This window comes from Aethalodelphis obliquidens, unplaced genomic scaffold, assembly GCF_003676395.1.
Source record: "Aethalodelphis obliquidens isolate GAN/ISIS:26980383/991018 unplaced genomic scaffold, ASM367639v1 scaffold44, whole genome shotgun sequence".
Classification (NCBI taxonomy): Eukaryota; Metazoa; Chordata; class Mammalia; order Artiodactyla; family Delphinidae; genus Aethalodelphis; species Aethalodelphis obliquidens.
Genome location: NW_020837988.1, coordinates 7297742 through 7419637, shown reverse-complemented (window position 1 = coordinate 7419637; position 121896 = coordinate 7297742). Strand labels below are relative to the sequence as shown.

Below are 121896 nucleotides of genomic sequence, written 5' to 3'. Positions count from 1 at the left end.
TGGGGCAGCTGCTGAGATTGCCCGGTGTCTGAGCCCAAGTGGTCCTTGTATGGAGAGCTTCCTCTCCCCTGAGCCAAGCAAGGTTTAGAGATTGTGACCAGCTGTTGTCTTTCTGCTCCAGCCCCTTTGTGTTAGTCTGCTAGGGCTCTCGTAACAAAGTATCACAAACTAGGTGGTCTAAACAACAAAAATGCATTGTCTTCCAGCTCTAGGGAGGCCAGAGTCAGAGATCAAGGTGTTGGCAGGGTTGGTCCCTCTGAGGCTTCAAGGCAGGATCTGTTCCAGGCCCCTCCCCTAGCTTCTGGTGATTTGCTGACAATATTATCTGTATCCAAATTTCCCCTTTTTAAAAGGACACCAATCATATTGGATCAGGGCGCACACTAATGACCTCATCTTTAATTATATCTGCCACAGCCCTGCTTCCAAATAAGGTCACAGTTTGAGGAACTAGGGGTTAGGATTTTGACACATGAATTTAAACGGGGGACAAAATTCAACCCATAATATCCACCCTCTAAGCTGGGCTCCGTGATACAGGGGCTGGGACTCTGCATTTCTCCACTACCTGCTTCTCCCTGCCTGTCTCTGCCATCAGGGGGCGCTAGAGGGCTTGTAGGGCTGAAGGAGAAGGGGCTGGCGGCTTCCCAGCTGCTGGCGGTTCCATCATCACTGGAAGGCTTCTTCACTGGGGCAGCTGCAGTTCCTTAGCGGCAACTAAATGCACTTTGTAGTTTTTCCGACCCTTGCAGAACCAGCTGCCTGGAGCCCCCTTCAGAGACACTGGCACCAACAAGAATGTGCCCCCTTCGGAGAGGTGGGTTTTAGTTCCCAGGGGCTTTCCCTTCAAGCGTCTGTGTTTTAATTATTCCGACTTTGCCTTTTGGTCCCCCAGTCCTAGGTTCAGGCACCTCTGCGGCACCTTAAAATTATTTTTTTTCACCTTTTCAGTTACCTAGCGACCTAAGTGACATGGCTAGCTTTATACCTATGTTAATTCTTTTTTGCCTCTCCCGTTGCAGAGCACAGGCTCCGGACTCAGCGGCCATGGCTCACGGGCCCAGCCGCTCCGCGGCATGTGGGATCTTCCCAGACCGGGGCACGAACCTGTGTCCCCTACGTCGGCAGGCGGACTCTCAACCACTGCGCCACCAGGGAAGCCCGGCAGGCGATTCTTAACCACTGTGCCACCAGGGAAGTCCCTAGTTAATTTATAATGTTGTGTTAGTTTCAAGCGTACAGCAAAGTGATTCAGTTACACCTACATATATATATATTTTTTTTCTTTTTCAGATTCTTTTCCATTATAGGTTATTACAAAATATTGAGTATAGTTCCCTGTGCTATACAGTAGGTCCTTGTTGTCTACCTATTTTATATATAGTAGTATATATAGTATATGTTAATCCCAAACTCCTAATTTATCTCCCTCCCCCCCATTAAGCAATTTTTAGATAAATTTTAATGGCATTAAGATTTATTCTGGGGGACTTCCCTGGTGGTCCAGTGGTAAAGAATCCACCTTGCAATGCAGGGGACGCGGGCTCGATCCCTGGTCAGGGAACTAAGATCCCACATGCCGTGGGGCAACTAAGCCCACATGCCACAACTACTGAGCTTGAGCGCCTCAACTAGAGCCCACATGCAGCAAACTACAGAGCCCACGTGCTCTGGAACCCGCGCGCCACAACTACAGAGTCCACGCGCCCTGGAGCCTGCATGCCACAACTAGAGAAGAGAAAACCCACACGCCACAACTAGAGAGCAGCCCGTGCACAACAATGAAGATCCCACATGCCACAACTAAGACCCAACGCATCCAAAAGTAAAATAAATAAATCTTAAAAAAAAAAAAAGAATTTGATCTGGGAACTTAGTTACCTCTCCCACCTACCTGGTTGTCTTCAATCAGAAACCCAGTGACCTCTGGCCAAGCAGTGGCTCTCTGACCATACTCCTATAAATTGTCCCTTCTAAGAGGGAACCTCTGAATTGACCCTCAAGGGAGCTTTTCCTTTGCGTGCAATGTAGCAATAAGATTTTTTCTATGCACTCATAACTAACAGTGTTCTTCAGCAACATGTAGTAGGGTAGATATCGTTTCAGGAAAGTTGTTTCGGTAAAGCCTCCGCAGCCAGCCACCAGGGGGCACAGCCTCCAGGGTTGCCCCAAGATGCCCAGCCATCCATGAGTGGGAAGAGGGAAGCTCTTTAGAAGACAAAACTCAGGTTTGCCTTCTAAAAGATTCTGAGGAGAGTCTATGGGAAGCAGGGACCAGTTCTGGAGTGGGTGCTGTTTCTGAGTGGGGATTAGAAGCACTGGGGATTAACTAGGGACTGGGGGCCATCACGAGGTGAATGGTTTAGTATTGAGGCACCCCCGCCAATAGTTGGGAATTGCAAAGCTTGTCTAGGGGTATCACTGGTAGGAAAGCAGCAGTTGCTGAGAGAGAGGGGTGTCGTTCCCTCTTATGACTGCTGCTGACTCTGGGAGAAATCAGGTTTCCTGCTGGCTCTGCTGCAGGCTTTGTCCGTGTCTCTGTGAGTCTGTTTCTGTTTTGTAGGTAAGTTCATTTGTGTTGTATTTTAGATTCCACATATGAGTGATAGCATATGGTATTTGTCTTTGTCTTTCTGACTTACTTCGCTTAGGTATGTCAATCTCTAGGTCCATCCATGTTGCTGCAAATGGCATTATTTCATTCTTTTTTATGGCTGTGTAGTACTCCATTGTATATATATACCACATCTTCTTTATCCATTCAGCTGTCGATGGACATTTAGGTTGTTTCCACGTCTCAGCTATTGTGAATAGTGCTGCTATAAACATATAGCTGCATGTATCCTTTTGAATTACAGTTTTCTCCAGATATATGCCCAGGAATGGGATTGCTGGATCAGACAGTAACTCTATTTTTACTTTTTTGAGGAACCTCCATACTGATTTCAATAGTGGGTGCACCAACTTACATTCCCACCAACAGTGTAGGAGGGTTCCCTATTCTCCACACCCTTTCCAGCATTTGTCATTTGTAGCCTTTTAATCATGGCCATTCTGACTGGTGTGAGGTGGTACCTCACTGTAGTTTTGATTTGCATTTCTCTAATAATTAGTGATGTTGAGCAGCTTTTCATGTGCTTCTTGGCCATCTGTATGTCTTCTTTGGAGAAATGTCTATTTAGGTCTTCTGCCCATTTTTCAATTGGGTTGTTTGATTTTTTGATGTTGTATGAGCTGTTTGTATATTTCCAAAATTAAGCCCTTGTCAGCCACATCATTTGCAAATATTTTCTCCGAGTCTGTAGGTTGTCTTTTCGTTTTGTTTATGGTTTCCTTTGCTGTACAGAAGCTTGTAAGTTGACTAGGTCCCACCATTTGTTTATTTTTGCTTTTATTTCTATTGCCTTGGGAGACTGACCCAAGAAAATATTGGTACGATTTATGTCAGAGAATGTTTTGTATATGTTCTCTACTAGGAGTTTTATGGTGTCATGTCTTATAGTTAAGTCTTTAAGCCATGTTATTTCTGTATATGGTGTGAGGGTGTGTTCTAACTTCATTGATTTACATATATGGCCGTACAGCTTTCCCGACACCACTTGCTGAAGAGACTGTCTTTTTTCCATTGTATATTCTTGCCTTCTTTGTCAAAGATTAAGTGACTGTAGGTGTGTGGGTTTATTTCTGGGCTTATTGGGTCTTTTTTTTTTTTTTTTTTTGAGTCACCGTGCGGCTTTCAGGATCTTAGTTCCCCAACCAGGGATTGAACCCGTGCCCTCGGCAGTGAAAGCGCAGGGCCCTGCCCACTGGACTGCCAGGGAATTCCCTTATTGGGTCTTGATATAAAATGCACTTCTTACTGTGGGTCAACATTAAAAAAAAAAAAGGAAAGCCACCATCTGATAAACTGCTCCCTAGTCTTTTCAACATCAGGACACACATAGAAAATGATTATCTGTTTAACACAAATGATACTTGTCCAACTCACTGGGGCAACTAAATGAAGCTTCTTGGAGCTTAAGAGGTGACTGGAACAGGGTCACCCTGGACCCTGCCTGGCTGTTCTGTGGTGATGGGCACAATATCCCAGGCAAGCCCAAAGCACTCAAGGAGCTCCAGTCTGCAGAACAGGAGCAATTACAGCTCAGCAAAAAGCGATCATTTCTGGGAACAGCCAGAGCCTGTGTGCACTAGAAGGCAGGAGTGATCTGAGTTCTGAGACCTGGGCCCAAACAGGGCCTTTTGCCACCGACTTGGTTCAGCAATGAACTGCCCTTGAGCCCCTCAGTGTGGGTCCTGGAAAGCACCTGACCTCTCCACCGCCTGGGAGCGGTCCTCACAAGGCATTCACATGATCACATGGTTTTATAAAATTTGCAAAATTTGGACACTTAAGCCAGAATCGGTTAAGCCTGCTATCTCGCTCCACTCAGACTTCCTCTTCATCACGTTTCCCCTCCTGCTAGGAGGCCTCAGTGTGGCCACAGCACTGTGTGTTCATAACCGTGTATCTTAGTTCTAAAACAGGGCCTCTAACGTTGGAGAGGCTTCAGGCCCCACAAAACCCGCCTCTGCCTCTGCCACCAACCAGGGTCGCAAAGGGGTCAGGGCAGGACTGCGCTGTTGTCCCACCTTCCCTCTTAGGGTCCTTGTAGCAGCCATTCTTGCACACCCATTACTGGGTGGGTTTTCTCTTTCTTTTTGAAATGTATTATTAATATTTAAAATGCACACAGTAAACAAACAGTACAAAAGAGCATGCAATGCACAGTAAGTCACCTGCCAACCCCAGTTCCCAGAGCTGAGCTTCAAAGGGACAATGCCCAAAACAGTGTCTGGTGGATCGTTCAAGAAAATATCTAGATCTAGATCCTATCCTATTTTTTATACAAACAGAAGTATATTTATACACCAGTTGTACAGACAAACCTTAGCAATCTTTCCACATCAGCACGTAGAATATGACTTCATTCTTTTCAACCGCTACATAGACTGTATGTGTGGAATTTACCCTAACCCATTAGGGCCGACTTCATCATGTCCATGACGCACTACTTCACTGCACTTGTCCTGCAACTTCCAGGTGGTTTTGCGCAAGACCTCACAGAAGGCTGTTACCTGTTTCATAATATTTTCTAGTTTTTGATCCTTCACCTAGGAAATCTCACTCAAAAGTCAAGTCAAGCAGGTGGATCCCAAAGTTGGCCACCACGTGTCAGGAAATCAGCTGTTTGCTAAAAAAATCAAACTCCGATCCCTTAAGATTAATGTTGCACCTGCGCCGCCCCGTGGGGAGTAAGACCCGTCCCCTCACCCCCACAATTGCGGGTAAAGCTCCACCTCGGAGGTGCGGGAGTTTACATAACTACCGCGGCCGAGTGGAGGCCGCCCAAGTGCTGGGTCACAATGAGTCATCCCCATTCTGCAAGCTCCGGGTGTCACAATTGTGCCCAGTTCCATTCAGCTCCTCCGCGTCCGGTTTAAATCTTCCAGCCCGTTAAACGCTGGGAGGGCGGGACTGCAGAGCCAGAGCGTTCTAGAGCGAGCAGCGCCACCACGAGGCCAGCTGTGGTGGAGGCGGCGGTCAGGTGCCGGCGCTGGGCAAAGGTTCTCCTCCCCGCACGGAGATTCTCACCGCCCACTTCGGAGGGTGTGGGTTTGATTTCAAGGGAGGGATGGCAGTTTTTCTTGACTGTTCTCTCCCAGAACAGAGACTGATTCTTGGACTCATCTCTCTAGCTCAGTGACTACCCAAGTGTGTGGCGGGGGAGCAAAGTCATACAGGAAGTGCTCCCCATACGTTTGCGGACTGAATGAAGATGCCCCAATAAGTGTACAACGCTCCCACAGCAGGTGTAGGTTATAGTCCCCATTCCATGCGTATGAACTTTTGCGTCCAGGGCCTTTACGACGAACTTCCCTGTGACGCGCCCAACTATTTACGCCGGTCCCTCGGAGGACCGGGTGGAGGAGGGTCAGGATTAGTTATGCAACAAGCGGAGTCAATCCGGGCCTATGGTCTTGGAGACTACAAGTTCCAGAATGCAGCCTTCTGTTAGCGTAGTGAGAGGTTGAGGGAGCATTGCCTTCTGGGAACTACAGTCTTGAGTTTGTTTGTGATGCGAGCGAAACTAGGGGGGAGGGGGAGAGGGAGTAAACTATTAGCACGTGACGCCAGGGATCAGGTGGTAGGGCCAGCCTCCGCGCAAGAGCTGATTGGCTGACTCTAATACGAACGACGCCACTAGGGGTGGGCCGAGGAAGGGCGCAAGCGCACTGCGTTCCGAGTCTCGGGACCCTTTTCCGAGAGACTATGGCGCTCAACAAGAATCACTCGGAGGGCGGCGGAGTGATCGTCAACAATACCGAGAGGTGAAAACACTACGGAAGGATCCTGGAGAACTGAAGGGCGGGCGTCGAGGGTGTGGGTAGTGGGTGGTGGGTGAGTGGGCGGTGGAGAATAAACCCGTGAAGAGGGGAAACTGATGCGGGGGGTGGGGGGTGGGGTAACGGCTGGGGGCGGGGCTGAAGGAAGGTGGGTGAGGCGTGAGGGAAGGGCCGGGATGTTGCAGCTGTGGGATGGGGGTGGGGCGGCTGGCTAGGGTAGGGGTTTGGAGAGACGGGTGGGGGTTTGGAGAGACAGGCGGAACCTGTGGGTAGTTCTTGAGCCCCTGTCCCAGAGTAGGTGACTTTAAGAATTGGGAAGCGCTTTAGACAGAAATAATTGCCGTTTATTGGGCGTTTACTATGTGTCAGGGACTACACCTCTTTTGCTTTTCTCAATATGTAAATCCTGTGTGGCAGATACTATTACTATCCACATTTTACACGTAGGGAAACTGAGGCACAGAGCTTAAGTAACTTGCATGAGATCACAGAGCTGTAATAGGAAAGGAGTCCGGATTCCAAAGTCAGTAGCGTTAATTCCCAGTATGTAGCCTTCCAGTATATTCCAGAACTGCTGTTTCCAGATGAAAAACTGAGGCCCAGAGGTGAAATTACATAGCTAACGTTTGTCACATGTTTGACACGTTTTCTGTAAAAGTCTGTCTTTGCCTCTTTCCCTTGAATTCCTGTTGGCTTGGGTCACTTCCCAGAGCAGAGGTCCCCCAGCTTCAAGGTTCTTCCTACCCACCCCCCGACAATTCTGTCTCTCCTCCACCTCTGGGCTCTTCTCTTGCTCCTTGGGCGCTGAGAATCAGACCAGCCAGCCCTGGTTGAGCTATGCTGACCTGAAAGCACTTTTTGAAGGAGCATAGGAGGAATCTGAGTCCCCACAGGAGACTTGGTGGGATCAAAGTCTGGTAGCTGATTAAGGCCAGCACCCAGCCCAGGGCTGTCATCCGGGAATGCTTGATGAGTCAGAGGAGAGCACCCAGGGAGCCCAGACCTCAGAATATTGACTCTTCCTCCATCTTACCTGCTCAGCGACTGGCCGTCCCAGCCTGTTCCTGGTAATGACCTCTTTTCTCTGAGCTGTATTTTTCTTTTCTGGTACTGGTTCTCTTTCCCACTTACCCCTCCCCAGTGAAGGAAGTTGTGATATCTGGGAGGCGAAAGGAGACAAATGGAGCCATGTGAGCTTGGACCTTGTTGTCTTGTAATCAGAGAAACTTCACATTGCCCTTAGTGTGTAGCTGCTCTGTGTGCAAGCCAGTCCTGGACCCGGACAGACCCTTTTGATGCCATTTGGTAACATCTCCTGGGACTATTTCTTTCTCTCTCAGTGAGACTTTTCTGGGCCAAGAATGTATCTATCCTGCTGGGCCTCCTACCCGGTTTAGGACTCATTGCTGCTAAATAATGATGTGCCTTGTTTCAGAAACTGCTTCAGCCTCATTTCTGAAAAAATTATGTAAACAGTAATTGAAGTCCACATTCAGCATTTAAAACTTGATATGTAAAATAGTGAACCTTACTCTTCAAATCATGAATCCCTTTGAGAGTGATGAAAACTGTGGTCTCTCCCAGGAAAAAGCACGTACGTGATCATCTCAAGGGCTAGTGGACTGATACCCCTGCAGACCCAGCTTCAGAACCCCAGGTTTAAAGGAACCCTGAAGTGAGCCCTTTGGTAATGTGTAGAGTCATGTATTAAAATGTTTGTATATCAGATTTTAAAAAGTAAGCCAACAAAAACAGAACACCTGTCATAGGGACCTAGAAGAGAATCGAAGAGCTAACCCAGATAATCTAACCTGATTTGAGGGATTATGGCGTCTCCAGAGCCCTGTGGCTCTTCTATGGCACTGGTCACTTTTTTTTTTTTTTTGGCTGTGCCTCTTGGCTTGTGGGATTTTTGTTCCCTGACCAGGGATTGAACTCTGGCCCTCAGCAGTGAGAGCGTGGAGTCCTAACCACTGGACTGCCAGGGAAGTCCCTGCACTGGTCACTTAGGGGCTGTGTGTGTGGGGTTTGGGGGAAATTCTATGGACCCCCAGCTTGCTTATCTCTTCCATGGCTGTGTTAGTAGTTTTCTCACATCAGTGTTGAAGCGGATGACTTGCTGGCAGCTACTAATAAGCAACTGCTACCCAGGAGGGTCCAGTCCCTGGGGGTGACAGATTGTGACTCCAACTGTCTCATCAGGGCATTTCCTCTTTTCTCATCACAGCATCCTGATGTCCTATGACCATGTAGAACTTACGTTCAGTGACATGAGGAATGTGCCAGAGGCCTTCAAAGGGACCAAGAAAGGCACCGTCTACCTTACCCCGTACCGGGTACGTTGTACAGCGAGACGGTTGGTTTGGCGAGTCAGTTGTTTTGGAGACTCATGGCTCCTGGAGGCTGATGGAGTCTTCGGTCAGCCTCAGCCTCGTGAGTCTAGTGGCCGCTGAACCCTGGTGAATGTTAGCGTGTTTCTGTCACATGCTCCTGGTTCTAGAACCACCAGCCTCTCTTCGCACAGCAGAACTGATGGCAGTGAATCCGTGTAAGTTCCAGAGCTGCTGCTGCAAAATCTCTCTGTAGTTGGATGCAGCTGCTGGGATGACCTGGGCCTGGAGGGGATACAGTAGCCTGGCCGCAGCCTTGGGAGTGGGCAGAGAGACCGGCCAAACCCTGCAAAGCGAGAAATGCCAGACTGCAGTATGGGCCTTGCCTGGGAGTTCCCCAAGCAGACTCTGAGAGACTTCCAGAGAAACACAGATGGATATTCTTGGGAGAGGATCGCTGCCTGCAGCTATCCCAGAGTTAGACTTAAGGATCGTTAGAGGAAGAGGAGCACAGGCTTTAGTGGAGACCGGGGTGGGGGGGTGTCTCAAAACCCTATCTCTGGGGGTTCAAGCTGGCATCTTCAGTCACAGATTGAAGTCATGGGGGTAAAGCAGAATGTTCCCCACGTGCAGGGTGGGAGATGCTGGCTGTTGGGCAGAGTCTGCAGAAAGGTTAGGATCATCCCTTCTCCTGGGATCTGCCACCCGCTGCCATTCCCTCTTCTCAGTTCTGTGAAGCTCAGGCTGAGCTCTCCCTTCAGGAGCCCTTCCCTGCTTCGGCCCTGCCTCTCTGCCCTGGCCTCGCAGGCCCTCCACTTAGGCTCCACATCCGCCGTCTCCTCACCACCACGTCTCAGTGGCAGAGCAGTCTGTCCTGCTCACACGTGCTGTCTGAGCCACACATTTTTCTTGTGAAGTCACATGTCTGGCCTCTCCAGCCCGGCTGCATCTGAGGCCTTTTACTCTAAAAAGCGCTCTCCGGGGCTGGCTGGTGCAGAGAGCGCCCTGGGGCTGCCGGGTGCTGGCTCGGGCCACCCGCCCCGGCCCTGGGAGGTGATGGCCTCCCGCACATAGGAGGCGATGGCCGGGCAGGCCATGGTTCGGGTGGGGATGGCCCTTGTTCTCTCTCCCTGCAGGTCATCTTTCTGTCCAAGGGGAAGGATGCCATGCAGTCCTTCATGATGCCGTTTTATCTGATGAAGGACTGTGAGATCAAGCAGCCTGTGTTTGGAGCAAACTACATCAAGGGAACAGTGAAGGCTGAAGCGGGAGGTAGGTGACAAGGGAGCTTGGGGACACCGACGGGGCTTCCAGAGAGGTGCTCTGGGGCATCTCTGACTGCTGCCCTGGAGGTGTCCTCTTTGGACCCTATCACTCTAGCCGTGTCTTCTTCCTGGCTCTGGATCAGCTTCCAAGACCAGCACTTGGGCTGCCAGCTGTTCAGCAGGGGGAAGTTGCCAAGAGCTGGAAAGTGCTAACGTTAAAGATGACGGCTCAGGTCACCTTTTCAGAGAGGGGAGTCAGCAGGATGACTGTAAACCAAGTGAAAATGCTTACTGTGAGCTGGGGAGTGTGTTCAGATGTTAGGTGTGGGAGGGAGCTGTATCAGGTTCTTGGGAAGGGTCTTGCCCCTAGAGCCAGGCAGAACCCGCTGCCCCTCTGTAACGCCCGGAGAGGCCCTGCTTGGTGTCAGGCTCTTTGCAGACCCCAGAGACCCCTGCGTCGAACTCGCCTTCCCGCTCACGTTCAGCCTGGCCCGAGCCTTGCTGTTGAGCTCACAGTTCCCCTTTGGACAGAAGCCAGGCTGGAGGGGCCCGGGGTTCGTCCTCAGGCCCCCGCGGGATGAGAGACCTGTTCTGAACTTGAACGTCAGTTGTTGCTGGGCGTGCTTGTTGCTGAGAAGCTGCCTTACTGGGGGTGGGAGGCCTGAGTGCAGACGTGCTTACAGGGCTGCGCAGTAAGCGGGCAGGAGGTGGCCGGTCTGCAGCACTGGCGTGCGACGTGGGTGGTGAGCCTCCTGGCCATTGGATGGGGCCTGAAGACGACGAAGAGCCATCTCTTCAGACGTAACCTAAGTTCTTTTCCGGAGCTGTTGATGCCCTGTTCCCTTCTCAGGTGGCTGGGAAGGCTCTGCGTCGTACAAGTTGACCTTTGTGGCAGGGGGCGCCATTGAATTTGGGCAGCGGATGCTACAGGTGGCATCTCAAGGTATCAAGGCTCTAAAAACCAGGGGCCAAGGCCACATTGAATGTGTGTGCTGTCTGCTCATTTGGGTTTGTTTACTTTTTGTTTTGTTTTTTAAGCAGTCAGGAGATGAGCTTCTGGGCCCCAGGCTGCCCAGGGCTGGGAGTTGGGAAGGAAGCCTGTAATGAAATCACCCTCCTGTACCTCAGAGGCTGGGTTTCCCCTGCCTGGAGCAGGTACAGGACATTTTAGCAAAGCTGTTTGGACTCAAGGACATTTTACTGTGGCCTCATAGAAACAAACAGAAACTCAACCATTAAGCTACCATCAGGCAACCATTTTAAGTCCCCAAGGGCTGTGTTCAGCAGACCTCCTCACCTCGTCCCCAGCCTCACCCAGCTCCATTCTCTACCCCACCTCTAGCCTCCTTCTTCCCTCCATCCATCCCTCCACCCCTGTCCTGGACCTCCTCCACCCCAGCTCTGACCTCTCTCCCCATCCAGACCCCTCGCCTCATTCCTGACCGAGGTGGACTCCAGTGGGGAGGGGTGAGGCGTGTCTGCTGTGCGCATTCCTGGGACCCTGCAGCTCCCCTCGGCAGGCGGTGGGAGCGCCCTCTCCCCAGAACCCAAGGCCCGCGACACTCATTTCTTTCTCCCCTTGTGCTATAGCCTCCCGAGGTGAAGCCCCCAACGGAGCCTATGGTTACTCTTACATGCCCAGCGGGGCCTATGTCTTCCCCCCACCAGTCGCCAATGGAATGTACCCCTGCCCTCCTGGCTACCCCTGTCCACTGCCCCCAGCTGGTGAGTGTGTCCTTTGCTGCCCACGCCTCCCCCCCACTGACCACCCTCACCCAGGCCAGGGGATTGTAGAGGGGAGACTTGTTCTTTGGCTTCAGGACTGACAGAGCAGCTGGAGGGCCTGGGAGGGTACCAGCTACAGGAGCCGGGGCTGGGCTGCTCACTGGGTCCCCGTCACTCTCTTGCCGAGCAGAGTTCTATCCGGGACCTCCCATGATGGACGGGGCCATGGGGTACATGCAGCCCCCGCCGCCGCCCTACCCTGGGCCCATGGAGCCTCCAGTCAGCGGCCCCGATGTCCCCTCCACTCCTGCAGGTGAGGGCCCTGGCTTCTCCCCGTGGTTGCACGGAAGCCCCAGATAACGAATGACCACTGGCCTAGGGACGATCCCAGGGGACCGGCAGCGCGGTGGCCTGGTGGCGAAGGGGTAGATTCCAGCCCCCACTCTGTCCTTTAGCTGGCCACGTGCCCTGAGCCCAGGAAGGTCCCCCTCTGCACCGGAGTCTTCTCATCCACAAAACGTGCCAACGGCCCCACCTGTGGGGCTTGTGGTGAAGATGGGGGGTGGGGGGCAGGAGGTGTAGAGGGACCAGATGGGACGGTGTGGCACGCGGTAAGTGCTCAGGAAGGGTTCTCCACTGCTTTAGTGATGGAACTGCGTCCTCAGCACCCGCCGCCCCGAGCACCAGGGGGCCAGGGCCGTGGGGGCAGCGGAGGAGGCGGGGAGGGCTTGTCCCCGGGGCTCTTTCCCAGTTTGTGTGTTCTCACAGCTGAAGCCAAGGCCGCCGAAGCAGCCGCCAGCGCCTATTACAACCCAGGCAACCCACACAATGTCTACATGCCCACGGTGAGCGGGCTGGTGAGCGGGGGGGGGGGGGGCGTGGCACTGGCGGGACCCCCGCAGCCCCAGTTTGCTGGGATTTAGGGGCAGGAGAGACCTCGGCTTATTCCGACCCTTCTAATGTGATCTTTCCTTTCTTCCTCAGAGCCAGCCTCCGCCGCCTCCTTACTACCCCCCAGAAGATAAGAAGACCCAGTAGACCGCTCACACCCACCTCCTCCCGCCTCTCTGCTCTCTCCTCCCCTCCCCTTGGGGCTGAGTCTGGGGTGGGGGGCGGGCCTCGTCCTTTCTCCAGGTCTGATTATAAAGCAGTCGCCAGGAACTAGCCTGGCAGGGGGAGGGCCCCTTGACTTGGATGAATATAAAGCAGTCTCCAGGACGTAGCCTTGAGGGGTGCGGGGAGCGGTGCCTCCCAGCTTCCCACGTGAGCCCAGAGCCCACAGCGCTTCCCTCTCAGCATCCCCGGGGGGGCGTCCGCCTCGTTCCTGTCCTGCTCTCATAGCTTCTACCCACGGAGGGACTCTCTGGCCACCTCCTCCGCCGCAGTCCAGCTCTCTCGTTTTGTAGCCACTTTATCCTCACGAGCTTTGCCCTCCCCAGGGACCCCTGCCAGGCCCTACTCACATTCCATCCACTCTGGTCTGTACCTGGCTGTGGAAGGCCAGCTGTCTGCCGGACTGTCAGCCTACGTTCCATTCCCAGCCAGCCTCAGCCCCCGTCATGCTCGCCTTCCCTTCCCTGTCCTTGGTCATCCTGTTGCCACTGCTTTTGACTTCTGGAGCTTTCCCACGAGCCACCAGGGGGTGGGTGGCGTGAGGGCCAGGCTGCTGCAGCTGGGGAGGGAGCCCCTCTGCTTCCCTGCTAGTTTTTCTGGAATTTGTTTCCCTTTGCCTTCTCTCTTTTCCCTCTAGAAGGGGCTTCTTGGACTGGAACTGCAGAATGCATGTCCACTTGGGGGCTGCCGGGAGGGCTGGGAACAGACCCCTGGGGCCTGGCCTGGCCGCTGACCATGACCTCTCGCCAGCCCCTTAGCCTGCCCTCTTCCCTTTAAGCTTCTTGCCTGGTTGGTGATACGCCCCTGGATGCACTAAAATTCGCTCCCGTTTGCTCCTGGCCTGGCTGTGGAGAGAGGAAATGGTTATTTAAAGAGAATTCCCTATTTATTTGACAAAAAAATTCAGTTAATATATTAATGTGAAATAAACCCTGTTTGCACCTTGATTTGTCTGCTGAAAATGTGAACTTGTAAAAATGAGTGACTGGACCCTGCCCGGCTTCTGCGTGTGGTGACGAGGCTCTTGGGAAGGAGAGCCATCTGGCTGCTTGGGGCCGGGGGAGGCAGTGTTCCCTCCCGTGTGAGAGTCCCTTGTTCTCTTGGCCTATTTGGGCCCAGGATGCTAAGGCCTCTCCTGTGTCCATTCTGTGGCAGTTGCTCAGCAACTGTGCCCACCCGCTGAGTCCCCTGGGGCCTGGCACAGCCCAGCAGCTGCTCTGGGTGGGAGGCGTTGGCAGGAGGGGCCGGGCTGGACCGGAGTTCCTGCGTCCCTGGCTGCTGTGCTCACCGCCTTGCCTCGTGGGGGTTAGAGGGCACGTCAGTGAAGGCTAGCCCTTCAAGACTGGCCCCTGCAGTGCGGGCTCTGGTGCCACCCTCCTTGTGAACCCTGGGGCCGGGGCGGGTGGGAAACGGCCACCGTCCATGCCCAGGCCTGCACCCCCTGGACCCTGGCCTGGAGGGCGGCCCTGGGACCCTGTGGTGGAGCTCAGCCCAGCACCGAAGCGTCCATTTTCCTGTCCCTTCTGGGCCAAGTCGCCCTGTCAGGAGAGGCTAGGCAGTAGCGTCCCCAGCCTGTTCCTTCTGCAGCCCCGCCCAGCAGCTCCTCGGGTTGGCTGAGGCCCCTACAAGGGCATTTGAAGGGAGCAGCCGCCCGACCATCCTTATGGGGGCCGGGGCCGTGGGGCCATCCCTGCCCCGCGCAGCCTGGCCCTGTCACCTCGGTGGAATGTCACCTGGGGAGCAGAGCAGGCTGAGCGGTTGGCTGACAGCTGGGGAGGCGCCTCTCCGGAGCCTCCACCCTGTGCCCTGCCCACCCCTACTCCAGGTCTGTGGCCGGTTCAGGGAGACCTGAGGTTGAGAACCCCACCGGCCAGGGGAGCGTCCCCCGTCACCTGGATGCAGCAGGCCCGCTGCCCCCCTGCCCTCATGCCCGCTGCCCACGGCACTGGACCCTCCCCAGGGCCCCTGTGGGAAGGTGGGGTGGGGCGGACCCGCCCACCTGCTCTACCTCTGCCTCCAGCCCAGCTGAGTTCCTCCCAGGAACCCAGCCAGTGGGAGGGAGGAAGGAAGGTGCAGGGGCCTGGGAGCCGTGGCCCCCCAACCCCAAGGTGGTGAAACCCCGACCTGACCCTCCCGTGACCTGCCCTTCCTTCCCTTTCCCCTGGCACCGGGTGGCAGCCCTGGGCTCTTTGCATAACCCTGTGGCTTCCCTATCTTCACCCGAGGCAGCGGCACCACAGGCGGAGGGGAAGGGCAGGGCTGGCCACCATGGCGACGCTCTTCTCCCAGACCCAGCGGCGCCCTCCCCTTTTGCGCCAGGCCATCAAGATAAGACGCCGTAGAGTCAGAGATCTGCAGGAGGCCCTGCCCCACAGGGCTCAGGAGGTAGGAGGGACCTCAGTGGGGAGAAGAGCAGGCCTGGGTGGGGCTCTGCCCCCTCTGGGTGCGGGGTCCCCCCTCTTGTGGGCTGCGGCTGAGGATGTGTGCCCCTCTCCTGCCCACCCTAGCCTCTGGCAGAGCCTTTGGGGTCTGCAGAAGAGGGTCTGCCATGTGTTCTCTGGGCCAGCCTGGGCCTCAGGTCTGGGATCTGAGCCTTTCGGTGGCCCCTCCCTCTCGCGCCCCAACCCCAGCCATCCGCTGCTCCTCCAGTCCCAAAGATACCCGCTCCACTAGGCAGGGAGTGTCCGCTAGGGGCTGGGCCTTCGGGGGCCAGCTGAGCAGCCCCCAGGCCTGCTTGGCATGAGCCCCAGTCTCCCACCTCTGCTGCTGGGCCTCACTTCCGCCGCCGGGGTGCGGAGCGGAGCCGCCCGATAAGCAGCGCTGTTTCCTCTGGGGAAGGAAGGGAGGTTGGGGGAGGTTGAGGCCACGGGCGCCTGCTGGCGCAGCTGAGCTGGCACGGCTGAGCGCCAATGGACCCGAGCCACGGCAGGCCAGGGGATGAGGAAGGTGGCCCGGGTGCCGGACCCCCGGGAGCCCTGCTGTGGGAACAGGTGTGCGGCACTGGTGGGGCTGGAGGCCAGGTGCTGGGGCCCCCTCAGCCCTCGGGCTGGGCCTGCTCTGTGAGGAGCCGTTCCCGCGTCCGAGCCCTGGTCCAGGCCTCTGGGACACCTTGTCTTTCCACCTCGCTCCCCAGATCGAGCCAACATCCCACCACTTGTCCCCTGAGGAGGTAAGAATCGGAGTGTTTCCGGGGCGCAGAGGGGTGCTGGGAAGCAGCCCTGCATCCTCCCAGACACCCCCCTAGGCTGCTGGCCGAGGCTGGGTCTCAACCCCCTCCCCTCCGCTGCGCGTGTGGACGCCTGGTCCCCACCTCGGGCATGTGCCGTGAGTGCCAGGGGTGGCTGGTGGGGCTCAGACCTTGTGGTGGGTGGACGGGGGTTCCCAAGGTGACCCTGCTGTGTCTCAGCGGGCCCTGCTCTACGAGGAAGCTCTCTACACGGTCCTGTACCGCCTGGGTCAGCCCGAGCCCACCCATGTCGGGGAGTCCTCTGAGCTGCTGCGATACCTGCAGGAGGTGAGGCCAGTCCCCACTCCACCTGCCTCCCTGCAGCCTGGCCGTGTCCCCCCACTCCCGACCCGTGCCCCAAGCTTCCCACACTCCTACACCACCAGGCCTTCCGTATGGAGCCCAAGGAGCACGAGCAGATGCTGCGGCAGGTCCAGGAGCTCGAGGTAAGCCTGCCAGGGCTGTCCTGAGCAAACACGGGGGCTGGGAAGCCCAGCTCCCTCTGGGACTCAGGCCCCACCTCTTGTCGCTCCAGAAACCAATATTCTGTCTGAAGGCCACGGTGAAACAAGCCAAGGGCATTCTGGGCAAGGATGTCAGTGGTGAGTAGGCGATGGGGGGGCCCTGAGGGCCTTCTTCCTGGCTCCTTCCTCTCCCCATCACAGCCTGTCCCAGAGCTTGTGATGCAAGTTCCCATCTCCCAAACATCCCCTGGGGCTCACTTTGGTGCTGCTGGCCCCTTTTCCTTGGAGCCTGGGATGGAGAGGGGTAGGGGGTGTTAAGGACTCTCCCTGGGAGCCTAGCCAACACCCCTGCCCTTCCTCCCCAGGGTTCAGTGACCCCTACTGCCTGCTGGGCATCGAGCAGGGGGTGGGTGCGCCGGGGGACAGCCCTGGACTCCAGCGGCGGCAGAAGGCCGTGGTGAGGCACACCATCCCGGAGGAGCAGATCCACCGCACCCAGGTCATCGCCCAGACACTCAACCCCGTCTGGGACGAGACCTTCATCCTGTACGTGGCCCTGCCCCTGTTCCTACCCGCTCTGGGCCAGCAGCACTTCCTGGCTCGGGGGAGGGAGCTTGGTTTGACTGGAGGAGGAGCCTGCTCCCGAGGCAGGCAAGACTGACAGGAGGCCAAGCAGGACACAGCAATGGCTTAAATGCCACGTGCTGGTGGGCGGCGGAGGGTCAGGCACATCTGGGTTGATCTGGGGCATAGCCTGAAGCCTTACTTTAAAGGAGAGAGAGATGCTGTTGGGAGGGGAGGAGGGTTTGCAGGGAGGGACTAAGACGTGGCAGTGGGTGGTACTGGGTGGCAGTTTTGGGGGGCTGGCTCGGGGCTGAGGTAGCCTGTGGCCTGGCCAGGAGTCTATCCCTCCAAGACCCTCAGCCATGCTCTTTTCTCACTACAGGGAGTTTGAGGACATAAGCAATGCCAGCTTTCGTCTGGACATGTGGTGAGGAGCATGTCCCCCCCCCCCCGCCATGTAGGGGTTGGGAAGAGAAGGGGGCCTGGAGGTGAGGGTGGCAGAAAGGGGTTGGGGGCTCCCAGGACACCCTCTCCGCCTCCTGCTCAGACCTCTGCCCCACCAGGGACATGGACACCGTGGAGTCCGTCAGACAGAAGCTCGGGGAGCTCACAGATCTGCACGGGCTGCGAAGGTGAGGGCCGTGGGTTTCCCCTGGGGAAGGAGTCGGGGCTCCTGCTGCCCTGCCTCCACATGCATACTGGTTGTTGGGCTGCAGGCTCTCACCTGGGCCCAGGTGGCTGCAGGTAGGGAGCAGATTCCAGCCTGACCCGGTCAGGCTCCTGGTCCCTCTCCCTCACGGCACCCTGCCTGGAACAGGATCTTTAAGGAGGTCCGGAAGGACAAAGGCCAGGATGACTTTCTGGGGAACGTGGTTCTGAGACTACAGGTGAGTGGAGTGGGGAAAGGCTCCCGGGAGAGAGGCAGAGAGGAGGTGACGAGGGGATCAAGGGAGGGGTTCCAGGTCTGCACCCAGCGGAGCCTGGGGTCTGCCTCCCATCGCCTCCCCTGCCCCCGACCGGGTGAGGCTCCTGCGGCTCACAGGTGTGGGCATCCCCTGCCCGCCCGGCCTGCCAGGACCTGCGCTGCCGGGAGGATCAGTGGTACCCTCTAGAGCCTTGCACGGAGACCTACCCGGACCGTGGTCAGTGTCACCTCCAGTTCCAGTTCATTCACAAGCGGGTAGGTAGCCCGGCTGGGTGGGGAGGAGGGGTGCACTGGGCGTGGGGTCCTCTGCTCACGGCCGCGCCGGCCCCCCTGCAGAGAGCCACCATGGCCAGTCGCTCGCAGCCCAGCTACAGAGTGCATCTCCACCTGCTGCAGCAGCTCGTGTCCCACGAGGTCACCCAGCACCAGGTACTGCCCTCCCGGGGCTGGGCGGGGCCAGGGTCTGCCTGTCAGGTCCTGACACCCTCCACCTGTCCCCTCAGGCGGGCAGCACCTCCTGGAATGGGTTGCTGAGCCCCCAGGCTGCCACCGTCCTCTTCCTCCACTCCACGCAGAAGGACCTGTCCGACTTCCACCAGTCCATGGCGTGAGTGCCCTTCCGAGCCCGAGTGCCCGAGGGCCGTCTGCGCCACACCACCCTCTCCCTCCCTGCGTGCCCTCCTGCAGGCTGACAGCCCGAAGTCTAACCCTCAGGAGATTTCTGTTTGGGGCCCAAATTGTATTTTAAGTTTTGAGTCAGTTGCTGACTTTTAAAACTCTGGAGATTTGCTGTGCAGATTCACATCACCAGTTTCCCGTGAAAGCTTCGTGCTGGAATTGCAGGGCTGTCGCTTTGCTGGGCTGCAGGTGGTCAGAGCAGAGTAGCGTGCCCTCCCCCATCCATCACAGTTGCCATCTGGGCGCTTCGTCCCCTGACACCACCTGAGTCCTTCTGGGCAGTTGAGTTTGCCACCCCGGGCCCAGACCCCAGGGCCATTGAACAGATCTGTGCGCTGATGCTCCTGGATCCGTGTTGAGGGCCTGTCACCTCCCCTGAGCCTTGTTAGATTACGGGAATGCCAGGAAGGACACACAGGAGTTTGTAGATTTTTCCATGCACGAGAGGAGTAGGGGCACAGCCCGGGTGCTGCCAGGAGGAGGACTGAGAGTGGGAGCTGACACTGGCATTCAGCAGGGGGTCAGAAGGAGGCTGGCGGAGAAGGGCAGCTTCTAGGACCAGGGGCAGGTGTGTATTCCTGGATGGCTGTGGGGAATGCAGGTGAGGCTGGAGACTGGAGCAGGCACGGAGGGTGAGGGCCTCACTTGCCTGCAGGGCCTCAGCAGGGAGTGCGGCGCTGTATCCCCGCCTGGCGGAGGCCTGTCCCTGGGCTGCTCTTCTGCCCCAGCCTCCTTTGCCCTCCCTCTTGTCTCAGTTCGGTCACCTCTGTGAAGTCTCCCCTCGACTCTCTGAAGGGATGCTCTAGCTGAAGTTTTACATGTACTTGAAGGCTCGAGTCTCCAAATCTGATTTCTCAAAAGAAGCAAGAAGTCCTGAATTTTAAAATCACAAATATTCTAATTTAAGAGATGGACAATTCATTTACATGTTTGAAAAGCACTAATGGGAACAAAAACAATCCTGTGGGTTACCTTCAGCCACAGGTTTTCAGCCTCTGCGGGTCGATGGGGATCCCCAGGAGGCTTTGGGGTGGGGGTGGGGTTGGGATAACGCAGCGCCACCTGCCCCTACCCCACCCCCACCCCCTCCAGGCCAGGCCAGGTGAGCTGTGGGAAGGAACGTGCCCCACTTGGCCAGGCTGAGGGCTTCCTGTCTGCCGCAGGCAGTGGCTGGCCTACAGCCGTCTCTACCAGAGCCTGGAGTTCCCCAGCAGCTGCCTCCTGTACCCCATCACCAGCATCGAGTACCAGTGGATCCAGGGCCGGCTCAAGGCAGAGCAGGTGGGCTGGGGCGGGGCGAGGGGTGTTGGGCAGGCAGGGCTCAGGGAGCGGCTCCCTGGGCCCCATAAAGCAGCCCCCGCCTCACAGCACCATCCTGGCCCTGCAGCTGGAGGAGCTGGCCGCCTCATTCAGCTCCCTGCTGGCCTATGGCCTCTCCCTCATCCGGAGGTTCCGCTCTGTCTTCCCCCTCTCCGTCTCCGACTCCCCAGCCCGGCTGCAGTCTCTCCTCAGGTCAGTGGTTACCCCCCGCTTCAGTGGAGTCGGGGACGGGGAACAGCTGGGGCACCTCTGGGGTGGGGAAGCCTGCCGGCGGAATGAGTGGGGGCTACGGGGCAACGGGCATCTTGCACACGGCTCTCTCTCCCCACAGGGTCCTGGTACAGATGTGCAAGATGAAAGCCTTTGGAGAACTGTGCCCCGAAAGAGGCCCCCTGCCCCGCCTGGTGACCGAGGCACTGCAGGTATGGTGCCCACCCTGTAGGTGCGGTGCCTGGGCCCAGCAGCCCTCCCTGCTCACTGTCTCTCTGCCCACAGACTGGCACCACTGAATGGTTCCACCTGAAGCAGCAGCACCATCAGCCCATGGTGCAGGTGAGGGGGCTCGGGTGAGGAGGTGGGTGGTGGGACAGGATGCTTGCCCCTCAGAGCCCTGCCTGGCTCACCTCTGCCCCTGCCAGGGCATGCTGGAGGAGGGCAAGGCCTTACTGAACCTGGTACAAGACATCATTGGCGACCTGCACCAGTGCCAGCGCACCTGGAGCAAGATCTTCCATAAGTGAGCAGGCGGCCGGGCCGGGAGGCAGTGCAGCAGCGGCTCAGAATGGGGACCAGAGGGACCCCGCTGTGTGCCGCCAGGTCACACCTGCTGCCTTTCCTCCAGTGTCCTCAAGATCGACCTCTTCTCCATGGCTTTCCTGGAGCTGCAATGGCTGGTGAGCCCCACCCACCCCCCGCCCCACCCACCCACCCACCCACCGCTTCCCAAGGCCACGCCCTCTGCCCTGGCTCTGGAGCTCCGCCCACCACGCCTTCCCTTCGCAGGTGGCCAAGAGGGTGCAGGACCACATTGCTGTGGTGAGCGGTGCCGTGACCCCGGAGATGGGCGAAAGTCTGTTCCAGCTCTACATCAGCCTGAAGGAGCTCTACCAGCTGGGCCCGGTCCTCTCGGAGAGGTGGGCAGCAGACTGGCTGCAGGGAGAGGAGGGCCCGAAGCCCGCAATGGCCCCGGCTTTCCCCAGGCTGACCCTGGCTCTCCCCAGGGATGGCGTCCTGGCCCTGGAAGGCTTCCACCACTGGTTCCAGCCGGCCATCCCCTCCTGGCTGCAGAAGACGTACAGCGTGGCCCTGGAGCGGGTGCAGCGCGCTGTGCAGATGGACGAGGTGGGGTTGGGGCCTGGACTAGGGGCAGAGTCCCACATTTCGGGGTGTGGCTTGCAGCTCTGCCAACCGTGTGGCACGTGCGGAAGCGGTTAACCAGCTTTGAGCGGTGCTCTCGAGGCCAGCTGAGTGCAAAACCCTGCCTCCTGTTATATTGGGTGGGGGGGACTTGGCCTGGGGGGTCTGGGCAGAGCCCTGCTTGTTCGCCTTGCAGCCCCCGGCCCAGCTCTGGGCTTGCTGTGGCTCTAGGAGCCCTGGATGCTTGCAAGTGCAAGGGGGGAGGGAGAGCATGGATTTGGCCAGCCTTGAGCCCTCCTTTCTACACACTCCCCCGTCTCCTAGCTGGTGCCCCTGGGTGAACTGACCAAGCACAGCACATCGGCTGTGGACCTGTCCACCTGCTTTGCCCAGATCAGCCACACTGCCCAGCAGCTGGACTGGCCTGACCCAGAGGAGGCCTTCATGATCACCGTCAAGTTTGTGGAGGTGCAGCCTCATTCCCACCCCACGATTTCTCCCCAGTTCTCATCCTAGCAGCCTCCAAAAGCCTATGTCCTAAATCCCCCAAGTCACTGAAATTCCTTTGCCTCCCCCCCCCCCCCGCCCCCCGCATCTGCCTCTCCTCAGCACTCCCCACCCCCATTGATCACGCCCTCCTCACCCCAGGACACCTGTCGGCTGGCCCTGGTGTACTGCAACCTTATAAAGGCCCGGGCCCGTGAGCTCTCTGCCGGCCAGAAGGACCAGGGCCAGGCAGCCAACATGGTAAGGGCCAGAGCTGGGGGCTGAGGCTGGGCCGGGGTAGGGGTGGAGCCTGCCAGTCCTGGCACCATTCAGGAAGCTCGGCATCCCCGTGCCCACGCTCGCCTGCAGCTGTGCGTGGTGGTGAACGACATGGAGCAGCTGCGGCTGGTGATCGGAAAGCTGCCCACCCAGCTGGCATGGGAGGCTCTGGAGCAGCGGGTAGGGGCCGTGCTGGAGCAGGGGCAGCTGCAGAACACGCTGCATGCCCAGCTGCAGGGCGCCCTGGCTGGGCTGGGCCATGAGATCCGCACTGGCGTCCGCACCTTGGCCGAGCAGGTAATTTGTTTGACCCACAGTGACCCCACCCCACCCATCCTCAGCCTGAAGTACCCTCCAGCAGGACTTGGGCCAATGTCCAGCCCCCTTCCCTTCCTGAACCTAAACTCAGGCCCCAAGCAACCTCTCCTGACCCCCGACTCACACCCTGGCCTCCCTCCTACCGTTTTGTGTCTCCAGCTGGAGGTGGGCATTGCCAAGCACATCCAGAAACTCGTGGGCCTCAAGGAATCCGTCCTGCCTGAGGATGTGAGTGGCCCTCCCTGCGTGCTGACCTTTGCCAGCAATGTGGGTCAGGGATTGCAAAGGGGCTTAGGGTGGGCAAGGGGCTGAAGGCCATGGGGTGTCAGAGATAAGTCCCCCAGACTTGGGCAAGAAATGTTCCCTCCTGGCCTCGGTTTCCCCCTTAGATGCTAAGAGGGTGGGGTTGGGTCATTCCACCGGCTATCCCAGCACTGACAGTCAATGTGGGAGCTGCAGTGGGGGAGGCTTTAGACCTTGCAGCCAAACAGCCCTGGGCATGACTCCTTCTTAGCTGCCTGCTAGCAGAGCTGTTCTATTTATATAGGTCAGCTGACCTCAGGCTCGTCATCTGTCAGCGGGGATAATAATTACACCTGTGCTTGCTTGGGAGCGTGCTACTCATTAATTCATCAACTATTTAAGCACCCACTTTGTCCCAGGTATTGATGTAGGCACTGGGGATATATATCAATGAACAGTGTGACAAAAATCCCTGCCTTCCTAGAGTTTTCATTCTAGTAGAGGAGGTGAAAAAAGAGCTAAGTAGATAACTATAGCTACGGCTGTTATTAGAACTATACATATATGTGTGTGTGTGTAAACATATATATATGTATACACACACATATCATATGTTAGTTAATGATAACCCCTCAAGAGAAAAATAAAGCACACAAGGGAATGGAAAGGGTCAGAGGACTGTGTTTTTAGATAGTGGCCAGAGGAGGCCTTACTTGGAGGGTGACAGCTGAGTCAAGACCTAAAGGAAGGAAGAGAAGGAGCCGCGAGGATTTCTATGGGAGAGAACAGCATGGGCAAAGGCCCTGAGGCAGGACCAGGTCTGGCAGGTTCAGGGCTATAGAAAAGGCTATACTGTCTCCAGTGTGGCTGGAGCTGACTGTGGTCAGGGGCTGGCTCTGCACACATTCCACAGATGCGCAGGAAAGCTCCTAGCCCAGTTTCCTCTCCGGGCCAGGGCAAAGGCATGGGGGTGGGACCAGAATGGGCCAGAACCAGATGTGCTGCCTCCCCTCCCCAGGCCGTTCTGCCCCTGATGAAGTTCCTGGAGGTGGAGCTCTGCTACATGAACACCAACTTGGTGCAGGAGAACTTCAACAGGTCTGCAGCAGCAGCCTGCCCTGTGGCGCCCCATCACCTCCACCTCTCCTCCCACCCGCCCCTCCTTCCCGGCCTCAGCATCCGTCCTCAGGGGAGGATGCAACCAGACTCTCTTAAACGCTTGCTCCAAGGGTCAGGGCGCTCATGGCCGCACAATGCTATCCATTTCACCTTAGGCTGAGCTGAAACCTGTCTGTCCTTTCTCCCTTAGCCCTGGGCTGCGTCTTCGGGAGGCTGCAGCTCTGCCCTCCCTAACATTACAGGCAGCTGGTGTTCCAGGGGAACTTCTCATTAGGGTCTCTCTCAAAACAGGGCCCAGCACACTGGACAGCCGTGGGTAGAGGTCAAGGGCATGGGCTCTGGACGACCTGGATTCATACTCCAGTTTCACTGCTGCTTGGTGGGTGGCCTTGAGCAGATTACTCAAGTTTTCTGTGCAGATGGTCATAGTTCTGGCCTCTACTGAGGACTAAATGAGTCATGTGAAGTGCTGAGAGTAGTGCCTGCAACAAAGGAAGTGGTTGATGACTGAGCTGCTGTGACAACGGTGACGGTGATGATGACAGGTCCTCCACATGGGGCTGCTGGCCCCCAGAGTTCTGCTCCTGGTGGGGCAGCGGGGCTTCAGGAGCCCACCTTCTTTATTTCCTAGGCCCGAGAATGCCATTAGTTCAGCTCTAATCTTCACACAAAATAGAGTTTAATGTCTACTAAGACAGGGGCTTAACGTACCACTCACTGCCTCAGAACATTTAGAACAGTGTCTGTGCATAATGAACACTTAAGTATGGGGACTAAATTAACTACTTTTATTTTTTTTTATTAATTTATTTTATTTATTTTTGGCTGCGTTGGATCTTCGTTGCTGTGCGTAGGCTTTCTCTAGTTGCGGCGAGCGGGGGCTACTCTTCATTGCGGTGCGCGGGCTTCTCACTGCGGTGGCTTCTCTTGTTGCGGAGCATGGGCTCTAGGCGCCGGGCTTCAGTCGTTGTGGCACGAGGGCTTAGTTGCTCTGTGGCATGTGGGATCTTCCTGGACCAGGGCTCGAACCCATGTCCCCTGCATTGGCAGGCAGATTCTTAAGCACTGCGTCACCAGGGGGGAAGTCCCCAAATTAACTACTTTTAGTATGGACCACCCAATTTTTTTCTAAACTTTAAAAAATTTTTAGACCTCCCCCATTCTTTTTTTCTTTTTTTTTTTGGCCACACTACACAGCTTACAGGATCTTGGTTCCCCAACCAGGGCTCGAACCCACGCCCCCTTGCAGTGGAAGCGTGGAGTCTTAACCACTGGACCACCAGGGAAATCCCTAGACCTCCTCCATTCTTTCATTTTTTTTAATATTTATTTTTATTTACTTATTTATTTATTTATTTATCTTGGCTGTGCCGGGTCTTCATTGCAGCATGCGGGCTTCTTAGTTGCGGTATGTGAACTTCTTAGTTGTGGCATGCGGACTCTTGACTGCAGCAGGCGTGAGGGATCTTAGTTCCCCAACCAGGGATCGAACCTGGGCCCCCTGCACTGGGAGCACGGAGTCCTACCCACTGGACCTGGACCACCAGGGAAGTCCCATCCCCCCATTCATTTTTTTTTTTTTTAATTTATCTTTGGCTGAGTTGGGTCTCCGTTGCTGCGCACAGGCTTTCTCTAGTTGCGGCAAGCGGGGGCTACTCTTCATTGCAGTGGTTTCTTGGTTGCAGAGCACGGGCTCTCGGCATGCGGGCTTCAGTAGTTGCGGCGTGTGGGCCTGGTAGTTGTGATGCACGGGCTTAGTTGCTCCGTGGCATGTGGGATCTTCCCGGACCAGGGATTGAACACGTGTCCCCTGCATTGGCAGGCGGATTCTTAACCACTGCACCACCAGGGAAGTCTCCTGCACCCCCATTCTTTTATTTATTTATTTATTTATTTATGGTTGTGTTGGGTATTCGTTGCTGCACGCGGGCTTTCTCTAGTGGCGGCGAGCGGGGGCTACTCTTCGTCGTGGTGCGAGGGCTTCAGTAGTTGCAGCACAAGGGCTCAGTAGTTGTGGCTCGTGGGCTCTAGAGCACAGGCTCAGTAGTTATGGCGCACAGGCTTAGTTGCTCCGTGGCATGTGGTATCTTCCCGGACCAGGGCTCGAACCCATGTCCTGCATTGGCAGGCGGATTCTTAACCACTGTGCCACCGTGGAAGCGCCCCACCCCCGTTCTTAATTACACATTTTTTGTGCTTATTTGCCTGACTCTACTTTGACAAGTGAAATTGCAGTTATTTCAGTTGTTATTAGGACGGACTGTGGCTTGGTTGCTATTTTTTTCTCGCTGCAGGTAGTACATGCTTACCCATGCTGTGTGCTGAGATCCTATTCATTTTGGTCAATCCCATCTTGACTCATGATTCTGTCATTGGGGGACCACCCTTCTGCTCCTTTTTTGGTTGGGGTTTGTTAATCCTAGTGAGAAGGATCCTTCACTAGCTTCCGAGACATGTTGGATAGGACTAGGCCTGTCTGCCCCGCCCCCTGCCCTCCTTCCCTCAGCAGACCAGCCCTCCCTCCCTCCCCTGCCTGCAGCCTGGGCCCCAGTCCCACCAGTGAGGCAGGTGGAGGGTGGGGGTGGGGAGGCACTGGCGAACGGGGGGTGGGCCTGGGTCCCACGAGGCCTCTTCTTTCTCAAGAGCATCTCCGCTTCCTCCTCCTCTGTCCTCCTGTCCTGTGTCCGGCATCCCTCTGCACGGCACCCCAGCCTTCTGACCTTGCTGTGGACCCACACGCTCACGGTGCTGGTGGAGGTGGCCGCTTCCCAGCGGAGCTGCCCTCTGGCTTCTAGCAGGCTGAAGATCGCACTACAGGTAATAATACCAGTGACAACAATAAAATCCCTGGTGGGAGAGTGCCTGGGGGTCACCTCTGATGTCTCGCCCCCTAGAACCTGGAGGTCTGCTTCTACGCAGAGGGCTGTGGCCTGCCGCCCGAGGCGCTGCACACGGCCACCTTCCAGGTAGGGGCCTTTTGGTTAGCTGGTGGTGTGGGTAGCCTGCCTTCCTGTGCTCACCTGTGTCCAGGACCAGCTACGTGATTTACAGGGCCCAGCACAAAATGAAAATGTGGGCCCCTTTAAAAAAACATAATTGACGGCGCCTCCCTGGCGGTCCAGTGGTTAAGACTCCGCGCTTCCAATGCAGGGGGAGCAGGTTCCATCCCTGGTCCGGGAACTAAGATCCTACATGCTTCGTGGCACAGCAAAAACCAAAAACAAACAAACGCCCCCCCCACCAAACCAACAAAAAACCCCTCCACGTGTGAAGTTCTTCTAAACACGGTTGGGGCGGGGGCGGCTTTGAGACACACCTGTGGAGCCCACCCTGTCGGTGCCTCTGGCTGTTGCCAGGGCAACCCTGCCTGTGGTCCCCCAGCGCCCAGTGCTTTCCACTTCACGTTGTCGTCTCCCGTTGGCTGCAAGCTTCTGAAGGGCAGCACTGGGCTGCGACTGTGTGACAGTTCAAGTGACTCCTCAGCTGTGCCCCATCCCCAGGCTCTGCAGAGGGACCTGGAGCTGCAGGCGGCCTCCAGCCGGGAACTCATCCAGAAGTACTTTTGCAGCCGCATCCAGCAGCAGGTGAGTCTCCCTCCTCCGCCGCGCTCCCTGCGCGCCTGGAGCCCCGCCTCGCCCGCTCAGCCCCTGCTGACGCTGCCCCTGCGCCCCGCCCCCAGGCAGAGACCACCTACGAGGAGCTCGGGGCCGTCACAGTCAAGGCCTCCTACCGCGCCTCCGAGCAGAAACTGCACGTGGAGCTGCTCAGCGCCTCCAGCCTGCTGCCCCTGGACTCCAATGGTGAGTGGAGGCTGCCCCAGCCACTCTCCGTGTCCCCACTCTGGTCCCCCGAGTTCCCGGGGGCTCTGCTCGTCCAGCCTGAGCACTGGGTGCATTTCTGCTGGATTACCAGGAGGGGGCAGTGCTGCTGAGCGGGGCACAGCTGCTGGCGTGGGCACCGGCGGCGGGGCTGGGATATCCTCGGCCAACGTCCCCTCCCCGGCCACTTGCCAGGCTCCAGCGACCCCTTTGTCCAGCTGACCTTGGAGCCCAGGCACGAGTTCCCTGAGCTGGCCCCCCGAGAGACCCAAAAGCACAAGAAGGAACTTCACCCACTGTTTGATGAGACCTTTGAATTGTGAGTGGTCCCACTAGCCCTGGACCCGCCTCAGGCCTGCTCCTCCCAGCTGAGGCGGGCCGAGGGGCTCCCCTCAGAGGACTGGGTTTGAGTCCCAGGGAGGGAGCACTTGGGACAAGTGTTTGCTGGCACAGGCCTCAAACCTGCTCCCCTACAGGTGGAGTGAGGCTGCTGGGGAGACTCTCCCAGTCTGAGTCCAGTGTTAGAGGCTTGCTTTCAGGGAAGGGTGCTGCCCCTGAGGTCCTCTGTTCCACCAGTCAGGTGGGCCTGGGTACACAGGGGCCCCTGGTTTAAAACATCGGCCCACAGTCAGAGCAGGCACCATGGCGTGTGGCCCAAGGTACACCAGGCTGAGAGCTCTCAACCCTAATCCCACGCGTCTGGGCGAGCCCGCGTCGGGGGCTGTGTGGCCACGGCAGCACGTGGGGCAGGCAGCTGAGCCCGGCTCTGCCCCCCGCCCAGCCTGGTGCCTGCTGAGCCGTGCCAGAAGGATGGGGCGTGCCTTCTGCTCACGGTGCTGGATCACGACACGCTGGGGGCTGATGACCTTGAAGGGGAGGCCTTCCTGCCGCTGTGCTCGTTGCCGGGCCTGACGGGGACTGTGGAGCCCGGCGACGTGCCTCAGACCCGCCTGCCCCTCACCTACCCTGCACCCAACGGTAGGCCTGAGCCCTGTGAGTGTGGGCCCTGGCCCAGCACTGGGGATACAGGGGAGGGGCAGCTGTGAAAGGCTCAGGGGCCCCCAGAGGCCAAGTTGGGGTCAGAGGAAAGCCTCCTTGGAGGTGGAAGCCTGTGGAGCCAGCCTGGGGGCTTGTGTTGCTGAGATCTCGCGCCTGGTCAAGGACCAGTGAAGGTTAAGTTAGGCCAAGTGTGTGCGACTCTCTCTGGTGGGATAAGGTCACCAACAAGTTTGCCTGGGGAGAGGGGCCATTTCTGTGCCCAGGGGGCACGTTCTTGCAGGGCAGTCCCCAAGCTTGATAAGAGGGCTAGGTCTTGTGTTTGAGTGCTCACCATGGGTCAGTTCTAAGCACTGGACATATGTTAACCCTCAGTCCTTACAACCACTCAGTGAGTCAGGTGTTATCACTACTCTCCGAATGAGTAAACTGAGGCACGAATTGGTGGACTGGCCCAAGGTTCTTGTATGGAAAGGAAGAGTCGCCACCTGAGGCACGTCAGCCTCTCGCGCCGCAGGTGCGCCCCGCTGCCCAGGCGTGGCAAACGCGTTTCCTGCCTCATCTGTCAGGCTGTCTTGCGAGCTTGGCTGGTGTGGGCCCATGGCTAATTTCTGGAGAATGGGGCAGTGCTGCTGCCCCTGCCACTCCCCGAGTCTGACCCCCAAATGCCTCTCTTTGCAGGGGATCCAATCCTGCAGCTGTTAGAGAGCCGGAAGGGGGACCGCGAGGCCCAGGTGTTTGTGCGGCTGCGGCGGCAGCGAGCCAAGCAGGCCTCCCAGCACGCCCCGTGGCCAGGGCGGCAGCAGCGGGGCTTGGGTCCCTGGGAGGCCTGTGTTCCCCCCACCACAGCACAGCCCTCCCACCTGGCCTAACACTCCAGGAGGGCCCTGCAGGTCGGGGGAGCCCCAGTGTGCGGGGTTCCCGCTGCCAGAGCCGGGGCCCACAGTGATGGGGGCCCCATTCGCAGTATTTATACCCCCTCCTTCCTCCCCTCAGCCCCAGCCTCAGCATTCTCTGCCAAGTCCAGCCCCTGGGGGAGCGGAGACAGCTGTCTGCACCCCTTACCCCTGCTCCCCTCGTAGGGAAATGCTGCTCTGGCAGAGGAGGGGCTCAGCCCTTCCTCTCCTGGCAGGCCTGTTCCAGCCACTGAAGTGGGGGGCCAGGTGCCTTGGGCCCTATTCTTCAGCAGCCATAATGAAGGGAGCCTGGGTCCTCTCCTGAGGGAGCTGCCAGCAACCAGGCTAAGGAGCCTAGAGCCAGGGACCTTCTGGCTCTGAAGGGGTGAGAACTGGTGGGCAGTGGGGCTGGCACAGTTTGGCTATCTGTGTCTGCTGAGGACCGCTCCTCCTTGGGACAGTACCTAGAAATTTTCTTAGCAAAAATAAAAAAATTAACAATACATCATCCTCTTACTAAACATACTGTTGGCCTGCAGCGGGGCCTAGGTTACAGCCAAGCCATCACAAACCCCTCCTCAGCCCTCAGGAGAGCCTGGGCTGCCCCCGACTCTGGGCCCCAGCCCACCGCTCACTCCCCGTTACAGAGCAGCGGGGTAGGTGTGGAGGTAACTGACGCAGCAGCAAAAGCTTCGAACCAAACACCACCAGACGTATCAGGTTCTGTCGCCACTGCCCAACACAGGAGCCTGGCACTCATGGGGGCACCCTCCCAGGGGTGCAGGCTGAGGCCGAGGGGCTGCTCTGAACAGCAGGGCTTAGAGGAATGGGGCCCCAGACCTGCCTGGGGGAGTGGCCCATATGCTGGGAGTCAGAGCCTGAGGCTCGCTTCTCAATCCAGTGTGACTGTGGTTGAGTCACCTAACCTCTCTGAGCCTGCACAGGTATGATGAGTGGGGGGAGGTCAGATAAGACCATGTCCAAGGCTTCTTTCAGCGCTGCTCCTCTGAGACCCATACAGAAAGCCCACAAGGTGTGTGTTTTCCCACCCACCTAACAGGCCAGCTAAGAGCAGGGGAGGGGAGGTGGCTGAAAGGCTCCCTCAGGGGGCAGGCCCTCGATGCTTTTATGAGCAGGCACTGTCTCTTCCTCTGAGAAGCTAGTAGGGGCCTTGTTGTCTTTTGGAAAACATTAAGTATACCAGTTGCATCTGACGATAGAGCTCTGAAGAGCCCTAGGGCCTGGGAGGTCTCTGGGTCCAGGGCTAAAGGTCCCCATCCCATCAACCCCAGCAGGCCTGCGTCAGAACACTCAAGCTCCGTCTAGGAGCCTGGAGCAGCCTTTGGGCCTGGATGGGCCCAGAGTGCCTCAAGGCCTCTTCAGCTATCTAGCCACACCTCAGGGGTCAGGCACGAGCCTTTCCCATGGCTGAAACCTGGGCTGGGCTGGCTGAGGCCCTCCTTTAGGGCCCAACTCCCTCCTGGGTTGGGTTGGCAGAGGCCCTCCTTTAGGGCCCAACTGTCCCTCACCCCGACATAAACAAGCTACCACCGCAAGTTCATATTTTATTTCCAATACGTTTGGAGCTTTGATTTTTGCGTTTTTGTAAAAAAGTTTTCACTTAATTCGTTGAAAGCCCTTTCGTGCTGAGCCCAAGGGGGCGCCTGGGCCGGGCCAGACCCTTTGCAGCCCTCTTGCTCCCACCCCAGACCCCCAGTGCTGGGAGTGGGGTGGCCTCCCTCTGCCCACTCTGCCCTCCCACCCCCTGCTGCATCTCTCTGTACAGAACAATTTTAAAAATGGAAGCTAAGACACAATATACATCGGACAGGCACGCACACACATGCACACAGGCGTCTGCTCCAAACGGGCAGGACGTCAGCTGCACTCAGAGAGCACCAAGGAATGCATACGGAGCCCCTCCTGGGGAGGAGGGCGGGGCCTGAGCCCCACCTTGGTCCTCACAGTCCGCAGCTCCTCCCCACCTATTGCCCTGCTAGCTGCCAGAGGGAGGGGTGGACAGCACGGAGGGCTGTGCAGAGGGGAGACAGCTGAGGGCAGCTGGGGGGTGATGGAGAGGGCAGTGCCAGCCTGGTAGGTCGCCCTGGGGCCAGGGAGGCTGCTCTAGGAGCCCGGAGGTGGGGGGAGGACTGGGGTACACCCCCGGCCTCAGGTACCTGAGGGGTAAAAGGCCTGGGCTTTGCCCCTCGAGGAGCTGCAAGGGCCCAGGGTTGGGAGTGGGGCTGGCCCCACGGCTTTGGCCCGCCAGCCTGGACTAAACACGCGCTTGGTAACCCTAGAGCTCGGCGGGCTTGGATCCCCCGCGCTCAAGCCTCACAGCTGGGAACCAGGCCTGGGCCCAGGTCCTCCACACCCCTGGCTCTCGCCCTGGCCTGGGGAAGTGGGGTGAACAGGGCCTGCCCTGAAGGCTTGTCCCTTCCCCTTGGCCCCTTCTAGCTTTCCACCCTTCCCTGCTCAGGCCCCAGAAAGAAGTTAAAAATAGTTAGTTCCTACATAAAAAAAGAGGCTGAAACAGATTCCCTGCCAAAAGGCTGGTGGGAGAAGAGGGGCCTCTGTCTCTGCAGTGGGAAAGGTAGGGAGCGGGCAGAGGGTGGACTGCAAAATAGTTTTTTCTCTTAAAAAGTGCTTGGTGAGTCTGTTTAAAGTGTGTGTCTATATCCACGTATAGATATACACACAGACACTGTTCACACACTGGCCGCCCACGCACACCTACACACATACAGAAATGTATACATAATCATATACATACATACATACATACATACATACATACATACATACATACATATATATACTTTAAAAAGTCCTAGGGGAGAAGATCTGAGCCAGGCCGGGGCCAGGCCTGCAGGGTCACGACTGGAGGGCGTGGGCCCGGCCTGGCTGGCAGACGGGGCACTCACTGCCCTCGGCACAGAGCTCACACAGCACGGCGTGTTGGCACGGCAGCACCGCTCGGTTCTGCTCCTGACACTTAAGGCATTTCACCGACTGCATGTGGAACACGGCCTGCGGGGAAAGGGACATCACGGTCACTGGCCCAGCCCCATGTCAGACAAAGAGCTCCCCCAACTCTCACTAGCCCCTTGGGATGAGGAAACTCGACAGTGTGCTTACAGGCCCCAGCTGATAAGGAGGAGGGCAGGGTCAGGGGGCTGGCTGATCACCTCAAGGCGCCTCATCTCTGCTTTCAGCTGCAAGGCCAAGTGGGGCTGAGTAGGGGCTGTGCGTGGGGGAGTGGGGAGGGCCAGCGCCGCTCTACAGCTCCAGCCGGACAGGCTTTCCCTCGCACAAAGGCTTCTGCCTCGTCTCGTTTGACCTTATAATGACCCTAGGTCCCCAGTGAGAACTGTGGGGTCTGGAGAGGGTAGTGACAGGCCCGAGGTGACACGGCTGCCCAACGAAGGGAAGTATACTCTTCCCACTGTGCCGCACTCCCCTGGGGACCCAGAAGGGCACCGAGGAATGCAGACAGGAGCCCTGGGGACTAACCATTCTGGAATGTCTGCTGGCGTGTGCAGAGCTCACAGGAAGAGAAGTGGTCAGGATGAAACTTAGGGCCCAGGCGTACTAATGCAGCTCAGCTCAGTGCCTGCCCTCGAAAGTGCCAGGGGTGGGCCCTGGTGCCCATCTACCTCCAGGTTTCCCACCGCCCCAGTGAGTGACTTTCTATTCCGAGCTCCTCTCCAGCAGGCTGGCATTTTGTGTGAGCTCAGCGGGGACAGAGGCTCTTAGGAGGGTGGCCATCCCTGGAGCAGCAGGGACCCATCCAAGTCCAAGCACTGGCTGAGCCCACTGTACCTCCCCACCCTGTGCTCCCCAACCTCCTAAGCTGACCTTGTCCACTTGCTCCAAGTGAGCCCGCAGCTGCTTCTGGAGAGAGTAGAGGGTGGAGAGTGAGAGGGCTTCCAGGTCGGGGAAGGTGGGCAGGGCCTGCGGGTCGGGGGCCGAGTGCAGCCGCTCCAGCTCCTCCTGTAGTTTCTTCACCTGCACCTCCAGTGCATCTCGCTGCTCCCGGGCCAGCTCGCACTCAGCGCCTGCCGCGCTGGCCCGCTCCCCGGCCTCCTCTGCCTCCTTCTTCCAGGCATCACAAGCCTATGGGCCCAACACGCAGCACCTTGTCATGATAGCCCCCCTGCCCTTGCCCCCCACCCCGAGAGTGCATCTCTGGGAGCCCGTGTGGGCCACTGTGGCTGCGGGGCCTGCGGGGGAGCTGGGTCAGGTGTCTGGGAAGTGGGGCAGGGAGGAGGGCTGATGCTGCCTGCAGAGAGGAGAGGTTTCAGGACCTGCAAGAGACCCTCTGTGGGCAGGGAAAGGGGCTGCGCCCAGCACAGCAGGGGAGCACCAGGCAGAGCTGGCCAGCACCTCCAGGGGCAGCCATGCTGTGGCTGGACATAAGGCCCATCTCAGAACCTAGAACCCTGGACCTAGAGCCCTGGAGAGTCAGGGCTTCTGGGCAGAAGCAAGCAGTGCTATGGGCCCAGACCACATAAGCAGCTCACAGAGGGAATTCCAGGCCTGGGATACCAGCCACCCCAGGGTCCTGACCGGCAAGGCAAGTTTTTCCACAGGGGGAGAGAATAAGCCGAACGGAGTTTCTGCTCTGTTCCCCAGGACCCCTGGCCTCCCCCAGCCCCTGTGCCCACTCTGTGTAAGACGGGCTTGGGCTAGATGCCACAGGCCCCGGGAAAGGCGGGTGGGCGGGGCCAGTACCTGTCTTGCCTGCTTCCAGGACTCCTCCCACTGCTTGATGGTGCCGTTGGCTTCATCTAGCTCTTGCCGAAGCCGGGCCAGCTCGGCAGCCCCGGGCCCTGACAGGAAGGCAGGGGAAGTGCCCGGGGAGAAGCTTCCAGAGGCAAAATGCTCCCAGATGCTGCTATTCATCCCATTCAGACCTGCCCCAGGAAGGGGAGGAACATCAGAGCTCCGAAGAGCTTTGGGCTTGGGCCTGGCCCCCCGCCCTGTCCAGCCCTGCCTGGGGGCCTCCAGGGGCTGGCTGTGCAAGGCTCCAGCAATGTCAGGCTGGGGAATTTCACAGGGATGCGCAGGCGCCACCTGTTACTCATCAGCTGCTATTTAACTTCCGAGTCTCAGCATCCCCGTCTGTAAAGTGGGGCTCCCATCACTTGCCTCACGAGGTGATTCAGGGGACTTGGGAAGTGCTGTAGGGAGAGCAGTCTGGGAATGTGGCAATTTGCGAGCCCAACTTCACTTTCAGCCTAGAGAAAGGGGAGCCTTCTTGCACCCTGATGTGAGGCCCAGGAGGAGATTCAGGAAAAAAGACTTGGTCAAGAGCCTCAGATGATGGCAGAGCTGGAGCCGGAAGAGCACAGGGAGCCCTTGGTCCATCCCCCTTGTTTACAGTGAGGAAACGGACATAAAACATGTTGCCAGGAATCACAAAAACAGTTACATGGTAGAGCCAGGACACAGCCAGGGCGTCCGGCTCCAAAGGCCTACTCTTTGCAAACAGCTAAGCTGTGTGCTCATCCACCGCCCCCTTCACCCACTCATTCAGCAGATGTTTAACTAACACCACGTGCCCCTGCTCTGTGGCCCCCCAGGACGGCCCCTGTCTTCTGAGGGAGACCCATATCCACCTCTGGCCTCATTCTGCCCACACATATCATTCTAATGACTTCTTTCTTGCTCCCTTTCCCACTAATCCAGCCAGGATGTTCTGGAACCAAACGGATTTAAGAGAGTCTGTCCTCCAAGCAACACAAGTGCACCTACATGACCAACGTCATCCTGTATGGAGATGCGAGGCTCTCCGCCCTGTCCTGGAGGCGAGAACTTGGGATCCCTGCTGAGGCAGCCCTGGCCAGGAGCAAGCTCCACCTGTGCTTCTCCTCCCGCCCGGGTGGCACTTCCGCTCGTGGAGAGGCGCCACTTCCTCGGGGAGCCCCACCCAGGTTAGGTCCCTCTATTATTCTGAATCGCAGCACCCAGCCTGTTGCCTCCACACGACAGTGATGGTCTCTAAGCATGATGTAATGCCTGGGCGCCTCTGCCTCTCCCGAGAGACCGTGGCTCCATGCCAGCAGGGACTGCTGAGCTCACCTTGTATCCGTAACTATGTGCGGAAGGAAGGAATGCGTGGCCAGTAATAGGGCTGCAGTCAAGATACCTCCAGAATACGGGCAAGCCGACAAATGTAACAGCAAGCACCTGAGCCGGCAGCATCACCACCAGCGGTGAAGGGGCACCTGAGCCGGCAGCATCAACACCAGCGGTGAAGGGGCACCTGAGCCGGCAGCATCAACACCAGCGGTGAAGGTGCTGCACTCATCTTCAGAGACATTAGGGAAGGACCCAAAGCTGCTCAGAATGTCAAAGGGCAGCTCAGAGGCTCAGGCTCAGTGTGACCAGGATGGCCAGCACCCTCAGGGAGGGTGTTTCTGGTCTCCTTGAACAGCTGCTGGGGGAGGGGGAAGTAAGAGTAGCAGCTGCTGCTGAATGAGAGGCAGCAGGTTGGGCGTCTGCTGCTTTACGTCTGTTACTTCAGCAGACGTTCGCACTGGCCCCACGCACACACGCATGTCTCCACCCACGCTTCTGGACCCTCTGCTCTGACGTGCCCTCCAGAGCCCCTGGTCCACACGTCTCTAACGCTGGGTTCAGCCAACAGCCTTTGGAGCTACAGCTGGGTCCGCTTGGTGTTTCTGCTGGACAGGGAGGCCGCCCTGCGCCACGGCCAAGCCTGTTCAGACCTCTCCCTTGGCCCCGAGGAGCTCTGGGTGACTAGACAGAGCCGCCACACTGGCACGGAGAGCAGACCTAGACCCTGGCAACTCTCAGGCCACACTTCTCACTGTGCACTGGCCCGGGGCCTAGCACTTCACTCATGTTATTTCCTTTAAGCCTCACAACCACCACACGAGGTGGGTGCTGCCATTGTACCCATTTCACAGAGGAAACTAAGACAGAGAGGCTAAGTCACTTGTCCAGGTTCACACACCTCAGAGAATCGTGGAACCGGGGCCTGACTCGCCTCCGTGCCCAGAGCCCCTACTCTAACCTCCACTCTGCACTGCCTCTAGCCGTGGACAAAATGGCCAAAGGCACTTTCCAAAAGCCCAGATTCCTGCCCCAGGCCTTAGAGAGCCATACCCCCTCTTACCCAAAGATCCATGTGATGCTGACGTCCCCAAAAATGTGTTTTCTGACTGGCTCAGGTGGCCCTGGGGCTGCTGCAGGAAATGCGAGGAGAGGCTGACAGGAGGGGACGGGGATGCTGAGTGGAAGGAAGCAGAGCTGCTCAAGGAGCCAGGGATGTTCACAGGTGCGGAGCTCTGCAGCAAACTGCCGCCTGCAAGAGAGGCCCAGGAGCGTGGCCAAGTGAGGGGCGTGGCCGAGTGAGGGGCGTGGCCGAGTGAGGGGCGTGGCCGAGTGAGGGCCGGGCAAGCCACGCGGGGCCACACTGAGCAGGGCGTGGCTCGTCTGCCCACCCCCGGGCCAGGCTGGACCCCAGGGGCCCTCCCAAGCCATCCTGCCCACCCATGCCCAGTACCGATTGTGATGCTGCCTGGGTGGGGCACCGTGCTGTTATCGAAAGTCTTCTCTAGGGCAGCTACCCCAAACTCGTTCAGGTCCAGGTCATCCAGGGCAGACTCTAGAGACAGAGTGACTGGAGTGTGAGCCTCCCAGCCTCCCGAGGGCCCACACAGTCCCGAGGTTCCAGGCCTCACCTCCTGGACCCACCTGCCCTTTACTGCCTCTACTCCTGCCCCTGCCTCATCTTCGAGCTCAGTCCCACTGGAGCTGTGCTCGCTCAAGCCTCTGCTTGTGTCTGGGCTGCCCCTCTGCTAACACCGATCCCCTAGCCAAGTCCCGCTCAAATGGCTCTCCTTTCAGAAGCCTTCTTCGATACACCCGGGGGAAATGAGTTCTAATCCAGCTGACAGAGGTCTTGTCCCCTGACGTTACAGCTTGTATGTCTCACCCCTGAGCTCACTGAGGGCAGGCAGGTCTCTGGACCCTCAGTGGCTAGTGTACAGTAGTTGCCCAACAAATGTCCACTGCGCTCTGAGGAACTGGACTGGGAGGGCAGGAACAGTATGTCTTCATCTCTGTCACCCCAGTGCCTGCAGTAGGACCTAGCACAAAGTGGCACCCATAAATGACTGCTGAAAGAGAAGGGCAGTGGCTTCTGATGACCAGGAACTCTAAGGACAGCTGTGCAGGTTTTTCACAAGGATACCTAGCTGGGGTTGAATGACGTATGTCGTGGAATGAGACTGCCCAGACCCATGGGAAGAGGCATCTCTTTCTAATCTGCACAGAAGAGCAAACTGGAGGGCTAATTGGCTATAAAGGCTAGTCTTGGCCCTACACCTTGGGCTCATGTTCCATTTAGGTCAAAGGGCTCAGAATGCCCACCCTCTGACTCTCCCAAGACAGATGTCTAAAGTGACCAGTATGCTGGTTTGAGTCTCACTCCAGAGTCCTAGTATCTCCGACTCCAGACCTGCTCCTAGACTTAGCAACAGAAATGGCCCAATTACCTATGACCGACTCTACCGTGTCGCTGGTGGGGTAGAAGGGCAGAGCATTTGCATTCATGCCAGGAACACTGCTGGTGCCGGCGGGGCTAGGGGGAGTAGCTGCTAGGCTGGAGGTGATACTAGAAGAGATGCTTGAGGTCAGGGGGCTGCCCACAGGGAGGATGCCCAGCATATCCTGCAACGAGAGAGTGAAGAAGAGACATAGTGGGATGGCTGCCCACGGATGGGGGCTGGAGGCAGGGGCTGGCTAGGGCAGAAGGGAAGGGTGCATCCCAGCTCTCGCCTGGTTGCCCTCAACACCTTGTTGGGAGGCTGGAGTTGGACAGGTGTGGCTTGGAGGCTGCAGGGCCTACTCATCCCTAAAGTTCTGCAGTAGGGGAAGGGAGAAGCAAGTTCAGTGCAAGGACAGATGTTTAATATTTTTTTTGACTGGCTAATGAGTGAGTCCGGAGATGAGGGGCTCAAGGGCCTGACTCCCACCCTCTCTGAATTTGGGGCTGAGGCCCCACCTTAATCCTGCCCTCAGTTTGTAGAGAAAGCAGTGCCCCGTGCTCCCCGAAGAAGCCTCCTGGGGTTCTGGGCCTGTCCTGTCCACAGCAGGTGCCAGAAGGGGAGAAAGGGGGCTGAGGGCTCTTTACCTGTTTGGGCTGAAGCAGAGGCTGCTCTTGACTCCTGGGCTCTAGTGAGTGGGGTTTTAACTTGGCCTGAGAGAAAAGTCAGGGAGCAGGAGATGAATGTGGTGCTAGGGAAGGACCCTGAGCCCATGAGTCCTCCTAAGCATCAACTTGCCATGGCTCACTGAGGGGGAAGGAGGCACCAGACACCTGTTGTACAGTCCCCCTTCACACACACGCACCCTCCTTCCCTACCCTGGGAACCCGGGGAGCTGCTCCTCTCCTCCCTGTGACTCCAAGTCACAGATAAGCCAGTTCCACACCCCTTGTCCTGCTCCCCAAGGCCCTGCTGCCCCATCAAGGCAGCACAGGGCAGGGCAAAGTCCGGACGTGGGGTCAGAAGATGGAATAGTAACCCTTTCGCCTCTATTAACTGGCTCTGACACTGGGTGAGGTGCTCAGCCTCTAACCTGCCTGTCTTCATCTGTAAAATGGGATGGCCTCACCCGCTCTGCTCAGTCTTGAAGAGGCTGGGAACAGGGGCTTCCTATCTCCCAGCCACATTCCCCATAGCTGGGCCAGGACACCCTCCAGGTCTTCTCTTGCCGCATGCAGGTTAGCCCATGCTAACCTCACTGGGCTGCCCCCTCATCCCTTACCTGGCATTTCAAAGTTTTCAGGTACTCAGCTCCCACCTGGTCTTCCCTCTCGAAGCCAGGAGCCTTCTTATAACTGCCAGGGGCGAGGCCGGACTCCCCAGGGAAGACAATGCCTTCCAGATTCGGGGGCTTCCTGATGGAGCCCGGTGGGGAGCCACAGAGGTTAGATGGGCTGCCGAGGCTGCTGTTTCTACAGAGGAGCTGCAGAGAAGGAAGAGAGCAGGCTGGTGGGCAAAATGCAGGCTGCGGCACGGCCCATTCTCCGTCCCTGCGTGGGAGGGAGACCCTTCATCAAGGGGCTCAGTTCCTTTTTAACTGGCCAGGGGGCAGCAACCACCACCCAGGACCCAGAACCCCATGTGGAAGCTGTGTGTTGGGGGGCAGACAGGCTTTGTCCCTTCTACTACCTGTGATCAGCTCTACCCAGGCTGATCGCAGGGCTCTGGGGACACCACTCCAGCCACTATCAGCTTTTGACAGAGAGAAGAACCCTGGGGCAGAAAGGGCAGCACCCTTGGGCGGAGGCCTCCTCCCCAAGCACAGGGCACGAGAGGCAGGCGTTGGCTCTGGGCAGGCATGGTACCCACCCCACCCCCTGGACAGGCACGTACAGCGCTGAGGTCAGGGGCATGCGGGCTGGAAGGGCTCACGGGCACCGAGTCTCCGGCAGCAGATGGCATGTACAAGACAGGACCTGGCTGGGTGGGGCTGGACACAGCTGAGGAAGGCTGCAGGTCGTCACTGAGGGGTGGCTCTGCAAGAGACAGGGGCAGGGTGTCAGCAGGCTCCTGAGCCAGCTCTGTCCCTCCAAAAATGCATCTGGGTCTCTTTTAAAGGAGCGCATGCATCGCCCTATGTATAAAGGGAAGGCTTCTGTTTCTATCAGTATCACGTGCTGTGCACTTACTATGTGCCAGGCAATTTGTATTAATCATAAATCTTCACAATGACTGGAAGACAGAAGTGATACCATGGTCTCCATTTTACAGATAAGGAAACTGAGGCTCAGAGAGGTAAGGTATATCTCCCAAGGGGGCTGAGCTAGGAAACAGAAGAGCTGGGATTTGAACCCCAATCCACACGCCTCCAAAGCTTGGGCCATTCATTGCTTCTCTGTGCTGCCTTGGCTGGGCCCACCTCTGAGCCACATGTGTGCTTGCCCCTCCCTGGGGCCTCAGTTTATTTTTCACTCTAATCCCAGAGATAAGGCCTAAGGCTAGAAAGAGGTTAAGGACAAACAGAGTGGCCTGGGGTAGACACAGGTTGTAACTCAAACCCGTCTCTGAGACTGGCGGTGGTGGTCTGGAGCGGCACCGCGCGGCACCGCAGCCCAGGACCACGTGCAGCTGCTGAGCACCCGGAACGTGCCTAGTCCGGACTGGAATGTGCTGCAGCTATTCAAGTACACGCCAGCTTTCAAAGACTTGGTTTGAAAAAAAAAAGGGAAAATATCTTGATTTTATGTTGACTGCATTTTAAATGATATTATTTTATGTTGGGTTAAATAAAAATATATTATTAAAAATTGACCTGTTTCTTTTTCTTCTTTTTAGATGTGGTTACTAAAATATCTAAAATGACATAAGGGGGGTTGCATTAAATTTTGATTGGACAGCTCTGCTCTCAGCAGGGCAGAGTGCTGTGTTCAGTTAGTGATGTCTGCCATGGGTGGGGCACGGGGTGGCTGCTGGGATTTGCCTAGTTGGCTCGGCGAGGGTGCCTCACCCTGCCTGGGCCTGTGAGTGTGCAACCAGGGGCACAGTCCCTGCTGTCTCACGGCCTTGGAAGCTCCAGGGTTTTGAGACCAGTTCCAGAGAGGTGGGGCGGGGGGGTGGGGGAATGGAACTTCCAGGGGGGACAGGGGCCCACTGCTGGCTAACACTGAACTTAGGGGGAGGGGGGACGGAAGGGGAGGGTGGAGAGGGCACTGCCCCAGGGCAATGGGAACAGCATACGGTCTACGTGGGCGAAGGCGCAGAAGGGTCCTCGGGGACAGCTGCCCGACTGCTGCATGTCGTTGCACTTGGTAGATTTATAGATCTGGAGGGCAGAGCAGAACAGAGGTGGGTCAGGCTTGGGCAGAGAGAGAAAGGCAGCCAGGGGTGCCTTCAGCATGGCTGGGTTAGCTTAGAAATCTCTCCTTTCTCCTCCCCACCCGATGCCGCTTCCTTAAGTCTCTCCCTGCCAACTGCTTACTCAAGCCAGAGTGAGCAGACGCTGCCGCCCGCATGCCAGGGACCACCCCCCTCCTGTGGTCACAGGCCCAACCAGCCCTGACCCAGCTCTCACAAAGGGATCTTCTCCATGCTACTCTCAACTCATGATCTTGGCCAGGGCTGTGACCTTCCAATGTAACTCTGGGCATTAAGGGAGCCAAGTTCACAGGCAACACCCATCCACCCTGGAGCACTCTGGGTTGGGATCTACGCTGGGCCTAACTTTCTACCCTGCTGTCTGTAGCCCACATCACGTAGTTTCCGTCCGTGTGCCTATCTCAGGGTGTCCTGACCTCCATGGAACCAAGGGAAGGGACAGCACATGCCTCTACATACCACATGTGAGACTGTGGCACTGACAGAGCCCAGGCCACACCGTGGGGCTGGGGGCTGCACCAGGGAAGCTGCTGGTACCCTAGGCCCTCATATGGTACAGGACAACGGTAAGGGGATTTCTTATTTTTTAAATCTTGATGCTACGTTAAGTACCACAAGTGGTGCAAAGCCCAGAACGGCCGAGTCACCGTGCCCAGTGCGTGCTCTCCCTATCGGGGGGCTGGGGAACCAAACCGGGGGCCAAGGGCTGCTCGGTGAGTGTGGAAAGCTGCCGAATCAGGGTGTGGGGCTCCTTTACGTACTGCCCGGGGGGGAGCCTGCGGCTACAGATCCCTCCCAGGATGGTGTCAGGATGGATTCTGCCAGCATCGGCCCGGACCCTCCTTTCCTTCCTCCTTGCTTTCCAAAGAGGATATGTTAAGCTACCCCCAACCCTCGAAGGGCCGCAGCTCGGGCGCCAGCTCCAAGGCCCACCTCTGGGTGGAACTGCTGCTCCGTGCGGGTGTGGCAGTACTGGCAGGAGTCTCCGTTCTCACACTTGCCAGGGTCACCCCACTCGTCCCCGTGTTTTACGTTCGGACATGGAGATGACCTGGTTAAATAAGAGGGTGGGGTCAGATGGACGCAGAGCGGATCTGGGGGAGCCAATGAGATCGCTGCTGTTCAGGACCCCTCTCTGGTCTCCCGGCTTTGCACAGCCAGGCTCAGAAGTAGGAAACATCAGCGGCAGAGTGAGGGCCTTCCTGGGGCCAGAAGCCTGGCTTTGCTCCTCTGGCCCAACCTGGCTGCATCACCAAGAAGGACGCTTTAGCCAAGTCCTCCCCCCGAGCACTGTGCAGCCCAAGGAGAGCCAGGCTACAACCACACCACAGCTGGGCCCTGCAAACGCCCCTCAGGACCCGAACTAGAGGGGCTTCTAACCCAAGATCCTCACTTCATGCCAAAGGAGGATCCAGGAAGGCCCCCTATCGTTCAGCTATCCTGACCATTCTCTCCCCTCGTACCTGGGTGCTGTGATTCTGTGATCCCCAGGGCTGGCCTCCCTGAGAGCACAGTGCAAGCAGCCCCTGCAGTGATCCCTTCCCTGCCACCCTCCCTCCCACGGCTGGCCTGCTTGGGCCAAAGGACCTGTATTTGTGTTTCCGGGGACTCCGCCGCCGGTCCTTGCTGTTGTGGTAGTAGGGACAGGCATAACCCTGGCGGCACAGCCGTGGGGGCTTCTTGCACGGCTCCGTCTTATAGTTCCCCAGCACATAAGCGGTCTCTGCACAGGGGGCCAGAGGCAGGGGTCAGGTGGATGAGGCAGGGGCGGGGTGCGGGGAGGGGAAGGAGAAGCCACTAGGAAGGAGTCTAGGAGCTGAGGCTTTTGTGACAGGTATGAGCAGGGCCACCTCCTCGTGGGCCAATGCCAAGACTGAGACCCGGGAGAGAGGTAAGGAGGATGCCGCCGTCCCTCACTGGAGATACTCACAGCTCACAGAGTTAAAAGGGCGTCCGCAGGAGGGTTGAGAATACACCTATGTGTACTCATATACGTGTACGACTGTGTATGTGTGAAAGCCTCCTGACGGAATTTAGGGAGCACCTGGGGTGACGGGAGCAGGGCAAGGTGTGTCTGGGGAGACTCTCCCAGAAGTGCCACCGGATGCCAGGGCTGCAGTTGGCGGGATGTGAGGTGGGATGAGGGGGCAAGTGCCTCCCAGCAGAGGCGGTGGCTTGGGCTGGAGAAGGCAACAGGTGGTGGTGAGCCATGTCCTCAGAGCAGCCATGGGGAGGAGAGGGGGGAGGACAGACAGCTGGTGGGAGGGGGCATGGCCATTTGTGTGGCCACCTTTACCTTGCCACCGAGGCTCCTCACTGAGGATTTTTTCTATCATGGCGTGGCTTGCGGCCCCAGCCGACTGGCCCTCTATGCTGCCCTCTACTGTGGTCTGGCCGTTCTGCAAGGCCTCCATTGCCTGGAGCTCCCTGGGAAGAGAGGAGAGGACAGAGAGAGCGGGGAGAGGGCATGAGGAGGAAGGAACCAGAGTGCCAGCCCTGCACTCCGTCGGTGGTACTCACCGCGTCTGCAGCCAGGCCCCACCCCGGCCCTCAGCCATCAGCCCACCTGATGTCGTAGACGGGGGAGCGGAGGTCATGGGGCCCATGAGCAAAAGCGCAGTGCAGGCCGTTTTTGGTGCAGTTGCCTTTTGAGTCTGTCTCGTGGATGCAGATTCCAGTCTTATAGTAGCGCAGGTGGTACCTGCGCTCAGTGTCCCCTGTGGTCCTGTGCAGGAATGGGCACCTGAAACACAGCAGCAGGGGTGGGGGTCACTCACCTTCGCCCCCTGCAGCCTGGGCTACCAGCCGTGCCCTTCCCTGCCCGCTGAAGGCTTTCTCATGACCCAGCGGGTGTACTGATGGTGGGTCAAAGAGGCAAGCAAGTGACGAGTCCTGCTGAGGTAACAGAGCCACCCTCCCACTGCCGGTGGGTGCTGTAGCCCAAAGTGGGCCCTGAAAGGCCTGGCATTCCCACTTCAGCTTCTCAAAGACTACTCAGCCAGTGCCCTGGGCTGTCCTGAAGAGAAGCTCCAGAGGGGGGCACTCTTGGGAGAACCAACACTGCCTAGGTCAGGGGTCTTCAGAGAAGCAAACGCCCTCGGGCCCTGGGTGCTTCATGAAGCTGGGGGGAGGGGTGAGCAAGCCTTTGACCCCTGGGAGAAATGGAAGAGCTGGGTCGGGTGGTTCAGTGAGGTGCACCCACAGAACACCCTGCAGTGCCTCCGTCACCACCTCCGCACGGCTGAGACACTCGTTAGGCAGGGTCAGTAAGTGCTCCCTCAGTGACGTTCCCAGGTTTGCCACCTCATGTTTGTCATGTGTTATGCCCTGTCTCTTCACAGAGCTTTGTGGCAAAATATTTAGGGTCAGCAAAAAGGGAACTAGAGAGGCTGTATGTCACTAAACAGCCAGCCTTGGTGGGAACTGCATGGGATGGAGTGGGTAGTACGGGCTGGGGAGAGGGTCCTTGTGACCTGCAAGGGACCAGACAAGAAGGCCCAGGAAGCCACTTTGGTTCAGATGTGGCCCTTAGGCTTAGCAGAAGAAAGGCCTGTGTAGGGCTTCCCAAAAGTAGGGAAAGGAGAAGGGGTCTCCCCCAGATGATGGCGGGGTCTGAACCCAGGTCCAAACCATAGGACGGTGGGCCAGGCTGCAGCAGGTCCCCAAAGGCAGTCTCTGGCTGGCTTCTTGGACTCTGACTGGACTACTGTGAGGGCATCTGATCCAGGAGGCAGGGGGCTCCTCTGAGGGCAGGCTGGGCAGCACTCACTCGTCGCCCTCCGGGCAGAGGCCTGTGGCCTCGTCGTACTTGGTGCAGTAGACGTCGGGGCTGTAGTTGAAGGTGCCGTCCCGACGGCGGATGGACCGGCGGCGTCGCTGGTTCACGAAATGCCAGTGGAAGCAGGTGTAGGGCCGATGCTGAGTACATTTGTGTTGCACAAAGAGCGGGCACTGCTCAGTGCGGAATTCCTTCAGGTACCTGCAGGGAGAGCCCCGAGTAGGGTGGGCCAGGAGCGGAGAGGTAAGTCCCTTGTTTCCCAGCAAGAAGTTGGCCACCAAGTCCCCCAAGGGCCCTACTCGGGGGGGGCTAGTTCAACTGAGACACCAGAAAAGACCCAGAGCTAAGGCAGGCCCTCAGTATCAGGATCCTTCCTAATACGCGGGTCCCCAGCCAGCCTGAAGGGCAGGAACCATAGACCACAAGGGCCCTCAGTGGTCAGCTGCCTCTGCCACGGTGACCAGAGGAGCGCTTCGTCAGTGGCTTGTTCTCTGAGCGCTCCCCGAGGTTTCCCAGGCCAAACCACTGATCACAGGGAAAAGGCTGCACACCAGACCTTGAGGAGCCTCTCCTAAACTTCCTGCAAGGGTCTCTGCTGCCCAATCTGCCTGCCAATTCCTGGAGGCCTCACTTGTCTCAGGAGCAGGGCTGGGGCACAAGGCCAAGGGCCAGGACGGCTGCTGCTCTAGAGCTGAGAGCCCAGGTCACAAGGTGTCCTTCCGGACCACTGACACAGGTCATCACTGTCCTGTCCGCTGACCTCCTTCCAGAGACACTTCCTAGCATTACCCAAGTCTGTTTGTGAAGCTCATGTTGGAAGCATCTGAAGAGACTCCCTCTCAGCCTTGCCTCCCACAACAGTCTTGCAAATGAGTACCTGTAGCAGCTGAGGTATTCTATCTCTGTCCTAACCTGGGGGTGGGGGCTCTGTCTGTCCTCCCAGCCTCCTCCCAACCTGCATCTCTCTCCTTTGCTCTGCATCTAAAAACCAAGACAGGGCTTCCCTTGGTGGCGCAGTGGTTGGGAGTCCCCCTGCCAATGCAGGGGATGTGGGTTCGTGCCCCTATCTGGGAAGATCCCACATGCTGCGGAGCGGCTGGGCCCATGAGCCATGGCTGCTGAGCCTGTGCGTCCGGAGCTTGTGCTCCGCAACAGGAGAAGCCACAACAGTGAGAGGCCCGCGTACCGCAAAAAAAAAAAAAAAAAAAGACAACCCGAAGCTCCTCCCCCCACACCACCCAGTGGAAGGCCTGACCCACTTAACCCCCTTACAGAACCAAACCACCCATCCGTGTTTTCATTCACTTTGTGTCCAGGTGGAGGGTTTCTTAGATTTACCGCCACTGCCCCCCCACCCCCCGACACACACACACACACACACACACACACACACACACACACACGGTGGGCACAAGCAGGCAGCCCAGTTCTCTATATTCATTCCTTCAAGCCCTAGCAATGAAGGCAGCAAATGGCTTGATAGAAGGCATTTGATGCCAGTGAGGAGGATGGTTCTAGAAGGCACAGAAGGTTGTGTGGAGAAGGGAGGGTGGAGAGAGCAGCCACCTGGAGCTGGAATGCCTGGGAAACAGGCGAGAGGGTCCAGCCCATGTCTTTGGCTCATGCCAGGCTATGCAGGGCCTTATCAGTCTGGGCATATGGAAGGTGTGGGGACAGGTAGGTCCAGGTCTGAGACTTTCCAGACAGGTTTTCTTTAACGCTAATGAGAGTGCTGTAAAATCCTCCCAGACAAGGGGAATTGCCTGGCAGTCCAGTGGTTAGGACTCCGTGCTTTCATTGCCAAGGGCCCGGGTTCAATCCCTGGTCGGGGAAACTAAGATCCCACAAGCCATGTGGCGTGGCCAAAAAACCCCAAATCCTCCCAGCCCTGAAGTGCGGAGAAGTGTCCAGGCGTGTGTACTGGGCAGGGGGAAGCTGGAGCTGGGCGCTCCCTAAAGAACACAGATGGGGGTTTAAGGGGCAGTGAAGCTCCCAAACAGCATCCTATTCGTTCAGCACCTATTTACTGAGCACCTACTAGGTGCAGGCATGGTGGTGAGCGCTGAGGACACTGACGTAGCAGGTCCTTACCCTTAGGAAGCCCATATTTTCATGGGAGACACACCAGTAACAGGTGGAATCAATCAACTGTGGAAAAGGTTATGAGGAAGGTTTGCAGAGGGCTCTTTGGGAACCCAGAGGAAGGATCCTTGACCCAGGCTGGCACAGAGGAAGGGGAAAGGGAAGGAGAGGTACTTGTGGGTGAAGAATGTGGGAAGGGTGTTTTAGGCAAAGGGAACGGTACGAGCTTAGCAACAGTATGCCTAAGTCAAAGAGCTCCAAGCGCCTTTGTGGAATGTGAGTGGGGTAGAACTGGAAAAGGGAAATGAGGATGAGGTGAGGTGTGGGAGGAGCCACATTTCAGGGATATCATCTCCAGGCTGCAGATATATTCTGAGACACTGGGCTGAAACCTGGAAGCCTCCGTAGAGCCTCTCACAGCCCCTCTGACATTGGAACGTAAGGTCTTCCTGTCTCCCTCTCTGTCTGGTTATAGACAGAAATCTGCCCTGCATACTGTACACAGGTACAGCATGTGGCAGTATCAAACCCTGGCACTGAGTTGGGACACCAACCCCCCAAACTGCTAGACTGATCTCTCCTGCGCAGCACATACTCTACCTGACTCCTGACCCACAGGAGACTAATTCAGGAGGTAACAGGTAGGAAATGGGAGCAGATGAAGCTGATCCCAGGGCCAGGGAAGAATGAGAAGTATTGATAGTTAGGACTGACAGACTAAATACAGGACATCCAGTTAAACTGGAATATCAGATAAATCAAATATTTTGTGGGACATGCTTATACTAAAAAATTATCCCTTATCTGAAATTTCAATCTAACTGGCATCCTCTTTTTTTTTTTAAAGCATAGCTTGGGTTTCTTCTTTTATTTATTTGGCTGCGCTGGGTCCTAGTTGCAGCACACGGGATCTTCATTGCCACGTGCAGGATCTTTACTTGAGGCATGCGTGTGGGATCTAGTTCCCTGACCAGGAACTGAACCCAGGCCCCCTGCATTGGGAGCACGGAGTCTTAACCACTGGACCACCAGGGAAGTCCCTGGCATCCTCTATTTTTGTTTGCTAAATCTAGCAACTCTAAGAGTGGCATCTGCCTGCTTAGTAATCAATGCCTCAGTAAAAACCCAGGGAGGCAGTCCAGAGAAGTGACTGTGGACACAGTCTGTCCTCTCGGAGAGAGTTCCTGGCAAGCCTGCTTCTCTGGGGCAGCCACGTCCACAGTGTTACCTACAGATGCTACGGCTCCAAAGGGCTCCAGCTGGCAGAGGTGTCACAGAGGAAAGACATGGAGGCAACAAATTACCTCATTCTAAGCCTCTTCATCTCCATTCCCACCACCATGGGTCAGGCACTTGGTACCTCTTAATAAACCGGTCTCCTTGTATCCGGCCTCTCCCCTGTCCAGTTTATGTTGCACAGTACTCATCATTCTTCCCAGAACCCAAATGTAATTTTCACTTTCTTAAAAGCCTTTAGCTTCCACGAGTAGCCACTGATAAAGACCAACTATTCGGCCTGGCATTTCAAGCCCTACACATCTGGTCCAATGAACTCTTCCAGCCTCATTTCTCTTGAATCCAGTAACACTGGAGTCCTTGGTGTCTTGCAAAGAGATCTTTAACTTCCCTGCCTTTCCTCATGTCCCCTTCCTCACCTGTAGAAATCTTTCAAGGCTGAATTCAATGGTAATTAATCTTCTGATGCCATCACTTCCATGAAGTTTTCCTTGACCTCTACCTATCCTCCCCCTCCTGCCCTTGTCTCCAGCTAAGTTAGCATCTCTAAGCTTTTACAGCACTTTCTCTGGACATTTCTTATAGTCCTTATCCTGCACTGCATATTAATAATGTGTATGTTTTCCTCTATTACTAGATTATAAAGTCCTTGGCAGCAAGCATGTAATAACCCAGTACAGTGACAGTTTGCTGAATGAATGTAACAAGAAGTCACACAAGAGGCAAAGTCTACAAAGGTATCAACAATTTTATGATGCCGCGCACAGGCAGACATTGAGAGCTGGAAGCTTAATCCTATTCCCTGGTGAAAAACACTACAGTGCAGGAAATTTGTAACTGCAGACAGGGCGAACTGTCCTGCAGAAAAGCCTCTCACGAGAGAAGGGGCCAAATGACTGAGTCTAGGCCGGCAGAATACCCACTTTCAACCAACAATAATCAATGAGAGAAATGTCTAACCTTCTGCTTAAGCCATTAACAGAACTGCGCCATCCTCCACCTGGGAACCAAAATGTTTAGTCAGAACTTCCCACTCTCCCTGTCCCCCTCTAACCTTGTGCTAACCAGCAATGCACTGCCCAGACAGCAAGGAGAAACGCACTTAGAAATCACTCTTTTCTACTTTCATGGATTGAAATGAAACAAATTTTCAGTGGAAATGAACTGTCTCCATTAAGCTCCAACCGATCTTTCCATTTTAAAGGTTTGAAAGCATAAGATCTAAGAAAATAGGCTGAAACTTACTCGTTCCAATTCAACCAGCTCTCAGGAAAACCAAGAAGTCCTGGAATCCCTGGTTAGGAGAGAAGACTCGCCAACCACCCCTGCCCCACTCCAAGATCTGGGGGGCGCACAGGGCCACAGAGCTCAATTCTTCACACTTCCATCTCCCAGGAATACCCGCACTCAAGGATAAAAGACAATAAATGTGGACTAGCTTCAAATTGCAAGGCCTCAGTGACCTACTGTGGCCAGGATGAGTCAAGAAACCACTCGGGCCCTGAATCAGTAAGAGTTGATGGAAAAAGCCACATCTTCGTCCTTCCCAGGAGAAGGATCAACGAAGGTTGGAGGAACACTGAGGTTGCTCAGAGTTTCACCTTGACTAAGGAGCAGCGCCTGCGTTTGTCCCAACAGGGGCTGACTTTCAAAGTTATCTTTCACTCCTTTTTAGGACATCATATTAATTATCCTATTAATGGTTTATCTGTAAATGTAAAGAATCATTGTGCAAGTAACATGCCCACTTACAAAAAGTTTTTAAATGTAGAAAAGGGGGGACTTCCCTGGTGGCGCAGTGGTTAAGAATCTGCCTGCCAATGCAGGGGACACGGGTTCAAGCCCTGGTCCGGGAAGATCCCACATGCCGCAGAGCAACTAAGCCCGTGAGCCACAACTACTGGGCCTGTGCTCTAGAGCCCACGAGCCACAACTACTGAGCCCGCGCGCCTAGAGCCGGTGCTCCAAAACAAAAGAAGCCACCGCAATGAGAAGCCCACGCACCGGGACGAAGAGTAGCCCCCGCTCACTGCAACTAGAGACAGCCCGCGCGCAGAAATAAAGACCCAATGCAGCCAAACAAAAATAAATTTAAAAAATATATATATATTTTTAAAAAAGGGCGAAATCACCCTTAATCCCACCACGAATAATGCTAGACTTTTGGTTAATTTTCTCCCAGTACTTTTACACAAATATAATCATAATGTATCATATTACTGAACTGCTTTATAAAACTAATACCTTTCCCTAAAAACTTTTAAAATCAAATACATGCAAACATTTAAAAAAAATCAAATGATACTTTCAATATTTACTGGATTATCTTTACTTTCCAAAATTCTAAAACAGCAAAATTCAGGCTACTTGAAATCAAAATTCAATCACTTGCCCCATTAAACCAACAGTGATAACATAAGGGATTAACAATATATGCAGTAAATTACATCATTTTTTCTTTTTCTAAGATTTTTTTGATGTGGACCATATTTAAAGTCTTTATTCAATTTGTTACAATGTTGCTTCTGTCCTGTTTTAGTTTTTTGGCCGCAAGAGGCATGTGGGATCTTAGCTCCCTGACCAGGGATTGACCAGGGATCGAACCCGCACCCCCTGCATTGAAAGGTGAAGTCTTAACCACTGGACCGCCAGGGAGGTCCCTACATCACTCTTAAGGGGTTAAATCAAGTGCTAACTGCTACCAGCTCAATTTCCGGCTAAACTTTATTTTTGGGGCTATACGCTCAGCTTGCGGGATCTTAGTCCTCTGAGGACCAGGGATGGAACCCACGCCCTTGGCAGCGAAAACACAGAGTCCTATTAACCGCAGGGAATTCCCTCCAGCTAAACTTTAAATCCTATTCTAAATTGTCCCACTTAATAGCTTTATCTGTTTGGGTGTTTCACTCTCCTCTGGGTAGGAGGGTGAGCAGAATTTGAATAAACTGAATAAACAGAAGAGTATTAGAGATGACTGTTAGAAAAACTACATAAATCTATTTTTTGAATTATTTATTTTTATTTATTTTTGGCTGCATTGGGTCTTCGTTGCTGCGCGCGGGCTTTCTCTAGTTGCGGGGAGCCGGGGCTACTCTTCATCGCGGAGCACAGGCGTTAGGTGCACGGGCTTCAGTAGTTGTGGAGCACAGGCTCCGTAGTTGCGGCTCGCAGGCTCTAGAGTGCAGGCTCGGTAGTTGTGGCTTGCGGGCTTAGTTGCTCCTCGGCGTGTGGGATCTTCCCAGACCAGGGATTGAACCTGTGTCCCCCGCACTGGCAGGTGGATTCTTAACCACTGCGCAACCAGGGAAGTCCTTTTTCAAATTTTTTTCCAAGATTTTTTTTTTTTTTTTGACATGGACCAATTTAAGTCTTTATTGAATTTGTTACAGTATTGCTTCTGTTTTCTGTTTCGGTTCTTTGGCCGCAATGCATGTGGGATCTTAGCTCCCTGGCCAGGGATTGACCCCGCACCCACTGTGTTGGAAGGCGAAGTCTTAACCACTGGACCGCCAGGGAAGTCCCAAAACCATGTAAATTTAGAGGCAATGGGGAGGACGTAGCTGACGTTTTAATCCATATCTAGTTCCCCCCTGCTTCTAGAATCGTGCTTAGCATGGCCTCACTCTGACTCTACCTCCCCTGCTGCCACTGACCTGCTCCTCTCACCAACAGCAAGCTAAACTCTACAGCAGGGTCAGCAAACCTTTTTCTGTAAAGGACCATAGAGTAAGTATTTCAGACTTTGAGGGCTAAAAGGCCAAACTGAGGATATTACGTACGTACTTACGTAACAAGAGAAAAAACAAATTTCCACAGATTTTTTATTGGTGAAAATAGTAATTGGCTATAATTTTTGGTAACACAGGTCTACTAATAAGAATGGACTTAGGGTGGCAGGAATAACATTTGCAAAGTTGGGGGTCCCTTTCACCAAAATTGGTTACGAATGTTCATCTGTTAATGTTGATTCTGTAATAAGATTTTACTTATTTCACCTTTGAAGATGTCTTTTCACATAGGTAGGTACTGACAAATGTTGTTATCATTCTACAAGCATGATTTTAATTGAGTATATTGCTCTTAGAATACATTTATAGAATTCTATTAGTGTCTTGATACTTTTTTAAATATCTTTATTGGAGTATAATTGCTTTACAATGTTGTGTTAGTTTCTGTTGTATAACAAAGTGAATCAGCTGTAAGTATACATATATCCCCCCATATGATGCTTTTCTTTTAACTACTTCCAATTGAAGGTTTGGCATAAACTCATTTGCAAAGGTACATGGATTTTGAAATATGGAAATTTCCTTTGTATTCCTATCAAGATGCAAAATCACTGCTCAAACTATAATTTATGTTCAGAAATCATATCCATGGTAGGGACTTCCCTGGTGGTCCAGTGGTTAAGAATCTGCCTTCCAGTGCGGGTACGCAGGTTCGATGCCTGGTCGGGGAACTAAGATCCCACATGCTGTGTGGCACTGAGCCTGCGCGCCACAACTAAGACCCAATGCATCAATCAATCAATGAATGAAATCACATCCATGGTAAATGTGTGTAGGGAAAGATCTCACCTTTGTTTTAACTTCTGGCAGCAGAGGAAGTGTGTAAGGTAGTTTGACATGACATGTTTCAAACGTTAGTTGTCAAAATGACTTTACTGCAACATAAGGTTTGCGTATAAGTGATGTTTTGTCTTGTAATTTTAGGGTGAATTCATTAAGAAACATTATCAAGCCTGCAGTAAAAGCTAACTTCCAAAGCCATTCAGCATTCGGTAATAGTGGTTGAGAATGATTCTTCTCTCAGAAAAATTTCAATCTCAGCCCTGAACTCAAAAAATTACAAGAAAACTTCACCACTGCTAAGCTATCTAGTTGTGCAGTAGGGCATGCCAGAATATTCAGCTTTTGTTTTTGATAAAAATTCATGGACTTGAGGATTGTTAAGTCCACAAGAGGGAGTGAAGCTCATCTCTGATCCTAGCAGTTCAAGAACTCATGACAGATTCGAATGCTTTCCAGAGTCCCTGCTGATGAATACAATGAATAACCACAGGCTTTAAACACCTTATGTTTTCATAAGCTTTGTAAATTTGTCCAATTAAATCTTTTTCTGCTCCACACATATTCCTACCATCATCAGTTGTAACAGATATCAGCAGATTATACTTCAGGCCGTAGTGAATTAAGTGTTTTCTTAATGTTTTTGAAAAGAAAATATCCTCAGCTGTAGTTGTTTTAAGTAGACTATTCATAGAAGCTACTTCTTCAGTCACTTCATACGCGGCACTGACTTCATGAATAAAACAGTAGCTTCTGTTGACACATCAAGAGCCAAGAAAAACCACACAAAATCATTTGCCTTGTTTTCTAATTGACCACTGATGTTTTTCCCATTGACCTCAACATTTTGAGAAATTGTTCTTGCTGAAAGGCTAATGCTCTTAAACAAGTTTGTTTTCTCTGGACATGTTTCTTCAGCTTCTTCCCTCAAACATAATTTAATTAATTCTCTATCCGTAAATGGCTTTCCTTGCTTGGCTAACACATGAGCCACTCAGAAACTTACTTCAGTTACAGCCTCGTTTTCATTTTTGTGAAGAAATTCTGCTGTAATGAAACAGTCTCTTTAGAATTTTCTAATTTTTCTGACCGTTGCCTTCCTATGAGTTGGGAACATTGTGACAACTACATAGTCTGGTAATGTTAATGCATTCTTTCAGCACAGCTTTTTAATTACAGATAGCTTTGCCAACTAATTCAGTGACAAGAAAATCCACACTCCCCTGTGCCCTAAAAACACAACATTCCAAGTCCATTCTTCTCTTCTCGTTTTGACGTGATACTTAGGCACTGGTAATAAAGAATAAATAAAACATTGTGGTATGCTAACACACATGGCGCTGGAAACTCTGTCAAGTTGTAACTGTGTCACCATGATTTGTAGCGCACTGAAGAGCAATGCAGAGCAACAGTCTGGTCTCCATCAGAACTACTGAACTCTGTGGTTAAACTGCAAAAGCAGCCATAGACAATATCTAAACCAATGAGCGTGGCTTCCAATAAAGCTGTATTTATGGATGCTGAAAATTAAATTTTTTTTTTTTGGGGCCACACGGCATGTGGGATCTTAATTCCCCAACCAGGGATCGAACCCACACTTCCTGCATTTGAAGCACAGAGCCTTAACCACCGGACTGCCAGGGAAGTCCCGAAAATTAAATTTCATATAATTTTCATGTGCCATGAAATATTCTTTTTCAACCATTAAAAATGCAAAAACTATTCTTAGTACACGGGCCATACAAAAGCAGGTAGCAGGCTAGATGTGTCGTATGAGCCATAGTTTATTGACCTCTGCTCCACACACCATAGCCTCCCCTCATTTTTGACCTCCATACTTTCAATCATGTTGCTCCTGTGTCTGGATCGCCCTTCTGGCTTCTCTCTGCATAAGAGTTTCCTGCCCTGCCCAGTGGTATTAATTGCCCTCTCTTCCATGTTTCCACCATACTGTGTGAATACAGCAGGTATGGCCCCACCACAGTTGATTTCACCTGCTTTGTATACAGCCAGGTCTATTCATCTTTGTACCCCTGCACAAAGCCAGCTTGTAGCAGGTGTTCAGGACATGTTTGTCCAAGAAAAAGCAAAAGTGTTAAAGCAACCCAAGTGGTACAAGCCTGGTCCACAGCAGCTATGCACTAACCCAGCAAAACACAGACAAGCAACTTAGATGCTTCTCCTGGCAATTAAGAAATCAGTAACTTCTCTAGCTACTTTGCCCACAAAGTCTGCACAGCCTTGTTCCTCACCCTCAACACTAAATTTAAGATCTTCAGCTTCACATGCAGACTAGAAAAGCAACCAGTGGGATGGCTCACTCTGTAATTGCTGCTGAGAATGTGCAGAGATAAACAGAGATGTATTAAATTCCTTTTTCTGTTTCCTCAAACAACTAAAAGGTATTATGATGACTATTTGGCAAAAGCTGGGTACAAACTAGAGATATATTAAGTGAAAGAAAAAAAAATATATATATAACTGGACAATTAGGTAAACTATATGCAGAAAGAAAAACTGGAAAGAAAACTACACCCAGTATTATTGATTTTAGTGGTTATCGTGGCTTTTCCAAAATTAAATGAAAGATATATGATGCTAATAAGTCAGAAGAGTTCTTTTAAGTTAAAAGTGAACTGTGGTAAATCTTTTTGTAAAACAAATGACTATTAGAATGTCATCCTGCTTATGATTTGTAAAGTCTGATTGGATACGTATGTAAAATGGTCAGATTTGAATAAAAAGGCACATAGGCAAGACAATGATGGCCTCTGGAGAAGCAACAGGAAGAGATGGTGTGTGCTTCCCAATGTGCACAGTGAACAGCAATCTGTGAGCCCAACAAAAAGGGGGCAACAGACAGAGCTGACAGTAGAAACCCACCCCTGACACCTCGCAGACTGAAGGTCATGGCTCTGCTCCTGGGGAGCCAGCTGCTCTCCTGGCTAGTCAGTGGTCACTGCTCATGAGACTCACACAGGGGTAGCAGAGATCTGGCAACGTGACAGATGTATCCATATCCCTAATAAGCCACCGCTGTTCATCTTTATTACAGCTAGTCTTATTAAATCCGAATTTCATCTATTTCAAGCAATAATCAAGCTTTATCATGGAAACAGAATCTTAAAATGCAAGAAATGGTCCTGTTCTTAAATATTGCTTAATGAAATCTAGCCACAATGTGATAGGATTCTGAAACTAGCAAAGGAAAGAAAAAACAAAACAAAAAACCCAAAAAAATTCCAGTCACTGTCGAAGACAACACTGTGGTGTCCAAAGGCTCAAATGACACTTATTTATAATCTGTTTTCCATATTTATATTAACCCTACTGGCTACTTTATTTTCCCCATACATAACTCCTATAAAGAAATTTAGTCACAGAGCTCATAGTTCATGACTTACCAAAGATTCTTCATTTTTAAGTTTGAGAATAAAATCTTTTTTAACTTCAAGGAGAATATTGTAAGAGCAGATAAGCCGTAGATTAAGAATCCTAAATTATTTATCCAAGTGTGTGTGTGTGTGTGTGTGTGTGTGTGTGTTTGTATGTAAAAATAAATATTTCTTACAATTTGCTGAAAAACCTTTCCTCATTTTTGAAGAGCTTTAGGTAAACTATTAGTTCTGGATTCAATGTTTGTAAGGATATACATACACATTCTGTTTTGACACCAAACATAACCCAGAAACCATACAACTTTATGACAATAACCACACCAGTAAGAGTTACAAAAAAAAAATGGCTTTTTAAAAAAACGCCAAATAAAGCTAAAATTAGTTATTGGTAAATATTTGGACAATTATTTGTCCAAATCTTTATTTAAGATAAGATAACGTGGGCTTCCCTGGAGGGGCAGTGGTTGAGAGTCCACCTGCCGATGCAGGGGACGCGGGTTCGTGCCCCGGTCCAGGAAGATCCCACATGCCGCGGAGCGGCTGGGCCCGTGAGCCATGGCCGCTGAGCCTGTGCGTCTGGAGCCTGTGCTCCGCAACGGAGAGGCCACATCGGTGAGAGGCCCGCTTACCACAAAAAAAAAAAAAAAAAAAAAAGATAAATAAGATAACGTGCTATCTTCTGAAGTGATCCTGGTTTAGAACACTCTCTCTGGCAGAAAAAGCAAGCCCAGATAGTATTATTCAGGCAAACAAAATAAGCATCTGGTGAATTTCTGCACGTGTCTAAATCTTTAAGACAGGCTTTAATCCTATAACCGGGTTTTAGCCAAAGACCTTGGGGCCAGTACCAACCTCCTAGATACAATGAAACTATCTTAACACACAGTTACATACACAGGAACCCACAGTACAAGCACCACAGGCACTTAAGCAAGCAAACACTTTAAGGTGGGGTGGAGTCACTCACCAGCAAATGATTTCAGCCCATTCTCACTGGGAAAAAGCTGATACCTGTGACATGTCCCGGCCCCAAGAACTAACAAGAACCATGAACGGTGCAACGTTGGTGTTCCTGGTTCCTCCTGTCTATGATTTTCACTTGCCCTAAGGATCCTGGAAGTGGTAAAACTGAGGAAAGTTCATGTGATCAGTGACTCAATGTTACTGATTTTGGAGAATCTGTGAGCGGTACTGAAAACCCTGGTTCGTTCCCTAAATTAGATAACACCTTGCTTTGGTTCAAAGTTTTCCTGTAAATAGCTGGCCTCAAAAGCTTCCAATTTGACAAACATTTTAGTATAAAGGTTTTAACTGATGTGTTATTTTGAACACTTCTGTACAACAGTCTTGATCCCTGAAAGAGTAGTTCCGTTGAGAACACAAATTCATTGTCTGAGATATAACCAGGCTGATGGAGGCTATAAGAACTGCGACTGAAGTGAAATTCGAATGGACAGGGAAGAGAGGAGAGTGCTCTGAAGACAACACGGACCCACAGGCTGTTGAAGGAGGTAGCAATGCAACTGAAAGCAGTAACCTGAGCACTGTTCAGACATTGATAAGAATAGTACTTACACTGTGCTAAGTGCCAGGCACAGTTTTAAGCACTTTATATACATTAACTCACTGAATCCTCATAACTACCCCTTGGCACAGGTATTATTGGTATCATCAGGAAACTGACACACAAAGAGGGAAGTCACTTGCCCAAGGTCCCACAGCTAGTAAGCGGCAGAGTTGGGCTTCAAACCCAGACAGTCTGGTCCTAGAGTCACTAGTCTTAAACACCATGCTGTTAACTATGCTTTTCTTAACTGAGCTACAGGAAAAACAAGAGTAGTAACAAATAAGCATAAGTGGCTCTCTAGAAGCTGTTGAAAGTATGTCTGGGAGTTTTTGACAGGCCATAATTTCAATACCATAAAATAAGTTACTAAAAACAAAAACAGAAATGTTAACTTCAATGTACTCTATTGGATATTTAATATTCATTTTATGTGTTCATTATAAAAGTTCAACAGTAAAATCTGTTCTGTTTGGTTTTAAATAAGAAAATGTAAGTACAAGTTTCTAATTCATGTTGTTTGACTTACACAAATCCTAAACTGGCAGGCTACCAGATGCTTGGCACCTCTTAGCACTAAAAGTGAAATAAAAACGATATAGTAATGTTCTTACCAAAATTAATAAAAGCTTAGATATAAAAACTACTACTTAAAATTTTTAAGTCATAAAACACCATGCCAAATGTTTTTATCAATCTCTTCCTTCCTAAGCATAACTATCTCTCTTCAATGGGGTAGTTTTGTGAATAGGCCAAAATTTCATAGGAAGGTGGGAACATGGGTCTTCCCCTCCTCATTAGAAGTCATTTTGTTAGGACTTATGGTGACCATATGGTGTTTCAAATACTAATAGGAAACAAATGAGTCAACTTATGAACACAAAAAGCAAACTGTGATGTAAAGAATAAGGGAGGAAAATAAGCTCAGATATGACATGACGATACTATCACAGGCCTTAGTATCTTCTTTGTCTCCTAAATAAATTGAGCCACCAACAGGAAAAAGGTCACCTCACAGAACGCTATGAGATTTTTAAGTTGCTAGACTCCTTTCCATCTTCTCCTCCTCATCAGCTCTTGATACTGCTGTCAAATTCTACACACTGGCAAAGAAAAAAGGGGTGAAAGTTGAGGGATTTTATAGAGAAAATATTAAAAGTTTGTTGAGATTATTTGAACGAAAATATTATAGCCATTGATATCACTTTAAATGCCTAAAACACATGGCCTATTCTTACAGAAATGCCCATGTGAACATTAGAACAATCATCACAATACCTGATGAACAGAATCAATTCATTTTAGCAGAACAGCAACCTCTTCTACATCCCACCCACCCTAGGAAGTAAACACAATTCATTTTATGAAGGTATTGGGAAAAGTGTGCTTGTTCTTTATAACGGTTACCAATTCAGAGACAATTTAAAGTACAACTACCAACAACTAGGAGTCTCACACTTGCTGAGTATTCACTTCTTAAAAGAATCTCCTCAGACTTACAACATGGAGGCTTTCGCCTAGAATGGATACACGGAGACGAAGCCATTGAGAAGGCTGGGAAAAGGGTGCCAAGAGCTCTTCACAAACTGCAGGGTTTCCCATGCTGACTGATGCTGCCAAGCCCTGATAGGCCATGTGTCTAAGGCCTCTCTAGTAGGAGGGACTCATATACACTGATTATAACAACGCTTTTGTCCAAAAAAATTGAGATGTAACTTATACAACATAAAAATTCACCATTTTAAAGTGTACATTTCATTAGTTTTTAGGATATTCATCATGTTGTGTAACCATCATCATGGTCTGATTCCAGAACATTTCCATCCCCCCAAAATAAACCCCATACCTATTTTCATATGCAATGATTTTACCCAAACTTTCTCCGTAGATCTCTCTGTTGCCCATGCAGGTATTTTAAGATGGCTGGCTGGGGTGAATCTATAGAGTATCTATATGGTAAGAAAACAAGAAAACTACATTGTCCAGAAAGATACTGAACGCAAATCCTTGGCATTTTTAGCAATTAGGCTAATGTAATTTTTATATATTGGCTAAGAATGGCAGAGAAACTTACATTCAACATCCATCTTCACATAACACATTAATGTGCCCCAAAATTCATCCAAGGTGTTAAAAGAAGGGAAGACAATCTACTATGATTAGCCATAACTGTCCATAGTTGTAATTTCAAAATACAGAAGATGCATATGTGGGAAAACCTCCTTTAGTATCAAGCACAGCTGGATCAAAAAAACAAAAAACAAAATGAAAAACTTTATGATTAAGCAAATATTGTCCCCACTTGAGAAAATAATCCCTAGATCAGTTCTCTATTTAAAGTAATGTAGCTTTAAATGCAACCTTACTTTTATCAGTCTTCTAACCTAGAGTCTCTCCTAATGAGAAAAATAACCTTTAGGCAAAGGTCTGGTAGGAAAGCCTGCAGATGTGCGGTGCTCAGGCTGTCGCAGGCCTCTCATTACCTAAGTGAGCTCACAGCTTCTAAGACACACAGGAAGGAGACCTCACCTTCAGGCATCAGGGTGTTGAAAGCGGGAGGAAGTAGGTCCACGAGGGTGTCTTGCTTTTGTGCACTTATCTGGGGTGCTATTTGCAGAGAAGGAGCTCCTTTATAGAGTGTGCCCAAGATGGATTTCTCTAAGTTGCTCTCAGAGTTGTCCAGCTGCCCTCACCAATAAGCCACAGTCTTTGTAGGTTGATAGAAACCACCAGTCAAAGCAGATGCATATGGATTGTGGGGAAGCCTTCTTTAGTATCTAACATAGCTGGATTAAAACAAAAAAACTTAACCATTAAGCAAATCTTCACTTTAATCATTAATTTAGATTATAGCAAATATCAACTAGATGCTAAAATTGAGTCTACCCTTAGCACGGGCACTTAACACTTATTAATGGGGATTTTGTGGACTTGCCTGAAGGCCACAGTGAGCTCTCAATTTTTGTCCTGCAAGAAATTAGTTCTCCTTGATAAACAAGTAAACAAGATCCAGAAATGTTTATTGGTAATTTAACTCATTCTTGCCAAGGCTGCTAAGCAATGCTTCCAATGACTTCCATTGTGCAACAAGTTGTGCTCTAGCAATGTATTTACAAAGTTATTGCAATCTGCAATAATGATTTAAATACTGTTCATTGCCTGGATTTTCCAAAACACAATCAGATGCAATCAAGTGAAGCTCATGACATTTACATAATGTATAAACTAACAGATTTCCCTCAAAGTAGTTTATCTATGGAAGTACTGCTACATTATTCTTCTTTAAAGATGCCCAGGAAACAGTCCTAAATTAAAACAACACCTGGCTAGATGAGTATAAAGCACTTATCCTCTGTCTACCTATAAGAAATCACCCAGTGGCCAGAAACCTCCAAGTAACCGTCAATAAACTAGAATTTCATTTTCCTTTAATACAAGAGAATTAAGAAGTCTGAGAATCAATTGCAGGTAAAAGAATCCAAAAATGATTTAATGTCTTTGAGGTTTATATCCTCTTATAGGGTCAAAATAATGAGGTCAAAAACTTAATTTTTTTTTTTGCCATGCTGCGCGGCTTGCGCAATCTCAGTTCCCAGACCAGGGATTGAACCTGGGCCACGGCAGTGAAAGCACCAAGTCTTAACCAATGGACTGACAGAGAATTCCCAAAACTGGGGTTTTTTTGACCATACCACGCAGCATGCGGGATCTTAGTTCCCACTGGGGGTTGGACCTGTGTCCCCTGCAGTGGAAGCGCAGAATCTTAACCACTGGACGGCCAGGGAAGTCCCAAAACTGGGATGTTTTATTAAAGATGGCAGGTTTTTTGGTGACCTTTCAGCTATACACTTTTAACAATATAATTGTTATGTAGTAAGAAAGCCCAAAGTTAGCTAAATTTGTAGATACATTTCAGAATGTAAATTGCTCCAAAATTTCCCATTCTTCAGTCTGTTTTTATAAAACTCTTCTAAAATATGATGGACTTGTTCTAAATAAAGTTGCATTAAATTTAGTCTTTGTCAAAAAAAATAGACAAATTACCTAGCAAGAGGTCACATGGTTCTTGTGTTGAAAAGTACTAATACATGCATATTATCATTTTACTTAGTGCTAATCCAATACTTGGAAGTGTACAACAGAGGAAATTCTGATATAACCGTTATCTAAAAGGGATGGATTCCTCAAGTCTAGCACAAGTGCCCGCTACACCAATTTTCTGAAAGGATTAATTCCAAGTTTCCCTTAAAGTAAGAATATTCAACAGCTTACAAAAAAGAAAAGCCAACAAAATAATTATCCTTCAAACTATGTTACAAATAATCCTCTTGGTTTGGGAAAAGGAGGGCTCAAACTCTAGGACTTTAGTTGTGGTATAAGAATAAAGGGCAAGAAGCAAGCCAACAGGAACACAATTTTTGCTTTTGATGGATTCAACTGTGTTTGCCAAGACTGACATTATGATGAGTGGGATTCAATTTTAATGCAAATTTCTTCTAGATTACTGCAAAATTAATGCATGTCACATAATCTCAAATAACATCAGGTACAAAAAAATACACAAAATTAACATATCAGAAAGCTTTAAAATGTAAAAAAAATTTGACAGGTAAAAAAATACAAACATTCAAAAAACAACAAGGAGTCTATATCTGTATTCAACAATGGGATCAATGCACTAGGTAAGGTCATATTCAGGTTGGAACAAATTCTGGAAATTCATGCTACAAAAGAGAATGAAAAAAATGCTCGGCAGCTCAAAATTTTATAGCAAATACTGAAATCAAAATTAAAATGTTCGTGTCTCCTAACCCCCAAGGAAAACAAATGGGTTCACCTTTAATAAATAAATTCAGAGCCAACAAGTGTACTCGTGCCATCATGTGTCCTCATGCTCCCTGCTCCTCAGACCTGAATGAAGCTTTCCACATCATCAAGGTTTCTGAATGCTCATAAACCTACCAAGAAAGACAACTCTCACACACACACACACACACACGACCAGATAACAGAAAATAAAGAGATGGGAACACACACACACACACACACACACACACACACACACACACACACACACACACACACACACACACACACACACCCCAGATAACAGAAAATAAAGAGATGGGAACACCTCCAACCACCCAATCAGGCCTGGGCATTTCATCTGCTGCTAAGCCACTTTCAGAGCCAAGACTGATTACTCTGTGCTTACCCCACGAGGAACGGAAAGACAGTTTTTAAACAAATGAGCATCAAGAGGACAAAGACTCATATTAACATTTACACAGCTGTTGACTTGTTTCATCTCTCAATTCCAACATGATTAGAAAGCCTTTCTAATATAGACTCCATAATATACTCAATGACAATGACAACACAACACAGAAACAGAGGTTGCTGAAACCAAGATTCACATTACTCAAAATGTTATCGGTATTTTTCTGAAAAAACGTGATCTGAGCAACCAGTGATTATAAATAAGTTCCAATAAGGTGAAGTTTGCAGATTTCCAAATCAAGACCCTACTGTTGCCTGACCACACCATTCATCTGACCACTGAATTCTCTGAGATAAGACCATCTCACCAAAGCCAGCGGCAGGACTGCAGAAAGAACTCCAGTAAGAAAGCAATGCAAATGGCCATATTAAAAAAGTTATAGTTAACATGAGTCAGACTTAAGTCCACAAAAAGTTTCAAATGATTTCAACCAGTAACAGAGAATCTCAAAGAAACCAATACACTTCCTAAAATCGACGTTCCCTTATCCCAGAAGAGTCTCCCAATGGGTCTCACTTCCATCAGTGACAAACAAGCGCTCCTCTTGTCTCCTTCCTTCTACTCCAACACATGCTTCTTGCTCTTGGTTCACCAGGCAGCATTACCGTGTTCCCCTTAAGGGCTGTTCAACCCCCAACTTCCAAAATCTCCAGCAAGACTGAGGTACACTTGGGGATCCTTCTAAACTTGCTCACAACTTGGGAGACGAAGGGGATGTGGGGCACTCAAAGAGCATCACGGAAAAATGGAAACCAACATTGTGCTTAACAGGAGGGCCTGCCTCTTTTTCTCTTTCTTTCTCCCAAAGCATCTAGCACTAGGCAGTTGCTTGAAGCGCCTTGAGAGGCAATATTATAAAAAGACGACAGGGACCTACATTTAGACACAAGCAGATTCCCAGGAAGAGGCTTCCCATCTTACTGGACTCTCGTAGCATCAGCATTTGGGGCTCCCTCTGATGCCACATTTGGCTTGGGCCTGGGGACACATTCGGACCCCATCACCCTTGGGATCCCTGACTAGGGCTGGGTCAACTGTTTAAGTGAATTCAAGCAAGAGTGACCTCTGTGGACAACACACGGACCTCACGGACACAAAAGGCCCCCTGTGCACACTACATGGGTCGCCTGACAAGACTTCACGCTAACGGTCATTTATAAGCGGGTCTAGGGCTGGCCCCTTAGGAACTCATTCTGGTCGCGTCTTAGACTTCTTATCGCCCCTAAAGTGCCTGGGATTGTGGTTTTATGGTCTGAGGAACAGTTAGGCCTCGAAGGCCCGGCCTAAGATGTGTGCACTCCGCATCCCAAGCTCCCGCCTTCCCCACTCGGCGGCGGGGACCGGGTTTCCCGCCCCTCGGCCGACCAAAGGTTGGTGGCAGTTGGAGGCAGTTGGGACCGGCCCCAGCAGGTTGGAACCGGTCTGGGCCGGGCCGGAGGAAGAAGGGGGGAGGGAGAGGCCGCCTCGCGCTCTCCCTGCGCGCGTGACTCACGCTGGCCGCTGACGTCAGGCGTGCGCGCGCGGCGGGGGGGGCTCTACGTACGTGTAGTGCTGCGGTTTCTCGGGCTGTGCCTGCAGCACCTGAGCGGTGGCGGCCGGGGGCGCCGAGGAAGCTGCGGAGCCGCCGGGCCCTGGGCCCTTCGACATGGTCCTGTCTTCCTGCCTCTTCGCCGCTCCCCTTTTATTATTCAGTCTGCGCGGTCCGCGCCGAGGCCCTAGTGCGCCTGCGCCGCGCCACGAGAACGTGAAGACCCCCCGCACGGCAGCAAGGGTTGCTGGGAGTTGTGGTCCCAGGTTCGGCTGGAATTTTACCGTCAGCAGAGGGTTGCTGCCGAAGGAACGGACCACAATACCCAGGGATCCTTGCGGACGGTGTCCCGGATGCTGAGGGCCCGCGACGGTTTCTGGGGATTGCAGTCCGGCTGCGTTTCTTCTTAACTGCGTCTTTCCAGGTTTGTAGTCGGGAGCCTTTCCCTGAAATTGGAGGCCCTGGAGTAGAAGAGGCCCAGAGCCAGGGGGGGCCTAACGACTGCTGGGAAACGGTTCCAAGTGTAATTGCACTGCCAACAGTGTAACAATTACCTCGCCTCCATACTTAGCACACCCTGGGCTCGGTTCTGATGCCGGCCCTGAGCAGTGGGCCTTTGAGCTTCAGGCACCTGGAGTCCGCCAACATCCTCATTCCTGTAGTGGGACCAAGCTGAGAGACGTGAAGGAAAGTCTGCCCGTTGGAAGTCAGCTTAAGAAACCTTTGCTAACGAAGAGCTACACTACACAATACTCTGTTCCTGCGCCTTTGCCGAGGCGCTCCGTAAACCTTTACCAGCCCTGAAACCTGGAACTCCACGACTTGGGTCCCTTCTCAACTCGACACCTGGCTTGACCAACTTGTTTCCAGTACATTAAGGGCCAAGGACGAATTTAATCTCCGTCTAGCATAGTCTCAGGTACACTGGCAAGTTGCAGGGGCGTCGAGAAGCATCACAGTGTCCAGAGGAAGGGCCTGGGTTTGAGTAGGGAGTGCGATTTATAATCCACTCCAGTTTCCTGCTGCGGATGCCAGTGCTTCTACTGGTGAAAATGTCTCCTCCCTGCTTCCCGCCAGTTGGGCGAAGTTCTTCATAGATATTTAACACTTGTTATTTAACTTTGTTTTCCATTATTGAATCTATTTGAAACCATTGTTTTACAGACTAATTTACATTTTATGAGATAACGTTAACTAATGTTAATCTCATTAAAGAAACACATTCCGAATAACGAATAACCTTACCGGTGAAGCAGGGTGGGGTGAATGGAAAATTGTTAATGTTTAAGACTGATACATATCTATTTTATTTTGTTACGAGTAACTTCACATCAGAATCCAAATTGTCAGCCTACAAAGTTGAGAAACTGGTATTTCTTAAACATGTCAAATCAGTTGTTTAACCACTAGGGGCATTTGAAGATGAAAAATTCCAAAAGGATAAAAAAGTTGTGTATTGCTTTACTCCTATTATTAAATCCAAATAATTGGCATATATGCTATCCCCAAAATACCCAAGTGTGATTTGAATGAAGAAATATAGTTAAGAGTGCTAGATTTTAAATAAGGGTATGAGCTTCAGAATAAGTGTGTACTGGTAGTATTGGGAGATGATACCATCCAAACTGCTTAATTTACAGAAGAGGAAACCAAAACTCAGAGAGGTTAAGTAACTTGTGCGAAGTTACTCAGCAAGTCTGACAGAACAGGAACTAGGACAGTAGCCTACATGCTGCATCATGTTTTGCGTTGTTTTGACTGTATTAACATTTTCAGTTATTCCCTATTTCCTGTGTTGCTTTTCCACCCCTGCGTCCACTTAGGAAAAAGAAGAACATAGCGATAAGACGGCCAAGTAAGAGGGACAAACTGTTTCCACTAATCATCCTTAAATGGATGCATGTAAATTCATACCTAGTTTCTCCTGGAGCAGTTTTAGTTCCTCTGTAGTAATTAGCAAAACTGGGGACGGGGATGGGGGGCGCGGCAGATAACTAGACTATTTCTCCCGTAGAAAGCATGGGACAGACAGGGTTCTGGATCTCCTAGAAAAGCCTTGGAACACAAAATGGGTGTTAATTCAGGAGTCCATTCTTTCTCCAGGCCATCTGAGCAGTCAAAAAAAGATGACAGGGTATTTTTCTTGTTACATCCCAGGACATTTGACAGCCTCTTATGTGAGAGAGAACCAGCGCCCTGTTTCTCGGCTTTCCCCAGGTTCTGAGAACAGGGCATCTTGGTTTGTCTTCTCAGTCTGGCATGAATGAAACAGCTTAATTTTTCCCCTACCCTAAACTTTGAGCAGAAGGCAGAAAACTAAAGTTGATTGAATTATCACATAAAAGTTTAGATATATAATAATTAAATACATACTGTGCGTGTTATGATTGAGAGGGCTGAAATAACGAGAGGAATTTGGAAATAGAGGTTGGGTCAAAGGCGTTTTTTGCCATAGCTGCTTTTTCAAACTGCATTTTTTTTCTCACTATTGATGGTGAGAGGGGGAACTCTGGTGTCAGGAGTAAATTTTTGAGGTATTTGTATTTATGTATAATAATTCTCTGAGTTGAAATCTATATGTACCTGGTTTTGCTGCTTTTTTATTTTAATAATTTAAAATATTCGGTGAGGGACTTCCCTGGCTCTCCAGTGGTTAGGGCTCCGCACTTCCACCGCAGGGGGCGCGGGTTCCATCCCTGACCGGGAGCCTGAGATCCCACATGCCGCACGGCACGGCCAACGAATAAATAAATCAGTTCGGTGAACCCAGAGTAAGAACTGCGGAGTAGAATGCCCAAGGCTCTGTTTCAATTTTCTGGGCTTTGTTTGGCGGGTCTTAACCTTAAGCCTGCTTTGATATTTTATATAACTGAGTCACCTGAAAAACTAAATATTAAAATCCACTCAAGACATTTAGGCAAAGGTAGGGATTACCATTTTTATACATTTGTCCTGTTTCTTCACAAGTAACACATTGCAGGATATACCATTAAATACAAGTGAACGTATTTAATTTAGTTGTCTTTTGTTTGCTCTTTATGGACATGCAAATACAGTTTTAGAACTGACTATTCCCATTCTGGCTGTAGTCATTTAGTTCAGTTGAATTACATAATTTTAAAAATATGTTGCTTAGTGGGTTACTTCTTGTTTAAGCATTTTGAAATCACAAAGTATTTTGTGATGGTCTAATAACATACAAAACAGTACTTCTAAAATAATTTATTGACATTTGTTTTTTGTATCTATTATTTACCCCTCCCCACCAAACAAAAGAACTCCCATTTGATTGAAAAGTAATCACAGGGAATACTTTTTTTTATATATTGGAAAATATTTACAAAATTTTCGTTAAAGAAACCTCTCCTCCTCCTGCATTGTATTAGCTTGATGCAAATAAGGTTAGGCTCCTTCCCGTCCCGACTCTTTAAGTCCTGATAGGGACCAGTGCAATTCATTTGCATTGACTTTCTATTGTAGAGCTTTGAAACCAAGGGAAGGATCCAAACATAGCTCCATTTTATCCAATCAGAAGAGCCGCTTAGTGCTAAACTCTGATTCGTCCATTCCGCTTTCCATTTATCCAATCATTAGGCCACTTTAACAGCCAATCAGTGGTCTAGATGTCCGCCAATCAGCGAACGGGGCCGAAGCACGGCCTTTGTGTCGGGGGATGTCAGCGCGTCGGCGAAAGCGTCAGCCAATAGAAAAAGTCGTTGGTGTATGCAAATTAAGGTCCTATTACGCAGAGACGCAGCGTGAAGCGTGAGTATAAAAACGGAGGCATAGGGGGGGCCTGGAACGCAGAGCGGTTTGGTCGTTAGTCGGAGGAGCTTCTTCCGTTAGTTCGGCGACTGCGGCTCTTCATTGGGCAGCAGGAGCGGCGCGGCTGTCGGAGAAGCGGCGTAGAACTTAGGCATTGGGTAAGTGTTCTTGGGTTTACGCGTGACATGAGGCCCTGTCAGCCGTTGATGTCGCGGGCCGCGGCCGTTGAGAGCCGAGTGCCGGCTGCTGCGAGCTGCCCAGGCTGCTTGCTGGCGCCGGCGTGGGGACGGGTGGTTTTCCCTTGGGGCTTCGTTCCGGAACCATGTCTCCGCCTCTTTCCCGCTGGTGATTCAGAGGTCCCGACGCCGGGTTCCGGGCAGCCGGGCCTCCGCCCGTCGAGGAGGGGAAGTGACTCCTCCCCGCGCTCCCCCTCCCGGGGGAGGCTGCTGCTACTTGCAGCCTGAGTCATTAGGGGAGGGGGGAGGAGGCGGCAGCCCTCGGCCATCTGCCGCCCGCCTTGGGGTGGGAGGAGGCGGGAGGGTAGGGGCGCCGGGCGTCCCGCCCCCCGCAGCCCGGGAGGCGAGCGCCGCGGCCCCGGAGTCAGGGATTTGTTTCGCAGGTGAAAGAAAATGGCCCGAACCAAGCAGACTGCTCGTAAGTCCACGGGTGGCAAAGCGCCCCGCAAACAGCTGGCCACTAAAGCCGCCAGGAAAAGCGCCCCCTCTACCGGCGGGGTGAAAAAACCTCATCGCTACAGGTAGGCAGAGCGGCAGGAAAACAATGACTCGGCGGCGCGCCGCGAGCGGGACGCTTCCTGCTGCTTGATCAGCGCTCTCGGTTAACCGGTGTCCCTTTACGTTCTCCTCTTCGCCTCAGGCCCGGGACCGTTGCGCTTCGAGAAATCCGTCGTTACCAGAAATCCACCGAGCTTCTGATCCGGAAGCTGCCTTTCCAGAGGTTGGTGAGGGAGATCGCCCAGGATTTCAAAACCGACTTGAGGTTCCAGAGTGCCGCCATTGGTGCGCTTCAGGTGAGGTGGCCGAGGCTGCGTGTGGCAGGGGCGGAGGGCTTGCGCGCGGTTCTCCTCGGAGAGAGTTAATAGTGTGGCTCTTGTCCTCAACAGGAGGCTAGTGAAGCGTACCTGGTGGGTTTGTTTGAAGATACTAACCTGTGTGCCATCCACGCTAAGAGAGTCACCATCATGCCCAAAGACATCCAGTTGGCTCGCCGGATACGGGGAGAGAGAGCTTAAGTGAAGGCAGTTTTTATGGTGTTTTGTAGTAAATTCTGTAAAATACTTTGGTTTAATTTGTGATTTTTTTGTAAGAAATTGTTTATAATATGTTGCATTTGTACTTAAGTCATTCCATCTTTCACTCAGGATGAATGCGAAAAGTGACTGACTGTTCACAGACCTCAGTGATGTGAGCACTGTTGCTCAGGAGTGACAAGTTGCTAATATGCAGAAGGGATGGGTGATATTTCTTGCTTCTCATGATGCATGTTTCTGTATGTTAATGACTTGTTGGGTAGCTATTAAGGTACTAGAATTGATAAATGTGTACAGGGTCCTTTTGCAATAAAACTGGTTATGACTTGATCCAAGTGTTTAACAATTGGGGCTGTTAAGTCTGACCATACATCACTGTGATAGAATGTGGGCTTTTTCAAGGGTGAAGATACAAGTCTTAACCACAGTGTAACTTACAGTTTCCTTATTAAAAAAAAAAGTAAACCTGGCAGCTATAGAATACACTATGTGCATTTATAATAGCTATTTTATATATTGTAGTGTCAACATTTTTAAATTAAATGTTTTACATTCACATGTGGTGGGGAGTCTTGTCATTAAGGTGTGTGTAACATAGAGTCCGGTTGGTTTTCTCCTAACTAGACTGCACTTGTTTTTCATACGTAGTAAGATGCTTTGTGCATTATACCTTGCATAAGTCCTCATTCTACCACATGTTAACTAATCCTCTAGCTGATAATGCAGACACTAACGGGGGGGATTTATTTATAAGGGCTCTAGAATATAATACAAGTTATTCACACCAGCATCATCTGTTACTAATATAGTAGTTAGTGCAGCTTTTCTTTGTGTTGTGGTTGGTCTCATAACTAGGTTGAGTTTTTCTCTACCAGGAGGGAACAATACCGAACTTCTTTTCCTCGTGGAGTTTGTATTATAATAACCCTTAGGGTAAACTTGCTGTGGGGGAGGGACACACAGCTTCAGCTCATGGAACCTCTGCCGGTTAAAATGGTGTCATCTGGTATAAGGTCCTGGGAAAAATCACTTCATAGAGATGCTTTCCAAGTGGTTTTCAAACTTATTCTTCTATTGAAGTTTTTAGGTCAATTATGTATGTTGACTAAATTTACAAATAAACTTGTTTATCCAACTAAGTGTCAAAAACCTAAATTGAATGTTGAAAGCTTAATACATCTTTTATCTAGGTCCTTTAAGTTTATTTCAGGTTTTGCTTGGTAGACAAAGGAAGCATTTATTTGCAGAAATATTTCTACAAAGCATGTAAAGAGCTCTCTGCTCTATAAAAATGCCATGACAGCTGTATATGCAGTGTGGGCTTAAGATTGTATTAATACGATTCTCCCCCCTGCCCCTCTGTTGTGAAGGAAAGTAAATTTCTTTGAAATTCCAGGACTCAAATTTGGCGTCTGTTCCTGAACCTGTTTGTGAAGCACGTTTATAGATCTCTTCATAAAGTGAGTTATTTTAAGACAAGCCCACAGGTATAGAATCTTTAGTTTAAGCCGCCTTTTCAGTATGAAACTAGTGTTCTTGACCAATGATGGCCACCAGTGAAGCATAGTATGTCAGAGGGACATGGGCACAAGAACCACACCTATCAGACAAAAGAATTCTGTATAATTTGAAGTCAGTAGTTGTAGGAAGTCTCTATGCCACGATAAAACAGTTTGGTGGGTGTTTTTTTAAGTTTGGACTAGTTTCAAATTTAGGGTTTAAGGGGTTTAGGATTGGAAAGAGGCAAGGCAGATTAGGATTGGGAATCTCGGTAATTTAGTGAGCTTTTTATGAGGTGTCGAAATTTGATACAGTATAATGAACTGGTTTCCTAGAAGGTCCATCATAACGAGTTCTGGAACCAATTATTTGCATTGTTCTTGTGAAGGACATTGAAATCCTAGCCAGTGGAATGTGGTGTGGAGTGGGAGTTACAAACACAAGTAGAGAAACGGCTATGGTGATGCGTCTCCTTGAGTTACCACTCGAGCTAGAGTAGGTGACAGACTTTCTCACGAAGTCTGCATCCCAAGGTAGGATTTTACTGGGCAGCTTGGAATCTGCTAAAATAGTGCAACTTACACTTCCACACTTTTAATTTTTAAGCCGACAGGCAGAAATATTTTCTGGTTCTAGGGAACTGCCCACATGTTACAATATTCATGGGTTAAGATGGTAGAACAGAGTCTGAGGAGAAAAGCAAGCAAAAATTGGAGCTGATGAAGACATCTTGTGCTGTTGATGGGTGAGACAAAAATAAAGTTTCTAAAGTTGAGACTTTCTCATCTTGTTAATGGTCTTCATTTGGATGATGTTCTTCTTTCACAAAGTTCTGTGGGGGAATGTCCAGGAAGCCTTGCCTTCTGACTCAGCTGGTAGTTGGGGGTGGGGGGGGGAGGAGTGCATTCCTCAGCTCTCCCTGAGTGTTGTGTCCGGGGGCTCCCCTCCCTGGTTCCTTGCAAGCACTGTTCCTTGCTTGGTGTCAGGTGTTGGGGCTGGGGTTTGCCTTAGTAGGAAAGCAGGCCCCTTCTGGAACACTTTCAGGTTGGGCAGCAGAGGGTGTACACAGTCTAGTCAGCTGTCTGCCATTGGATCAGCAGGAAACTCCAGGGCTTGCCCTTAAGTTTCTGCAGGCAAGGGCCAGCCTGCCTATGGGAGCAACAGCAGAAGGTCAGGGATCAGTTCCTCCGGCCTGTGGCCAACCTACCCTGCCACAGAGAAGGGGGAGGTGTCGTTTTCAGCACACCTTCTGTAGCGGTCGTCTCACTGGGTAGGCTAGGCCCAAGAGCCTTCAGCCTCCACCCTGGACATTCAGTCCTCACCCCTACCTCCCCATCCCTTCACAGTCACCACCACGGCAGTCACAGCGTATTTCCCTGGGCCCCACCTTGGGCGCTGATATAAGAACACAGCTGAGCTCAATGTGGTCTGAGCTCCACAGTCTCTTCCTTCCCTAAACCTGTTGGCGGTCACACCTGCTTCTGTAGGCGTTCCTCAGGGGTGTCACCAGCCCAGACCATTCCATTGAGCTGGGCCTGGCTTCTGGCCAGCAACTCCAGCACAAGCAGCCAGCCTTCCACCTACCTTCCTGAAGGCAAGCCTGGAGGAAGGAAGGAAGGAAGAACTGATCCTTGCCCAGGTTGCTAACCCAAATCCCTGCAGCCTGCTCAGAGAGAAGGCTGATGTCCTTGGCCAGGTGGCCGGCCTTTTGGCCCCTGAACCCTTTGGGTCGGCAGGTCTGGGGGATGAGCAAGGCTGTGGGCTGAGGTGGGTGGGTGCAGCTGGGACAGCTTTGCGCATGTTCACAGGGTGTGCTGTGAGCAGGGATCAGAGGCTGCTGTCCTCCCTCCTGGGGTGGGTGGAGAGGTGCCTGCTCCCTGTTCTGCCTGCTGCCCAGCTGCCCCTGGCAGTGAGGGAATCCCACCCCGACAATCAGCATTGTTCCAAGCAGAGTCATGGGACTTGTGTGTGATGTGTCCCCAGCCTGTCCTGGTGTCCTCACCTGAGCACTATGTCCAGTGTCCAGCCAGGGACCCTCCGCCCCCATTCCACCTACCCCATTGCCCTTCCTGAGAAAGAAGCTAAGAGGTTCTGCAGACACCCCCCCTACACCCCAGCTAGGGAAGCAAGGCAGGGGGTGGCGGGGCAGCTCTTCAGTGAGGCCGTGACTCTTGGAGGAGCTAAAAGGCCACATGGGGTCTGGAAAGGGGCACAGAGGGGCGTGGTTGGGCAGTCAGTGTCTGGGGTCTTCTCTCTGGCAGCTACCAGCCCCCCTTCAGGGAGCTGCAGTTCTGGGAATATACACAGTGGAAGGGAGAGTGGGCTGAAAGGAAGAAGGCCATCTCCAATTCACCAGTACTGGTGGCAAGAAGGGCTCTGGGGAAGGGAGGCTGGTGGGCTGCAGGCTTCGGGCTGGCCGCCTCTGGCTGAGGGGTATGTGAGGGACTGCACACGTCCGCAGGGAGATGGTGCCCAGGCTCCGTTAACCGCTACTCCGTTCCCACCCTCTCTGTCGGACACACTAGGCTCCAGGACCTTTCCCATAAGCGCCTCACTGCCTGGCATTGAGCTAAGAGCATCAGCAGAGGGGACGGGATGGGGTTGGACGGGATGGTCCAAGGCCCAGCCTTCATGAACCTGAGGGTCCTGTGACAGTCCAAGGGCCTCTCCCTCCTCAGTGCCCTGCCTTTGACCAGCCTCAGTCCTCCTGCCCACCCACGGTGGCCTGGAGACCTGCCAGCTGCTGTGCCTAGGGCGAGGTGCAGGGAGAGACAGCCGCAGCTGCATCTTGTGAGTCTGGATTTGCTCCCTGCCTAGGCATCAGCAGGGTGGTCGTCAGCCTAGAGGGCAGGAGCTTCAGGGACACGGTGGGGGTACCAAATAAAGACGAGGCCTGCAGCTGGTGCCTCTTAGCGGGGCATCTGAGGCCGGGGATGGACAAGAAGCTCCCGGTGCTCCAAAGGCAAGACCTGAGTCTGGTCTGCCTCTGGAGTCGTGCCTGGCACACAGCACAGACTCTGGGTGTGTTTGCTGGCCAACCCAAAGCCCTGGCAGCCCCACAGCGCATCTGGCTGGATCTGCTTCTGGCATGGGTGGCCAAGAATCAGTCAGGTTCCCAAGAGCTTTGGTTACTGGCCTGGCTTCCAAATTGGGAGGGTTCCATGTAGGAACTGGGGCTCCAGGGGTCCAGGAGAGCAGCTGCCCCTCCTGTTCCTTGCTATGAGGCTGAGCTTTGGATTTTAATTCTTCAGTAAGCAGAGGCTGGCAGAGCAGAGGCTGCGGCAGGTCAAAGTGCTCCTGGGGACAGGGTGGTTACAGTACAACCAATCTCAGTATCAGACAGACCCAGGTTCAAGACCCAGCTGTCCTACTTGGATGAGTTCCTTAACCCATTTGTGCTTCTTTTCCTCATCTGTAAAATGGGAATAAAACCAGTGTCTACCCAATAGGCTTGTAAGGATTTAATGAAACAATGTGTGCAAAGTCTGGTGCCTTTAAAACAGAAGTCCAGAGCACTGACCAATCAGAACAGGCACTGGTAGTGAACAACCTGTGCTGCCCTGCAGGCTGCATCTCAGCCCTGATACCAGGGTTTACCACAAGCTTGATATTAGTGTTATCAATATTACAGAAGCTGTTATCATTAATGTAGCAGAAGGGCAAAGGGGGCCCAAATCAGGAGATAGGTTAACCCCCTGGGAACAACAAAAAGAACCTCCCAGAATGAGTGAAAGCGTGAGCCATCTGCTGAGAGCAAACATTTTCAGAGACTGTAGATATTAGCTTGGGAGATGTGGATCCCAGTCCCATCAGGAAACCAGTCTTTAACTGCAGTGGAGAGGCCAGAGCTGCATGAAGTACACAGACGTTCACTGCATGAAGAAAGACTGGGTCCAGCAGGGAGGGCCCAAGGGCTAAGAATTGAGCGTGGGGACAAACACGGACTCTGGGAGAGAAGAGCTGCCTCTGGGACACCTGTCCTCAGTGGTGGGCCCGGTCTCGCCATGACCTGGACAAACAGCTTGCCTAGGCCACTGGGCACTCAGCTGGCACGGGTGGTATTCCCACCACTGGATAATTTGTCCCCGTGGGGGCTATTACTGAGAATTCTATCATGACACCTCAGTCCTGTGTGACAGTTGGCTCTGGTTCCTCTGATACAAGTAAGTTTTTTTGGCCAGCAGAGCAGAGGACAGACTTTGGGTGACAGTGTCCCCTTTAAGGTGCCACCTTCCCCCCAGTCTTGTGACATCTGGCCAGGAAATGGGAGGGAGGGTCAAAGGTCAGAGGCAGACTTTCTTCTGAACAAATTTTATGTAACATGCTAGATGGGATTCAAACACTGAGAGTAAACAGGTCTCCCAAATGAAATCAGTGTTTCAGAGTCCAGAGTGAGCCATCAGGAGCACCTGCCCTTGGGTCAAATCAGGTTTTCCAACAACTGAAACATACAAATGATGACTATGGATCAAAGGGGGTGTTTTCAATCAAAATGAAACAATGGAAATAAACAGGGGTGTGGGCCACCTAGTGATCAGAATTCCCAGAAAGCTCTTTATTCCTTTTTCAGAGCATTTATCTCAGTCAGGGTGGGGCGAGAGTCAGATTGAGACTGCCTCCCTATCAGAGACCAAGGCTTTTATCTGGCCCACTGCCTGCTGGAGAGTCCAACAATGTCTGTTGTATTAATGGACGATTGATCATAATAGTAAACATTTATTCCGTGCTTACCAAGTGCCAGAGGCAGGGCTGGGCACTCTATGAAGATGACCTCATTCACTTCCTTTTGAAACAGTCTGTTAGGAAGGAAACACACTAGCCCCACTTTACAGATGAGAAACTAAGGCTCAGAGGGGTTAAGTCATCTGACCAAGATCACACAATAGTAAGGGCAAAGATTTGGGCTCAGAGCTGTTGGACATCAAAGCTGAGGTGGGAAAATGATGCGTAGAGTCGGGGAGGCTTCTCCAGTCATTGCCTCGTGGGGAGACATGGTTTGTGAGTTTAATTCCATTTCAACCAGCCCCAAGGGCCACTCACCGTTTTGTCTTGTTTTATTTTGCCTATGCCAAAAAATGCTTTACTGAGGAGTGCTCAAAAGGCCCATTTAAATTGTGTAATTCAGTGGTTTCAGTATATTCACAGATACGGATAATCATCACCACTGTCAATTTTAGAACATTTTCATCACCACAAATGGAACTTGGTATTGTTTCCTAACACCCTCTTATTCTCCCATTCCCCTCAGCCCCAAGCAGCCACTAATGTACTTTCTGTCTTTATAGATTTGCCTCTTCTGGACATTTCGTCTGGACAGGATCATACAATTTGTAGTCTTTTGTGACTGGCTTCCTTCATTTACTGTATTCAAGGCTTATCCATGTTGTAGCAGGTATCAGAACCTCATTCTTTTTACGGCTGAATAATATTCCCTTGTATAAGCCACATTTTGTTTATTCATTTTTCCCTTTTGGATTGCTTCCACCTTTGGGCTAATGTGAATAGTGCTGCTATGAACATTAATGTACAAGTTTTTGTGTGGATATATTTTTTCTCTTGAGTGTACATTTAGGAGTGGAATTGCTGAGTCACACGATAACTCTATGGTTAACATTTTGTGGAACTGCTGAATTGTTTTACATTCCCAGCAGCAGTGAATGAGGGTTTTGATTTCACCATATCCTCACCAACACTTGCTATTTTCTGTCTTTTTTATTTTTTTAACTTAAGCCATCTTAATGGATGCGAAGTACTACCTCATTGTGGGGTTTTTTTTTAATTAATTTGTTTATTTCTTGGCTGCGTTGGGTCTTCGTTGGCTGGCTTTCTCTAGTTGCAGCGAGCGGGGGCTACCCGTTGTTGCAGTGTGCGGGCTTCTCATTGTGGTGGCTTCTCTTGTTGCGGCTCTAAGCACACGGGCTTCAGTAGTTGTGGCACATGGGCTTAGTTGCTCCATGACATGTGGGATCTTCTTGGACCAGGGCTCGAACCCATGTCCCCTGCATTGGCAGGTGGATTCTTACCCTCTGTACCACCAGGAAAGCCCCTCATTGTGGTTTTGATTTGCATTCTCCTAATGACTAATGATGTTGAGCATCTTTTCATATCTTCTCTGGAAAAATGTTCAAATCTTTTGCCCATTTTTTTCAAGCTTTTAAACCTTTTCTTTATTGATCCCCAAGCCTTATATTTAGTCTTTCTGCCCATTTTTAAGTTGTCTTTTTTCCCGTTGAGTTGTAAGAGCTCTTTATACATTCTTCTTTCTTTTTTAAAAAATTTATTTAGGGCTTAGCTGCTCCGTGGCGTGTGGGATCTTCCCAGACCAGGACTCGAACCCGTGTCCCCTGCATTGGCGGGCGGATTCTTAGCCACTGCACCACCAGGGAAGTCCCTCTTTATACATTCTTTTTTTTTTATAATTTATTTATTGTTTCTGGCTGCGTTGGGTCTTTGTTGCTGCTTCGTTGCTTTTCTCTCGTTGCAGCGAGCGGGGGCTACTCTTCATCGCAGTGCGCGGGCTTCTCACTGCGGTGGCTGCTCTTGTTGCGGAGCACAGGGGTGCGAGCACAGGCACGCGGGCTTCAGTAGTTGTGGCACGTGGGCTCAGTAGTTGTGGCTCGAGGACGCTAGAGCACAGGCTCAGTAGTTGTGGCACACGGGCTTAGTTGCTCCGCGGCATGTGGGATCTTCCAGGACCAGGGCTCGAATCTGTGTCCCCTGCATTGGCAGGCAGATTCTTAACCACTGCGCCACCAGGGAAGCCCTCTTTATACATTCTTGATACAAGTCCCTTAAATATGATTTGCAAATATTTTCTTCCATTCTGTGGGTTGTCTTTTCACTTTCTTGATGGGGTGATCCTTAGATGCTCAAAAGTATTTTATTTTGATGAAGTACAATTTACGTATTTTTCTTTTGTTGCTTGTGCTTTTGGTGTCATATCTAAAGAACCATTGACCAAGCCAAGGTCCCAAAGGTTTAACCTTACGTTTACTTCTAGGAGTTTTCAGAGCTGACTTTTGAATGTTCTTGGGGCAACCCCCTGAGCAGACCCCAAGCTACCCTGGCTGCAACCCTCCACAAAACCCCCACTCTAATCCCGAAGAGTCTGCTTACATTTCAGCCTTTCCCCTCCAAGGTTTCATATGGGGTGGCCAACTGTGGACAGGCTTCCAGTGAGGTGTTGGGGACAGCTTGAAGGTTTAGGATGCAGGCTGGTGAGAGAGGAGGTGGCTAGTGTCACACTCTGGGCACCAGGCCCTGGGACCAAGTTTCCAGGCTGAGAAAGCACCTGCTGGGGCCAACCGACCAACCTACCTTGGCAGCTGGGTGGGTCCTTCCAGGAGGGGCTGGGCCCACTGCTGTCATCTCCACCCTCCCTACTCCTCCATTGCTAGGAGCTGGGCCAGCAGGTCCACTCTAGAAAAGAAGCGTGTAGAAAGTGACTCCACCACACTTGGCTTTCCTTATTTCTATTTACACTGATTGTGTGGCGGCCCTCTTACAGATTTATGAACAGAGGCTGGTGACCTCACGGTTGCAGGACTTTAGGACCTAGGAGATCCTTTTGGGAAACCCAGGTGTGGGAGGCCAGCTCTATTGCTCCGGCTGCGGTAGATGACTGGGTGGATGGGTGTGGACACAGAGAGGGGCACCAGGGCCAGGAAAGAGCAGCTCAGATGTCCCGGGCCGGCCAATACCCGCCCCGCTGGGCGCCCAGCACTTCTTTGGAAAGCCCGCCGCCAGCCCGCCCCGCGCGCCCAGCTGGTGGATTGGGCCGGAACCGCGGGCGGGGCGGAGCCAGCGCGGCCCGATTTGGGGCGGTGTGAGCCGACGCAGCGCGGCTCCGCCCCGAGCATCCCGAGCCGACCCGACTGCGCCCGGCAGAGCCGCAGGGTGAGTGTCATGGCCGCTTCCGAGCAGCGACAGCCCGGGGAGCTGCTGGCCAAGGCCCGGAGAGCCTTCCTGGAGGAGTTCGGGGCCGAGCCCGAGCTGGCCGTGTCGGCCCCGGGCCGCGTCAACCTCATCGGGGAGCACACGGACTACAACCAGGGCCTGGTGCTGCCCATGGTGAGGGGCTGCGGGGGAGGCGCCATCTCCCCGCTTGCACTGTTGGGCGGGCCGCTCCGAACTTTTACTCCAGCCGAGTGTGGGGGACGAGCACGTGGGAGAGACCCTAGGACGGGGCATTTCACACGTTGGAAGGGAGGAAACGGGGAATCCGCGAGGAAGTAGGCTATGGACCGCTGGTCCTCGCCATCTCCTTGGGAGCCACCTCAGATTGTGGGGGGATGCGGAACGGGGCCCAACTGTAAACCGAGGCGAAGTAGCCCTAAGCCTCCTGGTCCGGCCCGTTCAGTTCGCAGAGGAGGGAGTGGAGGCACAGAGAGGGCTAGTGATCTGCTCAAGGTCACACAGCTGAGATGGAGCTGCCTTAGCCTGGGGCCATGTCCATCCCACTGTGCATCTTCCAAAATGGGAAGGCGTCAGAAAGAGCTCGTCTGATTCTGTTTTCCTACTGACCCACAGCCAGGAGCCCACGCTTAGGGCAGAGTCCAGGTCTGCACTCCCGCTGCACTGGCCCTGCCCCTGAAGACCTATGGGGTGGGACCCAAGCCCCCCAAGGCCAGATGGACATGCAGGCTCTTCCCTGAGACACTCCCTATTCCCTTCATGTTGAGCCTGGAGGTCACCTCCTTGTCTGTCCCTGGCCCCTTGGTAGTGGAAGTTTTGCATACTATTTGTTTCTTCTGCCAGGCGCTGGAGCTTGGGACTGTGCTGGTGGGCAGCCCCCGGGCAGATGGGCTTATCTCCCTCCTTACCACCTCTGAGGATGCCGACGAGCCCCGCCGGCTGCAGTTTCCCCTGCCCACAACCCAGCGGCCACTGGAGCCTGGGGCCCCCCACTGGGCCAACTACGTCAAGGGAGTGATTCAGCACTACCCAGGTATGGGGCCCAGGCCTGGGTCAAATTCCTGTCTCTCAGCCGCGAAGCTCGTTAGCTCATCTAATCCACTGTGGGGTAGGGCATGCAGCGTGGAGCATCCCCATGGTACAGGTGAGGAGACTGATGCCCGCAGAGGTTCTAGAACTTGCCCTGGGTTGCCCATGACACGATTGGAGGAGCCAGGGTTCAAACCCCAGCCCGTTGGTCTCCAGAGCCCTAAACCAGGAGAACTAGGAGTCTGTGTCCCAGGAACCTCAGGGTAGGAGGATGGAGGGCGGTGGACCCCTTGGCCCAACAGGTTGGTGGCCTCTGACAATTGAGACACAGTTCCCCAGGAGCAGCTGCCAGGCAGTTGCCTCCTTTATACCAGGATACATGCCCTTCTTGTGCTCATCCTCCCAGATGGCCCGTCTTACCGTCATCTATTCTTTCTCCTGCAGCTGCCCCCCTCCCTGGCTTCAGTGCAGTGGTGGTCAGCTCAGTGCCCCTGGGGGGTGGGCTGTCCAGCTCAGCATCCCTGGAAGTGGCCACGTATACCTTCCTGCAGCAGCTCTGCCCAGGTACCTCCTAGACCCCAGCTCCCAACGCAACCCTCCTTCCCTGAGGTCCTGTGATCAGAGCTTCCTACCCCAATTGTGGCTTTGGGGGAGTGGGTGGGGAATCTCCCTGGAGTATCACTGGACACACTGGGGGCTGCTCCCACCCTCCCACCCCTAGTGCCCCCTCCTGGGCCCCAGCCTTCCCACCTTGCCCTGTGCTGCAGACTCGGGGACAGTAGCCGCCCGGGCCCGGGTGTGTCAGCGGGCTGAGCACAGCTTCGCAGGGGTGCCCTGTGGCATCATGGACCAGCTCATCGCACTGCTGGGGCAGAAAGGCCACGCGTTGCTCATTGACTGCAGGTCAGGGGCTCCCCTTGTCCCCTCCCACCTCGTAGGAGAGCTCCTGGATGAAACATGCGCGGCAAACAGACGCTTGGCCTTGTCATCTTCCTGGCTCCATCTCCATCTCAGGTCCCTGGAGACAAGCCTGGTGCCGTTGTTGGATCCCAAGCTGGCTGTGCTCATCACCAACTCCAACGTCCGCCACTCTTTGGGCTCCAGCGAGTATCCCCTGCGGCGGCGCCAGTGTGAAGAAGTGGCCCGGGCGCTGGGCAAGGAGAGCCTTCGTGAGGTGCAGCTGGAGGAGCTGGAGGGTGAGAGCTGGCTGGGTGCACTGTGTCCTGGAGATGGCTGGGCACCCTGGGGTGAGGGGGGCTTCCGGGCTCTCGTTGTGGCTTTGACCCGGATGTACGTCCCCTCACCTCCAGGGACCTCTGCCAAGCTCTGCCCACTCCCCCAACACTGCTGACTTAGGACTGCTTGAAATCTCCGTATTGCTTTTTCTAATGTGAGGATTAAGTATCCACCATGGAAAATACAGAAAAGTACAAAGACGAGGACTTTCCTGGTGGTGCAGTGGTTAAGAATCTGCCTGCCAATGCAGGGGACACGGGTTCGAGCCCTGGTCCGGGAAGATCCCACATGCCGCAGAGCAGCTAAGCCCGTGAGCCACAACTACTGAGCCTACGCTCTAGAGCCCATGTACCACAACTGCTGAAGCCTGAGTGCCCAGAGCCCGTGCTCCGCAACAAGAGAAGCCACCATGAGGAGCCCGCACACCACAACGAAGAGTAGCCCCTGCTCGCCACAACTAGAGAAAGCCCGTGTGCAGCAATGAAGACCCAACGCAGCCAAAAAAAAAAAAGTACAAAGAAGAAAATAACAAGCTATAAGATCACTACCCAGAGATAGCCACTATTAGCATTTTAGTATATTTCCTTCCAGTGTTTTTCTACATCTGTATCTTTTTAAAAATTAATTAATTAAATTTTTTTTTCTTTTTGGCTGCATTTTTTTTTTTTTTTTTTTTTTGCTGTATGCGGGCCTCTCACTGTTGTGGCCTCTCCTGTTGCGGAGCAACAGGCTCCGGACGGGCAGGCTCAGCGGCCATGGCTCACGGGCACAGCCGCTCCGCCGCATGTGGGATCTTCCCGGACCGGGGCACGAACCTGTGTCCCCTGCATCGGCAGGCGGACTCTCAACCACTGTGCCACCAGGGAAGTCCTGCATTGGGTCTTCGTTGCTGTGCATGGGCTTCAGTAGTTGTGGCGCGCTGGAGCTACTCTTCGTTGTGGTGTGCGTACTTCTCATTGCGGTGGCTTATCTTGTGGAGCACGGGCTCTAGGTGTGCAGGCTTCAGTATCTGTGGCACGTGGACTTCAGTAGTTGTGGCTCGCAGGCTCTAGAGTGCAGGCTCAGTAGTTGTGGCACACGGACTTAGTTGCTCCGCGGCACGTGGGATCTTCCCGGACCAGGGCTCGAACCCGTGTCCCTTGCATTGGCAGGCGGATTCTTAACCACTGTACCACCAGGGAAGTCCCAGTTTTAAAATTTTTAATTGAAATATCCCTGACTTACAATGTTATGTTAGTTTCAACATCTGTATTCTCAAGATTGAGTATACGCAGTGTTGCCACCTGCCCTTTTTTTTTTTTACTTAACATTATCTCAGAGCCCTTCTCTATGTCATGAAAGGCCTGTCATCAACATGGCTTTTTAAAGCTACATAGCATTTCAGCATCTAGGTGCACTGTAATTTACTTAACCGTTTTCTGGTAATCACACCTAACACCGTGATGGACTTTTTTTTATATAAATTTATTTATTTTTGGCTGTGTTGGGTCTTCGTTGCTGCACACAGGCTTTCTCTAGTTGTGACGAGCGGGGGCTACTCTTTGTTGCGGTGTGCGTACTTCTCATTGCGGTGGCTTCTCGTTGTGGAGCACGGGCTCTAGGTGCGTGGGCTTCAGTAGTTGTGGCGTGCAGGCTCAGTAATTGTGGCTTGCGGGCTCTAGAGCACAGGCTCAGTAGTTGTGACGCATGGGCTTAGTTGCTCCACGGCATGTGGGATCTTCCTGGAACAGGGCTCAAACCCTTGTCCCCTGCATTGGCAGGTGGATTCTTAACCACTGCGCCGCCAGGGAAGTCCCTGTGATGGGTTGTTTTTTTTGTTTGTTTGTTTGTTTTTATTTTTGGCTGCATTGGGTCTTCGTTGCTGCACGCAGGTTTTCTCCAGTTGTGGTGAGCGGGGGCTACTCTTCATTGTGGTGCTCGGGCTTCTCACTGCGGTGGCGTCTCTTGTTGTGGAGCACAGGATCTAGGTACACGGGCTTCAGTAGTTGTGGCTCACGGTCTCTAGGAGTGCAGGCTCAGTAGTTGTGGCTCGTGGGCTCTAGAGCGCAGGCTCAGTAATTGTGGTGCGTGGGCTTAGTTGCTCCGCGGCATGTGGGATCTTCCAGGACCAGGGCTCGAACCTGTGTCCCCTGCATTGGCAGGCGGACTCTCAATCACTGCGCCACCAGGGAAGCCCCTGGACGCCTCTCCTTTTGACTTCCCCTTTTCTGTTATTTCCTCACCCTTGTCGCTGCTGTCTGAAACTTCAGGACACTGAGTCATCCCTGCCCGCCTTTCCTTCCTCCCCACACCCGGCCTCTCTTGGTCTCTGACTGTTTTAACAGCTGCCATCTCCCGGCGCTGGCTTCTCCCAGCAGGGCCCTCTGCGCAAGGCAGTCACTTTCATCAACTAGAGCTCAGCTCCATGCCGCCCCTGCTCCCAAAACCTCTCTGGCGCCCAGAGTCAAGTTGTAAAGTCCTAAGCGCTCGGGGCTGCCGTTAGCGACTCAGCTTGCTCTGCCGGCTTCAGCGTTAGCCAGTGGGACAGCTTGCTGGTTCCCTGGGGTGCCCCGGGCAGACCTGGTCTGTATCCCAACTCCGGAGCCCTGGCCCTCGGAGGCTTCGCTGTTAACTCCAGCAAAAACGCCAGCAGGACTTTTCCTTCCTGTTCTGTCTTGGCCTCTTGAAGGCAGCACTGTGTCCCACGCACCATGGAAGCACTGAGTCTGGGGCTCAAACTGCTGTTTATCGAGCCCCCACTGTGTGCCAGGCGCCCTGCTGGGGGCACTCCATGTGTCTGCTCAGCCTCCCCTGCGCGCCAAATGAGGCGGTTGTCCCCTTTTCTAGTCGAGGAGGGGGGGCTCTGAAACCTTGGTCACCAACCCGAGGTTCTACCCACAGCTTGGTCAGAACCAGGTCTCAGACTGGAGATGCCCCCGCCCCCCCCAGCCAGCGCCCTGGAGCCATCGTGCCCCTCCTCCACGTCCACAGGGGCCCAGAGGCGGTGGATGGTGGGTCTGCTGACTCCTTTTCCGCCCCAGCTGGCAGGGAGCTGATGAGCGGGGAGGCCTTCCGGCGGGCGCGGCACGTGGTGGGCGAGATCCAGCGCACAGCCCAGGCAGCAGCCGCCCTGAGCCGCGGCGACTACAGAGCCTTCGGCCGCCTCATGGTGGAGAGTCACAACTCGCTCAGGTGAGACCCCCGGGTGCCCATCACCTCCTGGTCACAGGCTGTCCCCTGTGCCGGATGGGGCTGGTTCAAGGCCTCCCGCCTCCCCCCGTGTCCTCTCTGCAGGGATGACTACGAGGTGAGCTGCCCCGAGCTGGATCAGCTGGTGGAGGCTGCGCTCTCTGCGCCCGGGGTTTATGGCAGCCGCATGACAGGCGGTGGCTTTGGTGGCTCCACGGTGACCCTGCTGGAGGCCTCTGCCGCTTCCCTAGTGATGCAGCACATCCAGGTGGGTAGGTGCCAGAGACTGGGGGGAGCGGGAGAGATGGGTTCCTAGGGCCGTGCTGTGCTCAGACCCCACCCCACCCGTCCCTCCTACAGGGGCAGTACAGCGGGACCGCCACCTTCTACCTTTCCCAGGCGGCCGACGGCGCCCAGGTGCTGTGCCTGTGAGGCCCTCCCAGGCCGGCCCACGGCAGGCCTGCCCTCCAACCTGGGTGCTCAATAAACTTGTATTACCTCTGGCTCTGATACCTGCCTGTCTCCAGAGGTGGATGTGTGCTTGGGCATCAGAGGAAGGTGTGTATAAGAACTGCTCCCCTGCTCTGGGCAGGCCCCAGAAACATGGACAGGGCAGAGCTCAGCGGTAGCAAAATCTTTTATTAAGTGCAGAGCAAAGCCGGGGCCTTGTCGTGCTGGTCCTATAGCTCTTTGGTTACAAATGGGCTTGGGCCCAGGGTAGGAGGGCAGCCGAAGGGCCTTCCGGGACCCCTTTGTGCCTCCCAGAGGACACCTACCCCCTGCTCTGTGGCCAGAGGCACCGGCCCTGCGATCAGCATGCGAGCGGGCTGGTCGCCAGGGGTCCAGGGATGGAGTAGCTGAGGCAGCGCCAGGGAGAGGAGGTGGGGGTCGGGGGCTCAGGTCTGAAAGAACTGTTGGTCCACAGGGGTGCCGAGGGTTCCACTGGTGGTCAGTGTCCGGCTCACAAACTCCTGTGTCACGTGCCGGGTGAGGGAGCCATGGGCTTCCAAGTGCTGGGACCCCAGGGTCAATCCGTCTGTAGGGGAAGAGGTGTTGAAGGGTCCACCTGGGTCCCCAACCCCCTTTCCTCTGTTGGCGCTGTGCTCCCCCCGGGAGAGCCAGGAGCCCCCGCCGGGCAACTCACCCAGTAGGACGGGCTCAGTGGTGCTGGAGTGGGTGGTGGTGATGCTGTACTCTCCTGGCATTGGGTACTGGAAGAGCCCCGAGTGGCTGCCCAGCTGTGGGAAGGGGCCTGGAGTGGGCAGAGGGGCCAGTCAGAGGGTGGTGCCAGGAGAAGGTGTGGCCAGAGAAGGGGTGAAGCGGCCTCTACCTCCAGCCTGGGACTCGATGGTGATGATGCCTTCACGCTCCGGCCCGAAACCTTGGGTGGTCTTGGCCTGCACCTTGAACTTGTAGGGCACGTTCTCGCTGAGGCCTGGCACCTTCAGCCGGCTCTCGGGGCTGTCGCCATCCACCAGGAACGTGGTGGCTGGCTCTGGGCAGGGAAGATGCCTTTAGCCTCGGTGGCTCCCCCTCCACCCTCCCCCTGGTCCCCCTGACCCTGGGGCGGGCAGCACCTCCTCCGTGGGCCATCTCACAAGTCACCAGGTAGCCGAGGATGTTGCCGTCAGGCCTGCGCGGCCGCTCCCAGCTCAACTGCAGAGAGTCTGGGCTCAGGGCGGTGAACACCAGTGGGCCCGGGGCGCTGGGCGTGCTCAAAGTGAAGGCAGAGCCTGGGGACAGCAGAGGAAGGGTGTCGGTGGGTTTGTGGGTACAAGATGGGGGGACCACTGTCAGGGTGGGGGGGGTAACTCACCCGGTAGGGGGCAGAGAGGGCTCTGTGGGTGCACCTGTGACTCGATAGTGATGACACCCTCGCGCTCTGGGCCCCAGCCTTCCTGGCTCTGGGCCCGCACGCGGAACACGTAGGAGTGGTTGGGCAGGAGGTCTTCCAGCACCACCGAAGTCTGGCTGGGGTTGGGGATGTTAAGCTGATGCAGGTCACCTGGGTGGGGACGGAGGCAGGTAGCAGAGCAGCAGCATTCCTCATTCCTATCCCCGGCCTGATCCCACCCCTTCCCTAGGCTACTGTCAAGACCTAGCCACCACCCACCCAGCACTAGCTGTGGCTAGGGTACCGGTGGGGTCAGCCTTGTATAGTATGGTTGGCTGTTCAGGTTGTACGCTATACAAGGGATGAGTGGCACCTGAAATCCCATCTGTGTATGTTGGCCGTTTATGGGCCCAGGGCATGCTGCCGCGAGTGTCTGCCCACGGAAGTACCACTTCCCGACTCCTGAAAAGACATCTCAGAGGCCAGCAGAGGCCCTGGGTCCCTAGGCCGGTGAGGCCTTGTTAGGTAAAACCTAGCAGTGGGAATGATTTGGAGAGAGGCCTAGGGAGGTGGATGAGGACTCATCAGAAGAGGCAGTGGGAGTCTTAGAAGAGCGAGACTCTCTCAGAAAGGTGGGTGGTGGGGGGAGCATTAGTGTTCGAGGGACTTGGGTGGATTCCTGACAGTCAGGTGTCCCCGCGTGTCAGCCCGACAGCAGCCGTGCCTCACCGCCATTCAGCAGCTGGTACTCCACGCTGTAGCCCTGCAGCGCCCGCTCACACTGCGGCTCCTGCCAGCTTACTTTCAGAGACGTGGGTCCCAGGGCTGAGAACACCAGGCGGGTGGGTGTGTTGGGCACACCTGCAGCCAAGCGGGAGCCTGGAGACAGGAGGCCACAGTCAGCCGGTGTCGGGGGTGTCTGGGCAGGAGTCCTAGTTCTAGCCCTGACCACCCTCGCCTCTGGCGCCTGCATGGACCGCTGGCCAGGTGGCCCACTCACCCTGCAACACCCTGTCCAGGCCACTCAGCACCTCCTGAATGTCCTGTGCAGGACGTGGGTGCGGGCCCTGCCTGTGCCGAGAAGGGGTGAGCTCGTGAGTCAGCCGGCCCCCACCCTCCTCAGCTGGCCTGGCCCCTCTCCTGCCCCAGCCCAGCACCCCCAGAGGACAGAAGCTGCGTTAGGCACCAGCGCTGATGTGGATGGAATGGACGGTAAGGCGGCACGGGCAGCGGCGGCGGTGGGTGGATGGGTGACAGATGGTGCAGGACAGCTGTGGAGGCACCAGATGGCCACCCCTGTACTACCTGGGCCCCAAGAGGGTGCTGCTGGCTGCCCAGCCAGGATTATAGAGTCTCTTGAGTCCCCGGAGTGGGGGACCCCCTTCATCTGAGCCCGACTCCAGGACCCCAGGGCCCAGGACAGCGGAAGCCTGCTCCTCCCGTGTTCCCAGATGGGAGGGAGGCCTAGGGCAGGACAAAACAAGAGTGAGAGGGCAGGAAGTGTGCACGTCAGAGGATGGGCAGGAGGGGGACGGCAGGCCAGCAGCCCGAGCCTCCAGGAGCTGGAAGAGAGGAAGGATTAGGGGAGAGCAGGGGAGGTGGCGGGCACTCACTCTGGGAGGAGAGGGAGGTGAGGGTTGAGTAGTCCCTGGGCAGCGTGGACGAGTGCGAGTGTTCCGGGCGGGTCAGCGAGTGGTAGTCCCGCGAGAGGGTGGAGGACGTGCTCAGCACGCGGTGGGGCAGGTGTGGGCTCAGGTGGGTGCTGTAGGCGGCGTTGCTCACAGCCATCCTGTGCAGGGAGTTGGCACTGCCCGGGAAGGCAAAGTCCATCCGCCCGTTCACCAGGTGCTCTGTGGGGTAGAGCAGGGTCACCGGACCGGCCCGCACCAGACCTGGAGCCCCTCGGGGCGCCCTGGGAATTCCCTGGATTACCTACCCTCTGGGGGCCCTTGGCATAAAAACAACCTGCTTCCCTTGGCCCGCCAGGGATAGAGGTCCTTGGAGGAGTACAAGGGCCCCCTAGGCATCTGCAACTCAGGTCCTGTGGCCCGGCAGGACGCCCCTATGGACAGCCGCTGACCTCAGCCGGGGACTCACTGCCCCTGCAGTTGGCCCTGCCCTGGGGAAAGCCCAAACGCCTGCCCTTGGCTCCCCTGAGGCCTCTGAGGGGTCTCCTTGGGCACCAGGGCCTGCCCTGGACACAACAGACTTGGAAGGTTGGGGGCAGTCTAGCTTTGGGGAGAGCCCCAGCGCCTGCCCTGGGGTCCCTTGGCTCTGGGGTGGCAGCCGGGCAGCCTGGCCGCAGTGGGCTCTGGCTGGAGCCCAGAGGCAGCAAACCAGCGAGCCTAGGTGGGTGCGGGTGAGGGCAGGCCGGTCACCTCCCTCCCCGCCGGCACCCCGCGCGCCCCCATCGGCGGCGCCGTCGTCCAGGGGCCCGCGGGGCGGCTCGGCGGTGTCGGAGGAGCGCCGGCTGCTGGCCGACAGGCGCGGAATGAGCTCCGGGGGCAGCCGCCATGTGACGCGCCGCAGGTCCAGCTCCTCCCCCAGCAGGGGCTCGAACTTCCAGCCGCTGCCGCCTTGGGAACAACGAAGGGCCGCATTGGCACCGCCGGGGGGCGCGGGCGGCTGCACAGAGGGGCTGGGGGAGGAGGCGGGCGGCGCTGTGACGTGAGCCCGTCCTCTGGCTCTCTGGGATCCGGGTGTGTGCCGGGGAGCCCGGTGGCCGGTGAGGCCCTCGCCCGAGAGGTGGAAGAGGGCGGCCCGGGCTGCAGCTGGCGAGGGGAGACCCCTGGACTAGAGCCTGGGCTCTGCCACCAGCTGTGAGGACTCCCTGCTCTGAGCCTCAGTTTCCCATCTGGATGACGGAGGGAGTGAGCTCTCCCCTGCCGGCCTCCCAGGGGCAGTTCCAGCAGCCGGAGTGCGTCACAGGCAGCCAAGTGTAATGCAGCTAAGCTGGGGCACCTGCTGTGTACCAGCTGCTCTTTACTTCAGACCCTCAAAACTCTCAAGACCCTTGGGCTTGGGTTCCTTAAACCCAGGCTTGACACCATGGAGGCCTGGTATAGGCAAGGATGGAAGAAAATACAAATCCTGAAGGATTTTCACTAATGGTGGTGTGTGATTGGCATCTCATTTCAGATCAGAAAACAGGCACAGAGAGGGTGATTCATCTGAATTCCTGCAGCGGATCCAGAGCTAAAACTGAGTCCCCAAGAGTCCCGGTCGAGGGCTCTTTGCGTCACACTGTACAGGGCCAGCGTGGGGAGACACTGCTCTGTGGGCCCCAGAGCCCGGCCTGCCTCCTCCCACATAGCCCTGTCCCTGGGAGGTGGCCCGATTCCATGGCACTGCTGGTGAACCCTCCAGTCTCAAAACTGTGATTCCAGTCCCATGTGCACGAGCCTGTGTGCATGTGCCCCAAGCACGTGTCTTTCTGCCTGTCCTCACAGACGTGCACACTATTCACTGGGGCCACGTCGGCTTTGTCCCCCCTGTACCCAGAGCCAGTGTAGTGCCTGCCGAACCGTCGGCTTTGTAGATGCTCGCCTGGGGCTGAGAGGGGACTTCTGGTGTGACCGTCGTGCCCAGTGCTCACTGGCCCCTTGGCTCTCTCTGGACACCAGTGACGGCCCCACCCTCTACCCAGGACCCCCACCTTCCTTGCAGGCGTCCCAGGCCCACTCACCAGTGTCCTCAGAGACGCTCGGCCTCTGGCTGCCCGTCGGGGAGCGGAGCACGTCATCGCTGTACATGAGGAAGCTTTCGTAGTCTTCCCCACTCTGGGCGTCCACGATGGGGATGTCCGGGATGATGGGGACTGCAGGGCGGGAGCGGGTGAGCCAGGGCCCCAGCCTCGGCCTCCTGCCCGCCCCTGTCTGCCCTGTGCCTCCCACCCGCCACTCACTGGACATGGGCCGCTTGGGCTGGGTGGCCAGGTTGATGATGGCCTCCCGCTCAGGCCCCCAGCCTGCGCCGTTGCGAGCCTTGACCGTGTAGCGGTACGGCTGGGACTCCCGCAGGTTCTCGATGAGCAGCGTCCGCTTCTTGGGGCTGTCCACCAGCACCTTCTTCATGGGCCCGATGGGTCCTGGGACAGGGAGAGTGCTTCAGAGGGGTCACCAGCTTCTGGCCTGCTGCATCCCTGCCTCTGGTGCACCAGGACTGTTGCACAGCCCCTGAACTGCACCCAGGAGTTTGGGGAACGAGTCAGGGAGCGAGCAACTGTTGAAACCCAGCTGCGTGCCAAGCCCTGAGAACCTGGGTGTGACTGGCTTAGAGAAGCCTCCACGCGGCTCATCGCCAAGTTAAGTGGCAGAGACAGACTAGACTCAAGTCGGCCCCACTGTCACCTCTACCAATTGGTAAAGGGTCCTGCGTCCATGTGCGTCTGCGTGACGCTGGCTCCAGAGGCTTGGGCGCCCTCAGCACCTGTGCCTCCCTGTCCACAGCCAAACCCCAAATGCACGGCTGCCCTGGTCACCTGGGCAGGGACGGGAGGAGAGAGGCAGGCCTGAACCTGCACCTGAGGACAGGCTGAGGCCTGTGAGAGCTAAGGGCGAGAGCAGAGGGGAAGCAGCTCTCCTCCACCACACCTGGAAGGGTGGACGCAAGCCCTGGGAGAGAGAAGGAAGAGACCCCAGGCTGCTCTAAGCAAGGTACGGTGCCTAGGCCCCCATGTGACAAGATGGGGCCCTCTATGTTGGAAGACGTCTGGGAGACCAGAAAATGTCCCAGTTCCCAAGGGGTCCAAAGGAGAGCTCTGGAAAAACAACACCTGCTAAGCTTCATGCTGTTTCTTTGCCCCACCGTGTGGCCTGTGGGATCTTAATTCCCGAACCAGGGATCGAACTTGTGCCCCCTGCAGTGGAAGCATGGATTCTTAACCACTGGACCACCAGGGAAAGTCCCTTGATGCTGTTTGGTAAGTAAACAGCTGTGCTCCAAGAATTGGCTGACGTTGGGCTGTCAGCCGGGGGAGGTCTCTAACCGCCCTCTCTCATCTCTGTCCACCAGGGGGAGAAGGGAAGGGGGCCACCCCGAAGTCGCTGATGCCCTCGGGCCTGCCTCGCATGTTCGTGACACAGCGGAGGCCTCAGCAGGCTAAGGCCGTGGGCTGAAACCGTCAGTCATTCCTGGGATTAAAGGCTGGGTCGGAAAACACTTCCTGACAGTGGTCCATGGGTGGACCGGGTGTTGTAAACTCAGAATGAGCCAAGGATGTGATGCAGCTGCTGACAAGGCTGTGTTTGGTCAGCCAGGCTAGTAAAGGGCAAGGAGCCTGAGACCCAGAGCAATCCTGCTGCCCTCGGCCCTGTCGGGCCACCCTGGGGGTGGTAAGCCTGACTCAGCTCTCCATCCCTGCGATGGGCCAAACGGAGGTGAGAGCGCAAGGAGAAGGGCCCCGCACCAGGCGAGAGGTGGGACCAAGTTCCCTCAAATAGTTTCTCATCCTGACAACTGGCAGGGGTGGTCCCTCCCCTTTCCAGGACTGGGAGAAAAATAACAGTTCTGCCAGGTGCTTTGGCCTGGGGCTGCCAGATACAATATTGCATGAAATGTACTAGAAAAATTGTCTGTTTGAAGTTCAGGGCGTCCTCTGCTTTTATTTGCTAAATCTGTCGACTCTACTCTGGCCCTAAGAGAACCGCGTAGAATTGAGCCATTCTAGTTACCTGCGTGGGCAGGCAGCCCTGGACCTGTGACCCCACTGCACATATATAATCTCAGGCCCTCCATCCCTACCCGCCCTGGGAGCTTCTGGGCCTGGCTTTGGAATGCAACTCAGCCCAAACCTGACCACAGACCTAACGATGCCCCAGGCAGTCAGACATATGGGCTCATCCACTGCCCGGGACGCCGTGACCTCCTCCCACTCTTTGCCCCCTCCCTGGGGGCAGAAGGAGAGGTCCAGATCCTTACGGCTGTCCTCGTTGACCAGGCCATAGCAGACCTCATAGGCTGTGATCTCGCCATTGGTCTCAGCCGGCTCAGCCCAGCTCAGCTGGGTCACGGTGGAGGAGACGACATTGAAGGCCAGACGCCCCGGCTCGCTGGGAGCTGGAGGGGGAGGGGATGCAGGAAGAGAGCTGTCAGCCGCAGAGAGGGGGCAGAGTTCTAGGGGGTCGGGGGACAGGGCTGGGCACGCTGGCATCAGGGTAGCTGGGGGGCAGACAGGTGGATGGACAGAAAGGCGAGGCCTCACCTTCCGGGTGAGTGCGACAGGACACCAGGGAGCTGTAGGGGCCCTCGCCCTGCGCCCCGTAGGCGCACACCTTCATCTCGTAGTCGCAGTACGGGTACAGGTTGGTGAGCTCCACCGAGGGCATCTTGCTGTCGAGGAGGTGGGCTTCGGACTCAGAGTCACCCTGGATCCAATACTTCACCTGCTCCCGGGGCGGGGCTGGTCAGTGGGGAGCAGCTGGCAGAGCTGATCGTCCCTCCACTGAGCCCTGCCCTTGTGTTACCCCCTTTGCGCACAGACAGGACCGAGTGACCTGCCAGGTTCACACAGCAGGGCTGGGGCAGGGCAGAGGTGTTTCTGGGGTGGTGGGGCCACAGTCCAGGAACTTGCCTCTCCCCTGGGGCACAGATGGGGGTTCCCCCGTCCACTGAGGCCAAGCATGCCCTCTCCTCTCCCTCAAGGGCCCTCTGCCCCCCGGTGACCCACCTCCCCGCTATGTGCCCAGCCTCCCCCATCCACCACCCTCGTTGCCCCCCACCTTACCCGGTACCCTGTTGGCTTGCCAGGAGGGGGCAGCCAGTTGAAGTGGATCTTCCGGGACCCGGTGGCCTTGGCATTGGGGTTCTGTGGGGCACCCAGGTCACCCCGGGGGAGTAGGGGTGATGATAGGGTCTGGCCCATTAAGGTCCCGTCCAGTTCATCTGTAGTGGGTCAAACCAGGGCAGGGCAGCCAGCTGAGACACCCCGCTTTTGAGGGGGGCAGGAACCCACCGTCGCCACCAGGGGGCGCCAGAAGCCCAGTTAAAACATCAATGCTCCTTCCCTGCACCCCCCTCAACTGAGACCTGCCAAAGGGGGTCTCTAGAGGGCTGGTGCCCCCATTAGTAAAGCACAGGGCATCCTGCCAAACTTGGGGGTGCCCAGGAGGGTCTCTGGAGGGATGAGAAGGAGGAACGAGTTTGCTCTCTCCCTTTGGCAGCCAAGGGTATGTCCCACGTGAGAACATCTGGCTCCTCCCAACGCCCTCCATCGTTCCTAGACCCCAAGACTCCGCCTCCTGCCCCATCTTCTTGGCAAGCCTCCTCTCCGGGTGGGCTCACAGACCCCACTATACAGTTCTCAGGACCCATAAGAACTGTTTCACCCCTTCTGGAAACACCTGCATTTTAGCTGGAATTAAGGCCGAAGTCCAAGGGCTAAGGCCCTTAGTGGTGGGATTCACAGCCAGCAGCAGGCCGGTGGCCACATGACCCCAGCCTCTCTGATTGAGAGTACGGTTGCCAGATAAAGGCAGGATACCTAGTTAAATTGGAATTTTAGATAAACAACAAACACTTTTTTCGGATAAGTACATCCCAAATAGTGCATGGGACATACTTATATTACAAATGTGGTTGTTACTTACCTGAGATTCAAATTTAACTGAGCGTCCTGTATTTTTACTTGCTAAGACTGTCAAGAAGCCCCCAGCCCTGCTTAAGCTGACTCCAGACTCTGCCTACCTTGGTCCCCAATGATAACAGTGGCAGACTGGGGCTGGCCCAGGCGAGCCCCAAACTTGGGGTTGCTGAGTTGGATGTAGAAGCGGCGGGTCTGGCAGCCCCGCAGGAGGGAGTCCATCTCCTGCAGCTCCAGGAGCTTCACCTGCAGCTCCTTCCAGGTCTCCCCAGGTTGGAATAGCAGTTCGCCTTCTGTGGGGATGTAGTCCTGGGAGTGGGAAGGGGTCAGGGTCAGACCAGGCCTGGGAGAATGAGTAACGGCCACACACCCCACCCCAACCTCACAGATAATGCAGAGACCCTCGCACACAGACTGTCCCACGTGGACACGGAATGGCTTATGTTTCTACAACACCTCTTGCACGTCAAGCGCATTACAAATATTAGCTTGTTTACTCCTCAGGGCAGTGTGAGGTAGAGATATTATTGTCCCCATTTTACAAATGAGGAAACTGAGGCAGACAGAGGTGAAGAAACTTGCCTAAGTTCACACAGGTAGTTGTGGTTGCTTGGTTCACCAGCATTTGAACCAAGGCACAGAGACAGGGATGCAGATGTGGAGGGTCCCATACAGGCAGGCACTCAGCCGGGGGAGCTGAGATTTGCAGGCCCCAGACAGGGAGGGAGGAACTGTTCCCCGCACTGGGGCTCCGAAGTCTGGATCCCACAGCCCCCAGGCCCTGCCTCCCGGGTGGGGTGCTTCCAACATCTCCAGCTTTTTTTTTTTTTCCCCAATGCCCCAGAGCTTTCCTGAGCTCCCGTCACATGACGCCACTAGGTGGCACTGCAAACTAACATTCAGTTCCAGGCACTGCTAGCCAGCCGCGCTGTGCAGAGAGGGACAAACTCAAACGCTACAAAAACCCAGAAAGAAAAGCAGGAGTTGCCTGCAAGACAACTGACCTCGGGGGGGATGCTTCAAAAATGTCCAGGTGACAAAAGACAAAGCCGGGGAATTATTCTAGATTAAAGGAGACTAAAGACACATGACAACAAAATGCAATGTCCTACCCTTGATTGGTTCCTGGATTGGGGGGAAAAAGCTATAGAGGACATTACTGGGACATGTGAACATGGGGGGATCCGAATATGGACGAATTATTAGTTATGAGGACAATGTGACATTTCTTAAGTTAGGTAATTCTGTCGTGGTCATGTAGAGTGCCCTTGTTCTTAGCAGGCGCCTGCAGAAGGGTTTAGGGTCTATGTGATGTCTACAACTTACCTTGAATAGTTTAGCCAACCAAAGTAAACCAAACACACTCTCTCTCCCTTTCTCTCTACAGTTATAGAGCGATAGATACATATATATATTCTCTCCCTTTCTCTCTACAGTTATAGAGCGATAGATACATATATATATTCTCTCCCTTTCTCTCTACAGTTATAGAGCTATAAATACGTATACATATATATATACACACAAACACACACACACACACACACACACGCACGTATACATCTATATAGAAAGAGAGAAAGAAAGCAAGGTCAATCTATGTAAAGAGTAAATGGGTGCTAATTTTGTTGGTCTTTCCATCTTCCTGTAGGCTGAAGCTTTTCAAAACAAAAAGTTGAAAAATAAAACGTTTTTAAAAACAGTTCAGGGGCTTCCCTGGTGGCGCAGTGGTTGAGAGTCCGCCTGCCGATGCAGGGGACACGGGTTCGTGCCCCGGTCCGGGAAGATCCCACATGCCGCGGAGCGGCTGGGCCCGTGAGCCATGGCCGCTGAGCCTGCGCGTCCGGAGCCTGTGCTCCGCAACGGGAGAGGCCACAGCGGTGAGAGGCCCGCGTACCGCAAAAAAAAAAAAAAAAGTTCAATCCCAAAGGATCTTTGTAAAAGCATAACAGGATAGCCAGAATCTCTATAATATTCAGTGAAAAGTTCTGGGCATCCAAATTCCTCTTTGGAGATTTTATGGGGAGCACTGGAGCAGTAATGAGAGCTGTTCCTACTGATAAAAAGAATAGGGTGTGTGTCGGGATCATCTGAGTGCACACCTGCTCCCATGATTGCCAAGTGGGCTGGGCCTGTGGGCCAGTGAGACTAGACTTTATTACGTTTTGAGTGAAGTTTTGATGTGAATATTTTTAGTTTTAAAATGTTGGTAGTAAGTATAAACTGGATAACTAATAAGAACCTATGGTATAGCACAGGGAACTCTACTCAATACTCTGTAATGACCTATATGGGAAAAGAATCTAAAAAAGAGTGGATGTATGTACATGTATAACTGATTCACTTTGCTGGACAGCAGAAACTAACACAGCATTGTAAATCAACTAGACCCCAATAAAAATTAGTTTAAAAAAACGTTGGTAATAGGGAATTTTCTGACGGTCCAGTGGTTAGGACTCTGAACTTTCACTGCCATGGGCCCGGGTTCGGGTTCGATCCCTGGGTTGGGGAACTAAGATTCCACAAGCCATGCGGCATGGCCAAAAAAAAAAAAAAAACATAAAATGTTGGTAATAAATTTAGAAAAACAAACAGACCTGTAAGCCAATCCAAGCACACCCACCACCTGGACTGGGCAGTTCCCGGAGACTGGAGCCCAGTGATAAAGGGGACACTGCCCTACCACACGGCCCTCCCTGCCCTGAAGGGCTGCTCCTGTGGCACGGCCCAGAGATGGCCTGCCCGGCAATGACAGCCCAGGGACATGGGGTCTGTGATTCCACGTCAAGAAGCCCGGAGTCCCTGGACAGGGGCAGACGGAGGTGTCTATTTCTCTGTGGAGAGTTTGGCTGTCCTGGTGGATCCTGGGATGTTGGGAGGGGGACATGGATGGTCTGGACATGATGAGACCTTACTCAGGGCATCACTGGCACTTTTGGTGCCAGTGCAGGGTGGCCGGGCAGATGGACATGTCCTTGGGAGGCCAGCCAGCGGCACCACCAGCATCCAGACTCAGGCAGCCCCCATGTCCTGCTCGCACCGGGCCCTTGGGACGTGCCCTTGACCCCGTGGTGCAGACTCACCCGGTTGCCCTGCGCTGTGTTGTCCTGCGTGCAGTAGGAGACCTGGGACTTGCCGTTGTCCAGGATACGCCGGGTGACGGGGATGCGGGCCACGTGCTCCCCGCGGCTGACCAAGTACTCGGGCTGCTCAAAGGACACGATCCCGCTGGCTGCAAGGAGCCAGGCACCGGTCAGGGGTCTTGGCCACAGTCCCTTCTCAGCCCCCGCCCTCCCTCTGGCCCAGCCCGGCCCAGACTCCAGGAGTTTGCTTGTCACCCCTCTCTGGGGAAGGGCAGAGGAAGGGGCTGGAAAAGTCTTCCAGGAAAAGTTGAAAAGGCTGGAACAGTGTCCAACTAACATCTTGGAAGGGTCAGGGCAGAGAAAGGAGGCCGGGCAGGGGCAAGACCAGACATGAGAGCTGAGACTGAGAGCTGAGACAGAGTAGGCCTAAGTCCTGGGGTCCTGGAGCAGGTGGGGAGGAGGGGTCAGGGACCAGAATAGACCTTCCGGGCGCCGGAAAGATGGTTATCAACAAGTCCAGGTTCCCCGAGGAACCAGCAGGGAAGGCACCGTGGGTGACAGTGGTGTGACGCCTTGCTCACCCCTCTAGATAGGCTTGGGCAGAGGGAGGCCCCAGTCCCCTTCCTGCTCTGATGCCTGCCATCCTAGGGGGGCCCCATTCAGTCTCCCAAGTTCAAAGGCCATAGGGGAAGAACAAGGAGAGAGGGATGTGCAATGGCTCCAGGAGGACGTAGCACCCTCTGGTGATTATAAGAGAAGCTCCCACACTGAGTGCTTACTACCAGGCACTGTGCAGAGACGTACAGCCACACACTCCTCACAAGAGCCTGATACCCATTTTACAGATGGAGAAACCAAGGCTCAGAGGTTAAGTCACTTGCCTAGGCCACATGGCCAGGCCCCACTTCCACTTGGATTGAGGAGGAACAAGGGACCCCAGAGCCTCCCTTTTGGCCCCCCTGTTCCCCCCACCCTGACCGACCTTGCTCCTGGATGATGGTGATGTTGACCAGGCGGCGGCCGAGGGTGGCAGTGCCCGCGGGCACGTCGATGGCCTCCACCAGCAGCTGCTTCTCGTCATCGTCCTCAGGCCGGATGAAGAGAGGCACCCGCACGTCCACCAGCTCCACACCCTCCTGGAACTCTACCATGCCCCGGGCGTCTGGGCAGGCGGTGGGGAGCCGTCAGATGGGGGTCAGGAGGCCGCACAGGGGTGGGAGGTGAGAGGGAGGGGCACAGGGAGCCTGGCCACCTACCCTGGTCTGCAGTGAGGGTGTAGTAGCCAGGGGCCACCTTGAGCTCGTGGAAGGCCCCCTGCTCCACATGCTTCTCCGTCAGCTTCAGCAGGGCCTGCTTGGCCGAGCGGGGCGCCATCAGCACCGTGTCCACAATGGTGTGGTCCTGCCTGGGGGCGGGGTTGGGTGGGGAGGTGTCAGGCTGGCCAGGAGGCTGGCACTCGTCCCGCCCCGCCTACCTGTCCTCTCTCCATCAGGGGACAAGATTCCAGGCAGCAAAAGGCAGTCATCAGAACCAGACAGTCCTAGAGGCCCAGGCTGGTCCCAGCGTGGTGGGCCCCCTCACCCTGCAGTCAGCATCCTCATCTGTGAAATGAGGCTACTGCTCCCACCCACCTCACCAAGAAGGGCTGCTGACGCAAAAGTAGAGTCAGGACAGCGAACATGTGAAGGGTGTAGGCCCTGAAGCCAGACTGCCTGGGTTCAAATCCTGGCTCTATATCTTAACAGCTAGGTAACCTTGGGCAAGCTACTTCAGCTCTCTGATTCTCGGTTTCCTCAACTATAAAACGGGAATAGCAATGGTACCTACTTGGATAAGAGAACCACACACATGAAGCCCTTAGAACAAGGCCTGGCCCGTCGTAAGCACTCAAAATGCTGGTCTAAGTGGTTCTCACTGAAGGGGATGTGCTCAGTGAGAGCTGTATTCTGTTACTGCGCACGCAGTTCTGTCCTCTCTACATGCTGTTCCCACCCCCACTTTTCCCCTGGAGGGGCTGGGACTCGGGGTAGGAACTGGGAAGGAGGCGTGTCACCCACTGGACCATCTTCTTGGCACCCAGCGGTGCCTCCAGGATCAAGGCGTTTGGCGTCGGAGGAGGGCTGCAGCTGGGCACCGGGCTATCCCGGGTACTGGGTAGGGGGCTATCACCGGCATGAGGGCAAGGACTGGGTCTGCTTGGTTCCCTGTGGTTTTCCTGTTCTAGTACGGGGGCTGGCTTTTGGTGAGGGCTTCATACTGGTATTTGCTCAATGAAGGTCCTACCCAAGGACATACAGACAGTCCTCCTTTCCAGTGGGATGGAGATGGAGATGGAGATTGGGGTGGGGGAGGGGGCAGAGGGGGCAGGTACTTGGGACTGGTACTACCCCACCTGTGTGTCTTCAACTCACTTTTTCCCGGCATTGGGCTGCTGCCTGTGGAGGACAAAGCGGGGAACGTGAGCCAGGTGGTCCCTGGGGTGGAGGCACGATCTGCTTGGGGGAGGTCCCCTGGCGTTGGCTATACGGGCAGCACCCTCACCCAACCCCGGGCACCCGGGACCCACCGGAACTTGGTCTGCTGGAGCTTCTGCGCGCCTGTGATGTGCCTGTACACCTCGTGCAGCTGCCAGACAAGGAAGGGCTGTGAGGCTCGGGCCCTGGGGGAGCCTCTGCACCCAGAGCCATCCAGGCCTGGAGGACCTCTCGGGGTGGGCTGGGGGCGTGGCCATGGGCACGCACATTGCCTCCACCCTTCTGGAAGCATTTACAGGGAACAGATCCCAGGATGATCCCAGGCCAGGCACATGTCCAAGGAAGCCTTTCTTTCCTGCCCGGAAGAATCCAGGTTCCCCAGCTGCTTCCCTCTGCCCTCCCGCCACCTGGCTCACACCCAGCCCAGAGACGCCAGCTGCCTGGGATCGGCTTCTTTGGCCCTTACGTTCTCCTCCACCTCCTGGCGCAGCTGGTCACATTCTCGGGTGCCAGGCTTCAGTAGGTTCTCGGTGCAAAGGCGGGCAAGGCGCAGGGACAGCCCGTAGGGCGCTAGGGGCAGGCAGGGAGGGGTGTCGTCAGCCCCCTGCACAGTGGGCACCGCAGAAGCCCCGTCCAGGAGCCATGCTTGGATAGGGGAGCACCTGAGGCTTATAGCACCATCAGGAAGGATAGAAGGCAGCCAGGCCTGTGCCTGCACCCAATACCCAGAGAAAATAGGAATGGTGTGATCCCGGACCTGGGAGCAGCGGTGAACGTGCCCTGGGCCCTAAGGGCAGCGCCAAGACCTGTGGTGCCCAGCCCTGGCCCTCACCCAGCTCCGTGGGGTTGATGCCGGCAGCCCGCGAGGCAAAGCCAGGCCGCTGCACGTTGTTGGTGGTCTTCCAGCGGACCGTGTCGCGCCCCTTGAGGTTCCCGCTGCGCAGCAGGGGCGTGTCCAGGTGATCTGAGGCCATCAGGTTCGCCCGCAGCATGTAGTGGTCTTCCTTGAAGCCCACCATGTGACCTGCGGGACAGGGTCCTCACACTGGGCCGCTCCCTAGACCTTCCACACCACACCCCTGCAGGTGGGACCCCGGGGCCTCCCACCTCTGTTCCAGACTCGGCCCCCACTTCCCCTCCACCCCAGCTGGAAGAAAGAGCGGGCAGAAGCCCGCCACCCCTGCTGACGCTGGCCCGTACCTCGGTTGCAGCACGGGAGAAGGGCCAGGCAGGCCTAGGAGACAAGGTGGGTGAGGACGAGAGCTGAGACAGCCACCCCAGCCTAGGTGAGCCCCTTCCACCACCACCTGCCACCCACGCCAACGGTCCAGAGGGGGCAAAGGTGCCTTCCCAGACACCAGGATATCCAGGCAGCTGCAGGGGTCTAGGTGTGTGGCACACAAGGTGGTACACAGAGGGTGATGGGGCAGAGGGTTCCCCAAATGTGTGCCAGGGGACCCTGGTCCTGCTGTATACTCTGGAAAGTAAAGGTTCTGTGATCAAACCCATTTGGGAAGCACAGAATTCCTTCCCCTACAGTTTCACTATTCATACAACTAGATCAAAGGCTCTGAGAAGTCCTGCAGAGAAGAAACCGCTTTCTCAAATGTATTTGATCACAGAACTCTTTTTCTCTGTAACACACACTAATATCCCACAACGCTGGGGGTTACTGCAGAGAGTTGTCTCTGCTCCCTACAATTCAGTATCCCATGGCATGCCGTCCTCCATGTTTTCCTGTCTCCTGTCTTTCCTCCCCAGTAGACTGTCAGCTCCTGGCGGGCAGAGCCCTTCCTTCCCTGTTAGCTCTCGTGACCCTTTGCATGTGGCTGACCCCCGGGCAGGGGCTCCCAGGTATCCAGCCACTGATGGTTGGCAGAGGTGAGAGGCTGGCGTGGGGAGGGCACCAGGGCTGGGCAGAACATGTGGGTTCGCTTGGCCTCTGCCACCTACAGGGACCCTGGTGGCGGGGGGAGACCCTGGGGGAGCCCCCACCTTGCAGCAGGCACAGTACTTCCAGCAGAGCAGGAGCAGCAGTGCCAGGAGCAACAGGAGGAACACGAGCAGGGGAACAAGCCACCAGAAGGTGCCGGGGGGGCAGTCTAGGGAGGAAGGAGAGGAAGTCGGTGCCATTTCCCCCACCGGGGCCCGACAGGCCACCCACACGCCCCCGGCCGGCCCTCCAGCTCACCCTTCCTCCTCTGCACCAGGACGGTGCTGTTGGGCCCGGGGCCGCCATCACCCTCCACGGTGTAACTGTACGTACAGTCGTCATCCTCGTCCCGGAAGGAGCAGTACTCCACCACCTCCTCCGCTGCACCCACAGACGGTCGGCAGGGCACCCAACCCCACCCCGGAGCACCTTAGGGCCTGGTGGGGTGGCCGCTCCTCACCACGGCCCTACTCTGGGGCCCAGCCCGCCCATCACAGGGTGGGAGGCACCTCCCTGGGGAAGAACGCAAGTTCCCGGCAAACTGTGCATACAGATGGGGCAAGGCGGGGGCTGCCCTCCAGGAGCGTCAAAGGCTGCAAATCTGTGCCCGTCCTGGGCATCGCTCAGGAGCTGGGCTTCTACAACGTTTTTCTTGTTTCTTTTCTTTTTTTTTTTGGCCACATGTGGGATCATAGTTCCCCGACCAGGGATCGAACCCACGCCCCCTGCAGCGGGAGTGCGGAGTCTTAACCACTGGCCCGCCAGGGAAGTCCCTTCTAGAACACTTCTCTGACCTAGAGGAAAGGAGGCTGTGAGCCCCCACGGCCCAATTATGGGCCTTTGCCGTGTTCATGGCCCTACCCAGCTCTTTGCCCCCTGCCCAAGCCAGAAGCCATCTCCCCAGGTCTGGGTGCCCTGGCCAGACTGTGTGGCCCCTACCTGGGTCTGTGTGACCTGTCTGGGTTCTGTGACCACTCCCAGGTCTGGAACCCCTCTTTCTGGACTGCATGTCCTCAGTTTGGATTATGAGCCCCCTACCCAGCTCCACAGCCCTGCCCAGATGAGAGACACCACCTACCCCATCGGAAGCCCCCCTGCCTAGTCTTCTCTCCCTGCCCCATACCTTTCTTAAGCTCATCCACCATCTTGACCTTGAAGCTGCACTCCTTACACACGTGCCCCTTCTTTTCACCGGTGCCCCACGCCTGGCACTGCACACAGGAGCGCAGGTCCTCACAGAGGCCCAGGCGGATCTGGGTGGGCGAAGAGGGTCAGACAGGCACTGTGTTGGGCGGCGGCCCCTGCCAGGCCCGCTCCCACCACGTCACACCCTCGGGCAGCTCCTCTGGCACCAGGCTCAGCCCCTCTTGTCCGTCTTGCCCCGTGCCTAGGGTCCCCATGCCCATACCCAGTGAATCTGGCCTCACCGCTGAGTAGTTGATTTCGCAGATGGTGTCTGTGTAGAGCGACTGTTGGTTGCAGTGGCAGCGGCCACACTCGCAGTAGCCACGCCCATTACAGATACCCTGAGTCAAGAGGAGGCACCAGTGAGCCAGCTGTGCCCCCACCCCTGCCTGAGAGGAAGGGTGGTCTTGATTGGGGCCCCCTCTACCGCCCCCCACTGTCTGCCTCATGCCCAGGCCTACCCCGTTGCTGTCGATGCAGGTGGCATTGCTGAGAGGACAGTCACAGCTCAAGCCTGTCCAGCCAGGCTCACATACACACTGGCCCATGGAGCAGCGTCCTCGGTCTGCAGAGAAGGGGAGGGGAGAGGAGAGGCACACTTGCACCTGCAGTCCAGGCTGCCCACTGGCTGGAGCTGCCTTGGGAGCTAGGATGTCTCCAGCCAGGGGCAGAGCCATCTCTTCGTCGCTTTCTTGGAACTCCCTTCTCTCCATTTCTCCTGCTCTATTGTGCCCTTCTACCTTCCACTCTGCAGCTGGGGAGATCACCCCAAAACACAAACACAATCATGTGTCTCCCCTGTTTAAGAACTTCTAATGAGTCCTGGCCAATGCAACAAGGTAAGAAAAAGAAATAAAACATAAGTTTTGGAAAGTTAAGAGATGAAAAACTGTCATCATTTGCAAGTATCAGAAACATGCCACAAAATAGCAAGAAGAATCTATAAATAAGTTATTAGATTTCGTAAGTGAGTTTAGCAAGGTGGCTGGTTACAAGGTTAACATATAAAGAGTTAGAAAATGAAACTAAAAGCACGAGTGAGGACTTCCCAGGTGGCGCAGTGGTTAAGAATCCACCTGCCAATGCAGGGGACACGGGTTCGAGCCCTGGTCCTGGAAGATCCCACATGCTGCAGAGCAACTAAGCCTGTGTGCCACAACTACTGAGCCTGCATGCCACAACTACTGAACCCCACGTGCCTAGAGCCCATGCTCCACAACAAGAGAAGCCACTGCAATAAGAAGCCCACGCACCACAATGAAGAGTAGCCCCTGCTCACCGCAACTAGAGAAAGCTCGCGCGCAGCAATGAAGTCCCAATGCAGCCAAAAATAAATAAAAAATAAATAAATGTATTAAAAAAAACACACACACACACAAAAAGAAACACACCAGTGACTCCCTTTTGTCCAAAGGATGAAGTCCAATATCCTTACTAGAATAGGGGTTGATTAACTACAGCCTGTGGGCCAAATCCAGCTTACCACCTGCTTTTGCAAAAGTGTTATTGGAACAGAGCCACACTCATTTGCCTGTGTATTGCCTAAAGCTGCTTTCTGCTACAACTGCAGAGCTGGGTAGTTGTGACAGAGACCATATAGCTTACAAAGCTGAAAATATTTAATGTATAGCCTTTTAAGAAAAAGTTTGGACTACACTAAAACTGGACCCATCCTGGACTGGAACCCAAGCCCCTCGCAGTCTGACCCTGCCTCCTTCCTGGCTGCATCTCCCTCCCCTCCTGTCTCAGCTTGGCCTGTGCCAAATGTCTGCCTTTCTCCAGACGTCCTGGGTTCTCCCTTCATTTCTCTGAGCACACCCTGGGGTGGGCAGGTGAAGAGAAGAAATGGCAGACAAGAGCAAGAACGGAGGAAAGGATAGAAAAGCAGGGTCTTGACCCCCCCCCGTGGCAAGTATACAGTTGGGGCTTAATAAGTATTTGGTGAGTGGATTTTCATTCATTCTCCTCCATTTGCCCATTCAATACTTCCATATGGCCCCTGTGGGTTCTGTGACCCCTGCCCAGCTCCGGAAGCCCTGGCCAGGCTATGTACCCATGGCCTGGGCGCACACTGTGTTAGGCCCTGTGGGGCTACAGAGGATGCATTACTCCAGGCCCTGTCTGCTAGAGATGTAGCAGCTTCCGAGAGAGGAAAGATCGCCATGCCACATACCACCGATCACTGAGGTTGAGCTGGGTGGTACCCACTCTAGTGGGATGGCAGAGTGGAGAAGGAGGTGGGCACGGGCTGGAGGACCTCAGGGGGACATTCCACAATGGGGATTTCATGCTGGCAGGGGCCTTGGGCATCAAGTTTGCGGAGGAGGAGAGAGGTCCAGGTTGGGGCTGGACTTAGGAGAGGCACTCAGGGAATATGGAGGAGGGCTGGGCCTGAACATGGGGGTCCCGACTCCCAGCGAGGCTCTCCCAACATGGGTTCTGATGGCAGAGCCAGAGGCGGCGGGCAGGGGCTGGACACCCAGGCCACCCTCCCGGCTTCACCCCACCTGGGCCAGTAGCTCACCGTTGCAGAGGAACCCGGAGGCACGGGGGCACTGGAAGTTGTCGTATTCACAGAATTGACCCTCATAGCGGCCGTCACCATAGCACACGCAGTGGCCGCACTGGCACTCGCCCTGCCCCGAGCACAGCTTGTCCTCACCTTCCCGCTGGCAGGGCGCCAGGTCGCTCAGGGAGCCAGTGGAGCAGTTACAGGTCTTGCCGCTCCTGCGGGAGAAGCCAGTCACTTCTGCACGGCACAGCAGGAAAGATTTCACCATCCCATTTTACAGATGAGGAAGCTGAGGCTCTAAGTGGGCCCCTGTGGGTCTGAGTTACGTAGGCAGCAGGGGCTGCGCTGAGACTCAAACCTCAGTCCCCTGAGACCCTCCTCCTGTCCCTTCCTCAAGTCACGACAAACTTATTCAATGTCTTAAAGCTTGAAAAGCCCTTGCTCTTGCTAACATTCTCTTATGACTCCCGTCTGCTCAGGTAACAGGTGCCCATGGCTCAGATACTAAAGGCCCAAAAGGGATGGAGGGTAAAGTACGTCTCCCTCCTGCGTCCGACCCACAACACCCTAACGGCCACCACTGCCCTGATTCTTACGCGTATTTCCAGCGGTAATCCTATATAGCCATAGATTTCTTTTCATTTTTTGGCCACGCCAGGCAGCTTGCGGGATCTTAGTTCCCTGACCAGGGATCGAACCCGGAACCCCGGCAGTGAGACTGCTGAGTCCTAACCACTGGACTACCAGGGAGTTCCCATATCCATGAATTTCAAAGTGCTTTGAACCGAATCCACCTGCCAACTAGACATACCCCTTTCCTAGCCCTTTCTATGCCCAGCTGCCAACCCACACTCAGCAGCCTACTTGGTGTGCCCAGCCCCTTCTCTGGGAGCGGCTGGCATCCTGGGTGCTGGCTTCACCCTCCCACACTCACCAGCCCTCACTGCACACACAGTGTCCACACATGAAGTCCCCGTTGAAGCTGCAGCGAGGTGACCGCTCCTCTTTTTGCTGGAATGAAATCATGGTGGGGTGGCTGGGGGCGGCGAGGGACGCTGGACGCTGCCCCTCAGGGAACCCCGAAAGGGAGTTGTGGCCACAGGAGGCTCTGCTGTGTTACTCAGGGCCCTGGGGTGGTCGGCTTAGCCTCTCCCTCCCTCCGCAACCTGACGGGGCCGCATCATACCAGCTCACAGGAGCACACGTCACAGACGATGTCCACGTCCATCTTGAGGCCATTGGAGAAGGAGGGCTTCAGATGGATGTTGCCCTTCCGGTCCGCTTCTGGCAACTGGCACACGTGAGTCCCGTCCAAGTCCTCGATAGCCCGCAGCTGCACTTGGTATGTGCCCTGCAGGGACCCCACTGTCAGGCAAGGCAGGCCTGGACAGACCACCAGGGGGCAGTCGTGCCTGAAGTCTCTAGGCCCTCAAGCTCCAGGGATGTGTCTGGCCCCCGACACCCAGCTCCCTGCCCTTCCTCAGGGCTGCAAACTTGCTCCCTCCAGGCACAGCCACGGTGACAATAGCACCAACAGTAACCAGGGTTGCTTTTGGCCCATTCACTCATCTTAGCAACCCTGAGCTCCAAGCTGATTGGTCTCCACTATACAGATGAGGACACGCCAAGGGGCTGATCCAGAGGGCTTCAAACCCAGATCTGACTCCGGAGGCCATGCTCTGGACCTCTGTTTGGGTAGACCCCGCCCCGCAGGCCGCTGTGCCCGTCCTCCCCTGCCCCGGGACCCCCATGGAGGCGTACCACTTCCCCCCGCCGGATGAGAAAGGACCCAGTGTTCGTCTTCTGGAACATCCTGGAGGTGACCTCCGTCCGCAGGCCTCGGGGGCTTTCCAGGGCCCGGATGTCCAGGTTGGAGCGGATGCGCTAAAAGAGAGCAGGCGATCAATGGCCTGGGGGTACCCCGGGCTCACCCACCCTGGCCTGGCCTATCTGTGCTGCACTCCCACCTACACGGAGGCCTGGGGTGCTGGCGGGGGTCGGGGGCGGGTGGGGGTCAAGGGAGAAGAGCCTGCAGGAACCTGGGGCCAGGCCCAGGGGGCGCTCCTCAAGGACTGCAGAAGACCCTTCCTCCCTCCTGTCCTATTTCCCAGTCCTCTGCCATTCAGCCTTCTCTCCAGCCCCTCCCCAGAAAGGCTCAGACTCCAGAGCCCTCACGTTGAAGGCATCCTGCAGCAGATCCACGATGTTGGAAGAGTCCTCCTGCAGCACCCCCAGCGAAGAGACGGGAAAATACGAGGACAGCTTCTGCGGGAGAAAATGCCAGGCCGGGGCTCAGCCTCCCACAAGGGTCATCTCTCTGAATCCAGACAACACCTCCGGGGTTCGCTCACCTGGCAGATGGGGAAGCTAAGGCCTGGCGCCTGCTGTGCGTTCCAGAGCCTGTGCTCTCAGCCCCCACCTGCTTGGGAGGGGGGCTGGGGAATGGGCACGTGGACTCCTCTTCCCACCAGGGCCCATCCCAAGTTTCGGGAAGGAAGGGAGGAAGGCAGATGGGGGTGTCTGAGAAGTTCCATGGACCCTCCCGCTCGCCCCCATCCTGCCCCGTGAGGCCCCGGCCCCCGCACCTCGTAGTAACTATAGGAGTAGTTGGTGACTGCGAAGATGGGGATGATGTTGTGCCGGTCGAGCAGGCGCACTAAGGTGGGCACGGACGGGTAGTCCTGTGTCCCGTACTGGGTGTAGGTGCCCGTGGTGTCCAGGTGGCACTCCTCGTCGTTGCGCCTCATGATGCCAGCCAGCACGTTGGCGCCATCCGCCTCGTAGTGGAAGGCCGACTCGGTAGAGAATACCAGCAAGTGGGTGCTGTCGGGGCGCCAGCCGATGTGCCTCTGGGGAGAGCGAGGAGGGGTGCCCGTGGAGCAGGGGACACTCGTCACAGCGTCGTGCACAGTGACAGCGAAAGCACGTCCCAACACGGGGCTCAGCGAGGACACAGGATTAACAGCCTGACGCCCCCACGAATGACACACGTGACAGACAGCACATGAGTGATGACGGGCATAAACAGAAACCAGCGATGGGAAGTGGGAAACAGAAGCAGGGGCTGTGCCCACAGTGGGCGCCACGCAAGATGTGAACCAGGTTCATGCAGCTGTCCCCACAAGGTCTTAACCACTCTGCGAGAATATCTCAATTGCACAGAAAAACGTACACCATGCAGCATTCAGCGGAAGAGTTAAAATAGGTACAGCAAGCAGCATGTGACAATTTGTTTGAGAAATACATGGGATCGGGCCTTCCCTGGTGGCGCAGTGGTTGGGAGTCCGCCTGCCGATGCAGGGGACGCGGGTTCGTGCCCTGGTCTGGGAAGATCCCACATGCCGCGGAGCGGCTGGACCCGTGAGCCATGGCCGCTGAGCCTGCGCGTCCGGAGCCTGTGCTCCGCAACGGGAGAGGCCACAGCAGTGAGAGGCCCGCATACGCAAAAAAAAAAAAAAAAAAAAGAGAAATACATGGGATGATTTTGAAAACCATGTATTACAAGAGAAAATGTTTATGATAGCATTAGGTGAAAAAAAAAAACCAAGTTTCAGAACTATACGTACACTGATTCCAACTATATAAAATAAGGAAAAGGGAACAAAATATGCTGGTGGGGTATCAGTGGCTGTCTGTCTGATGGTGGTGAAATTATGGGCAATTTCTGTTCTTTGTTTTCCAAATTGTCTGTAATATGGATACATTATTTTCATTTTTATTTCTTATTTTTTAATTTTGTTTTATTTTTTGGCCACGCCATGTGGCTTGAGAGACCTTAGCTCCCCGAACAGGGATGGAACCTGGGCCCCCGGCAGTGAAAGTGCTGAATCCCTAACCGCTGGACTGCCAGGGAATTTTCTTTTCTGTCTGTGGATACATTATTCTTTAAATGAAAAAACTGATGTGCACATAAAAAGAGGCGCCCTCTTCCAGCACAGCTGGAGACGGGTATTAACAGGGAGGTTGGGTGGGAGGCTGGCCTCAGGGCACTGAAGATTCCAGAATCCCAAGACTCATGTCCGCCTCACTGGCCAACACAAAACCAGGCTGTGACTGCTCAGGCCCTGATACCTCTAAACTTGGATTGGAATTGAGGGTCCCCCAGTGGGTCTGAGCTTGTCTTAGGGGATGGGGGCCCCAGCCTGGTACCAGAGCAGGCCAGTGGGCAGCTCATGCCCTTGTTGAAAAGCACAGCCGGGTCTAGGCCGGCAGGACCTGCCCCGGCACTCACGGTGCACACGGCCGTCTGCAGGATGGCATCGAAACCTCCTTCGGGGGCGTCCAGGTTGCCTGAGATCCGCTCTCCCTTTAGCTTGTTCCGGAACTCCTCCACGTCTTCCGTCAGGCTGATGACGTTTTTGAAGGAGAAGGGGGCGTCACTGTTGGGCCAGGGCTCCTTCAGCCTGGGCGGAGGTGGGAAGGAGAGAGTCAGGGAGGGAGAAAGTCAGGGGAGAAGATGCCCCCAACCCCCTGCCCACCCTCTCTAGGGACCGCCCCCGTGGCTCATTTCAACCTGAAGACTTCGAAGTGCTTGGGTGGAGAGGGCGTGGACCACCTGGCCAGGACCCCTGCCCCCTCGGTCACTCACTTCTCGGGCCTCATGTCTGTCTGAGGGACGCTAACTTTGTCCACGAACTTGCCAAATCCAATCATGTAGTCGCTGGTGAGCTGCCTCAGGACCTGGGCTAGGCATCAACAACAAAAAAAGAGGGGGCAGCTGAGCCCCAAGAACCCCACATCAACACAGGGGCCGGGGGCTGGCTTGGGAAGGAGGAAGAGGAAGAACAACTTATTGTCAGCACTTTGCATGTTGGGCGTCAGCTCACGCACATGACAGCCCTTGTCCTTATTTACGGATGAGGGAAATGGGACTCAGGGGACCCAGAGTTGTGCATGCAGCTAGTTGGAGGGTGCGGCCGGGGAGCTGGACCAGCCGTCTGCAGAGCTGGGAATTAACCTCAGCCTCATGGCAGCTGGTGCCCTCCGTGTCAGCACCAGAGGAGGGACTTCCTTGGCAGTCCAGTAGTTAGGACTCAGCTTCCACTGCACGGGGCGCGGGTCCAATCCCTGGTCGGGGAACTAAGATCCCGCAAGCCATGAAGCGCAGCACATCCAAAAACACAAAAAGGACCCGAGGGCTCTGGTTCCCACCCGGCTGGGGCCTTCTCTGCACTCCCGAGTGGTTATTGGGGTCTGCACAGGACCCGCCTCTGAGAATGGGGGGAAGGAGTTCTTGGGGTGCTCAGATGTCCTGTCCTTCCTTGAGGAATGGGTGCAGCTAGCCTGAGCCCTGGCCTCCTGAGCAGGTGTCCAGCCAGCTTGGGGAGGCCACTCTCTCCATGCCCTGCCCTGCTGTCTTCCGCGCCGTACCCAGATCCTGCCCCATCTTCTTGAGGTTGTCCAGATCGTCAGACATGGAGTTGGAGAAGTCCATGAGGATATACAGGTCCATGGGGCTCTCCAGGGGCTCAAACACCTGCATCTCAAAGTGCCGCTCCTCTCCCGGCCGCAGCCGCACCCGCAGCCCCTGGGGGGACACCTGGCTACGGTGCAGGGTGGTGTCGATCTGCGTTTCCTGTGTCCAGGGGAGGGGGACACCTGGCTGGAGGGTCTCTCCAGATCTGAGGGAGATACCTCTCAGCTCAGCCAGGGGACACGATAGCCTCCCACAAACAGCCAGCCTTGAGCTTGGAGGGCCCAGCCCCCCCGGCCCCCACTCTGGGCACCTCTGTGATCTCGAAGCTGCTCTCCATGACCACCATGCTCTCCTGCCGGCAGCCCGCAGCCAGCAGCTCTGCCTGGGTGTTGCAGCGCCGTTCCTTGAACATCTGGCCGGAAGGAGATGGAGTCAGGAGGGCAGTGCCCTTCTCCTGGCTGTCCTAACCCTGGATCTATCCTGTACCCCACCACCCCGATCTTCCTGACCCTTGCCTGTTCTCCCACGACCGCCTGGCCTGAGGCTGGGCTGAGGGCGGGGCAAGTGTGGGCCAGAGCCCAGGCGTGGGGTGTAGCAGGGTGGGGCACGCAGGTTGGGAAGGTGGCCCAGGCTAGGCCCCAGCGGCATCACACCTCGTCCGTGCAGTAGGCGCAGTCCCTGTCCACGCGGATGCACTCCGTGCAGCTCTTCACCTGGGCCTTCTTGCAGCGGTTCGCTGGGGAGCAGAGATGGGCGTGCCCACTGAGATGCGCCTCACCCACTGCCTAGCCCTTCCCTGTGCAACCTCATTTGAAAGAGGTGGGGATTCTCTCCCGATTTACAGACGGGGAAATGGAGGCCAGCAGGTACGTGGTCAGTCCCAGGTCGCACAGTTAGAAACCCGCAGAGCCAGGTCTCACACCTGGACTCTCCACTCAAGTCTGGAGGCGAGGATGGTGGGGGCCGAGACCGAGGCGCTGGTGGGGACACCCTAGCCACCCCCCTCACCTGCTCCTCCAGGGTAAAAGGGATTCTGTCTTGTTTATCACTGTGTCCCCAGTGCCTAGCCCAAGCCCCGCACACAGTGAGTTGTTAGTAAATAAATGAGGTAAAACTCCAGTTTCTCCAAAGGTTGGGATTCCCTTTGGTTTTGTTCAGTTAAAATCACAGTAAGGACCTATTATGTGCACTAGTGGGTGGTCTCCTGGGCTCCAGGCAACGGTGCACTGTCAATGTTTAGCAAGGGCTCCGGTGAGGGCGGGGAAGCCCTGACTTGCAGCCTTTGCCAATTTCCAGGGTGTAAATGTTCCCACCATGGTCTGTTTCAAGCTCTCAGCATGACCTCCACTGACAGGCAAAATTTCATCAGTAGGAGCGGGCTCCAGCCCTTTGCCGACTGCAGACACTCCCAGAGCAGGTGGTGATCACCTTTCTTTCCTCCAAATTCCTCTAAAACTTTTCGACTCAGCTTTCCAAGCCTCCGTACATCCTGCGAGCGCCTCCATTCTCCGAGTGGACGTCTTCTCCCTCCTCTAGACAAAGTCTCCTTCCTCCCCTGGGTGTTCTTGGGCCCTACGGCTCAGGCTCACGGCTCCCCAGCCTTCAAGGTGGGTGGTGGTTGTTTGTTGAATGGCTGAGTGAGCGTCTGGGTAAGACACTCCATGAGAGCCCCCGCCCTCACTTAAGGGCAGTGCCTTGGAAGTTGAGCCCCCACCACAGAGAGGGGTGTTGCAGGGGTGTGTCCGACTCACCCATGTCCCCGGGGAAGCTGGCGCTCAGCAGGGCTGCCAGCAACAGCCTGGTCCACCAGCTGGGATGCGGCCCTGCCATCCTCTTCCTCCTGTATAACAGCAACAATCGACATACCATGCCTGACAGCTCTGGTCCATGTGTCAGCTCACTGGGTCCCTGTCTAAGCTCCACCATTCCCATTGCACAGATGTAGAAACTGAGGCTCTACAGAACTTTAGTGATGTTCCAAGGCCACCTGGCCTGCAAGTGGCAGGGCCCAGGGCCCCTGACTCCTCTTTTCCACTGCCCCCTTCCTTGTCATCTCTGGAGTGGCCAGATGCCCTGCAGGCCTATGCCCTGCCCAGGGAGGCCCCCACCCTCTCACCACTGAGGACTCTGGGCTCTGAGCCTGTCCCAATGCCAGGTCTCTTGTGCTGATCTCCCTGAGGGCAGAACAGGGCTTATTCCGCCTTTGCCTTTCAGAACCCAGTGGCCTGGGTCAGGCTTGGCAGGGACAGGGCCACCCTAGAGGATCCTGGCTCCGCCTTCCTGTCCCCTCTCTGTCCTGGCCCACTTGCCTCTTGGTGAGAGGGTGCAGCCGGGAAGAAGGGGGCCCCTCCCAATATCTGGGGCCTGAGAAAGGAAGGAGGAGACTTGTTGCACTCAGCGAAGTTCTGCAATGGCTGCCTGTCCCATCAGAGGAGGGGTACCCCCTACTCCCCACCTCTGTCTGCCTCAGAGTTGAGTTTTGGGGGCCCCTGAGCAGATCACCCTTTCAAAAATTAACCTTGAGCTGGATTACAAGCCCCTCCTGCCCACTCACACACACACGCATTGCCAGCCACCCCAGGAGACACATCTGCCTTTGGTTCACCATTAAACCATCTCAACTCATTAGTGACCTTTGGGGCAGGCACCGGTGTCCCTGAGGCCTTTTAAAAGATGGGTATGGGGACTTCCCTGGTGGCACAGTGGATAAGACTCTGCGCTCCCAAGGCAGGGGGCCCGGGTTCGATCTCTGGTCAGGGAACTAGATTCCACATGCATGCCTCAACCAAGGAGCCCACGTGTGGCAACTAAGACCAGGTACAACTAAATAAATATTTAAAAAAAGAAAAAAAAAAGATGGGTATGTACAGCAAGAAACTAATACAACATTATAAAGCAACTATACCGCAGTAAAAATTTAGGGGCTTCCCTGGTGGCGCAGTGGTTGAGAGTCCGCCTGCCGATGCAGGGGACACGGGTTCGTGCCCCGGTCCGGGAAGATCCCACATGCCGCAGAGCAGCTGGGCCCGTGAGCCATGGCCACTGAGCCTGCGTGTCTGGAGCCTGAGCTCCGCAACGGGAGAGGCCACAACAGTGAGAGGCCCGCGTACCGCAAAAAAAAAAAAAAGCAAGCAAATAAATAAAAGATGGGTAGCCTGCTGAAGAGAAGGGGCTGGCCATAGCCACCAGGCCGGCAGAGTTGACGTTAGGACCCCCTCCTCTTTCTCTAGAGTCACCCAGCAGCCCAAGACTATGCCATGCCTACTGGCCCTCCCTCCTTGGATCTTTGCTCAGTCCTTGGCTTGTGGGGCAGGGGCAGCCCCAGGCTCTGGGAGACTGAGGCCCCCAAATGGCTGGGGAGAGCCGGGGGCGGGGGGGCGTTGCAGGAAGGCATTGCCTCCGTCGCTCCAAGGCAGGTGGCTCCCAGGAGGCACTAGCAGCTCCAACACATCGCAGGCAGAGCCTGCTGGGAAGGAGCCACCCTCTAAGAGGGGCCTGGGGTAAGGGAGCTCTGAGCCAGCCAAGGGGGTGCTTCTTGGAGGAAATGACTTTCCTGCAGCCTTGGGGCATAGGCACCACACCCACACACTACACAATATAGGCTGCCTTACCCAGGCTTCCCAGGGGCACCATTACATACACAGATACAGACACTGGAGGGCCCAGCCCAGCTTTTACTCACCCTCCTGTGCCCCCAGGCTGGGCACACAGTGGGCAAGTGCCCAGCACTTCATGTACATAATTGCCACTTAATCTGTACAGGAACCAGTGGGGATGGTTGCATTGTCCCCATATCCCGGGTGAGACCCGGGCAGCGCACACCCCCCACTTAGCCTTCACTTTATACTCAGAGGCTCTAAAGTGGCCGCTGGGGACTAGTTCTGCACTCAGGAGTGTTGTGTTTGACTCAACTTGTGTTTAAAAAGTTTGTTGTGTTTTTTTTTGGCCTCCCTGCACAGCTTGTGGGATCTTAGTTCCCCGACCAGCGACTGAACCCGGGCCCCGGCAGTGAAAGCGTGGATTCCTAACCACTGGACCACCAAGGAAAATCCCTAAAAAGTTTTAAAAGTAGTTGTTGGTGTTAAAAATAATAAGGTTTCACATAAAAGTTAGGATTGTGGGCTTATTGGAAGAGGTGGCTGGCCGCGGCGGGCTGGGCAGAGCCCTCGGGAAACGTTCTCTCCAGGCTACTCTGGGTCCCCAGGCTGCGAGGGTCTTTTTATGTACCACCCGGGTCCCGGAAGTATGTGATTGCCACCCAGTGTTATCACATCGTGGCACACTCAGGCCTTGCAGGCACAGGGACGTGCATATTCTTGGTCACACACCGTGACCCACGTGAACGTAGGCTCAGCGCTCTCCCCATACCCGCCCTCCCTCCCACCCACGGGACCCCTGTTGCATGTCTGCACCTGCCCTCCGTGGTTCTCTCCCTTCCTGCTTTCCTGGCCCTTCTGCTGCTCTGTTGCCCACAGAAATCAAGGCCAAGGAGATAGGCACTCCTTCCCTGCTGTCCTTCCGGCTCTCCTCTCCCCACTCAGCCCCCAGGATGGAGCCCCTCAGTCTTCACTTCCAGCTCCTTCCGAGGCAGCAACAACCATGCCCACACTTGGGCTCAGGGTGTGGCAAGACCATGCGGGAGAAGCAGGAGCCCTGCCGCTGCCCTTTGGGAGCCATCTAGAGGCCCCCCGCCTACAACCAGAGGCCCACTCGGGGCTAAAGGGGTGGGAAAGGGGGCTGGCTCTGGAGGAGTTTACAGTGGTGGGCACAGCCTCCAGGGGTGTTGGATGAGGTCAGGAGAGCTTCCTGGAGGAAGGGTGTCCTGAGCTGACTTTGGGAGGAGGGCCAAGAGAAGAGGAGAGTCAGGGACTCCCCAGACCCCAGACGGACTGTGGCACCGCACAGCCAAGCCGGGAGGGCCTCTGCCTCTAGGTGGCTGCTTCTTTTTGAACCCCAGAGGGGCCCAGCCCGGTAAGCCTGCCAGCCACTGCCTGGCCCCTGCCCACTTCTCCCTCATATCCACCCAAGGGCCGGGCGGCCAGCCTTCAGGAAGGAAAGAGCAGGGGAAACAAAAGCCACCCGGCCCACCAATCAGCTCCCCGCGGGTCTGCCCAGTTGGGGTGCGCGCTCACTTCCTTCTTCTCCCCTCGGAGGTCCCTGAATGAGCGCCCAGCCCCGGCGGCCCGAGGCACTGGAGGGGCGTGCGGTGTGCGGAGGGACTGCCTTCCCGCCCCGCGCCAGTGCCCCGACCGCCTGCCGCGGTCCGAGGATGGACCTACCTTGGGGCTGACTCGCGCCCTCCCCGCGCTGGGCTCCGCTCGGCGGCTCCGGAGGCGGCGCGCGGGCGAGCCGGGACTGTCCAGAGGACGGACTGCAGGGAGGGCGGGCGGCGGTGGGAAGGGGACCGCTTTATGGGCTGGGCGGCAGGTAGGAAGGAGGAGCTGATGAGTCAGGCAGACCGCATTCCTGCGCGCGGCGCGCACCTGTCGGGGCAGGAGCCGTGCGCTAGCGCCTCCGGACCGCCCCCCGGAAAAGGCTGCGGCTCCCGCGCAGCCCGGCCCCGCGCCCCGAGCCACCGCGGCGGGGGCGGGGAGGAGCCACCCCCTTCTCTCCGGCCCCGGGAGCCGGGCACCTCCCCTCCCCACCCTAGGCTGCAGACTCGGGTGCTGGGCTGCCCCGGGCTGGGGGTGGCCTCTTAGCCTCCTTCTCGGACTGCCGCCCTCTCTCCTCCAGACTGTGAACCATTCCCACTGCCCTTGGGAGCCATCTAGTTAGAGCCGCAGACACGCAGCCCGGCAGCGATCGAGCGCGCGCACCGCTTCGCTCCTCCCTGCGCCAGCGCGAAGGATGGGCCCCAGGGCTGCCCCAAGCCAGGTCAGCCATTCACCGGGTCTTCTCGGCCTCTCCCCACTCTCCAACGCACGCACGTGTGCCCAGAGGGAGATCTGAGCAAGGACTGGTTCCCTGAGTGTCTTCAGGCAAGCTAATTGAACCTTCTTAAAGTGTCAGTAATACCCATCAAGAGGCAGCACCCACCTGACGTGGAGTAGGCACTCGAATCGTTACAGCTGTTCTTGACAAGCTGGTTCACAAATCTGACCCCTCCAATCCTCTTTCAAGTGCTGCTGGTTAAGTGTGTTCGAGCTGGACCCTCTCAAGTTGCTCCCTGACCTCAACTGGGTGTATTTCTCTGGCCCCACCTGCCAACAATGCTGGACAAAACCCGATTGCTGGCAGCCCCCCACCAGCCACCAAGCAGCTTCAAGCCAGCATGCTTTTTGCAACCTGGGGCTGTTTTGCACCGGGCTGGTCCCTTTGCTTGGGATCCTCCCACCCCCAGCCCAGCCTGGTTTATCCTCCTTATCCTTGAAGGCATTGCGCTGATGTCACATGCTCCAGGGAGCCTCCTTGACCTAGCGCGCTGGATTATGTTATGCGTACCCCTGGGGCATGTTTTTTTTTCATGTAATTTGCCACATTGATTTGAAATGATCTGTTTAGGGGTCTCTTCCCCGTTGGACTGTGAACCCCAAGGACAGACATAGTCTAGCACATCTTTTGATCCCCAGCACCTACCTCAGTGCCTAGCACATAGCAGCTGCTCAATAAACGTGTGGTTGACCCAAATGGGATTGCCACATCGCCTCCCTGAGCCTCAGCATTCTCATCTGTAAACAGACGCATACACCACCAACTCTGAGTGACCATGGGAGCAGCTGGGACTGGATGTGGACGAGCTGTGGACACCAAGTGCTCACTGCAACTGGGCGAGCCACAGACACCACTCGGCCACCTTGCCCAGTCATCTGAGATCTGCTCTGCACGGGTCAGGAGCTCGGAGAGGCTGCCTCCTGGATTCGGGAGCTCTGTGGCAGGAGCCCCAGTTTGGTTGGGGTACCCAGGTTGTGACCTGTGGACCTGAGTTACTCCAGCAGGCTGGAAAATACGGGCTCAGAGAGCAGCCTGTGACACCACCCATTAGAAGGTTGGGGTAGGGGATATGCACCCCACTGTGGGGGGCGGCTGACACAGCCTCCTAGAGAAGGAGACCCTGGCCCAGAGGCAGCAATGCCACAGACCCCACTGGGCTCAGCAGCCCCTTCCTCTCCTCATTCCAGACCCTTTTAAAAATGACTAGGGAGACTTCCCTGGCGGTCCAGTAATTAAGACTCCAAGCTTCAAATGCTGGGGGTTCGATCCCTGGTCGGGGAACTAAAATCCCACGTGCCCATGTGGTGTGGCCAAAAAATGAAAAGTTAAAAAAAATTTTTTTTAATTAAAAAAAAAAATGACTAGGGCGGCTGAAGTCTGGTATCTGCTGAGATGAGACATGCACCCCTGGGAGGCCCATAGAAGAGAAGCCGTGAGTTTCTTTCTTTCTTTAAAAAAATTAATCAATTTATTTTTGGCTGCGTTGGGCCTTCGTTGCTACATGTGGGCTTTCTCTAGTTGCGGCGAGCAGGGGCTACTCTTTGCTGCGGTGTGTGGGCTTCCCATTGCAGTGGCTTCTCTTGTTGCAGAGCACGGGCTCTAGGCACGCGGTCTTCCGTAGTTGTGGCACACGGACTTCAGTAGTTGTGGCTCACGGGCTCTAGAGCACAGGCTCAGTAGTTGTGGCGCATGGGCTTACTTGCTCCGGGGCATGTGGGATCTTCCCGGACCAGGGATCAAACCTGTGTCCCCTGCATTGGCAGGTGGATTCTTTTTTTTTTTAAGGTGTTGGAGGTAGGAGTTTATTAATTTATTTATTTTTGCTGTGTTGGGTCTTCGTTTCTGTGCGAGGGCTTTCTCTAGTTGTGGCAAGCGGGGGCCACTCTTCATCACGGTGTGCGGGCCTCTCACTATCGCGGCCTCTCTTATTGCGGAGCACAGGCTCCAGACGCACAGGCTCAGTAGTTGTGGCTCACGGGCCTAGTTGCTCCGCGGCACGTGGGATCTTCCCAGACCAGGGCTCGAACCCGTGTCCCCTGCATTAGCAGGCAGACTCCCAACCACTGCACCACCAGGGAAGCCCCGGCAGGTGGATTCTTAACCACTGCACAACCGGGGAAGTCCAAGCTGTGAGTTTCTTCAGGTTTCTTTGAGTCTGGAGTTTCATTACCTGGAACCTGTGTGTGGACCTTGGGGGTCCATGAACCATTTGAGATCATGTGCAAAACTCAAGGTGTATCTGACACTGGAATATGGATTTGCTGGCAAGAGGATCCTTCCCTTACACTGAATTCCCAAATGGGTACTGGCCCCCAAAGGGTTAAGGAGCATTGTACTACATATTAATTTTATAAAAAAATAAAACAAAAAACCCCATTGTCTCATTCTGCAGCCTTAGGGCCAGAGTGAGCCCGGTATGTAGTGGAGTTTCCTTCTGCAGGCTTTGCCAAATAGCTGAGGTTCCTGGAACAGGATGGAGAAGCCCAAGAACCTCAGACTGCACCTCCTACCTGCCTGTCTCATCCTGTGGCCTCTGGCAGGCCAGACTTGCTCCCTCATTAGTTCAATCGTTTATTCATTTAACAAGCATTTAATGGGCTCTTATGCCAGGTGCTGGGGATCCCCAGAGGAATGATACACACCACCTGCTTGCTTCACGGAGCTCAGTTTAAACCATGGACCTCCAAAGCAGGCTGCATATTCTCCAGGGATATGCCACGTGATCCACTATATTTGCTTGACAATGTACATCACTTATTGGCAGAGTGGTACCCATTTCTATAAATAAACAACTTAAATGATAAATAGACAGTGGATGTGTGACCAGAACAGTTTGGTGAGCTGTCTAGAGACCTTGTATCAACCCCCACTACATCTGATTGTTTTATCTTTCTTACTCCTAAAACAGTCTTTCCCCGACCCCCCCCCAAAAAAATTGACCTTTTATTTTTATTTTTTAAAAATTAATTTATTTTTTTGGCTGCGTTGAGTCTTCATTGCTGCGCGCGGGCTTTCTCTAGTTGCGGCAAGCGGGCGCTACTCTTCATTGAGGTGCGTGGGCTTCTCATTGTGGTGGCTTCTTTTGTTGCGGAGCACGGGCTCTAGGTACGCGGGCTTCACTAGTTATGGCTCGCAGGCTCTAGAGCACAGGCTCAGTAGCTGTGGCGCACGGGCTTAATTGCTCTGCAGAATGTGGGATCTTCCCGGACCAGGGCACGAACCTGTGTCCCCTGCATCGGCAGGCGGACTCTCAACCACTGTGCCACCAGGGAAGCCCTGGACTTGATTTTTTAGCCTCCTGTAAACTGGAAGTTAAGTCTAAAAGCCTGATTAGATTCAGTTTAAACTTTTTTGGCAACGATGGTCAGAGGTGGTGCTGTGTTTCATTGGGTGGCGTGTGATGTCAGCTGCCCCCTATTAGTGATGATTGAGGAAGTGACCACCATCTCTCTCCACTGTAAAAATACATTTTCACTTTATGATTAAGAAGTAATTAAGAGGGCTTCCCTGGTGGTGCAGTGCTTGAGAGTCTGCCTGCCGATGCAGGGGACGCGGGTTCGTGCCCCGGTCCGGGAAGATCCCACATGCCGCGGAGCGGCTGGGCCCGTGAGCCATGGCCACTGAGCCTGCGCGTCCGGAGCCTGTGCTCCGCAACGGGAGAGGCCAAAACAGTGAGAGACCCGCGTACCGAAAAAAAAAAAAAAAAAGTAATTAAGAGGGGGTAATGATGTTTTGTCACCCCGCCCGTTTCCCAACAAACTTTCAACTGAATGGGTTTTAGCATCCATTGTTGATCCTTGCTTGAATCAATTATTCTTTGGGGGTTGAAGAGTAGTGATATTCCATTTCTACGTTTAATAGAAGGTATCCTTCTAATTTAAAAAAAAAATAGGGCTTCCCTAGTGGTGCAGTGGTTGAGAGTCCGCCTGCCAATGCAGGGGACATGGGTTCGTGCCCCGGTCTGGGAAGATCCCACATGCCGCGGAGTGGCTGGTTCAGTGAGCCATGGCCACTGAGCCTGTGCGTCCGGAGCCTGTGCTCCACAGCGGGAGAGGCCACAGCAGTGAGAGGGCCGCGTACCGCAAAAAAAAAAAATAGAGGTTTCCTTCATCAACTGGGAATGAATTATGTGCCTCCAAAATACACATACACAAAGGGTAAATGCTTCTTTTCTTTTTGAGTTACACAACTTTAAAAAATTACAATGATCGCTACAAAGCAACCCCAAGGGACTTCTTCCCTGGTGGCGCAGTGGTTAAGAATCCGCCTGCCAGTGCACGGGACACAGATTTGAGCCCTGGTCCTGGAAGATCCCACATGCCGCGGAGCTACCAAGCCCGTGCTCCACAACTACTGAGCCTGTGCTCTAGAGCCCGCGAGCCACAACTATTGAGCCCGTGTGCCACAACTACTGAAGCCCACACACCTAGAGCCCATGCTCCGCAACAAGAGAAGCCACCCCAATGAGAAGCCCACGCACCGCAACGAAGAGTAGCCCCCATTCACTGCAATTAGAGAAAGCCTGCGTGCAGCAATGAAGACCCAACACAGCCAAAAATAAATAAATAAACTTAAAAAAAAAAAGCAACCCCCAGAAATGTTTTTACCTTGTGCGGAAAACATAACATATGGACTTCCCTGGCAGTCCAGTGGTTAAGACTCTGTGCTTCCACCACAGGGTACACGGGTTCAGCCTCTGGTCGGGGAACTAAGATCCCGCATACCGAGCAGCACAGCCAAAAACCCCAAAACAAAACAAAAAAACCCACCATTACATAAATATTACCATCTTAATTAGTTTTCTTTCTTTCTTTTTTTTTTAATGTTTTGGCTTGCGGGATCTTTGTTCCCTGACCAGGGATGGAATTCAGGCCACCACAGTGAAAGCGCGGAGTCCTAACCACGGGACCACCAGGGAATTCCCTTAATCTGTTTTAAGTGTATAGTTCAATAGTGTTAAATATGTACACATTGTTGGGCAACAGATTTCCAGAACTTTCTCATCTTGCACACTGAAACTCTATACCCATTAAATAGCTCCCCATTTCCCCCTCCCCCCAGCCCCTGATTAATTATCATTCTATTTTCTGTCTCAGTGATTTTGGCTACTCTAAGTGTCTCGTGTGAGTGGAATCATATAATCACTATGTCTTTCTGTGTTTGGCTTATTTCACTTAGCATAATGCCCACAAGGTTCGTCTGTGTTGTAGCATGTGGCAGGATTTCCTTC

The 121896-nt window shown here is 54.4% G+C and overlaps 6 protein-coding genes and 1 long non-coding RNA gene across 32 annotated transcripts; 4 read left to right on the top strand and 3 right to left on the bottom strand.

Moving 5' to 3' along the window:
* Positions 1–5979: 5979 nt before the first annotated feature.
* Positions 5980–13767, top strand: WBP2 (WW domain binding protein 2). Of its 5 annotated transcripts, none has more exons than XM_027080711.1 (8): positions 6153–6372; positions 8615–8723; positions 9854–9989; positions 10833–10925; positions 11573–11707; positions 11898–12020; positions 12476–12552; positions 12692–13767. In XM_027080711.1, exons 1-8 carry the CDS (start codon positions 6314–6316, stop codon positions 12743–12745), a joined length of 786 nt encoding a protein of 261 aa, XP_026936512.1. In that variant the 5' UTR covers positions 6153–6313; the 3' UTR covers positions 12746–13767. The 5 variants fall into 5 exon arrangements, with proteins under 5 accessions (XP_026936515.1, XP_026936512.1, XP_026936514.1 ...); XM_027080710.1 differs by lacking the exon at positions 6153–6372 and adding an exon at positions 6632–7454; XM_027080712.1 differs by lacking the exon at positions 6153–6372 and adding an exon at positions 7469–8074.
* Positions 13768–14656: 889 nt separating this feature from the next.
* Positions 14657–30011, top strand: UNC13D (unc-13 homolog D). 11 transcript variants are annotated; one of them, XM_027080698.1, is made up of 33 exons: positions 14661–14928; positions 15050–15205; positions 15954–15989; positions 16227–16334; positions 16409–16492; positions 16582–16648; positions 16876–17056; positions 17457–17501; positions 17638–17706; positions 17892–17961; positions 18117–18254; positions 18336–18428; positions 18503–18606; positions 19841–19958; positions 20065–20189; positions 20329–20419; positions 20493–20549; positions 20636–20733; positions 20839–20890; positions 21000–21130; positions 21218–21338; positions 21678–21821; positions 22002–22100; positions 22209–22415; positions 22596–22664; positions 23698–23777; positions 26510–26615; positions 26693–26764; positions 27299–27382; positions 27478–27598; positions 27812–27935; positions 28398–28594; positions 29294–30011. In XM_027080698.1, the coding sequence occupies exons 2-33, from the start codon at positions 15089–15091 to the stop codon at positions 29482–29484; spliced, it is 3399 nt and encodes a 1132-aa protein (XP_026936499.1). In that variant the 5' UTR covers positions 14661–14928; positions 15050–15088; the 3' UTR covers positions 29485–30011. The 11 variants fall into 11 exon arrangements, 10 of the variants coding, with proteins under 10 accessions (XP_026936504.1, XP_026936499.1, XP_026936495.1 ...); XM_027080694.1 differs by having other exon boundaries at positions 15046–15205; positions 16433–16492; XM_027080695.1 differs by having other exon boundaries at positions 15046–15205; positions 18150–18254.
* Positions 30012–31060: 1049 nt separating this feature from the next.
* UNK (unk zinc finger) lies at positions 31061–65089 on the bottom strand. Of its 5 annotated transcripts, none has more exons than XM_027080704.1 (19): positions 64853–64998; positions 60558–60814; positions 60103–60268; positions 59875–59977; positions 45172–45381; positions 43969–44145; positions 43699–43829; positions 42990–43125; positions 42336–42453; positions 41265–41349; positions 39921–40063; positions 39310–39510; positions 38675–38740; positions 38037–38211; positions 37043–37144; positions 36653–36841; positions 34243–34424; positions 33367–33624; positions 31061–32538 (listed from the first exon to the last, which is right to left on the bottom strand). In XM_027080704.1, the coding sequence occupies exons 4-19, from the start codon at positions 59931–59933 to the stop codon at positions 32383–32385; spliced, it is 2388 nt and encodes a 795-aa protein (XP_026936505.1). In that variant the 5' UTR covers positions 59934–59977; positions 60103–60268; positions 60558–60814; positions 64853–64998; the 3' UTR covers positions 31061–32382. The 5 variants fall into 5 exon arrangements, with proteins under 5 accessions (XP_026936505.1, XP_026936506.1, XP_026936507.1 ...); XM_027080705.1 differs by lacking the exon at positions 64853–64998 and adding an exon at positions 62866–62999; XM_027080706.1 differs by lacking the exon at positions 60103–60268 and having other exon boundaries at positions 64853–64959.
* A 3523-nt stretch (positions 65090–68612) lies between these two features.
* H3-3B (H3.3 histone B) lies at positions 68613–71011 on the top strand. Its single transcript, XM_027080715.1, has 4 exons — positions 68613–68760; positions 69222–69359; positions 69479–69632; positions 69726–71011. The coding sequence occupies exons 2-4, from the start codon at positions 69232–69234 to the stop codon at positions 69852–69854; spliced, it is 411 nt and encodes a 136-aa protein (XP_026936516.1). The 5' UTR covers positions 68613–68760; positions 69222–69231; the 3' UTR covers positions 69855–71011.
* A 7095-nt stretch (positions 71012–78106) lies between these two features.
* LOC113606451 (uncharacterized) lies at positions 78107–79108 on the bottom strand. 2 transcript variants are annotated; one of them, XR_003427551.1, is made up of 4 exons: positions 78878–79108; positions 78690–78791; positions 78489–78586; positions 78107–78232 (listed from the first exon to the last, which is right to left on the bottom strand). It is a non-coding gene; the product is annotated as an uncharacterized LOC113606451 (long non-coding RNA). The 2 variants fall into 2 exon arrangements; XR_003427550.1 differs by having other exon boundaries at positions 78690–79108.
* Positions 79109–79222: 114 nt separating this feature from the next.
* GALK1 (galactokinase 1) lies at positions 79223–85365 on the top strand. Of its 4 annotated transcripts, none has more exons than XM_027080692.1 (8): positions 79228–79442; positions 80130–80319; positions 80760–80879; positions 81083–81218; positions 81330–81511; positions 84572–84722; positions 84825–84987; positions 85080–85229. In XM_027080692.1, exons 1-8 carry the CDS (start codon positions 79278–79280, stop codon positions 85149–85151), a joined length of 1179 nt encoding a protein of 392 aa, XP_026936493.1. In that variant the 5' UTR covers positions 79228–79277; the 3' UTR covers positions 85152–85229. The 4 variants fall into 4 exon arrangements, with proteins under 4 accessions (XP_026936491.1, XP_026936493.1, XP_026936492.1 ...); XM_027080689.1 differs by having other exon boundaries at positions 79234–79442; positions 84825–84991; positions 85080–85365; XM_027080690.1 differs by lacking the exon at positions 81083–81218 and having other exon boundaries at positions 79223–79442; positions 81254–81511; positions 84825–84991; positions 85080–85365.
* Positions 85339–116392, bottom strand: ITGB4 (integrin subunit beta 4). 4 transcript variants are annotated; one of them, XM_027080684.1, is made up of 41 exons: positions 116015–116392; positions 112487–112575; positions 111389–111471; positions 111046–111147; positions 110690–110894; positions 109908–110004; positions 109551–109722; positions 107905–108168; positions 107495–107584; positions 107081–107203; positions 106506–106670; positions 106254–106330; positions 105332–105534; positions 103269–103372; positions 103050–103148; positions 102746–102875; positions 101881–102003; positions 101685–101791; positions 100890–100923; positions 100522–100713; positions 100156–100259; positions 99782–99840; positions 99627–99650; positions 98472–98620; positions 98198–98377; positions 97216–97364; positions 94237–94441; positions 93278–93435; positions 92756–92936; positions 92473–92610; positions 90458–90640; positions 90239–90370; positions 88932–89129; positions 88167–88403; positions 87859–88017; positions 87283–87432; positions 86536–86724; positions 86297–86452; positions 86050–86214; positions 85864–85971; positions 85339–85755 (listed from the first exon to the last, which is right to left on the bottom strand). In XM_027080684.1, the coding sequence occupies exons 2-41, from the start codon at positions 112563–112565 to the stop codon at positions 85616–85618; spliced, it is 5613 nt and encodes a 1870-aa protein (XP_026936485.1). In that variant the 5' UTR covers positions 112566–112575; positions 116015–116392; the 3' UTR covers positions 85339–85615. The 4 variants fall into 4 exon arrangements, with proteins under 4 accessions (XP_026936485.1, XP_026936486.1, XP_026936488.1 ...); XM_027080685.1 differs by lacking the exon at positions 87859–88017 and having other exon boundaries at positions 116015–116387; XM_027080687.1 differs by lacking the exon at positions 88932–89129 and having other exon boundaries at positions 116015–116386.
* Between the last annotated feature and the right edge of the window lie 5504 nt (positions 116393–121896).

Coding starts and splice junctions, on each gene's coding strand:
- H3-3B (XM_027080715.1), top strand. CDS start 69,232: ATGGCCCGAACCAAGCAGACTGCTCGTAAGTCCACGGGTGGCAAAGCG. Junction 69,360..69,478: donor AAAAAACCTCATCGCTACAG/GTAGGCAGAGCG, acceptor TCTTCGCCTCAG/GCCCGGGACCGTTGCGCTTC. Junction 69,633..69,725: donor CCGCCATTGGTGCGCTTCAG/GTGAGGTGGCCG, acceptor TGTCCTCAACAG/GAGGCTAGTGAAGCGTACCT.
- WBP2 (XM_027080710.1), top strand. CDS start 7,357: ATGAGTCAGAGGAGAGCACCCAGGGAGCCCAGACCTCAGAATATTGAC. Junction 9,990..10,832: donor AGTGAAGGCTGAAGCGGGAG/GTAGGTGACAAG, acceptor TTCCCTTCTCAG/GTGGCTGGGAAGGCTCTGCG. Junction 12,553..12,691: donor ACAATGTCTACATGCCCACG/GTGAGCGGGCTG, acceptor TTTCTTCCTCAG/AGCCAGCCTCCGCCGCCTCC.
- ITGB4 (XM_027080684.1), bottom strand. CDS start 112,565: ATGGCAGGGCCGCATCCCAGCTGGTGGACCAGGCTGTTGCTGGCAGCC. Junction 106,331..106,505: donor ACGTGTGCTCCTGTGAGCTG/GTATGATGCGGC, acceptor ATTTCATTCCAG/CAAAAAGAGGAGCGGTCACC. Junction 100,260..100,521: donor CATCAACCCCACGGAGCTGG/GTGAGGGCCAGG, acceptor GCCTGCCCCTAG/CGCCCTACGGGCTGTCCCTG.
- UNC13D (XM_027080693.1), top strand. CDS start 14,717: ATGCAGCAGGCCCGCTGCCCCCCTGCCCTCATGCCCGCTGCCCACGGC. Junction 17,962..18,116: donor ACGTGGTTCTGAGACTACAG/GTGAGTGGAGTG, acceptor TGCGGCTCACAG/GTGTGGGCATCCCCTGCCCG. Junction 22,101..22,208: donor AGGGCCAGGCAGCCAACATG/GTAAGGGCCAGA, acceptor GCTCGCCTGCAG/CTGTGCGTGGTGGTGAACGA.
- UNK (XM_027080708.1), bottom strand. CDS start 64,956: ATGTCGAAGGGCCCAGGGCCCGGCGGCTCCGCAGCTTCCTCGGCGCCC. Junction 44,146..45,171: donor CTCTGCCCGGAGGGCGACGA/GTGAGTGCTGCC, acceptor GCTGTGTTTCAG/GTGCCCATTCCTGCACAGGA. Junction 38,212..38,674: donor CTCTGCTTCAGCCCAAACAG/GTAAAGAGCCCT, acceptor CTCTCGTTGCAG/GATATGCTGGGCATCCTCCC.
- GALK1 (XM_027080689.1), top strand. CDS start 79,278: ATGGCCGCTTCCGAGCAGCGACAGCCCGGGGAGCTGCTGGCCAAGGCC. Junction 81,512..84,571: donor GCAGCTGGAGGAGCTGGAGG/GTGAGAGCTGGC, acceptor TTTCCGCCCCAG/CTGGCAGGGAGCTGATGAGC. Junction 84,992..85,079: donor GATGCAGCACATCCAGGTGG/GTAGGTGCCAGA, acceptor TCCCTCCTACAG/GGGCAGTACAGCGGGACCGC.